Source organism: Leguminivora glycinivorella, chromosome 4 (genome assembly GCF_023078275.1).
Source record: "Leguminivora glycinivorella isolate SPB_JAAS2020 chromosome 4, LegGlyc_1.1, whole genome shotgun sequence".
Taxonomy (NCBI): domain Eukaryota; kingdom Metazoa; phylum Arthropoda; class Insecta; order Lepidoptera; family Tortricidae; genus Leguminivora; species Leguminivora glycinivorella.
Window position 1 is genome coordinate 18,938,081 of NC_062974.1, and position 124,064 is coordinate 19,062,144.

At 37.0% G+C, this 124,064-nt stretch overlaps 1 protein-coding gene across 2 annotated transcripts; it reads right to left on the minus strand.

The window, feature by feature from the left end:
* Nucleotides 1–43,905: 43,905 nt before the first annotated feature.
* LOC125225384 (leucine-rich repeat neuronal protein 2-like) lies at nucleotides 43,906–120,388 on the minus strand. Of its 2 annotated transcripts, none has more exons than XM_048129081.1 (3): nucleotides 120,137–120,388; nucleotides 69,977–70,064; nucleotides 43,906–46,731 (listed from the first exon to the last, which is right to left on the minus strand). In XM_048129081.1, exon 3 carries the CDS (start codon nucleotides 46,703–46,705, stop codon nucleotides 44,975–44,977), a length of 1,731 nt encoding a protein of 576 aa, XP_047985038.1. In that variant the 5' UTR covers nucleotides 46,706–46,731; nucleotides 69,977–70,064; nucleotides 120,137–120,388; the 3' UTR covers nucleotides 43,906–44,974. The 2 variants fall into 2 exon arrangements, with proteins under 2 accessions (XP_047985038.1, XP_047985039.1); XM_048129082.1 differs by lacking the exon at nucleotides 120,137–120,388 and adding an exon at nucleotides 103,231–103,451.
* Nucleotides 120,389–124,064: the final 3,676 nt, after the last annotated feature.

Below are 124,064 nucleotides of genomic sequence, written 5' to 3' on the forward strand. Positions count from 1 at the left end.
AAATTAGTTTCTAAAAACTGACGGCAATGTACCATAAACTAGAGTTGTAGAGCTGTTTCATTTTGAATTTTCAGTTAATTCTGTTATTTCTGAAGGATTTGGCGACAAGATAAAATTCACCTGTTTACTGAAAAAAATATCAAGCCGAATTCTTAGTAATGTTGCTAAGAGAGTTGAGTTCATGTATATAATAATAAAAAAATAATACTCCGAGTAAACTTGAATGAGTTTTACTTACTGCATTAAGCATGAGATAAGGTATAAAACATACTAGTTTTTTGCTCCAAAGATATAAAGAAATAGCGTTATTTTGCGAGTGTCCATTACTGGAACCGAAAAACTGCGTACCTCCTATGATGGACAAGGAACAATTTACAAAACCAAAATTTACAAGAAACAATCCTATGTAAAAATAACCCAAACTAATTTTATTTATGGTCTACAAAATTGTCTCATTGAGTATCAGTTGACTTTAAAAGTAAAATTTTAAGCTTATTTCAGTCCATAATGGGGGATTTATTACTGGAGAACTGTCGTCCATAATTGGAGAAAAAACACCTAGTTTTAATTTCTTAGCTATGAGGAAACCAATAGGAGTATCTATTCTGCAATACGCTGGAAATGTAAAAGAAGGATAGGACATTCAATATTTAACACACTTAGTGGTAGAATTTTTACATTTATCAGTGAAATATCAAAAACAGGCGTAATTTTTTGTTAAACTGTCCATGATTACTCCGTTACCTTATAATAAAGACGATAGAAAGGATGTAAGGAGTTTGTCATATTTTCGTTATGATAGATGGATGTCCTTTTTAGGGTTCCGTAGTCAACTAGGAACCCTTATAATTTCGTCATGCCTGTCTACTGTCCATCCATCCGTCCGTCCGTCCGTCCGTCCGCAGATAATCTCAGTGACCGTTAGCACCAGAAAGCTGAAATTTGGTACCAATATGTATATAAATAACGCCGACAAAATGGTAAAATAAAAAGTGAAAAAAAATGTTTTTTTAGGGTACCCCCCCTACATGTAAAGTGGGGACTGTTTTTTTTTTTTTTCATTCTTACCCCCACGTGTGATATATTGTCGGATAGGTAATTAAAAATGAATAAGGGTTTACTTAAATCGTTTTTTGATAATATCAATATTTTCGGAAATAATCGCTCCTAAAGGAAAAAAAAGTGTGCCCCCCCCCCCCTCTAACTTTTGAACCATATGTTTAATAAAAAATATGAAAAAATAGAACTTTATAAAGACTTTCTAGGAAAATTGTTTTGAACTTGATAGGTTCAGTAGTTTTTGAGAAAAATACGGAAAACTACGGAACCCTATACTGAGCGTCGCCCGGCACGCTCTTGGCCGGTTTTTTAACACTGCTGTAGCAATTAAAGCAAATTTGCAGGTCAGTTCAAAATTAATTGTACATACATAAAATAAAATAAAAACTTTTACTCGTAGTTGTTTAAAAAATATTCAAGGTTTTAAACACGACTCGTCAAAAAAAAGTAAAGTGATTAGGACTTGGGAGTTTTGGTATAGACGATGATACATTATGTAGTTGAACCTTTATATGATATGATGTTTTATTCCGGGACGAGCCGAAGGTACCATTTATATAGTTTTTTTTTTGCAATTAATATATCCTTTTAAATCAATCCTGAATTCAACAAACAACTGCAGCATAATATAAAATATTATCTAGCAATGCTAAACAAGATTAATGGGTATATATTCTATCTAATGTCAATAAAAAATAGTCAATTTATTCATAATTGATAAATGGGTTGCCAGGGTGGTAGGCGCACTCACTAGAGAATAGCTACGGCCGAATTGATTTAAAGTCGTGCACGTGGAGCGTATTACAATTAAATTGCTTTGAATTTATTTTAAGTTTATTTTCAATAATTTATAAGGAAAAAATATTTAAATAATAGGAATAAATAAATAAAATACTTTTGGTTGTCCCCCACTAACTAAACTAAACAATAAACATAGTTTAACACTTTCGCTACCAAGAACCCGACTGTCGGGCACACCGCACGTAGAAGCGTAGCCGATTACATGGATTTCCCCGTATGTAGCGAAAATGTCGTAGCGCCGCGTAGAGCCCGGTTTCGAAAGTGTTAAGGGTACCAGGTGCGTATGCATAAATACATAGGTACTTATGTACATAGAAAACATCCATGCCTCAAGAAAAAACATTTGTATTAGTCACAAAAGTAAATACCCTTGGCGGGATTCGAACCCAGATTATATATTTTTATACCAACGCCTGACGGAAAATAGCAACCGTAGTTTTTGAGCAGAAGCAACTCCATTATATAAAAACTCATCCTTGAGGAGATCTCGGTAAAGAACTCTTTCAGGCAAAGTGCTCAAAAGTGGTCAAAATAGTAAACGAGATAAATAATAGTTATTTGTTTTACAAGGGAGCAAAGTTGTTGTTTAACCGCACGTACCACTATCAAGGCACGAATGTTAAACAAACTTTGCCACCGAGTGAAACACAAAAAAATTAACCACACCAACACGAACAAAATACTGATTATAAAACATCAAACATCAAATCCATCAATTTATTCAATATTTATGATTCAAAATCATCATTTATAGGTAAAATTGCCAGCTTAAGATATCAAGTTAAAAATTGGTATGAAATTATTTTGCACTCTTGTGGATAAAATTCCAGTACCAGTTGGTGTGGTGAACAATAAAAATAAAATATTACCTAGCTAGAGTAGGTAGCATCTAAGTAAGTAAAGAAGTGGCAGTAAGTAGGTAGTATTTCAAATGTTACAAGTACAAAATGTTATCCAATCGAACAAAAAGTAAATAGAAGCACAATAATAATCTAATAGCGACCACGAAACCGTTGACAACGGCTCATCTATTAGCCGGGCTTCGGGCTGCGATACAGTTAATTAAAATCCAATATTGTCCAACCAAAATTGATTGGGACGAAGCGCTGCCCGCTATGAACTAAGCAAGACGTGCTTCTGTTTTGTAGGAATAAGTGTACAGTGGGGTGTCAACAATCAAAGATAAAGTGGGATTTAAAATAAATTTTTATTTGATACGAATACAGGATTATATATATATGGATTTTAACATTTTTATTTATTTTTTTGTGTTTTATTTAATTCAAAGTTTAAACAATAGGAACATATATATATTTTACGGCATGTATTAATTAGACCTAAATCAACATTATTGCAAAGCTAGAAAGTCTTTTTTTTTCACTCGAGTCTTTTTCATTAGGTATTGGAGACATGATAAGTGATAACATATTGTTATTTAATATTTTATAAAAATGTGATGCATTATTTTTTATATAATAAAATGTAGGTACGTAGGTACTTACTATATGTTACATACAATACATACAATCACGCCTGTAAAGGGGTAGGCAGAGCACATGAACTACTCAAGTTTCAGTGGCACTCTTGGCAAAAAGAGGTTGAAAGAAAACTAAAATTGTGACATTGCAGTGACAGGTTGCCAGCCTCTCGCCTACGCCACAATTTTAACCCATATCCCACAGTCGGCTTCTACGACACCCACGGGAAGAAAGAGGGTGGTGAAATTCTAAACCCGGCACCACACGGGCAACCAAGCCAAGCGGGCCAAGGTACTATTATGTACAAATTAATCACGACATTCCATATTCAAATGATACATTTGTTGTAAACGTACTCGCATGCAAGTAAAAATTACAAGTACATATGTAGAACTTATTACAAGTAAATGAAAAGGCTGTTATTTGGATTTATTATCCATTTATAACATGAATCTTCTACACCCCTTGAACATGTATATTGATCCGTAATATGACCCTGATCTTGATATCCTTCATAGTTTTGTTAGCTTGTCTATAAAAAGTTCATATATAATTTTTAAGAAAAAAAAAACCGTCGCCTTTCGGGTTCTGGTGAAAGCTACTTGCGAATGTTGGATTATGTAGAAATGTGTAAGTATTTTTTTAAACTGCTTTTAATGCTTTAATTATTAGATGGCAACACAAATGAATATACGTATAACGTTAAGGTTTGAGGAGTTTCCTCAATTCCTCATGAATCCTATTATATTATAAGAAATCGAAGCTTGACAAACTTTGACTTCAAAACTTATGCTTAACAAACATAACTAAATAAATGTCACTGTTCTGAACTTAAATGCATGCTTTTCTTACAAAAATACCAAAGTCACTATGAGTGTGCCGTTCAGGTTTGAGGAGTTTGGTTCTGGCCATCATCAGCAGTTCCACTGCACCAAATGTCACTGTTCTGGACGAAAGTGCATGCTGTTCTTATAAAAATACCACAGTCACTATAAGCGTGCCGTTCAGATTTGAGGAGTTCGGTTCTGACCATCATCAGAAATTCCACTGCACCAAATGTCACTGTTCTGGACGAAAGTGCATGCTGTTCTTATAAAAATGGCAAAGTCACTATAAGCGTGCCGTTCAGATTTGAGGAGTTTGGTTCTGGCCATCATCAGCAGTTCCACTGCACCAAATGTCACTGTTCTGGATGAAAGTGCATGCTGTTCTTATAAAAATACCAAAGTCACTATAAGCGTGCCGTTCAGATTTGAGGAGTTCGGTTCTGAACATCATCAGAAATTCCACTGCACCAAATGTCACTGTTCTGGACGAAAGTGCATACTGTTCGTATAAAAATACCAAAGTCACTATAAGCGTGCCGTTCAGATTTGAAGAGTTCCGTTCTGGCCATCATCAGCAGTTCCACTGCACCAAATGTCACTGTTCCGTACCTAAATGCATGCTGTTCCTTTAAAAACACAAAAATCACCATATGTATGCCTTTCAGATTTGAGGAGTTCCCTCGATTTCTCCAGGATCCCATCATCAGAACTGGGTTCTGAGAAAAATGGGACCAATCTGTATGCATATACATTCAATCAAAAAAAAATTTTCAAAATCGGTCCAGTAACGACGGAGATATCGAGGAACAAACATAAAAAATAAAAAAAAAAAAAAAAAAAAACATACAGACGACTTGATAACCGTCCTTCTTGAGATATGAGGCGACGGTTAATAAGTATAAACTTAAGTCGCACTACGCAGTACGCACTTGGACCAAAGTAAATAAAAGTATCGTTGATAAAACTAGCTTTTGGATAGTTGTTTTCATCAATTATATTTCGTCTTTCAGCCTTGGTGTACGTTGTAAAAATGTGGAACACAGACATGTAACACATCAAAAACATTAAAGAGCTCTTCAATGTACGCTTTTTCAAATCCAAAAATCCTAGCTTTTGTTTATTCGGCGAAATTTATTTCAGTTTTATAAAATCGACGCAGGCTTCTTTAGTCCCTTAAGCCTGCAGAACACTCACAAAATCAATAGCTGGAGGCTATATAAATCCGTCTGAAATCTTGGCATTTGTGTGCATTACGATTTTTAAATAAGTGACAGCTTTAATAGCATTTCATTAAATATTTGCACATAAATTAACTCCCACACAAGGAACGTGATTTCCCATTGTCGGGCCCTTCAAATGAATATTACTTACTAAGCTATAATATTAGTATCATGTAACCTCTACTTAGCAATTAAAGTTGTGCTAACAGAAGACGCCTACACGCGTACACTGTATAAATATAATCCTGGCACCAAGAACGATATAATACGGGACTTACAAAGCCCATACAAAAAAGCGTACACCTGAAATGTATGGGCTTTTTAGGCTTAAAACTAGATGGCACTGTTTCGTAGCCTGGAACTGGCCAAAATCATAATTTTCCCTAAATCTTTTTGCGTGTTTTTGACAACAAATGATATATTCCTTTATTTTAATATTATCATTTTGACGACCGGTCTGGCCTAGCGCGTAGTGACCCTGCCTGCTATGCCGCGGTCCCGGGTTCGAATCCCGGTAAGGGCATTTATTTGTGTGATGAGCACAGATATTTGTTCCTGAGTCATGGATGTTTTCTATGTATAATATATTTGTATATTATATATATCGTTGTCTGAGTACCTGCACCACAAGCCATCTTGAGCTTACCGTGGGGCTCAGTCAATCTGTGTAAGAATGTCCTATAATATTTATTTATTTATTATTATTATTTATCATGATATCACGTCAATACACATTTCGGAAAAAAATGTAGGCAATGTAGGCATCATAGTTAGCTATGATAGTATTTGGTGGCGCTAAAAACGGAGGTACAATTCATAGTATGAAGATTTGATTGTAAATCCATACAATGTATTAATATTATAAATGGGAAAGTGTGTGTGTCTGTTTGTCCGTCTTTCACGGCAAAACGAAGCGACGAATTGACGCGATTTTTAAGTGGATTTTTAGTTGAAGGGATGGAGAGTGACATAGGCTACTTTTTGTTTCTTTCTAAAGCGAGCGATGCCGTGGGCAAAAGCTAGTCCTATATAAATAATTCTTGCCTGGTACCCTTTAATAGAGACAATAAAACTTTAAAATAATACTTTTTAAATCGGCGAGAGGTGTGTCAATAAAAGTTTTCACTCACAATGGATTTGAAGGCATCCAAAATTGAATTGAATTTTCTATACATTTTTAACAATCGTCCTCCATTCTGCCATTGACCCGCCCGGCTTGCGTGCTGACAGCCCCTTGTGCATACTAAAAATGCTGTAAAAGCTCTAGAGTGTAAATTTACTTATGTCCTTGTGGGGAACGCGATAGCGCAAATTAATCCAGCAGCGTACCTAGCCAACATAACAATTTTATTATTTATGCTAATATCATTATCGTAAATAGTTCTCTCCATCGCTCTTCCGTATTGGCGCAAAAGAGAGAGCTATATATCAGTAATGATTAATTATAGTAAGCGGTTGTGACGTCGGCTAGATACCCAGACAATACTGACCGTGACGCAACGCAGTGTTTGCAGAGACAATAACAAATTATTCATTCTCGGCGATGGAATGTAAACAGAATATGATTGGCTATTAGCATGCGGGTTCCAGGCCTGGCCTCCTGGGACCAAGGGACCTACGAGGGATCATCTCCCCATACTATTAACAAGTAGCCGCGTCTAACTTTGTTCCTAGCGTATTCCTAACTTAATTTAATTAATTACGGTCCCCTCGGTGAGTCCATTTTGCTAAATATCATTTCATATTTAGAGGGCTGTATATACTAAGATCAAACGTGATGGTAATATTACCGCTATAAGAAAGTAATGCCCTCGGCTGTATGTTTTAGTTGTGAGTTAAAAGTCTGTTTTACATTATATTAAAGTAAGGAGCTTGGCTTTTGATGTGTGCGTTGATTAATATTTTATGGTTACTTTGAAGTAATTATATAAATGCATGTTTATTTCAATCAGTTTACGTGATTGATTACCAGCAATATCGAGAAATCTGTTGTATTAGTTGTATTTGTAATTGTAAATATTTGTTGTATTTTTGAATGTATAAATGTGATGGATTACCAATATTTATTACAAAAATAAAAACTGAACTGCTGTTTGAAATGATATCTTACTAGCTGGCCATATGAGAATCAATATTGCTATATATCTAGTAAGATAAATACACCCCTTCTTATTTTTTAATTTAAGGGTAAAAGTATAACCTATGTTTCTACCACAGTTATGACGGATTCATCTACACCTCATGTGTCAAAACCGTCCCTCCCTTTGGTTTGGTTTGGTTTGGTTTGGTTTTGGTTTGGTTGCCCGAAGCCCGGGAGGTTAGAAAGAAGGCCGAGGCGCAGAAGAGGCCGGCCAAGAGCGAAGGAGATAGGGCCAGGAAGATCAGATCTCTTGTCAACAGGCTCGCCACCTCCATGAATTCCTGTGAACTCCCAGACATTGCATGACATATTTACATATGTAAATACCCACATACTCACTTTAAAACATTGCGAAGCTGAATTAGTTAAATTATTATTTACCGCTTTTCGTACTATCGTAACATAATAAATAAATATTATAGGACATTCTTACACAGATTGACTGAGGCCCACGGTAAGCTCAAGAAGGCTTGTGTTGTGGGTACCCAGACAACGATATATATAATATATAAATACTTATATACATAGAAAACATCCATGACTCAGGAACAAATATTTGCAGATCTTTGTAGCATCTTTCAGACCAAGACCAAAACCAATTTTGGGTTTGCGACCCCCATCAATCAGAGAATTCCACAGCCACTGCCACATCGCCTTTGTCGGATATGACAAGGAAGGAGATGATGATTCAACTGCCTCTAACATCAATAATATGATGGGTTAAGCGGCGTCCATTAGATTGCGGCAGCGGCACTTCAGCAAGTGGCTAGTGAGCCCAATGCGAGAGCGGCAGCCGCGACCGCAAAGCTGGCAGGAGAATGTGGCCGTGTCCAGTGACAGAGGTTGGTTAACGCGCTGATGATGAACATAATATAACAGAAAAATAAAAAAAGGCTAGCTAATTCAAACTTGTAAAACGTTGATGAACAACGCTATTAGAAGGTATACCAGTAATAAATTATAATTGAATATTCTTTAAAACTAATATCCCGTAAAGAACACGCGTGACGCATTTTGCGGGACTATTAAAGCGTTCCGACCACTGCTGGTGGCGTTCGGTTGGATTTTATTGATCATTAGTCATTATAAACAGCGACATAAACTGACCACCGCGTGTTGTATTAAGTCGTTACGAGGGTTTATTGCTAGAAAAAAAGCAACGTTGCATAAAATTAATCACGATATTTATCATGGGTAATTTACAGGTGGTGAAAATAGACCGGCGCGTTGGCTCGGCATAAATAATAGATTCTAATGAATTCTAATGAACACAAGTTAAGAGGACTTGGTCACTTTTTCTGTCATATGTGTAATTTATTTCGGTTTTAATTAATAAATAATAGAATTAATGTACAGAACACTATTACATACAAAACCGTTTAGGCTAGGTAATTTCGGTCTGTTGAATTTCTGGATGATGAAACAGCTGTTGAATTGCGTTGTCCCTTTCTAAAGCATGCCACTATTCCTTTCTACTATTTATCAAAAATCAAGTAATGATCTTGTCTTTGGTAATATCTAATTGCCATTTAGCAATGCGATCCGAACGGAGCCGGAATCGCCTGATAGGGACTGTGTCCTGTCCTGCGGTAGAAAAACGCATAAAAATTAAGTGACCGGCTGGTTAAACTTGCAATTTTTCTTGATGACTAGCCAAAATGACTGTGTTGAAACTTTTCGAGGGTTGCCAACGCATAGGTAAGTGGTTCCTCTGTAATAAACACTTGCCAAGAAGTAACACATGTAACAGCATCAAATGAATGCAAATTGTACAATATTAAATAGGAATTAATATACAAATAACTCCTACATCATCCGCTCTCAGACTATTCACCCCCAGGCTTCCTAGCTTAATGCCCACTTGTAATTTAACACGTCAAGTGCATGTGAACTATATGTATCTCTATGTTACATATACCTACGGTTAGTACATACGTCAGTAGCCATTCGCTACACGCCAATAAATGAAGACTGTTTAGATAGGATAGAAATTTTAAATACATTTATATTATATTTAAAAGCTGAAATACACCTAACGGCATGAAAGAAATCCGAGAACTTATTGAATGCAAAAAGTGAAAACAAAACGCTCTGTATTATTTATTAAAATAAAACACTAAACTGTAATTTATCAAATAGGGAAATGCCCGTTTACCTAATTAATTAAAATCTGAAAAACTGTTTGAGGTAATAAATACTGTGCGAAGGTATTAAAACTATATTACCATTATCGTTTCATGTTCAAATGAGGCGTAGTACTTTTCCTTACGAAGAGATTTATTTCTAAAATCAAAATGAATCAAAATATTAGACAATGTCAGCGAGATTATGCCAAATTGCAACTTTCTAGCACTAAAAATCAGAGACACAGACGAATACAGATACCTACGAACGCACAAAACTGGCACGGCAATTTGTTAGAGCGGTAAATAAAAAAAAGGGTTGTAGGTACTACTTGAAAGATAGTTGCACTGTTTGTTGTTTTTTTTTTTACAATTTTTCGTATTACAAGTTGGGAATTTCGGTAAGGTTTCCAGTTGAACCACAACAATCAAATAAACCGTTTATTTGTTACGAATATGTTTTTTTACAATCGTTGTAACCGCTGCAATATTCTGGTAATATCCGAACTCGTGTTAACGAAGCTGTGCTGCACAAATTTGCAATTTTGATTGGCGCAGAACAAAGCCGCCATATTGCTCCCAGTTAGTTGATTGTCAAATAAGTTATAATTAAATATTTCATTGCTATTCGCTGTTATTTTTTAATGGTTTTTATTCTGACCCAATTGCGACCAGTACAGGACGCAGATTACATTCGACTATTTGCTAATTTCATTTGTGAATTTTATCAACTCTAGTTTGTGAATAGGTATTATTCTATAAAATGTTCTTACAATATTGGTAAGTAGGAAACGTCTTTAAATGTTTTTTTGAAAATTAATCTTATGAAGAAATTGAAGGTTTATGTAGATCAACGTTTTCTTGATTTTATTTAAAATATCCAACATAATAACGGGCGGTTTACATATTATGTAAATATTTTAGTTAGATTTTCTTTTTGACATTTTAATAGTTTTACCAAGTTTTACTGCTATAAATCGCGACTTTGCTGTAGACTGCATTGTAGCAGTTCAGGCTGAATCCGAATGATACCTTAAATCGTTTCAAAAACAAAAACAAATGACGTAAGACATAACATTATGGCGCGCCGACTCAATTTACTTTACAGCTCGTAAAGGATGACAACTTCTGCCACTCTCGTTTGACAGTTTATGGTAAATAAGGTTTCGCTAACGTGAGTTTCCAATACCTCGTTTATATGCAGAACATAAAACGTTTTGTTACAACTACGTACCAGACAATAAGAGTGTCGAAGTCTCCGATTTGTCTGAATCTTTATTGTTCGTCATTTGAGTAAACATTTGTTTCTAAAATGTTTCGCTACTTATGTCTGCTGAGTTGGAAGTTTCTGAATTGTATACTTTTTTACAACTATCGCATCATCATTATTAAGAGGGCCTCACCCTCTGTCGTTGCAGCATTTTCCAATCGTGCCTATTCTCGGCCTTCGTCTTGACTTCTTGGTATGTGTGGCTACAGCACCATTCCTTAACTTGCGCCATGTATGGCTTTCTAGGTCTTCCTCTGCCTCTCTTAGCCTCGATTTTTCCCCCCAGGATGCTAATGTTGAGTCCTTCGTGTCTGAGTATGTGGCCTATGCATTTAGCTCTACGTTTTTCTATAACGGACATTAGGTTTCTCTTCTCTTTGGCCTTATCTAGAACCTCTTTGTTGGTACGTTTTTCCGTCCAGCTGATCTTCAGCATCCTGCGCCAACACCACATTTCAAATGCCTCCAAGCGCTGGCGGTCCTTATTTGTAATGTTCCAGCTTTCACAACCGTACAGAACCGTGCTCCAGATATAGGTTTTTATCAATTTTTTCCTTATGTTGATATCTATCTTGCCGTTGTACACATGCCTATTTGTGGTAAATGCCTTTTTTGCCATTGCTATTCTTGTTCTTATCTCCTTCTCGCTTCTCCCTTTCTCTTCGACAATACTTCCTAGGTAGGTGAATGACTTGACTTGTTCCAGCTTCTCAGAATTGAGCGTAATATTTACTTTAGGAGACTGCTTTTTGCTCGTTACCATGACTTTGGTCTTCTTGATGTTTACTTTGAGGTTGTATTTTCGGAAACAACTATCGCAGATAGTGTAAAAAGATTTTTCGTATTTTTCCGGAAACGTTCGTATTTGTCATTCAAGTTCAGTACATATTGTACATAGTTTCGTACATTTCCGTAAGAATACAAAGAAAAAGCGTTTTGCACTACATCTGTAACTTCATTGGTTTAATAAGAGATATTTATAATGTAGAATAACACATTGTAAATTTTAACAGCAGATTTCGATTTATCTTAGCAAGTATAAAACTCATCAAAGTATTGTTTAATAAACTGATTGTTCATGAAATCTACTTCAACTTTGTCTTTGCCGTTACACGATTCTTTATTTCCGATTTTATTACTGAATGATGCCTCCCCTTAACAGCTATAAAACTCAACAACTAACAAAACTTTCAAAAGTAATAACAAGTTCGTTAAGAAAACAGCTTGCGAGCGAGCAATAACATTAACGGAAAACATAACTTTACTCTATGAAATCGAATTTCCCAATCCACACAAATCTTACTAAAATTTTAATTACGGCGTCGCGGCTCCGCTCAAATTCTAATCGACTTTTAAATTGCAGCTATTCTTGTCTGGTGCGCTCGCCTCAGACGGCCTGGAGGCTGAACTTTCATCCGGGCCGATTCCTCGTTAGCTTCTCCTTAAAACTTCCCCGGCAACTCGGACAAGTTTTTTAACTTTACTGGAACCTCGCTTCCCATGATTAATTAATTCGATTGTGTGTGAGTTCGCGGCGTGATCGCTTACTCCAGTGTCCATTATTTCCATGATTTCGTGAACGTTCGGGGTCGAATCTGCTCGGTCACTGCGCTCAACAGTCTTGTTACATTCCGGCTTTCCAGGCGCTTTTTTATCATTGAAAGCTGAAAAGGAGGGCGTGTTTCTTATGGAACGACTCAATTAGGTGATGGGGGCGGTTTTAAAACATGACTGTTGCTATTTTTTTAATTCCGTAATAAAAACGTAGTTGGTATTAAAATAATGTTATTATTTACAAATATAAAATGGGTCACTCGCTTATTTAAAATCGGAGAGACACTACTTTCCTTTCATAATGAAGGTTTGAATAATAAATATTTTCATTATGTATGTACCAATTGAATGTGTTTCACGGATGATTCATTGGTACATTTAAATCCATTGTAATGAATTATGTTTCTCTCTCATAAAATAAAATTTTCTTTATACTTACATATTTAATATAATGCCCCTCTAAAAGGTAAGAATTACCAAACATCATTTCGATTGGTTTGTAAAATCATCGCAGCCGATGTAGTTACTTTCTTCAATATACCTACTTTCATAGTCTGTGCGAAAATAGAAGGGTCACACCACACATATGGACACCATACATTCCACAAATCTTCTCTTTCCGGGTAGAATCTATCATCTGCAAATATGTTGTGGCTAATGATGATGATGTCATCATTACTACCTCTTATCATAACTACCTCAAGCTATCATTACAAGCTTTTATTCAACTTGCCTTGTTAGTGTGTTAGTTTGGGTCAAAACGTAGAAGCTAAATTTGACCAACTTACCGGTTTCAGATTGAGCTGAAATACACATATTGTAAATCACGTGACAATGCAATATTATGGTATCATGGAGCTGATCTGATGATGGCGTAGAAAGGTCATAGGAACTCTGTTATGAAACGTCGTATCCCCATCGAATAAGGAGTTTTTAGAAACGTCTCGGAGGGCAGTAGATGACTGTTGAAAGAAAGGTCAACAGTCGGCGATAAAAGATTGTGCCAAAAATGTTTTTTTTTTGCAAAAAAACTTATTTTTAAATTCACTTACCACGAACTCTCAAAATTAAAGTAATGAAACTAATGAACATTTTCTAATGTCTACGTTGAAACTAATCACTTTCTCGCCGCGCTCGTTTGCGGTGCCCTAGCACGCACGTTATTTAATTAAGGCGCGATGCCGATGTATTAAAACATCGGCATGCCTCACTTCACCCCTCTGTGCTGCCTTTCGTCAAGTCCATGAGTGATTTAATGATTCGTGGAAAATTTGGTCTCTAGTATCCTATTCCAGTATCAAACTGGGAATCGATTTTTGAATTTCGAATGCACGAATTCGCCGTTCGAAAGTCTGTGGAAAACGACATAATGCTATTTTTGAAAAAGGGCGGCTAGTAATTTTAAAACAAGTGGTAATCACTCGTTTTCGATTCTGTTAGTAGAATTTAAATCGCTAGTAGTGGAGATATTATTGAAGGAATTTCACGAAATCGAATGGCCGAGATTCAAAAATCGGCCCCCTGGTATTTTTCATAGGTATTTTAATATACCTACTTCTAATCTATGCACATAATCTACGTGTATGTTGAATCTTCTTATTGGAGTATGCTTCATGCCTAGTGGGTTCAGGTTCTTATCTCACTGAGCCTACTCAGCTTTCTACCAAGCGAAAGCCAAAAAATCAGGATCAAATTTATGATACTACTATTTTGTTTTTATTTTGTTAACTTAATATAATATAAATAATAACTATACAATAACAGTTACAGTAGGAGGTACAGAAAATATGAATTACAATATGTATAGTCAACAGCATTATCCACGGGTTACTTTAAACAAACTACTAGCGGAAAATGGGTACGAGATTTGTAAGTAGGTACTTTTTCATCTTAAGAAAGCTTCAAATTCCCTACTGATGAAATTCCCACTTTATGTAGATCCAGTGCAGGAGTAATGGCAACATTACTCAGGCGCGGATAAACGCCTGTAGCGGTTGCCACGGTATTGGCACCACGGTCGCGTTTACCCTGCAAACTGGTGTCTTAAGTACATTGTTTCAATTTGTGACTCGATAAATTTCGAGAATGGTGTCATTATGTTACTGCGGCACATGTATGTCGCAATTTGAATATTCGTTTTTTTTTTGGGGTTTCGTACCTAAAAAGGTTCAAAAGGAAGCCTTATGGTGCGACACTGTCCGTCTGTCTGTCACATTAATAAATATCTCGATATATTTCGCGCTGATCCTCTACCTCTTTAATAAAGATCTGAATTCCCTACTGATGAAATTCCCACTTTATGTAGATCCAGTGCAGGAGTAATGGCAACATTACTCAGGCGCGGATAAACGCCTGTAGCGGTTGCCACGGTATTGGCACCACGGTCGCATTTACCTGGCAAACTGGTGCCTTAAGTACATTGTTTCAATTTGTGAGACAATAAATTAGGATAATGGTGTCTGTAGGTGAATGCAGCATGTACTTGTTACACTACTTTTGCATGCTTTTACAAGATTCTGAATCTACGTTTCAAGTATGTATTTTTCTTATCACAACGTCATAATTTCGTTTTTTTAACCGTCGCCTCATATCTCTCAAGAAGGACGGTTATCGGGTCGTCTGTATGTTTTTTTTTAATTTTTTTTATTTTTCTTTTTTATGTTTGTTCCTCGATATCTCCGTCGTTACTGGACCGATTTTGAAATTTTTTTTTGATTGAATTTATATGCATACAGATTGGTCCCATTTTTCTCAGAACCCAGTTCTGATGATGGGATCCTGGAGAAATCGAGGGAACTCCTCGAATCTGAAAGGCATACATATGGTGATTTTTGTGTTTTTAAAGGAACAGCATGCATTTAGGTACGGAACAGTGACATTTGGTGCAGTGGAACTGCTAATGATGGCCAAAACCAAACTCCTCAAATCTCAACAGCACGCTTATGTGACTTTGCCATTTTTATAAGAACAGCATGCGCTTACGTCTAGAACAGTGACATTTGGTACAGTGGAATTGCTGATGATGGTCAGAACCGAACTCCTCAAATCTGAACGGCACGCTTATAGTAAATTTGGTATTTTTATAAGAACAGCATGCACTTACGTCCAGAACAGTGACATTTGGTGCAGTGGAACTGCTGATGATAGTCAGAACCGAACTCCTCAAATCTGAACGGCACACTCATAGTGACTTTGGTATTTTTGTAAGAAAAGCATGCATTTAAGTTCAGAACAGTGACATTTATTTAGTTATGTTTGTTAAGCATATTGAGTTTTCAAGTCGAAGTTTGTCAGGCTTCGATTTCTTATAATATTAATCGGATTCATGAGGAATTGAGGAAACTCCTCAAACCTTAACGTTATACGTATATTCATTTGTGTTGCCATCTAATAATTAAAGCATTAAAAGCAGTTTTAAAAAATACTTACACATTTCGCAAGTAGCTTTCACCAGAACCCGAAAGGCGACGGTTTTTTTTCTTAAAAATTATTTTAAACCTCTTAGTTGTCAAGAGTGGCACTGAAACTTGAAATAGTTTCATGTGCTCTGCCTTCACCTTTATGGGAATACAAGCGTAATTATATGTATGTTTTTTTGGATTGTGAAATATTACTTAATATGTAGGTAGTTAAAATGATAGTGTATTTAGATATTATTCTGACGTACAAACAAAACCGATACGGAACAACAATAGTATTTTATGCAACAGGCGTTTAAAGGAGGTCAAAAAAGACGAGTGGCGTGGGTAACAATTTGAGGCGAAGCCGAAAATTGTTATTACGACGCCACGAGTATTTTTTGACTCAGTTAAACACCGTTGCATACAATACTTTTTCTACGACCATGCACTTACTTTTTAATAGTTTTCTAGAATAACTTTCGTGAAATTCGCACTATTTCCTGTATTTTGACGCGTCGGCTTCCCGTCTGTTCCTGCCTCACCCTGGCGCTCGCACTCCACCGCGCCGCCGCCAGCCCTCGGCGGCCCGCTATATCCCTTAAAGGCTACCTAACAATGCTTTAAGAGCTATATCGTATGCGTGGGTGCACGGGGCGCCGGGCGGGGGCGGGCATCTTTTATGTAGAGTTTTAACGATCTATGCACGACACTGTAAATAACGAATAACAACACGGGAGTAGAAAAAGGTACATTATCATCATCGTATTTCATGTCTCCCGTCACTATCCCGTCTTTTTTCCATGTCACATGGGATAGTAGTGTCCTCTTTGCAACTACTCCCAGAAGTTTGCGTAGACACAAGATTTTACAAAGATGGGTACATTATTTTCTATCACCGAAAAGCAATATATATTCGTACATATCAACTTTGAATGTATACAAATAAATAATTTTGAATTTTTGAATACTTCGAAATATAAATTGAAATAGATATCATACACGAAAGAAAAAACGGCAAGGCCCACTGGTGGCCGAGCCGGGAATCGAACCCGGGTCTTCAGCTTACGCGGCTAACGTCTTTACCACTAGACCACACGCCCGCCACATATATATAGTAGTGTGACTACTTGAAAAAAAGAACAAATCAAAAACTATTCAATAAAATAATTTGATTTGTTCCCTAGTTGTACTTCGAAATAGTTCGAAAAAAATATATAAACTTTGAAAAACTTAATCTCGTAAACTGTTGGGTGTGCCTAAAGAAGCGACTTTAGTATCATATTGTAGCAAAAGTCTACTTTAAAAACGTCCTAGGAAAGGTTTTTCAAAAACTAGTCCTTTAGGGTTATAATTGCCAAAATTTGAAAAAGAACCTATTTTATTCGCGGTTTTTTCGGTTTTTGACAAACTTGCGTTTGGCGCTCGAGGTCACAAACTTAGATTATTCATTAGGCCAACATCATAAACAAGTCTGCAAACAATCAGAACTACCGGATTTGACGCATACTGCCCCATACTTTCAGGCGACAAAGTTACTTTACTAATTGCAAGAAGTTGTAATTTGAACTCGCGACCTCGAATTCAAAGCAACATGCTCTTACCTCTAGGTCATCAGCGCTTCTACTAAGTACTATTTTTTTTTATAAAATACTTCTCACCCTTTATTTTTCTTAAAATTTTAAGGCTGACGCCTGATTTCATTCGCATTTTGTACAAAAGCCTTTTCAATAACACCGCACCCTACTTTTAGAAAATTACGAACTGAAGGGGTTTCTTAATACCACCCCTGGAGAAAAAATATTCTAAAATTCGTTATAAAAATCAGGGCATTTTCGGAGATTTAGATGGTTGACATGGTTTTAGCCATGTTATAATTTCGTAATTGAAAAATCTTTTTCTAAGAAAGTTTTTCTGTAAAGAATATTTTGCCACGTTGCTTGCTCTATTTTAATTTCGTTGTGGTTTTTCCAGCACGTAGTTTCTAAGGTAAGATATTATGTTTTTCTTTTCTTGCAGTATGATGTTATGCATTCTAATTTGATTATGTAACTAGCACCTAAAGCCATCCTCTGAGTATAAATGTAATATTTTTTTACATACATACATATAATCACGCCTGTTTCCCAGAGGGGTAGGCAGGGATCATGGATTTCCATTTACTACGATCCTGACAAACCACTTTGGCTTCACACACTTTCATAACGTTTCTCATACAAGTATTAATAGTAATATTTTTTAATTAAAGGAAAAATGGAAAAAATCACACCTCCGGCAAAACTGGAACCTGCGACCTACGGCTGTTCCGGAGCCGTCGCACTCACCAACTGAGCCACGGAGGCCTGCTAGATGTAACCGAATTTATTAGGTACCAATAATACGAGTAAAATCTAAAAATACTTAGTACAAAAAAAAATTATATTAAGGTCAATACGGGTAAGAGTGTCATAAGGAGAAGTGTGTCTGGCGTTCTCATTTGGCCTATTTAAACGATGATCAGACGATGATCAGTGTTTATTGAGAGTTCAATACGTTTACCACTAATAGTAAGTAGCAAGATGCAAAAGTATGAACTCGCAAAACCACCAGTGACAATGAGTGAATGAGTAAAACAGCCAAATGTGAAGGCCAGGACACACCTCCTTATCACACACTTACCCGTATTGACCTTATATTATTCTTCACATTACTTAAAATACCTATATAGGTACTTGTGTTATTTTATAGTCCCTACCATTCGCGCTACAGAGCGAAATGAAGGAAAAGGGGAGTATAATTAAATAAATTAACACGAAAAGAAATTTGTTATCGTTTTCCTTTCATGTCCACAATAGAATGGGGTAAAATACAGTCCAATTAAAACTTTATTACGATATCGTCCATAGATCTTTACAGTTTTTGGTGCGTGGGGCTATTTCTTTTTATAAATAATAAATAAAAATGTAGGTACCTAACCTATATAATGGGCAATTATTAAAGAGATTTACTAATAAGTAACATAAACAAGGCTGGCACTTACCTAGCGCAACGCCGTCCAACGTGGCAATGCCGCCAGCCTTCTTGGCCCCTTGCCTCAAGGAGCGGAATTAGAACCGATTTTTTACTTATAGTTATTATTATTATTAAATTTACTTAGGTTATTATAGTTTTTAAGTTAGTTTTATGATGACGTGGTTTTTTTAGTTTATATTGTAATTGTTAATTTATATTGTAGTGTATTTGTACTTTGATTTGTATACTGTAGAAGCTATTTTAGTTTAATAAATTAAATATGTACATTTTGAATAAGAATAAAAATAGTAGAAAGTAGTAAAAAAACATAAACAATATATTATTATGTTTTACCTGGGCGAGAGGTGGGAACTTGAACCCAGTTTGAACCAATTTATGAAATCCTTATTGAGGTACCTATACAGATATCCTATATATACACGGTGTTTCCGGTATCACTCAAAACCTCAGACACCCCAACTGATTTTTATTTTTTTAAACTCATCTAGAGTATTCATCTTTTAATCTGATCGTTACTTTTTTTTTAATTGAATTTTTAATTTTCTGTACAGCTCTACTTGACTTTTAGCTCTACACTCAATAAAATAATTGCTAACTACCATCATAAACCATAAGACTATTTATTTGTGTACGTTACTACAACGACATAAGATTTACCAATAGACAGCTAAGATGTCACTGTAAAACACTTTAAATCTTTGTCACAGTAAACTTCAAATTGGACAGGTAATCGCAGTAAGCAAATAAATTCAATATTCAAAATGACAAGGTTGTAATTAGGTACGAGTTCAATTTGTTATGACTTATGATAAACATTAAGATTAAACTGACAAACAACGTCAAACTAGTAGCGGAAAAAATAATCGTCCAAGTAACCAGCCAGTATTAATACCCCTAAATACTGAAAAAAGGTAAACAACCTCTAGCAATGCGATATACACAATGTTGTATTACGAGTACAATAGAATGGGCACGTAAAAAATAACTAATAATACTAATTTAAATAAAAATATTACCCCCATCAAGATATAGCTCAATGGATTCTACTCTCGATTCTGAACAAACTGTTTTCAGGTTTTTAGTGTTAAGTGAAACACGGTGTATTTTTATTAACACTTAGTAATCCCTATCTAAGTTCAGTGATACCAAACCCAGGCATTACAGTTTTAGTAATTTGCCAAAATGTATATTTAGTTCAAACCACTTTTTTTTGGGCCAGCTTGCGGAACTCCCTGTAACTTTCCTTAACTATGTAAATTTCACTTTAAGCTACTGTAAAAAATACTGTAACATTGACGAGAACGGTATCATGCCAAAGCTTAGTAATAAAATGAGTTACGAATTAAACATTTTAATCGCGATATGGCAAAGATCAGTGTTAAAATTGAAAGCATGATACGCCGTCGATAGAAGCAGCTAATAGCTCTCAGGAAACGTTAATTTTGAGCAGCCAACAAGTAGTGTTATTTCAACAATTCCACGTACACTCTATTATAAATGAAGGCATGTTAAACTCAGATTTCACGTAGAATTATCCGGCTTAATTATCGCTCAAGCGACCCGAATGTTTGCAACATTATATTCATAACAAATACCCGAAGTTTTCCCTAAAGAGTATGTCATCCGTACAACAGTTATCATAAATAAGATAAGCGTTTGTGCGGGAGTTCTTCGAGCAAAAACCCTAGTGAGGGAAACGCCTCGGGCGCGGTTGCGTTTGCTGTATGCTTACAAATTATATTGTATGGGGACGATAATTATCTGGGCGAATAAGGGCGCATATGTATGTACACATTCCCTGAGATAAGCAACCGTAAATTTCTGTTGGTGATTCTTCTTTTTTTGTGTTATCCATTGTTCTTTATTCAATGCTTACGATAAGCAAATGTAAATGTTGTTTTTGCTTTTTGTGTTTAGGTATTTATTTTAAGTTGCTCGAACTACATATGCGCGCAGCACAAATAGCCAGTATGAAAATAAAAGTAGTTTAAAACTAAGTTAATTTTTACATAGAACTCCACTCACACACCTAAAATACACGCGAGGGTAATGTTTTAATTGACACGTTTTCAAGTTTCAACCAACCATGAAGTGTCCTCTGGCGGAGCGCCAGTACTACTTCCAAATAGATATCTTTTATTCAGGAAAACTCAAACTTTTCTCGCCATAAATCCACAAGTAGAGGGAGCCTTCATGAAAATGTAATGAGAAAGAACTATTTATGGCTAATCCTTCCGAAATAAACTGCTCGGAGCGGTGTCCGTTGGAATTTCTACGCATGACTATTGCAAGAAAGTGTCTGGCGGACTTGCAAAATGTTTGCAACAAAAAGTAGTGGCGGTGGAGTGGGACGTATTTATAGCATTGTTAAAAGTGTGAAAGGGAGACGTATAGGGTAGAAGACAGATGAATGAGCTAGAAGGCAGAGTGGATTTTTGAATTGCAAATAGGGGAAATGAAACTGCCGCCGCCTCCGTCGTCTCCGCCACCCTCAGACCTCTTCCGTCGTTATAATCATCCTTAATAACACTGGAGTGTTTTAATGAATTTATGTAGTGATCAAAGCAAGAAGCTAACTTGAAGAAACTTCAAGTGTGTATGTATAAGGTGGGATTATGACTTGTAAGCCTCTTTTCCTATTTGGATTTGTTCAACGGAACTGCGGGTAATAGAATTAGTAGAGGGTGGGAAGTGTTTTATTTAGTTCTTTGGGAAACGTTTCAAGAGCATTTCATTCAGTAACCTAAGTCAGTTATTCGTAAAAGTTTTATTCTTAAAAATTAATTCAACCCGCGAGTTACATAAACGCTTAAGAAATTATACACCAAATCCTTTCACAAGAATGTTCTATTGATAGTTGAAACGGTATAAAAATCCGTCCAGTAGTTTATGAGTTTGTCGCTATCGTACAGACTCATGTGTCAGGGACTTTGTTTTACGATTAAATTGACAGATGTGACGACTCATTGTCGACAAAGAGCCATGCAGTTCCAGTTGATATTCAAATTTCACCATCAAAGAGAATGGGTTTTTAGATTTAACCTCAGTTTTGACAATTTGACCCACATTTACCTAATATTTGTTAAAATTGTTAATGAATAGTTAATTATTAATATTATCACCATCTACCCGCGAATGAACCAATGACGTAGCGCCATCTACGAGCATTGTTTCTTTATGGGTAGGTTTTCTTGAGACTTTTTTGTCTTTTACTTTTTATGAGACTTTTTTTATGGTCTGGCTCCATTCAGCAAAATATACCGCATAAAGCTCAATACGACAGAGCAAATGGGGTCTATTTAATTGTAAGACGGCTTGTGGCTGAGTTAATAGCTAGAATTTAATTCTGGTGGGCATTCCTCGGCAGATTGCATTCCGCCGTGTGGCAGGAGGTGCATGACGGGACGCTACAAGTAAATTAGTCGCGTTTTAGGAAACGATTAATGCCTATTACAATTTAAGTGGTATACTTGTACAGATTAAGTCAGAGATAAAGTATTTGTTTAATTATATATTAAAAGATTCGTGATATCGCTTTCATACCAAATTGAAAACCATGGAAATCAATTTTAATTTTTGTCAAGTACTATTACAGCAGTTTGGCGTGAGATTATCAGGGTGGCTAGCCGAATGGCACAATCGCTCACGAAACGCTCACGAAACGAAGCGCTAGTAGATATCTATCTCTATCGCGCTTGCGTATTGGCGCGACAGAGCCAGCGGCGTATCGCTTTCGTTTGGCGTCGGAGAAATGCCATTCGGCTACGGGGCCAGGTCGCGAGATAGTCTACGCATTCTAACGTCATTAATAATACCGTTGGAAAGAGACGAGTGATCTATGACGCGGCGAGATACTGTCGCGACAATTATATATTATGCTATGCTAGATACCATAAAGACTTACGTATTAAAAAAAAGTCAAAATCGAGTTCAGGATGGTTGTCTCCCTGTTTATTTTGTCATTGTAATTCTACAACATCATTGGCAAAAGTTTAATTAATTTTCTTTACATCATCATCTTCCTTGCTTTATCCCGGCTTTGACAACTAACTAATCCCAATATTTGGCGTAGGCACTAGTTTTTACGAAAGCGCCTGCCATCTGCTATTGGAACTAGTCCGGTTTCCTCACGATGTTTTCCTTCACCGAATAGCGACTGGCAAATATCAAATGACATTTCGCACATAAATTCCGAAAAAGTCATTGGTGCGAGCCGGGAACCTCAGGGTGGCTAGCCGAATGGCACAATCGCTCACGAAACGCTCACGAAACGAAGCGCTAGTAGATATCTATCTCTATCGCGCTTGCGTATTGGCGCGACAGAGCCAGCGGCGTATCGCTTTCGTTTGGCGTCGGAGAAATGCCATTCGGCTACGGGGCCAGGGTGGCTAGCCGAATGGCACAATCGCTCACGAAACGCTCACGAAACGAAGCGCTAGTAGATATCTATCTCTATCGCGCTTGCGTATTGGCGCGACAGAGCCAGCGGCGTATCGCTTTCGTTTGGCGTCGGAGAAATGCCATTCGGCTACGGGGCCTGGAATGAGTGTCGCACGTACCTACTTACCGCTAGGCTACCAGCGCTTTTAATTTTCTTTACATAACTATTATTATACCTATTATACCTATCTACTGTTTCTATTATTAGTATGACTTTCACAAACAGTGAGTAGGGTCATGTAAAATTGTAAAATGTTGGATAACAATTCAAATGTTTATTATGTACTTACTTAGAAAACACCTACATATATATTATATTAAGGAAAACATAGATATTGAAAAACATGTTCAAATAGTGACATTTTTATTTCTATATTATTTCTCCTATTCAAATAACCCGAAACGGCAAAAACGATTGTTCAAAGGGACAACACTCGAAGCCCTCGAGTCGAGGGCATGCAAATTGATACCACTCCAGCCTCGCGACTACTCGAGCACCGGGGACTGTCTGCGAGTGTTTTAATTAATACTTACTATTGTATACAAGTATACCATGTTACAAGTACAGTCAGCAACCAATTGGAACCCTAGGCCACTGTAGAACTATGTCATAGTGACGTTATAAATCAGATTGTAAGAAATCTCTTGCTGTTTGTCATTTTGGCATGGTTGTAGAGTGGCCTAGGGTTCCAATTGGTTGACTGTACATGGTATTTCATTATTAAGAGCTAAATAATCTTAGTGAAACTAGGCTTACGCACTGCAGAGATTTAATTAGATTTTACATGATCGCCGTGGCAATAGCTTCGTTCGTTAATTATCCGTACGCGTGGGGTCGGTATGTTAGATAATCAGTGGGTTTGATAGACCCGGGTACGTTTATCCTTAAAGTACTTACGTCCAAAAGATAGGCATGGACATTGTGCACGAGATCCTTGGTTTGTGTAGGACATTGCCGGTGAGTAAAGCAGCCAGAACTTTACGAAGATGTGGTATGTTAGGGTCGGCAAAGTACACCTAAACCTGCAGACGTCCTTGAGGCTACGTTGACTGAACAATAAGTCAGTCAGAAAACATACTGTTTACCTAATAATAAGCATCTTCAAAGGGCAGCCGGGACCGTAACCTGCAGCTTCAACTCCAGGGAATTGGACTGAATGAACGCATCAGTGATCGACAGCCCGCCTGTTTCCGGCCGACCCCGTAGCCGAATGGCATTTCTGCGGCGTGAAACGAAATCGAAACGCCGCAGAAGGACAGTCAGGCTCTGTCGCGACAATACGCAAGAGCGATAGAGATAGATAGCTACGAAAGAGATATTATCGTGAGCGTTTCGTGAGCGTCTGTGCACTTGGCTACGCACACTGGCGTCCCTACACTACATCTACAACCATCTTCAAGCATGTATGATTGCCTGGCACCGAGCGTAGTAAAAATTATAGGTTTACCACTATTCTTTAATTGATATTAGTACGAGTACGAATACGAGTTTTCACTAAGGCCGATAGTTCACTATCATATGTTTATCATTTTAGAAATATGATCATAGGTCTGTATGCCTCCCTTTTTCTCCAAGGTGAAGAAAAAGGTCGGCATGTTGCCTATGATCATATTTCTCTATGACAAACACATGATAGTGAACTATCGGACTAAAACGGTAAGTACATCTAACTATTTTAACAAGTTAACTATCTTAACAACAACGAATCCATAATTTTAAGATGGTAAAATAGTATTTCTTTGTCTTAACCTGTCTTTTGTCCTGTGACACAATTTCTATGCTTCAACAGGCACATAACTTCACATAAGCTCAGGCGGGCTTAGGTGACCTGAACTAAAGTACTATTATACGGATAACTGAACAAAATCTTAGATATTTGTCTACTACTTATAAGTACATATACATACAGCAGAGACAGTAGCTTTGCAACAATAGGATTTCTGTGAATTGTGTTTTATAACAAGTGGCGCGTTTTTATGAACTTATTAAACAATTTGTACAAATTTGGACTTGCTTGGGTTTATTCTAGTCATAATTGCCAGCTTTTTTCATTATAACACAAACATATGTCTGAAAAATACTAGTCGTACCTACTTAAAGTTAATTTGTGTCATTTGTCGTGATATCTATGACTCTAAAGTCTACTACATTTGACGCCCCTTTCCCGAATTATTTGGGCTCAAGTGCTAACAAATATTACTAACATAAGCATGTCACTGTAACTTTGCCATTATTCATATTAATTGCTCACAAAGTAATTAGAATTCCAATAAAAGAGAAGTACTCTAGGTGTCATACTCGTTAATTAGACATGGCAGGTAATTAGGAAATTGTTTGGCCTAGTAAGCCTAGCTAGTTATTGAAAGCACAACAGCGAAATTCCATCAACGCTTATGTCATAATGACTAGGCGATTGCCAAAATTCGCCAAATTTGCCAAATTTGCCTCAAGCGGCTTATTCGAATAGCCTTTGACTTTGCGAGCATGTGAAGTTGTTGTCTTATTAACTAAAATTCATCGCTGGCTCGTGATTTCAACATTATCATGCCAAAATTCTCATTAATTTTCAATGGGAGTTTGCGTTTTCATCGACTAATAAAGAATAGTGATCGTGCTTGAACTACGAATTTGCTACGCAGTGTTAAATATTCAAAATATTTACCGAAGTTTTCATCAAAAAGATTTTAAACTTTAAGCTTTTTAGCTTAAGATTTACCCACAGATCAATAGCATGATAAAATTTAAGGCTTTGAAAAATTATTATGTTTAGTAATATTATTAAAAGTAGGTACCTAATATAATATATTTATGGAGTTTGGCATATTTTCCTGTGTAACTAAGTTTTTTTGTAAAATAGAAATAATGCAATCGAAAATAAAAATTCCAAACTCTTTGAATGTAAAAAATCAATAGGAAAGGATAACAGTACCGAGACAAATATTGTTTTCACTACATAGTATAAAACAAAGTCGCTTCCTGTCTGTGTATCCCTATGTACGAGGTGCGGTCCAAATGTCTCCGGCCCGACAAATACGGCGGAAGAGTTTAAAAAAAGTATGGATATCATTGTGTTCGTCATTTATTTCACTTTCTTGGTGTATATTTCTTTAGGTATCTGTTGGCTGTAGGTTTTCTTACGGTGTTTAGTGCTAGGTAAGTGCCCAAACTTTTATCGTGCTTAAAGCGAGGTGAGTGAAAAACCGTGAGTTCATGAAACTTTAGACCAGCATACACACCGCGTAGCGAGTTTTATGAATGCAATTGCTACTGTAGATGAAATTATGGTTATCTAAGACGATTTTCTATATAAAATAAAATTAATGGAGTGACAAAGTCGTGGTAAAAAGGTGCCTAGAACAACCTCGGTCACAAAATGCAGGAAAAAAGATAAAGCCTACGGTATTCTAGGGTTGTCACGAAATTCTAACGATTTTCATAAAAGAAAGGGAGACTACGGTAAATAGCAGATATTAAGCAATATTTTATGACCAGTTACAGTAGCAGATTATGCAAAATAGTCTTTAAAAACTTTGTAGAGGCACAAAGGCATCTCCGCGACAATTTTCCCGATCACGATGCACCGATGCACGATGTGCCGATGATGTTGTTTTACAAGGTTGTTGTGACATATACAGTAGATCGAAGAGGATAGATCGCTCTGTTGCGCATATACTATAACTAACGCTCATACAATTTGATAGAAAACTGTGTGTATTTCCAGCGTAGGGTAAAAAAGTATTCGTCAGGCGTTTCATTGCGCATTAAATGCTGTATACGTTTTTATACTAGTTAATAACAATTACAAATTTTTCATGTTTTATAAAAGTATCGTAAACAATAAATACAAACACACGTTATGCGAGTGGGCAGCTGAGCAGATTAAAAATTGTTTTTTTTTAGTACCGCACCTGACTTGACATGGCTTATCTGTGGTAGCCGTTTTTAAATTTACTCCCTTCGAATGGAAATGAAACGAATTTATTAGGTTTTCCATTCGAATGCGATTTGACGGTATCCGTTTAACGGTCACGCTGATACCTGTTCACGGGTATTTTATAACTTCGATAAAATTCTATGGATACATAATATTTTACTACGTATATGTTATACCTACCCGTGTTATATTTTGTAGCGTTAGGAAATCGAAAGTTTTTAAAAGTGCTTCGCTATCTGCATTATTTCTTTTAGAGTCTGTGCGGAATATCATGTAAAATTCGACGATTCTTTGTTGATCTCCTAACCCAAAAGGATATATCATATCAGTATTGGAAACAATAAGTCCTCTTTTCGCTTCACTCATTTCCACTAAAACGCTGATCAGACTAAGACACACCTAGGTAAGAGAATGTTTTATAATATGACCAAGATGACAATTTTAATTATCAATTTTGGGTAAATGCTACGATATAATGTTTCTAGTTGTTTTTTAAATAAATTTAATTAGCAGAATGTTAATTGTATTAAAAACCCCAAATTGCCTAGGTACTTACTGAAGTTGCAATAATCTTATATTTAACATACTTTTAAAGACTAGCTGCTGCAGTTATAGCTTTGTTTTAAATAGATATTTATTACTTTAAAAATATTACAATAACCAATTCAGTCTGCTGTAGAAAAAGGGCAATCCCCAGATAATTCCCCTTTCTTTTAAGGCAATTCAATTAATATTCTTTGTCCTGACGAATAGATTCTTAATCTCAAAATCTTACTTAAGGCTTGACGGGTTGTTATTAAATTTAGAAATTTATGGAAAGTCACTCTTTGACCCTAGCCTTAAGAATATTGGAATTAAGCAACTGAAATAAAATTGAAATATGAAGCAAGGTAATAGCTCAACGAAAGATACGGCCACGGGGCGACTGTTTTCAAATCCGCTGTTGTATGTGATGTGCTCGCAAATGGCTGACCATAACCGATTCAGTTTGTAAATATCGCGGACATTGTGAACTCGTGAGTACACCATGCAGTTGTATAGTATTGTATTGCAGCAGGTCTAATCTAGCTATTTTAACACGATATAAAATATATAGCTACAAATCTGGCTGTTCAAATAATTTTACCGAATACCGACCAATCGTGAAACAAGCGTTTTTGAATTGGGTCGTACTCGACCGGAATTTCTATTTTATAAAATTTAAAATACGAACAGCGTTCCCGTCAGCAATAAAGTTATTAAGCTAGCGTGGTCGGCAAAAAAAAATTGAACAGCATAGAGCTTTGTAAAGTTAGCCAAAAATAGACAAAGCTAAATCTGAAGAGCAATATTTAGTTTGAGGACCACTTGAAAAAATGTGTATGGAAATATTTTTTTTATATATGAAATGTTTTCATTAGGAGTGGCATAGTGCATTTATAAAAAAGTGTAGTATTAGTTAAGACTTCAATTTTAGTTGTTCAGAAAATGTACTACATCTAATAGGTGCCTAAATATGGGCAAAGATATAAGTGTAAGTACTAATTTATATACTCTGGTTTGGCAGAAGTTAAAGTTTAGTTTTAAGTTTTAGTTTTGAATAAACATTTATTTCATTTCATTTCATTGTGTTCAGCATTTATTTAATTATCATATCATAATAAATTTATGTTTTTTTATTAAAAAAAAAATATTTATTAAAATTTTATTGAGCGAGAGCGCAGAGCGTTAGCTATTAGGGCTAATATGATCGCCCGTAGGTTCAGCAGGTGTACAGCGCAAGTTAAAATAACACTTTTTCGCGCTTACTGTACTTTGCTTAAAAATGCCTCGTTACGTGATATTTAATTGCAATAATACAAACATTATGAACACTCAAGGGCCTGAGACATATTTAAAATCACAGGCAAGTAACAACTTCAGTACAAAATCTGACACGCTCGGCTTCTATACAAATACGGTTCTTCAAAAAAGGAGTGTACGAGTTTCTAATGGGTCGGCAATGCGCATGTGATACCCCTTGAGTTGCAGGCGTCCATAGGTTACGGTGACCGCTTTCCATCAGGCGGACCGTATACCTGTTTGCCACCGACGTGGTATAAAAAAAATAGACAAACTTGTTTCTTCAGTCTAAATCTAGTTCTGTGCGCTGCTTTTTGGTCTAAGGTCCAACTCGCTAGATTTTTGCAAATAGCGTTTGGTTGCAGCGAAGCCAAATTGTATCTCATTGTTGGCGGACATTAACGACAGATTATAAATCTCGCGCGCTGTCGTGTACTCGCTTCTATGGGCCAAATGTACGACATCTGCAAACTCATTTACAACTTTTCGCTACAGAACTACGAGCAATGGTGTTTTAGTTGAGTTTTTAGTAACGCTTTTGTAACTTCGTTATTCTATAGTTTTATTACTATTGTGAATGTTATGACATGAATAAATTAAGGTTACGTCGGCAAAATCATGAAGGATTATACATTTCTACACATATTAATTTAAAACTTTTAAAATTTTTATAAATCAAATTTTATAATGTGAGTGCGTGTTAGAAGATTTTATAAGAGACTACATACATGGTATACTTAAGTAGGTATCTCAATTGCAAAACCGTTCAACGGTTGTATAGATAAATCACTGTTATTTTCCTAAACGTAATATATCTTAAGACTAATTATAATAATTAAACTAAACCTTAATAACCTAACAAATTTTATACACCTGATAACTAATAACAAAACAAAATATATCCGAATAAACGGTACAAATATGACCATGACGCTCGCAGCATTTCCGCGTTGGATATGGACAGCTTTTGCACCGGGAACGACTAGGAGTGGGGACTATCTCCTTTTTGCCTAATAAGTCGACGGCCCAATTCGCATACAAACCAAATAATATGTAATATATAAATATCTCAATACACAAATTGTATTCCCTAAGATTTTGATTGCAATTACCTCTATAAATCATAACGATACATTTTTCATAGATACGATTGAAAAAATGATGTTGCAGTAGGGTGAATAAATTTTAATGAATATTCCAATTACGATGTGAAAGTGACAGATCTAAGTGCGTTAAAAAATTTAAATACTCCCATTTTGAAGTTCCTATTTTAAAAGAATCAATATCAATATTTTTTTTTATTTAATACTGTTTATAGTGTTTATAACATTTACCTAGTACCTACCACACTGTACACAATATTCATATATGACATAAAGAGAGGCTCTACTTAGGTAAATAACTATTTCCTGTATAAAAATGTAGGCACAATTTTCATTGTTGTAGTTTTTTGGTGTTTTGGTCACTAAGGCTTTTAGTTGATTTTTTGATATGGGGAGGTCCTTATAGACATACATAAACATAGACATTTTATTAATAATATTATAAATATTACACGTTCATCAATAAAATTATTTAACAGCAATTAAATTAAGATTAATACAATTTCAGTCTATTTAATTATAATTTCTAACATTATATAACCTAACACATGACCTATTTTAATATGATAGTCGCAATAAACTGTCAACATTCCAGGAAAATAATGCAATTAATTCTTCAAATACATATTAGGTATACAATTTAGATACCTCATTTGAATACGACCCCGTCGGCTTGTCAGATTATGAAACACGTAATAATAGTATAACAGCTTGAATAGGAATACATTTATCATAAAAATATTCATTAAAATCTTTGATAACACGCGCCACTGAATGAAACTTGATGAATTTTCCCCCATAATGGAAAACGTAATAAGAAATCGTAATTTATTTCTTATTGAAATGAGGATAATAGACGCCCAGCCGCCCTAAGAGGCACCGAATTGTTCCCCGCAGAGAGAGCACACGGGGAATCATGATATTAACATTATAATCCAATTTGTGGCCTGAGGTGGAACTCATTATGAAAGTTCCTGCATTATTGCAACTGACGTTAGATCTCACAGATTATAAAAACCCCTAGAAACGGGTATGTGACATCACGGCACCACTTTCCATTACGACACTTTACGACTGATATAGTCAGTTGCTCACCTAAAATTCATATATTTTTCATAATCATAATCCATAATAAATACACGTTGTTACAAAATAATGCATAGTTCCTCATAGACCCTGGTAAAGTATGGCAAGCACTTCTTTAACCCTTAAATTGCCACTCTATGATCGCACAGGATTTTTATAATGAAAATTGGTGTTTTGGGTTCAGTTAGGGTAGATTAAGGGGAAAATGTGTGAAAAAAAAACATAAAAAAATTGGAAATGGTTTTTTTTAAGCGTCACTTATAAATGACATTGCCAACTACTGCTTAACATAAAGACGTCACTTTGGACGGACATTGCCAACTACACATGCACATTGCTAACATAGAAGAATAAAACGTAAACTTAATAAGTTACACTCAACATTATCCGAAACTACACGTGCTACCTCTTTATGTCCGGCGCAATATCTCTAACGTAATCTACGTCATGAAAAATGCTCAAAACTATGTTGACTGTCCGGATCTGCTGTCTAGCTTGAAGTTTCCACTTCATAGTCCCCTCACGCCTTGCGTCTCGCACTAAACGAATATTCCATATCCTCGCCACTAATGCTAACTTCAGAAAAAACTCCTTTATTATAAGATCTACTAAATATTTCAATCAAATTTGATTTGATCATGACGCCATCGATCTGATCTCTGACAGTTTTATATCAGTACGCAAACTACTGACCCAAGACTTCACCCACTGTTAACTCTCAAATAACACTATAACAAGTTACTGCTTTTTTCCTTTCTTTTATTGTTTGCTCTCAATCATTGTTTGACATCATATATAGATATGTATTACATAATCTTTAAATAAATTACACAATTTTCTGTAATTTTGCACGGATGTACTTTGCCCAGTTTCTATCTGTGGAAACTTGTTATTGGCTCGTTGTTTCTATGTTATAAGCCTAATAGTAACTTTATCTGTGAGTTTTCCTAATAAATAAAATAAAAATATATTCCAGGCAAAAATAAACAGGTACCTATACTTTTAGGAGAAGAAGATTTACTGCTGCAGTCGTCTCTAAAAAACTCTCTAGCTAAGATTCTTATTTTTTCTTCGTTGTCTGATTCTAAATCGGAGTCTTTAGAAGCTGGAGGTGGTAGAAGAGCTATTATCTTCTTTGACCTCAAACGTTGCCCAGCCATATTGTTGTAAAAATGCAACTAATGTTAACAATACACAAAGAATATTCGTTTAAATAAGTTGGCAATGTCCGTTACAAGTGACAAATGGAAAAAATACAATATTTAGTACTAACTGGCAGTGTCACTTTAAAGTGACATATATTGTAACTTCAAAAATAATAATGAAATGTTTGTCATTTATTCACAAGAATGACACTAAATAGTAACTTAATTATTATTTCAATAAAATTCCGTGAAAAATACGCACAAATTACTAAAATACTTACATAACAACGACATTTGTCACAAGCGCAAAAAGACCTCACGGTTGTAATTTTTAAACTAAGTATTTTTTTCAAATTTTGATAAGATAAAGCGATGCGAAAGTGCGTAAAAATAAAAGGAATAGTCGCTAGACCGTATGGATCACGCCACCTGCGCCAGAGTGCCTAGGAATCTGAGTTAGCCTAGACTTTATAGGACGTCATTTAAAACGGACAAAAACAATTTAAGGGTTAAATTAAGTACATAACAGAAAGAATAATCGTTACAACGGCAGGTAGTAGCTGGAGATTGAGAAGCTATAATTGTCTCTTTCAACATAAAGTTACATATTGAGATCCTGCTTAATACGAAATCCATGTTCTCAACAGGACCTCCATGATGCGACAGACAGGGCGGTAAATGTTGCTACTCATCTTCTGGGCCCGCGAAGTCTAAAACCATCGACACGAGAAGAAGAAGAATTACACTCGGTCTATATTTTTTCTGTGTCTATGTTAGATCTAGTCTAATTCGAATTTGGAATGCATTTTATATCACGCGAATGTCAGTTAAGCGGTCGGTGTTGGATAATAAGATTGGGCGCAGCCATGTTACTGTCATTCTTTAATTTAATCAGGTTTAAGGAAATTATTTCATTTTGCCTATTGAATTTAATTTTACAGTATATAATCATTATTTTTTGCACCACATAATGTGATCAACGCTTGGTACTGACGTCTAAAGCAGAGAGCAGAGAACTTTTTCGCGAGGTATCCATAGCGTGTTTTTGCCTCTCAATGTGGTGGTCAATACACCAGTGGTGGGCAAACTCTTTTCATTGGGGGTATTTTAAAGGAATTTTAGAGAAGGGCCAGATTTACATCAAAATAGCATTTTACTACAATGCTCACCATATCACACACTATTTTGAAGGACCGGTGGAGGAGTGAAATTTATTTTGCGGGCCGGACTTGGCCCTCGGGAGGTACCTTTCCCACCACTATATGTGTAAGCGACTTTAGGTATGTCCTTTTACTTATCAACAACCGAAATACTTTCGCAATCGACATTCCTAATACTACGTGAAAGGTTTTTACCTAAACATTTTTGCAAAATACCTAACCTTCCTTCGTCCTGAAGGTGTTTTTGTAACTTTTCGTTGTTCAAAGTGGATAACAATGTTAATTTTATTGATGCGAAGGCCACCCCGGAGGATAGAGTCGAAGGGCCGCAATCATTAGTATGCTGATCGTAAAAAAAGATAATTTTGTTGTCGGAGCACACAATTTATGCGATTTTTTGGGGAACTTAGGTGTTATTTCATTTAATATTAGCGCTTTGTTTGTAGCAGTGTACTATTTGTAACTGTTAAATTGATTTGAAATTATTTATACATTATTTAATAACTTTGTGATTTGAAATAACAGGAGTTAGAGACTTGCCATCCAAGTCTGTTATAATAATGAGTATTCGATAGTGTCTACGGATATTGTAGCCTTTAAGGCGCAATTACACTCAATGTTCACCTAATGTGGTCGCCGACTTTGTTTCATACTACTTACAGTTTGAAACAAATTCACGATCACATTAAGTAAACGACGCAGTGTATTTCGCCCTTACAAAAATCCACCGAAGCGCTAAAAAAGCTCCATAAAGTTCCTGTCTCAAAGGCCAGCAACACACTTCCAACTCTGTTTGTATTCTCTTTATATTGTTTATGAGTAGCGACAATCGCTTACCATCAGGAGATCCGTCTACTTTTGCCTCCTATGTCATTAAAAGTCTACAATAATATTGCAGCAGTTATTTAACGAACATTGAGTTATGTTTTAAAATAAATAGGTAGCTAGCTGTTCTCGAAAGAGTTTATTTGCAAATTGTAACAGGAAAATTCTGCAACTATTTATTAAATTTAATATGAGTAACGGATATTGAGTTCTCTTTTTTTTAACTATACGAAAAAATAGAAAAACGCATGCAAAAAATAGAACGAGTTAGAAGCAGCACATTTTCTAGTTGTTATATATAAAAGTAAGTTTTATTTAGGTTAATTTAATTTTTATTTTATTTCATTTAAATGGTTATTTATGTTAAATATTATGCCTTTGTATTATATTATAAATTGAAGCATTCATATTTATTACCTTAGTGGAAATAGTACATGTATCTTAATAAAAAGTAAGTATATTATTTTTAATTCCTTTTATTATAATCTAAACAAGAACTAAGCAGATAGTATATGACAAGTACTTCGTTTGAGTTTTATAATTTACTACTAATAATATAACTACAACTTTGATGATATGATACCCAAAGGTTACATCGTCATTCCATGAACGCAAAAGGTGTTCTACGAAATAACATTCAACCCAAGGACATGAAAGGCATCACCACAATACAGTTTGTACTCGCAACATCGGGACGCTTGTACTCTTACAAAACTTTTTTTAAATTCATTTGCGTTGCATTCAATTCGTACATTTCTTTAACCAACCCCTGCACATCATTAGGGGAGTGCCACTCGTAAAACCGACGTAATGGGTTTTATCTGTGACTATAAAATTTATTTACACATCTACTAGTATATTATAGGGACATAATGTGCACGGTAAACTTATAAATGGGTACTTACTTATTCAATGGTAAAATGGCGATTTTGAACGATTGCTTGTCTAATTTAATACAGCGAGGAAATGTCGCCAGTATCCTTGGTACAATGCCCCAAGGACCTTTTTAGACATTAGCTAGCTTTTAAGTTTAGTCTTAGTTTCTTATATAAGTTATGTAAATAAAGATTATAGCTATTCATTCAATGACGAAATGATGGAAACATTTGGTGCTGATGCTGAGTTTTTGCATTAGCTTATCTTACTGATTGTGTACAAAAATCGGTTAACTTATTTAAACATACTAGTACTTACTCAGTTGTTGCACATACAGAAAACCAGGCAGGGTAGATGAAAATTCCTATTGGTGACACTGTAGCGAACGAAACCTAATTGTTCTGTTTCTGTCGCACTAATACTATTTAAAAGCCGATAGAGATAACGAACGATACAGTATGGAACGTAAAATAACATCTTTTCTACGCACACTGATCAAGAAAATGCCTCTTTTCACTAACTGGACACAAAACGCAAACGAAACATACAATTTCAATATGTTAATCAAGCCGCAAACCACCGAGATAAAGTTTACTTCCGATTAGTACGTAGCGTTCTGCCAACTTCTCGCCCATCCAGTAATTATTCTACAATGACAAATTGCCGTTTTCAAACTTAATCGAATCGAATTTAATTAAGAACAGAAGGAGCTATTCCCATTCCCACATACAATTCCGCAGAATACGTACAGTAATCTGTTGATGCGGTACGTATAGGTACCACAGAGCCTTCAAAAGGGAGAGTGAAAGACTACAGAAGGATCTTTTATTTTCTGTACTTTTATATAGGTACAAAGTTCTACAAAGTCTGTGGATTATTATAATTACGAGTAATAAGTACTTGAATAACGGAAATAAGACTCACATCATTTAATTGTGTCAAATTAGCCCTCGGTGTAATTAAAGGTAAAATATTGTTGTAGTCCAATTTTAAATAGTATCAATATACTATAGGTACACATCATCATCCTCCTTGCGTTATCCCTGTAGTAGTAAATAAAAGGTCTTGATTGCAGGAACACAGTATTTATTCTTAGGTTCTTAAATTATTCTTAGAAGTGATAATGCGTGTTGTTCTATCCTAAGCTTGCTAGCAAAGAGGGTGTGGTCACCCGGTGACATTTACATCTAACTTTTTTTAAACGGGTACGTTCAGAAACTAACTAAATATATTTAGGCACAGATAATACAATCCCACTGCTAATACTTGCCACTTGCTTGGGGTCCGCTTTGACAACTAATCCCAAGATTTGGCGTAGGCACTAGTTTTTACGAAAGCGACTGTCATCTGACCTTCCAACCCGAAGGGTAAACTAGACCTTATTGGAATTAGTCCGGTTTCCTCACGATGTTTTTCCTTCACCGAAAAGCGACTGGCAAATATCAAATGACATTTCGCACATACCTACATTCCGAAAAACTCATTGGTGCGAGCCGACCATACTTGCCTGCCTGCTGTATCAGGCTCCACTCTCGCTGCAGGCTGCATTCCCCGCGACCATCCCTTCGGCCCTATAACGAGCAGTGTCGTCAAATAAATCTCACCCCCAGCTGTACCGGGTCGTTTCAGTCGTTCGCCTCCTTTCAGGAACAGGATAAAAGGTCTTTATTTTTGCGCCCCTTTATGTTCGATGTGTTTTGATCGGTTCGAGTTTACTGAACGTTAAATATTAAAAGCTATTAAGAGATTGAATTTTTTGTTTCGATGCCTTTTTAAATGTTTTACGATCAAAACATCGGTTGGAAAAAATGTGGGTACTTTTGAAATCCGAGAGTGTAAGTACAGTAACTACGGCAGTCGCTGTCTGATGTGGCCATAAAAATATGTGCTCTATTCGGAATATGTATGTAAGTATCTACTGAAAATATTTGAGCGCGTTGTTCAATACTTAGGTACCTAAATAATAAAGTAGGGAAGGTATTTTTGAACCATTAGTATGACAAATCAGAGTTGAAGAAAATAATTAGTTACTAATTTGAATCTCCTATGAATCCGATGATAATAAATCAACTCGCGCTAGTCAAACAAGTAAAATATTTGCCAACGAGTATTTTAATAAATAAAATGTCAAAAGAGAAACAAACCGAGTTGCGAATTGGCAGACAAATAAATTAAACGCGTGCTGTCTATTGGCACAACGGGCAGAAAAAAATGGAACCGCCCGCCGTACAGAAGGTTCCCAAATTTATGCTACAGTTTCACTCCCTTGCCGAGTCCATTAAAACTGTCCATCTATCCGTTTGCAGATTTAAACCAAACGGTCGACGGTCACGAATCTAAAAAGCATTTATCACTCTCGATTTCCCGCCCTCGACCGCGAGCGTGCCGGGAGTATATTTTTCACCGGCCAAGTACGAGGAAACTTTATGGATCTTTTGGCAATTCTAATCACGTGGCGAGTAATAAATGTGCATGGACAAAGTCAAATAGGCCCGCCGCAGAATAAACCCCTGGGAATTCGCACGTGACGATGATTTAGTAAGTGGAAAATTTTGACATGCATTTTTTTGTTTTATTATTTAAAGTGTATATGAAGCCCTACTCGTACAATGAGTTTTTCGGAACTTGAGTACGAAATGTCATTTGATATTTGCCAGTCGCTTTTCAGTGAAGGAAAATAACGTGAGGAAACCCGACTAATCCCAAGAAAGGTCTAGTTACCTTTTGGGTTGGAAGGTCAGATAGCATCAGTCGCTTTCGTAAAAACTAATAGTGTCTACGCCAAATCTTGGGATTAGTTGTCAAAGTGGATCCCATGCTACCAAGTGCGGATCCAGCTTCGTGCCGGGGGGGGGGGGACACGAGGTCTATTTGTATGGCCAACTTAGGCTCCAGGGGGGGGGGTCATGACCCCCATGACCCGTCACTACGCCTCTCACTAGGCGAATGTCGAGATAACGCAATGAGGATGATGATTATTTTTTAAAGTGTATATTGACTTTTCCTGCTTAGTGTGCAATTGTGCATTAATCAAATGTTGTATTTTGCTTGCACGTGACGGTTATAAAATTCATGGAAAAGTCAATAGGCTCGCCGCAGAATTCATCCAATGGGAATTCGCACATGCGGATGATTTTGCGGAAAAAATTGTCAAACTTGATTGATAATTTTAATTTGTTCCTTAAAGTGTTCATTGAATTCTCAGTAAGAAAAAATAATGCGCCATTTCGTCTACTTATAAAATAAATGATAATGGGGAAATGAAATTATGTGATGCATTCTTTTTAAGACTTCTAAGTATGTAAACTTTCATTTAAATTGTTGCTAATAGACCGTCTGACAGTACGGATTCACAGCAAATCGAATAGAAAATTTGCCTATTTAATAAACTGGTAATTATATCTTTCTACCTGCTGTATTTGCATGTCATTCTCATTCAAAAACCCAACAACAAGCAATTCCTTTACCCTAGATCGTGCAAATTCAAGTTTGGAAAACAAACCAAGCCAACGTCACTGTAAACAGCATTCACCATCGCCCTGCCAATTACAGCGGGCTAACAAATGATACATTTAAACGAGGGCTAATTGCGAAATAAATGCCCTACACGTTTACTCCATTACACAGGAGTAACCCGTGCGATTTTACTTTTGAACCCAGCGCATGGCAATGAGTACTTTGACATTCATTTATCTCCATTATAGGTCTAGGTAGCCGTGTGCGGGGGAATGGGTCCCGTGGCGATTGTCCCCTCACTATTGAACGGGATGAAGATGTGGGAAGCTCAAAAAATAATTATAATGCATTACTTTTTACATTTTCAAATAATGTGATGTTGAATTGTTTAGTCGTGCATTGGTACCTATAGGTAGCAACTGATATAGAAACGTATATACGTGTAACACTTGATAATTTACCACATTACCGTCTTATGTTATAAAGTACACATTTACGTACGTACGTACATACGTAGGTACGTACATACGTAGGTACGTACTTTGCTTCCCATTTTCTTTTTTTTATTATTGGATCATGATTATTCTATAATTTAATTGACATGATACAGAAAACATAACTATAACTGTCTAGTTGTCTACTTCAATTCAGCATACTTCAGTAGAACAAAGTAAGGCGAGTACCAAGTTTCACTCTCAGAGTTTTGGCAAGTACCAAGTACATATACTTAAGTATTTCTATTTAAAATCAATACCTTAGTGGATCCATTCGTTAACCAGCACTTCGTAGAAAAGTGCTTGTACTTTCAGAACAAACTTAAAGCCTGTGAACTTAGGCCACAACGATTACAAGTCTGAAAAGCCCACAAAATTATAGTGAACTCACAACTTTAGTTTGACTTTAGCGAGGCTAGATTATGGCCTATTGTTTATTTTGTGCGTGTTAAGGATCATCCACACACAGGCGACGCATGTCTGAGACGCGGAACGGACGTCAGCGCCGCGCTACCCGAATTAAATTTAAAAAACGTCTCTTCAGTACATTTTGTATAGGAAGGACGTAAGACGCGCCCCCAGGCGACGCGGCGCGCGCCTCAAGCGACGTGCCCCAAGCGACGTCCCTTGCGCGTCCTTCCTATACAAAATGTACTGAGGAGACGTTTTTAAATTACACTCAAGCGACGCGGCGCTGACGTCCGTTCCGCATCTTAAGGCATGCGTTGCCGAGTGTGAGTTGCCACTTAAGGTAACAGTACTAAGATCAATCAATCTTAAGATATCATCACTACCTACATAGTATAAAACAAAGTCACCTTACTCTGCACGTCTGTCCCTATATATGTTTAGATTTTTAAAACCAAACTACGGATTTTGATTTTTAATAGATACAGTGATTCAAGTGAATAGTTTATACCATAAAAAACATAAATGTGAAATGAGAGCCAAGTTCAATAATATGATATATGCCTTGGTTGTTCACTTCAACGAAAAAAGAAGATATATCTAAATGGGTGCCAGGTTCAATTGTCAGTCCTGAATACTTATAACAAAATAAAATACTTTTATTATGGGAGCAATGCCGAAATCGCAAAAATAAATTTGACACGTTTATGTAAAATAGTGAGTTATGAGGGGGTCAAAAGTGGCTCCAAATGGTTCGTGTAATATTACAAACTGTGCTGCTCGCTAGTTCTTTTACTTGAACTTGGCTTGACACGCTACTGTGTGTCTAGATAATTATGTACATACTTACACCTACCCAACTACTTACCCAAGCAAAGCCTACTCATTCTACAATTTAACCAGTAATCCATACTAATATTATAAATGGGAAAGTGTGTGTGTCTGTTTGTTTGTCCGTCTTTCACGGCAAAACGGAGCGACGAATAGACGTGATTTTTAAGTGGAGATAGTCGAAGGGATGGAGAGTGACATAGGCTACTTTTTTCTCTTTTTAACGCGAGCGAAGCCGCGGGCAAAAGCTAGTGGTTAATAAATGTGGCAGAATGGTGTCATCTATTGAATATTAGCTTGTCGAGCACCTTTACCTTATTGGTGTTGCGAACGACCGGCGTCAATGTATCAAAGTTTAAAATTACAGGGCGTAGGGCACTTTGTATCGTTTTTGTTGTGTGGGTTAACTGATCTATAACTTATCTGTGCCCTCGGGGTTTTTACATCCCCTTGTTAACGTCAAACCGAACACCATGCAGGATGTGGATAAATAAAGCGTTTATCAATTTTATTGAGTAGCCCCCTCGGCTTTATTACCGATATGACCTTTAAATTTACCGGTGATTTTGTTGATTCTTTTTTCTGTTTGAATGTGGATTATAACTGCTCAGTTTTAAGCTTATTTGCGTGTCTAATAGAGCAAGTATATATTTAATTGCACAAGAACCAATATAATGATTTAATCGTTTGCAGGAAACAGAACAAGATGCTAAGATAGTGTATAGATACTATAGATACCTAGTGCCGTAGCCGAATGGCATTTCTGCGAAGCGAAACGAAAACGAAACGCCGCGAAAGGTAGTTTGGCTCTGTCGCGCCAATACGCAAAGAGATATAGATATCTACGAGCGTTTCGTTTTGAGAATGTTTCGTGAGCGTTTGTGCCATTCGGCTACCCTGTAATGTATATCAATTATAAAGTTTTGTTTCTGTTTCTACAATGGTGGCCTATATCTTCTTACCGTGTAGGTATATGCATCGATGATGGACGTAGGACGGTTGACGATTTCAACACATTCAATTCATTTCATCATACAGTATTGTTTATTAAATTTCCATTTAAACAAGCATATGTGAAAAGCGAAGACTCATTTAATCAACATCTGACGGTACTTACCTTTCAAAAAGACTGAACGACAAAATCAGATGCCAACATTTAATGGACGGCATCGACCGCCCAAACGACTTTATCGTAATCAACTTGTTGCCTGGCAGCACTGAAATTCATTATCTGAAACGCATTACTGTATTTCATTTTACCCGGAATACAGTAATTAACAAACTTAATTGCTATTTATTTTCACGTTTGCTTCCCGAGATGGCGAAATGTGGTATCGGTGTTCGAATCAATGTTAATTATAAAGATTAACGATTAATTTTTGGGTGCTGTGTGTGGTCCAGCCTACTTGAATTTCGTAATTAATGCGACGTAGGTGTTCATAATGACGTGAAAGCATTAGTTTTGATCATAAGATGTCCAAGTTGCGCTGTCCGCTATCGTAGACTATAATCAATGATCATCACATCAAATTTCTTTGGACTGGCAATACTAACATACACCTACAGTTAAGTAAAACCTGGCCAGAAATATATGGTTATTGACAGGAGAGCGTTGTTATTATGATGTATGGGGTGAAAGTTCAGTTTAGTATGACGAAAATATCTACTCGTAATGAAATTCCGCAACATGGCGCGTAGTTATATATTTCTGGTCAGTGTGCGTAGCTGAATGCACAAACGCTCATGATAATATATCTTCCATAGCTATTTATCTCTATCGCTCTTGCGTATTGGCGGGACAGAGCCAGACTACCTTTCGCGGCGTTTCGTTTTCGTTTCGCGTCGCAGAAATGCCATTCGGCTACGGGGCCAGGCTTAAATTTTTGTACACAATAATCAAAAGTGGACTCACATTAAAATCTATAAACAAGGACGGGTTATGATTCTCTGCTGTTACCATTGAATTTTTGCCACTGCAGGACTTGCACATGATTGGCGCGACAGTATCTCGCCGCGATCTATGATCACACGTTTTTTTTCTAATTGTATGAATGACATGATCAATAACCTAATATGCATAAAATTAAATTTTGAAAAAACCCCGACCGCGACATAGTACTTATAGACCGATTTTGATGAAACATGGCTAAGAACACTCCCGACTAACTCAGCTTTCAGACAAAAAATCTAACTCTAAATCGGTTCATTCGTTCGGGAGCTACGATGCCACAGACAGACACACACACAGACAAACTGACAAACAGACAGACAGACAGACAGATAGACAGACAGACACGTCAAACTTATAACCCCTGTCGTTTTTGCGTCGGGGGTTAAAAATATAAATTAACACGCAATACTTACACATGAAATAACTAAATTACCAGCATCCAGACTCGAAACTTGTGCAAAACCGCTGTTAGCCGTCTAAAGAGACCAATTAAGATTTATATGTAGGTATTTTTAATGTACTTATTTGTAAATTTTTGCCTCGATTTCAATTACTGGCATCACCTACTCAAATCACTTGCTTTTTGCCTCGTCTTCACTAATGTTGGCGGAAATAGATCCCTCTTTAGCGATAAGGTCAATTATCGTCTACCATATTATCTCATTTGAATTGAGGGAAGGCATAGATAAATTCGCACACATCCAGCATGCCTCCGTGGCGCAGTTCGGAGCGAGCGCAATTGGCCCCGGCAAGGCCAGAGGTCGCAGGTTTGAGTCCTGCCAGAGATGTGAATTTTTCCTTTAATTTAAAAATATAGCTATTCTCTCAGTCGATAATTAATAGCAGGGATTCGATTTTTGAAATACGGGCGCTCAATTTCATCAAATCATCACTCAAAATCATGTAGACAACCTCCAAATAGTTATTTGTTATACAAGGGGGCAAAGTTGTATTTTAACGCCGAGTGTGGAATTGAAAAACGAGCAAGTGAAAGGATTCTATAGTTGAACCACGAGCGAAGCGAGTGGTTCGAGAATAGAATCCTGAACTTGCGAGTTTTTGAACACACGAGAAGTAAAATACATTTGCACCCGAGTGTAACACAAAACTTTTCCCCTCACTATAGCGAGGAAACTACAACGCAAAAAATGTGTTTATCGCTGCTTCCAGTAGTTCCACAGGTGGTAAATCATCTTTATTACTAGATTCACCTACTTTTATCAATTTTAATGCAGTTAATTTGACTTTATACAAGGTCAAATTACTTTACCCACTAGTGGATAAAATGCGTTTTTACCCGCTGGTATTAAAGGACAAAACACGTGTTTCCGAGCTAGTGAGGGGAAAATACTATTGAACACTCGTTTTAAATTCTACTACTAGTAGAATTTCAGTGCCTAATTTAAACACACGCAACCGAGTGGTCGACATTCAAATATCGGATCCAAGCACCATGTTCTTGCCTACTTTTCCAGGTAAGAAAACAGTGGAAGAAAACAAATCAGTTTATTTAATTTTTTATTTCTTGTTTGTTTATAATATTTAAATAAGTTTCATAACAAAAGTTTTATGTATTCCGTATGTATGTATAAATAGCCTTACTCTATCTATATGACGGTAGGTACTATCGATTGAATAGGTATTTTGTTTCTTGGTTATGAAGTTTATAATACTCGTATTTGTAAAATTCATAGAATAATGTGTATCATTATGAAAATGCAAAGATATTACTTCCAGCTAGATCATTTGACATATTCACTAAGTACAAAAATATTAATTCAAGATCTATTAAGAGAAAAAATGCACTAAATAAGTCTTTTATGAAATTAATTTACAAAAATAGCCAATTAAATGTATCTTTATTTTGTACCCCTTTTCATCAGAGCAGCTGGTTGATTGATAAATGTATATTATATACTTCTTTAGGCTATGTATGTGTTAAGCACATGGATGACTTGAACGATCTCGCTCTATTTTACAACTAAATACGCTATAACAATGTAGCAAGATAAATTAACAAATTTATTACTATTCTGATATTATTTGAAATTATTATTACTCTATATTGCTCGTCTTTGTACAAAGTTTCAAGTACCTATTGGTGTTCTATTCAGAAAATATAACTATTATTAATATACTATACAATTACATAATTATGAGTAAATATTTATTTAGCATTGAATATCTCAAACAATTTGTAACGCACTTAACAATGAATCGAGTATCCAATCCTGAGGAACTATCCATACAAAACAAAACAAGGACATAGAGTTTACTCTATTTTGGGTAGGCATATTTAAATTGGATTTAGGATTAACATGACTAAAGGAGTTAAGTACAAAAACGAGGTTAATGTCTTTATCTGCACTGCTAAATTAACTATTTACACGTCTATTTACAAAGCTATCACATCTTACAATTTTAGTCGTATCACTATTTACAATATTGCAAATTCATTGTCTCTCGTCTTCGTGACGATAATACACGGTATCACTGATTACGTCCCGACGTAGCAAAGAAAATATTTTGGTGATAATATTGTCCTTTGCAATAAACTTTTGTTAAACATACACTATGTGCGGCTTCTCGGGGGTTCGATGGTGAGGGATCGTTTCGTAAGCAAATTGTTGATAAATATGCTCCTCACTATCTTCTTGGAAATATGGATTCTTATCCACACTATGCCACGGTGGATTCAATGAATGGAAGTTATTAGTCACTGAGGAACCGATCATCAGATACCGATCAGTGTCCCTCTTATTATCTTGTTCCCTACTCCTCGTTGAATAACCAAGTCCATTACTTAACTTTGACACATCACCGTTTAACATTACACTTGTCATAACCTGCTTTGACTTGTCCCCTTTGCACTTTTTCAAAGGTCCCAAAAAGTATAAAACACCTCCCACGACGCTTATAATGATACTCACAATCAGCACCACAACTGCCACTATCACCCATCCGCTTGAGCACCCAAATTCAGATTCAGGAATCTGTACAAATAAAACACCCTTCAAAGGCTCCGGGCCTGCGCACTTGATTTGTTCATAATCCAGCGTAAGCATAGCACTCGTATTGCCCGACTTTTTGCTACTAACTTCGCACTCCGTTCCCAGTTTCCACAACCACAACAATGAGCAATTACAGACAAATAGATTTCCAGATATCTCCAGTTCTTGTAGCCTGTCGATTGGGAAATGTGACGCTTCTAGTGTCTCTAGGGCATTGTTCTTCATATACACATGCGTGAGTTTCGGGTTTCCGTGAAACAATCTCGGTGGGACCTCGCTCATCTTCACGTTTTCATTCATCCAAATTTTCTGCAGATTTATGTTGTCAACAAATGCCCTCGAATCAATCGTTTTGAGCTCATAAAGCCTGCTCAGATGTAAGTGTTTCAGATGAAAAAGGTTTTGGAAAGATAAGGGTGGAACGCTCTGGAAAAAGTTCCCACTGAGGTACAAATGCGACAAGTTTACTAGTTTGGAAAGAGCAGATGTGGGTATCGTTGTCATGTTATTGTCGCTTAGGTCCAAGTGCCGAAGTGCGGGTAAGTTTCGGAATCCTAATGGATCTACATTGCCAATTATGTTACTATTTAAGTCTAAATGGCTCAATTCTTTTAGATCTGGCATACCATGCTTGGACACTTGTTGAATGAGATTCTCAGATAAATCTAAGTATTGTAACTTAACAACGTAGAACAAATTGATAGATGGTATGTCTAATATAGAATTATTCTTGAGCGATAACATCTTCAACGATGACAGGGGTTCAAAAGTGTCCGGATCGAAGCTCTCCAGTCCGTTGTTTGACAAATCGAGTCTCTCCAACATAGATAAATCTTGAAATGTTTGTGCGTGTACATTACGTATTTCATTATCTGACAAGTTCAAGTCGATCAGTTTCCTCAAGCCGACGAAGGTGTCCCTTTCTAGTCGCTTCAGTCTATTATGGCTGACATTCAGTTGTGTCATCTCCATATTGCTTTCAAAGTTCTTACTACCTAAGTCCTGTAATCTGTTGTAGGAGATATCTAGGATGGTGATTTGTGTGTAGAAAGCGAAGGTGTAGAGAAGATTGTTGATGGAGTTGTGCGTAAGGTTGATGTGGGTAGCCTCTGGGTTGAGCTGTATCGGAACGATCTCGAGGCTGGCGTTGGCACAGGAGGCGGTGCGCAGCGCATCGTCGCAGGCGCAGCGCGCCGGGCACAGCGTGCGCGCCGCCGCGCCCCACGCCCATGCCACCACCACCACCCACCAACGCCACTTCGCTACGCCGCGCGGGCCCATAACATCTCATGCGTACTCCGCCGGACCTGCAAACAAGAAAAAAAGTATTATGTAAAATGTAAAAGAACAAACTTGGACTAAATATACAAAAGTTAGACTGTGACCAATCCCATCAGCGTAGATGAGAATCTACCAACATCATTTTTCCTAAATTATTGTTATCGCAAAAATACGGCGCTCTCGGGGGGTAAATTGCCCTACAATACCACAGAGCCAAGTAAGAATATACAGCTTTATCGCTATCGCTTGACAAAATCTTAATATAATTTCTGCCAAAAACTGCAGATAACAAAGTGTTTCTACGCAACTTGCGTTAGGGGAGTGAAATTGTTTGATCCAAATTAGACCGATAAGAGTCATGCTACGACGGCAAAATATTTTTTCTTTATCTTTTGTTGTGCCGTGAGATGGAACGACGTAAGTAGCGCGGCAGGCGGGCAGATTGCACGGAGTTCTGAGGACGGACATTATTCATGTCCATGATTTGTTATTCAATATACCGCCATGACACGTGGCGCGGACAATATGTTTGAAACGCTTGTCATTTTATCCCACAGACTAGCACATGTAGTTTAATGCGTTTTCTACTTTATGGGGATCTCATTATATTTTATGAACCTTGAAACGTTTATCCTTAGGAAAGTATTTCCTACATGTAATTTTAAACGCATCATTAGGTTCATGAGAATCTTGAGTGATGATGATGATCTGCTACATATTACAATAGGTTTTACTGGCCCTTAGACATAAACCAATTTGCGAATGTATGCATATTTATGGTTCAGCAATTGAGGTAACATTTTGTCACGTCGAGGTTTATTTACTGGCCCGTTTCGCCTAAGACGAATGTTCGCCGTAAACAGAAACTAGCGGCGAGCGACCGCGCCGCTAATCCTCCCGCCCGAGCGATCCTCTACAATACCTTCCCAAATGTTCGACGATTTAACAAAGGAGCGTTTGGTACTTTAAATTAAATGTTCGGCTTTACAATTCGACGGAATGTATAATGAATAGCAGCGTAACATCTGTTAACGAAGGCGAACGATCTCGAAAGTTTTCACGCGCGGGAATAACTAATTGCGAAGGTTGGAATTCAATTTATGGGTTCTGGTGCGCCTCCCGAGAGATCAGGCTATACTAAAGTATTAATAATGCAAAACAGTGTCACGGAAAGTTTTTGATTCCAGATGCAAATTAAATTAGGAAACAAAGTTGGGAGTGCCGAGCTTGATCCGACGCTTTCGTCAGATGTCGGTAGCCATATTACAGCAAGCGTTTAACAAACATTAACGATGTTCAGCGTAAAGATATTGCTATACGAGCCACTTTGTAAATTCATGTTAAATATTAGAGACTGCTTTCATATATCAAGTAGTCTATCAATAGATAGGATTGAGAACGGTTGAAATGGTTTTAAAGCACGAGAAGACAGCATCAAGTCTCCCTCGGTAACTAGATCCGAGCGGATTACCCCGGCTCGCCCGAATTACAGAAACCATACACAGACGCACACCCGATACACATTAGAGCTACCCGTATAAGGCGGATTAATTCTGTAATGTTACAAATGTATTCGAACTTGCGTGAACCGAAAATATTGCGAATTTAATCATACCATTCATGTTCTAAGATTCAATCAGTTACGTATAGCTAAGCTTTAATAAAGTCTAAAAGTATTATCGAGCCGTAACTTAGGAAAAATGAATTTATTTATTTGATAGGTACATTATTTAATTACTCTTAAGATTTCAAGAAAGCGGTTTGCTCCAGTGGCTGTATTGGTTTTGTATGGCATTCCTAAGTTAGCTACTTGATAGATTTGGTAAAATATTCGTGATTATTTAGTTTGAAAAGCGATCGAATTGTATCGGTTATTATAAGTGGACTGGCAGCTGTCATCATTTAGCATTAGCCCTTTCCGACCGGTTTGATATAATCCTGCAAATTATTTAAAAAAAATCTTGACAGAAAGTAAATTGTATTTTCGGGCTCAAACCTATACCGATCGAATCTGCAGACACTAGCAACACGTAATAATAGTAAATACCTTAGGTTGGCCGGGTCAGTCGGTCGCAGGACATGTTTGAAGATGGCGCGGTATTTTGGTGAGAGTAGTGACCCACGTAAGTTCATAATTTCGTATATTTTTGGTGACAAACCTTTTATTTAATGCATGATTTTTACTGTTAAAGAGCTAGTGGTTTTATTAATTATGAATTAAGACTAAAATTAAGTGATTTCGTGTTATTAATAAGATCGTAAAAAAGAAGTGCACGAATTTGTAGGTTCGGTCGTAGCCCGTAATCTGTTTGCCATAAATATCTGCACGTTTATGTGTATTCGGCCTTTTGGCGTAAAATGAATTTCGAACAAATAATCAAATATTTTCGCGGTTTATTACAAATTTCGGTTTGTAATTCAATATTTATATTCTATAGGGCGTCCATTAAGTGATGAACAAATCCTTGAAATTTTGTGCAATGGTGAAATTTAATATCAGATACTGAAAATTTTGACGAGGGCCTTGAAGAATTAACTTAGTACCTTTTTGAATGGCGTGACAACGAAAGTTTGGAGGTTGACCAGCTGTTTTTTGAACCTTCGTCTTCAAATACTTTAACTGATTTAAAAATACACGATCCGTCAATTGTTTCTGAGACGCAATGATAATAATTTAGCTTTGGTGAATGCATGGAGGGCATACGTACAAAATTGTTTGCGACGCCATGGGCCTCCCTAGACGCAAAGTACTTTTACTAGATTTCCGCTTGGAAATCTTTGCAATGCTCATTAAAGCACCAAGAAAACGGCGTAATGAATAGAGAAGCATGTTCGAATGACGTTTCACATGGTAAAACACCTGTGAGGCCCAGAAAGAGTCAGAGCTCGCCAGCACCTTGCATCTATCATATTTGATAGTTATTAATCATTTGCCTAAATTTGACGATATGAAATCCCCCAAAACCTGCATTCCCCATTGGAATCCTGATCCAGTCGAACTAATACACGTTGCATCAACGTTTCAACAACGTGTACCTTTGCATTACACGCAAAAATAAATGTTTGAAAGATTTACATACGAAGTAAGTGATAGTTGGAATGAGATTTTTTTCGTCAATTTTTTTTTTTATAGTTTTTTAATCGTTGTATTATGTAAAAACGAATAATAGATGATTATAAAAAAAAGTTTTATTATCTAAAATAAGATATTTAGTCACTTTTTACGTGTCCTTCCGAATTTGCACTTTTGTGCATTTACATATAGGTCCTGAACGTCACTTTCCTGCATGCGATTTTTTTATTGATTAAAGGCAATAAAATTTTTTATATTATTTTTTACGAGTATTTGTCGACCATTGAAAACTGTTCACATGCATTTTTTATGAGATTTTAGAAAATAATTTTCTCGGTCGTAAAGGGTTAGTACAAAGTGAGCCATGGGTAGGTGCGATCAAAAGGGAGGGCACGCCCTCACTTCCGAGCCGAAACAGCTCCGGCCGGCACTCTTTTGTCTTTTAATTTCCTGTCCGCCGAAGTGCGGCGATGCCATCGTGAATTTCGCTTTCGTGAGCTTCGTTAACTTGTATCGGCCTTTGTTGTTGCCTATTGAACTTTTCCATTACGACGTCATCGATTGAAACCGCTAAATTCGTTGGAAAATTTGTGTCTCCCAAATCAACTCTCGAATCGGCCCTAGCGGAATTAACTGAGGCTCTTCGTTTTCCTTTTATAAATATGTGTTTTAAAAGTTTGTTTTGTTTTCGCTGCTGCTCTTAAAATGGAAATTAAATATTCCCTTATTGAAAAGTTCTGTTATAGAATTTCAATACGAGATTTCAATAAAGTGTAGCGGACTTGTGTTAGAGACTATTCGTTTTTTGAATAATGGAACGCAAATTTTATGCATAAATTTATATTCAATTTGCTCTTGTTGTTTTCTGACCTAATTAAGGCAACGTATACTTATTAAGTTTCCTTCATTATAAATAAAGATCGTTATCAGCGTGCTGTATTGGTGGCAGAGTATGGTTGGCAAAAAAACAAATACACAAGTATTTAAAACATTATATACTTAACATATTATGTAATATACACATATTTATAATTATTTATCTAAATTACATTGAATAAATAACTAAAATTTGTTCAACAGATTTGGCTTCGTGCACTACTTTTGACTTGAACTGGGTACTTGAATAACAATTCTAGATAGTCTTATCTAGAGTGCATTTGATTATTTGGATTAAAATAATATGTCTACACTTCGCATAATGTATTTTTATCACATTTACGTACCTATATTGTTTTAAATATATATATAGTTCATCGGAAAAGGCTTTGTACCGTAGGTGTAATCCTAAGAAGGTAAGTATTTATTTTGTAGTTAAGAACAAAGTGAATATTTAAATGTAAGTATTTGTTTTTTTTGCCAACCGTACCGTTTGCCACGAAAAGTGCACCTTGATAACGATCTCTAATTATAAATACATACATTACAATGAATTAAGTCTTTTCTTTATTCCTTGTAAATAAGTAAGTACTTGGAGTTTAGTTGTTATATCACAAAACTTCACGATACTCGTGTTTACAATGATCAATAAACGTGTTTGTATAGATGAGGGATCAGTTTGTGAAGCACTTTATTAACTATTGATCATAAACGTGGCCTTGAATGCTCGCGGACATGAGCCGTACATTTTTAATGTCGTTTGTCGTGTTCGATTACACTAGATGTGATGTAATTTATAAATTAGGTAACTTTAGGGACTCTAATAAGCTATAGATACATCTGTCTTTCAGTAAGCCTTCAGGGAAACATAGTTGGCGATCGTCTTAATTACGTCATAACATAATATAGTTCAGGGCGAAGGGTTCCTCGTAATTTGCTCTAAATTCAATATCCAGGGGTGGGTTACAATCGTATTTATAACATTGAATGTCATCGGTTCCATTTAAATGGATGAAACTATACAGTTGGGCCTAATTGCAAGAGGGCGATCGCTACCCCATACCCAACGGGTCCACTAAAGTTATCATGGTGATAATACAACTTGAGACGTTACTGGCACAAAGACGGTTTACGAGGGGCGCTGAGACAATAAAACCAGTGTAAAAGTCGGCTAACCGCTCTCCCTCCTCGAGAAAATACCCCTCCTGCTTATTTTATGATTCGCTTAAGACGAAGGTATGTACGGTTCATTTAAAAATAGACTGTTCGTTGTTTGAAAAGGTCCCCTCTATTTTCAAAGAGAATACATTTAATTTAAGTTATAATAATATCACTTAAGACTTTAATCTTAGGAGAGTATAGCAGTGTACGTATAGGATTTTGAGACGTCGATCGAAGTGCGTACGTGCCTGGTTCGTCAGCGGTCGGTGAATTGGTGAGTAGTCGGAGTGGCGGCAAGTACTAACGGGCATAATGAGAAAACTTGGCCGGTTGGTGGAAGTCTGCCGCTCCAATAGTTGCCGAGAGCGTGGCAATGGCAAAAACCAAGCGGAGCGACTAGCGGTGATTCGATTGAAACTTTACGCTCAGTTCTACTAACAAATGTTACAAGTTTTTCCGTTGTCTAAGTGGAAATTACTCAAGAATGTATATTATGCTGTTTCGCTTTTTAAGAAAATATTTAAATAGGTCTCATCAAATGCAAAATATATAAAATCTATTGAAATATTGAATGTTTTAGTTTATTCAAATTCTTCTGGGCTTCTGCCAATGAAAAATCAAAGAAAATCTAAACTTTCACCAAACTCAATAAATGGCGCAGCTGCAATGTTTTAATTAAACGGAGTTGAAAATAATATGCTATAAAAATGGAGAATGCGTGTTCGGTGCCTAAGCTGTCGATTCCAAGATGTAGACATTTCAAAACCAAGGTAGACTTTTTTAAAGATATTTAAATAATTTCTTTCAAACAGATTATTTTTACTAAGCGACAGTTCCAATTTCATCAAAAGGTTTTTTTTTTCATTGAAAACTGACTGCGAAATAAACTTAAAAAAGAAATTTATTTACCTACCACATTGATCCCAAAAAGTACATATGTATATACGTAGGCCGCTGTTTATTAACAAAACAATCGAATTGAAAGTCTTTTCAAACGACATCACCTGACTACTCACCGCAACATTTTTACCCCGGCTTTTATTCGGTAAATTCTAAAATCCCTGTTGTTTTAGTTTTAGAAACAAATCTCGCCGGCAGCTTGCAGGCTTAGCTACGAGTACTGCCAGCAAATTTTAATATCACTGGGGAAAAGCAGCCGATATTAGTTGCGCTACCGCTATTGATTTTGCAATCACAGGCGGATTAGAGGCTCGTGTGATTATTATTCGGCAATTTAATTGGTGGTTAACATGAGGTAATAAATACTTATATGTAGCTAAACATATATGCTCAGCTTTTTAAGCTATAATTAAAATATTTGGTATCAGTTTTTTTAGATATAGTAGATTAAAGTCAACAAACACGAAACGAATGATAGTTTTCCGATGTTGAAAATCGATTTATTGTTTGCGATAGGTTTTCGGAAATGGATTTCCATGTCGAGTCATTTTGCAGAGCCAATGTTTGTCAGACGCTCACAGTTTATTTAGTTAAAAACGTTTTTTCAGCGCATGTGATGCACAAAGAAGATACGGCACAGTGGCTATGGTTTTGCATTTTCCCTTATCCGAAGAGCAGTCATAAATTAGCATCGAGTCAAATGTTAATTCAGGCTAACGTTTCATTGTATTTACATATGTTAAAGAGAGGCGTGTGTTACTGATTAGCTGGGTCGGATACAAGGCAACATATAAACGGCTTTAGTCATTTATTATACGGTTGGAAACTCTGACATGGTTTCGTTTTGAATGTAGCAACATAATATATATGAGCAATATAAAATAAAATTACCATACTTAGCAATATCAGTCAAATGCTAAATCGATCTTGCCGTTTCGCAATCACAATAAGAAACCAGTTTTTGCTGGCGTTATTTAAACGTTCTTGTAAAATATCAAAAGCAAAAGCGACTCTGCATCGTTATAGGTTCACAACACAGAATGTTGCCACAAATATCTTTCAAGCAAGGTTTACAGGAATGAAATAAAAAAGTACCGAACAAAGCGTCTACACAATACCATTTTCTCTTTCAGAGCAACAGAGCAGGTCTAGTGAATCAAGCTTCTCTATGGGCGCCTTTATAAACGCAATAATGAGGAGTGCCAAGGCGGCATTCAGCCGTGCGCCCTAACGAGAAGCGCCGATGAATCGCCCATGAGGCGAGCACAAAACTTGCCACTTGGCGGCGTAATAGCTCGCCTGCAAGTCGCAGCACGCGCCGCGCCGCGCCGCCGGCCGCCGCGCCTTCTCGCCGAGCTAAAGGGCTTTTAGGAAACACCAACTTGCTTTCGCTTTGACTTTCATCGCCGCCCGAGGATTAGGTGCCTCGGCCCGATTGGATGTGGCCTACGGTTTAATAGTCAATGAGAGAATTCAGGCCAAAGCAGCGAGAGCACAAATTTAAAGCAAGTGCAGTTTACGATTTGCTAACGTTCTAATAGATCGTCGTACTGATTGCGCGGCTTTTAGTCGCCCATTGAATGATCTGATAGCGTGTTTATTTCATTTATCTGGTCTAGATGCATTTAATCGATCGCTGTAAACCTGATTTAAACTGAACCTTGCCTTTTACGTTAGTATAATCAGATCATTTGTACCTAAACGATCTGACTACATTCTACCGGAATTAAATATTTTAGCATTGACTTGTTGATGATTGACCTGAAGTACATTTCTATTTAAAACTAGAATTAACTGCTAATTTTACTCAGAAATGCATAAGTTAAATGTAGGCTCCACTTTGTTGGTGGTTTCAAGAGAATTTCACCCGTAAGTCTTAAACCGCAGTATACCGTTCTCAATGCTTACACATTTCCAAACTTCCGATTGTAACTCGAGGAAAAAACGAACAACTGCCATGAATTGTTTGCCTGTTATTAAAACTTTTCCTTTGAGAAATGGAGTCGGTAACAAAATTAAAAAGTTACCGTTTGCATAATCATAACTTTAAGTTTGGGTAGATGCTATAAGAGGCTGAAGACTGTTTAAGGGTGGGAGTTGCAAATGACGTGCTTACGTTCGTGATATCGAGCGGATATCGCGCTAAGCCCGCAAAATGGGCTCGGGCCAAATGAAGACGCGCCGCAGAGCTCGTCTTAGGATATACCTACTGCAAAATTAGTCAATCCTATCGCCGCCATCTCTAGCGAAGTCGGTGAGGCTGAATAATGAAATAGCTCATTGAAACGGTTGATAGGCGCTATCGACACTCGAGAGCCATTGGAACGCGATCCAAGACCGAGCCGAGGCGAAAATCCCGAGGATTCCGTATGAGGTATCTGCGGGCTCTTTTAGGGTTATTAAATGGAGTGGGTTTTAGGGAAATGAGCTGGGAAATATATCTGTTCTCCCTTTGGCCGAAGAAATCCTTGTTTTCGGTGAATAAAGAACGCCTATAAAATAAATTAGGGAAGTTCACAGTTTGTCTTCATTGCGGGCGGGTCGGGTGGAGTTCTCATCCACGCGCTCATATGGCGGTTTGCCAATAAGGAGCTCGAAACTAGAATAGTTTTCAACTTTCAGCCTTTTGTTTACGTTTATCTGAATGGAAGTAGAATCTTGGCAATAGACTTTGAATAAAATAGTTCTTAACTCCTTGTTCAGCCTATCCAGATTTCGCTATTGGACACAATCCTCCCCACGTAGCTAATGTAAAATATAAATATCTTACACGAGTCATTAACTACGATTTCATTCTAAGACAATGGTTATGACTACGACCTCATTTTATTAACGGAATGCGAACTGAAAAATCAATTAGACAATTTTAATGACTTTGCGGATAATAACGAACGCCATAACAATTAGATGCGGAGATAGAACTTCCCCTCAGATCGTTTCCGCGCTCTTCTTAACGCATGATCAATATAATTATGAAGTTGTTTTAATGTTATTAATATACGGAATTTCAACGAATTCCGGCTTATGATATAATAAACACAGACAGTAGGAATGGAATAAATTATCTAAAGCTATAAAGTCCTCGCATGTTCTCTTCAACTGACATCGTGTGCTTCTCCCACAGTTTTATTACAGGCGAATACAAAACGGCCTCATGTGCCTAGTCTCGTCGAGTACAAAGCTAAAGCATACTCGCATGAGCTAAGCTGGCCGCACTCCGTGAGCGTAACTTGCAACAAAATCCTACGTTTCAGTTTCCATCCGGAGGTGCAACGCGCGAGGGATTCCCGGGAACGTATTCTGCGTCCGAAACGAGACGGGTTTAGGGTGCGGCGGCTGCGGTAATGCGTTTTATGAATGAATGAGCGACTGAATGGAAAATTTTACTTCTGACTAACCATTGGTTTTGGATCTAAAGCGTAGACGCCCGACGAAAGACCGGAGCGTTCTTATCGCTATTCCGAATTCGCAATCCCACCCTACTATTTGGCATTGGCGTGAAATTTGATATATAAGACTCGAATTGTTGAAATAAAACTCTCGTTCGTAATATGAATTTAATGTATTGAAATTTTCTTAGCGATGCACGTCGATTCCACTGCAGTTTTACGATGTGTATAAAATTTTGCTAAGAACTGGATAACTTTATGAGTTTTATGACGCTTGGAAAATGGAGTACTAGTATTTATGCCTACTGACTAATTTGCCTTGTTGCTTTGTATATATTTTGTGTTCCTTGTCAGCTCTTTAGTGTATCTTTCACATTCCTTTTTGTGTGATAATTATAGTTAGGTTTATCCTATAACTATATGTGTCCGCTTCTTGACCCACGCTTGATAGAAAATGCCTATCGTGAGCCTACTGGCGACTGCATTGATATCAAATCAATTTCATTGCGAGAGGTTGAAGTTGGGATAAAACGCCTCAAGGCCAATAGCTCTGTTGGACCCGACAACTTACCGGCGTATATTGTAAAGGGCTGTATGGATTTCTTGAAGATGCCGATACAATATATATTCAACCTGGCGCTATCTTCTGGATCTTATCCTCGATGTTGGAAGGTGTCTAGGGTGAGACCGATCCCGAAAGCGAGTGACACTTCCGTGGTTGAGAATTATAGACCAATCGCCGTTCTTCCCACCCTTGGCAAGTTGTTTGAGGCCATACTTCACCGAACTCTGTCTTCACAGGTTCGACCCTTCCTGTGTGACGCGCAGCATGGCTTTCGGCCTAGTCGCTCAGTCAATACGAATCTGTTGATACTAACGGACAATATTGCTGCTCATCTTGATAGAGGTATACAAGTCGATGTCCTCTATTTTGATTTCGCAAAGGCTTTTGATCGCGTGGATAACGACGTGCTGCTTGCAAAGCTGGACAAAATTGGTTTCTCTCACAAATTGTTGACCTTTTTTGCCAGCTATCTGCGCGATCGACAGCAGTTCGTCCGACATGGTTGTTTTGTCTCGACTCCTTACCATACCCGGTCTGGTGTCAGTCAAGGCTCCATATTAGGGCCTCTGCTTTTTGGTATCATGATCAACGATCTCAAGTCGGTTCTTCGGGCGGCTCAATGTCTCTTATATGCTGATGACCTCAAGTTGGTATACGGCGTGGAGCAAAGAGCCGATTGCGAGACGTTGCAGAATGACATCGACTTGGTATTTCGGTGGAGTATGGAGAACAAACTTCATTTTAACCCAGCCAAGTGCTGCGTGTGTACATTTACCCGCTCACATACCGCTCTATATTTTCAATATATATTAGGGTCAGAGCCGATAAATCGTGTCTTCTCTGTCAAGGACCTGGGCGTTGTGTTTGATACGCGGCTCACTTTTCACGACCATATTTCTGCTCTTGCGACGAGCTGTTTCCGAAGGCTGGGTTTTGTAATCCGAAACCTACGCTGTTTTCAAGACCCATTGGCCATAAAAATAGTTTACAATGCCTTGGTAAGGAGTAAATTAGAGACCTCGTCGATCGTATGGAACCCCTACGAATCGACTTATGCCTTATTACTTGAGAAGGTGCAGAAAGCATTTTTAAGGTTCCTTTTTAAAAAAGTTTTCGGATTCTACCCGTATCTCTACCCGACCAAGTATCTCCTTGGCTCTCTTGGGTATAACTCCTTGGAGGTGAGGCGGAATTTTCAGCTGATGATCACAGCATGTCGAGCTCTACGTGGTGAGTCAGACTGTCCCGAGCTTGTAGAGCGTCTCGTACGACTGTTTGTTCCTGATGTTCCGAGGATAGCACTCAGGCCGCGACGACGCGACCTGTTGGCCGTGCCGCCGGCGCGTACCGTATCGTACAGGAACTCACCGCTGCCCCGCGCCCTCTCACAGCTCAATGCGCTCCTGACATCGACACCTGAGTGCGACTTGTTTGCGTGGCGATGGGCGGCAATATGTAGTGAATGCTTGAGATTGTGTGAGGCGATGGATGCGAGGTGTTCAACTGTTCCTTTATAAAATGTCTGTTAGGTGTATGCCTATTATTGTAAATGTATATGTCTACTTTGTTTTTCTTGTTATGTCAGCCTAAGATATGTGACGCAATGGTTAGCTGTAAAGTCATGTAATCATGTTTACCAATAAATAAATAAATAAATAAATGTGTATATATTTATTTATTAATTATTTATATATTAATAAATAAACCACCCATTGTCTTTATGGTACCTTGTTGTACAAATTGCGCAATTTGTTACCCTCTTCAAGTTTTTTCTCTCATTTACTCAAAGGTTAACTGGAAGAGATCCCTCAAAGGGATAAGTTCGCCTTTGTACTTCACATCTCAATGTATGCTATTTTTTAATGTGTTTTTGTACAATAAAGAGTTACTAATTATGACTTTCAGCCGTTATAGTATACAATATACATAGGTAATCATAATTCTATGAGTCACGTTAGCTAGGTAAGAAATATAAAATATTAGGCCAAGCTTTGCATAAAAGTCGGTTTTTGCGTAAAGGTTCGCTGGTAATGTCGATACCAGAAATGCGCTGGTCTATCGAAGCTAAACATTCATATTTTATCATAGTTCTCGAATTTAGAAAATTTTAATTATACCCCGTGTTTACCTCCCCCATTCCTCCAGTGGGTGATTTAAAACTCGATTCAATTTATTGTACTTTATTATGGTGTAGTCAATCAGCTGGCACCCTCTCGCTGTCACTGCAATATCACTAAGTCGCTTTCTTTTAACCCTTTTATTGCCAGGAGTGGCACTGAAACATAAGCGGTCTCATGTGCTTTGACTACCCCGTTTGGAAATGCAGGCGAGAGTTTATGTATGTATGTAAATATAAGTAAGTAAGTAAATATTCCTTATTGCACCAAAAATATTACAGATTTTTAAATAACAGTTACATTGCACATAAAGTATATACGTATTTCTATGTATATAAGTATTTATAGAGGTAAATTATATATATCGTTGTCTGAGTACCCACAACACAAGCCTTCTTGAGCCTACCGTGGGACTCAATAAATCTGTGTAAGAATGTCCTATAATATTTTTTTATTTATTTATTATAAAGATAGCAACAGGCGGTACTAATGAAAGTTCCGAATGTATTTTTTTTAGCAACTAACTTAGAGACATGGAACGAAACGGTAAGCTTTTATATCTTAATACCTAAGTAATGAATTTCTCTCAAAGGCCAGGGTCTTAACTCGATTTGCCCGGACTGGGCGTTTGATTACGTCGGCCGTGGTCTGTTGGCTCAGCAAATAATCAAGAACACGTAACAAGGAAGTTTCAGTCTACGTGCTAATCTCAACGCTTTGGCGGACATGTGCTGAAAGGATGCTTAATTTCACTTCACACATGCAATATACTTATACTTTAAGATCTTGCGCTAGAGGAAAAGAGTTATAAAACTACAGTTTTTTATAATGTACACTACAATTTTCGCTAGGTATTAAGGGCATATGGGTCACGATTACGATAATTTTAAACACGTAATTCATTGGCATGGCATGGCATGGCATTGGCATTCAAGTGCATGGCTTTTACTATTTTTATACTTAAAGATCAAATAAACTTTACATTTTATAGACTTTCTTTCCTATTACTTATTTTTCTATGACTAATACCAATATTTTGTCATTCAACGGCAACATGTACTTAACACTTCTATTCGCAAGCAAACCAGCATCCGTAGCGGAAGCAGCTGTCACTCTCAAATGGTCGCAACTTCTAGCTACTTACGGTACATGGCCCTCTAGCCAAGCGCACAATCGTTGACCTCCGTCTCTTAATAGTTATCTCTCTATAATATTCTTCTGTATTGGGTATGGTCATTCCCGCTCCCCGCTAAAAGTGCCGCCCATCCGCTCTCGGCTACCTCACAGTTACCGCCTGTCAAAAAACGCGACCAGTTGACCTGTCAAATCTCACTCATACATAACATCGTACGCGTTCAACTACACGAGCTTAGACTGTGTGCGTAGGAACGCGCCTCTTTCATATATTTAGTCGCCATTGTCCGAGGTATAACGCTCTTCTGTATTGGCGCCGCAGAGCCAGTTCCGTAGCATTCGCAACGGAGCGTTAGCGTTTATATTCTTGGCTAAAGTCCCTACGATATGCGCTGGCGCAAACAACTTTTTACGATTTCCCCGAGTGGAATCAACAGGTGCAAGAACGGATCCGTCTTAGAAACAATGTGGGAAGAAAAAAGAAATGTGGAAATGCTAACAGGGTAGTGAATATTAATTGAATTTATCAGAAAGTTTCATAGTTGGATTCATAAACACAAACTAATTAATAGCATTACAAATGATGTTTATCTAAGACTTAACCGAAAATAAATAAAAACATCATAAATTAACTATAGGTATAATATGTATACACTTACATATACAAACTAGATGCTAGATGATGCAAAATGTTGTACCTATAATATGATTTCGTTTGAGTGATGGAGTGTGTCCAATCAGTGTGAGAAAAATGGTAAACAACACATTTAAAAGACCAATTAATCTCAAATTGCCCTAAACAAAATCAGCACAAAACTGTTAAAAGCTTGTAAACAACACCGCTCGTTAAAGCTGTAGCATTAAAAACATCTTCTCACGTCAAATCAGTTTCGCTTTGTTACGTGACTACTGCTAGTAAAGCTTTAATATCACCGAACCAATATAATTACCATGCTTCAAACTCGAGTACAAAATATGTCTTTACTTCTTTAGTTTCCCACGCCTACTTCAGTGGCCGATGACCCGTTATCCAATGATCTGAATCTTTGATACGATAATGACACTATACAAAGTATTAGTTACAGAAAGTTACCGAAACCTTGTGGCGGCGAATATCGGGTGTCGAACTGTCCTAAACGTATTCAAATAGTAACCAGCAAGTTTCTTCGACCGAAAACCGCAAGTATTAACTCTTTCGGCATATGAACGAAGATAAAAGAACGCCGGCTGCCAAATAATTTTAATCACAGTTTAACGAAACATATTGACTGTAAAACTGTCCATAGATCAATCCAATTTAGAAACGTGATACATAGTTAGTGGAAGATTTATTTATATTCCTTCTTTACTCTGGTAAGATGTTTTATGGAGGTAAGACGTCGAAATAATGGCCACTATAATTATGTCGTTTTGGTTGGAATATCCTCTTATTACTGTCGAACAAGAAGCGATTGTAAATATTGTTGGTGTTGAATAGAGGCTCAAACCGCAACCGGTAAACAGAAAGGGAGATTTACTAAGGGATCATCCACATATTACGTCACACCAAATTTCAGGTTTTTGGACCCCTCCCCCCCCCTATGTCACGCTTTTTTGTATCCCTTTAACAGGCATTGTCACATTTAGTATGACTCCCCCCCCCCCCTTACACTGTGACGTAATATATGGATGACGCCTAAGGTCTATTTCGTAAAAAAGACTAATAAGAGCGTACTAATGTTGCGGTCTTAAACCGCCGAGAGTTCCGTTCAATATCAAATTTAGGCTAAACCAAATTCAAAACGTTCTCACCGCTCCGCTCCGCCGCGCACGAGTATAACCTCTTTTATAAAGCTTTAATTATTTTTCTTGTGAGCCAATACAATCATTTTAATTACGACCGAGATTGATACTCCACATCCCAGCATTCGTCATGGCACTAGATGATATTACGCTATTATTATGAGTAGTAAAAACTATTGTGAATGCTTCATAACAGATCAAAATATTCGGCTCGCCGGTTTCGTTAGTGGTAAACAAAATTTAAAATCTCCGAGCATTGATACCTGGCGCAGACATTAATTAGATATCGATTCAGCTCTGAGCGCGGATGTTACATTTATTATTGCTTTAAGCAATAATTAATAACACTATTATTAGCAGAAGCGAAAGCTTCTAATTTTTTAACGGTATATCGATGTGTAATTTGCTCGTTCCGAACTTCAAACGGGTCTAAATAAGGAGGTAGTCGATATTATTGATGTACATAAATAGAGATAGCTATAACAATATAACAAAGAAACTATATCCTGTGTGAGACTGGGCTACAAATACCCCGCCCTATTCGAATTCACGTCAAGTCGACGTATTTGTAATTCAACACGGAGTCTCCGGCAGGGCTGGCTCGCGGTTAGAGTTCGCTCGTCCGCAGGGACCAGCTACTTTCAGCCACGGCTGTTGATAAAGTGACGTTACGTACTTCGCCTCGTTTATCTGCAGATGCTGTAGAAAGACGCCATTCGAGTTTCATGGAGACTGAACGAGGATTCATTTAAATATTAATCGAGTCAGTAGACCTTTGGCTTAGCATAACTTCTTAATGTGTAGTACCTAATTTTGTTAATTTATAATGAAATTATAATACTGCCTGCAATGTAATGCAGCCTACAATCTCAATAAATACAAATGAGTAGACACATACATAGCATCATTATACTATGTGTCGTTACAATATTGACTATCATATTTATTTAGTTGACAACCCTAAGTTTTGAAACTCGTGTACGTATTGTTTCACCTACGGCCCAGCGCACACATATACTTGTATCTATAGTTAAGAAAGTTACAGTTAGCAACACGGTTCAGAAATGCATCTTAAGACTCGATACTAATCGGACGTAGTACCTATTTGATTCACACCTCTTACAAACCACAATCATGTAAAATACTTACATTCATTTGTTAGATAAATAAAGCGAAATCAAATACATAATATTATAGTTACATACTTTTATTTAAGTCTACTTTACTCGCTCGTAGCGAAGCGCAAAGAGAGTATAAGAACATTTATGCACCAACAGGTTGGATACAGAAAAATAAAGAAGTGTTTATTCCAGTCATACCAAGGAAACATGAACATTTTAAGCCACGCTACTATGCACATATTACGCGTGATTCAAAAATAGCTACGTACATTTACATACGTACATATTCCTATTATATTATATTTAACCCGTTTCATATTAACTTTACGATACTAGAACGCGATTAGAACTTTAGGATACTTGTCTTAAACTTCGAATTGGGCAGATAGAACCTGCATTTGAAAGCTTCTCTTTTCTTGCAAGTAACCAGAAACGCTAGCGCTTAAAAGAGCATTTTTCTTTTGAAAAGTACATTATAATTGTATGCCCGCAAGCTAAACTCAAACAAAGCACATTTAATTATACTGTTATCTTCCTTGGAGATAGTTATGTCCATTATCCACTGTATCATCGTTATTCCATTACGGTACTGCACATAACCAAATTAAGTTATAACCTAATTAATGCAACCATGCAACCGGGCTGCAACAAAGCCCCAAAATTCATTATGGCAAAGCGTTGCAGTATAAGCAATTTAGGTCGTCTCTAATTTCGTCCACCTACAAGCCGGGAAACCGCTGTTGAGACGGGTCCACGTCCGAGGACCTCCTGTTCATTAAGTGAACTGGGAAGGTCGATGGCTTTATGGCATGATTTGCATTTACACGACCCCGGCACGGATTACACCGACACTTATCCGATGCCGAAATGAGCGAGCCACCGAACAAGCCTTTGTTTATATACAACGAATTTTTCACCCCCATTTTGTTTTGACGGGCCGTCCTAAAGGTTTCACGGCGAAAATGCTTTACGACGCGTATTCCGTGAGCACTTTGGATTTCTCGGCCCTTTTTGGATGATAAGTTATCTATTTATTTTGTAGGACGGCGGCTGTTTCTATTATTACCTTATTTTTTTTTTATGATGTGATGTGAACCGTAACATAAGTTGGATACCAAAATTATTATTTAATTATTCAATCGTCTTACAATGACACTTCCTGTCTAAAATTTTACTTAAGTGATTATAAACGATACGATTAAGAATGTAAGAAAGAAGAAAGAAAGAAAGAAAGAAATTTATTTGCTAGAATACTTATAACTAAGGTACAGATGTTCGTGTAAGTAGACAAGTAAAAGTATTCAGTCATCGTCATGACGACATGCAAATGTTTCTTAAAACTAAGTATTAAATTTATTAATTATACAAAATATATAACTAATATTAAAAAAATTACAAAATTAAAATCTACACATTCAACAATAATAATTAACTTCATTCCATTGTTATATAAATAAAAAAGTATGTCAACGACTAAATATAATTAAAAGAGTTATTGTCACGTAAATCACAAATTCACAATTATTATTATTCAATGTTACAATATGTTTTAAAATTACAATTAAAAAAATTAAAATTAATTTATAAAATTCAATATATCATTACTAGGAATGTAAAAATAAAAATTATAAAATAAAACAATATTCCATTCAGTCACTTCCGTTCATTCGTTTATGCTTCCTTCCCGTTCCACTACCATCCATCCCTCATTCATTCCACGATATTGGCGGTAGCCACACATACCTTTGAAGTTGGCTCCTTCTTCATTTTTATCCTCCATTTTGTAAAATTATCTTAAAAATAAAAATTAATTTTAACTGACAAATCGAGATTTTGTGAACCCAGAGATGGCTGATCGTGCTACAAAAGACTGTCTTCAAGTGTTCGTCGAGACTACAGGGTAAGTCATTAATCTTTTTTACTTTATAACGATACTTTGATCTTTGTAGAATTTAAAAGATGAGAGTACCCGTTGATAACCAAAAAATAATTAAATATGTGAAATAAATGAAATTAACTATGTATTCCCTTGTTACAGAACGAGAAACCGGGTGAAATAGACCGCCAACATGTACCCCTGCCGGACCAGAAGATGCACGAGGGTGATTTTATTGCGCCATTCGCTTACTAAAGTCAGTATATTCTTGTACACTATAGAAACAGTGCTCCAAGAGAAAACTAGTCAAGTTCTTTTTAAATTGCGTACCATTCAAAAGTTTTACACTATTTGGCAAGGCATTATATAGAGTTATGCACATATTATATGCATTCTTTTTGTAAATGGCTAAGTGGCATCGAGGTTGGTGTAAAAGATTTAGATATTGTGATCTCTGGGTTCCAAAAATTCTGACCTCATTTTAAATAAATCTGGGCGGGTTTTTACAAGTATACATGCTTTTTTTATATACATGCATGGCAGTGGCAATATATTTGATCTCTTAAAGAGCGGCTGACAATGATCATCAAACCACGCATTCATGATTGCACGGACACAACTTTTTTGTAATATTAAGGCTCTGTCGACATCCACCGAATTACCCCACAGTAATAGCCCGTAATTGAGCACAGACGACACAACACCATGATATGCAGTGAGTGCTGCTTCCATGCTAACAGTATTTCTCAGTTTTCTTAATGCAAATACGAATCTGGCCAATCTACTGCAAACGTTATTGATATGTTCCTTCCAATTTAGATGCTCATCTATAATTAATCCTAAAAACTTTATATTTTCACATATTGATATAGGTACACTATTATAATCTATATTTAATTGAATTGGCACACTGTTATACGAATGAAATTGAATATAGAATGTCTTAGTCATATTAATATCTAGATTATTGTTACATGTCCAATTTTTTATGTCAGCTAACGCATTGTTTACAGTATTTTCGTAGGAATCAGCGTCTTCACCCCTTACTAATAAAGTTGTGTCGTCCGCGAAAAGTAAACACTTATGTGAGATGGCTAGAGGAAGGTCATTAATGTATATTAAGAATAAAAGAGGCCCTAAGATGCTCCCCTGAGGGACACCTGATTTAACTTCACGAACTGTTGAACGGTAATTAATTTTTGTAAAGGTTTTCCCGACCTTTTCAATTTTTAGTATTTCTGTACATTGTTTTCTATGTGACAAATAGCTTTTTATCCAATTATTCGCCAATCCTCTAATACCATAATACTCAAGTTTGGCTAGTAGTATACTATGATCAACGCAGTCGAACGCTTTGCTTAAGTCCAGAAATATTGACAATACAGGTAATTTGTTGTTTAGACTTTCAGTAACATATCTGACAAAATCAAAGCACGCCAGTTCAGTTGAAAGACCTTTTCTAAAACCGTATTGTTCTGGTCGCAATAACTTGTTTCTTTCGAGAAATCCCGTTAGCCGTTCACACATTGCCTTCTCAATTATTTTAGAAATAACTGGAACAATTGTTATGGGCCTATAATTATTGGGATCTTTGCGGTCACCTTTCTTGAATAAGGGCTTTACCACAGACAGTTTTAACTGTGCGGGAAAAACCGCTTGGTCTAATGATAGGTTGATTATATGGGCTATAGGGTGACATATCCATAGAGCGCTTAGCTTGAGAATGTATGTTGTAATGTCATCATATCCGGACGTCTTACTATTGTTAAGGGACATTATGATTTTGAAAGCTTCTTGGGCATCAGCAGGTCTTAAAAATATTGTAGAAGGAAAGTTATTTATATTATTTGTTACATTATTCACATTGCCATTTGGATTCGATTTTGATAAAGTTATGTCAATAAAATAATCATTCATTAAATTACAAATATCTTCGGGCTTACTAAATGTCATATTATTATAATTTAAATAATCAATTTCATTATAACTGTTAATGCTTGCAAATTTTTTCGTGATAATGTCCCATGTAGCTTTAGACTGATTTTTACTACAAGATATATGGTTTGAATTGTAAATTTTTTGCGATTTGTAAATACATTTTCTTAAAATTTTATTGTAATTTATTAGTTGATTTTTATAAATTGATTTATTGTATGTAACTTAATATTATGACTAGATAGAAAAGTTTACGTAAACTATCATAATTTGAAACATAAGGATATTAAGGATAATCGACGATACTCTAGTAACCCAAACAAATCTTGTAACACAATATTGCATTTTATTTTCCGCATATCAAACACCCACGACTATCGCTTCTCGTATCCTTTGTTCACATTTCTGAATCAACTGCAACAGATAACCGTTGACTTTTAACAAAGCGCACACAACACCTACTTCAAATAGTTCTCCGAAACCTAAACACGAGAACAAAGGACCACTAGTGCTGGTCTACGTGTATAAACACGACGTTCAGAAATCCCTGCTGACCCACTTTCGGATAACCACCTTTGAATCGCCCTGACAAAAGCATGTCGATAGAGGAACATAATGTCTGTCCAGCCGTCGAAGCCTCAATTTAGAGCCCGTATGAGCCTATCGACAGATCAGGTCGTAGAACTACCCGATGGCGTAAAGTCGATCGCCCGGAAGCATTACCAAATGTAACCAATGCTATAGGGGCTTAATTCTTTTACGTCAATAAACTTAAAAACAATCAAAAGAACGAGGCAGCCAACAATCAAAAGAACGAATTAATATAATGCATATTTTTTAGAAACCAGCGTAAGCTCAAAAGTTACCTTAACGTGTTCAGGGATAAGAATCCCTTTGTTTATCCGCACACAACCAGGATCCATTCACCACATAGAAATTGTTAGCAAATTGTGTACGTTGTGTGTATAAATAAAGGTAGCTATTCATTGTGGGGCACAATCGGCCTATTTGCCGGGCTGTCGCCGCCGCACACAGCGATACCCTTAATCATGGAAATTGCTTAGTAATAGAGCCCAACTAAAATTTGTATGATAATGAAACTGGGCACCGCTACCGAGCTTCCACGGTGATTTTCTATCGTTAGCCATCCTTACGTAATGAGAATGAGTTTAGTTCGCGGAAAAAATAACGACACCCCATAAAGTTTAACGTCGCTTATTGGTTAATTATGGTACTTTACTTTTATGTGTGACATCCTTAGTGGCATCCAAGCATGCATCTCATAATATTATGCCCAGTGTATACTATGTAACTACCTAGCTATTATCATTATTAGTGTAGATTCTGGAGCTTCAATGGCGTTATGTTAATACAATTAACGGTAATACCAGCACTTTAACGGCCAATTTAGATTAATCCTCGCCCGCCAGCGAGATATCTCCAACTACCGAGAATTTTGATAGACAAAGATAGCTTCTGATGAGCTTAGAAATGTTCATAATTAAAATAAAGTTTCCGTGATCTAACGAAATATGTAACTTAATATTTATAATTTAAAACTTGCATAACGTTTCTTCACGTTTTTATAATTTTAAGAATCGTTATTATATGGTTACAATGCATTTCTTTGATTTTATGGGGCTCGCAGTAGTAGTTCAATATATACATTTTTAATAACCCATGAGGAGCGATAACTTAATACAATACGAGTAATTACAAAGTAAAAGCTGTCATCAAACAAGCCGTCAGTGTCAAAATTACTCGACAAAAAGTGTCAATTGAGCATCATTCGATTCGCTCACCCTCGAAAAATGTCGACTGGCTTCGACACGTCGATCGCATGTAAGCCTTGCATGATCATTTGGCATCTCTGATTGACGCATTGGGTATATACGCATCACTCACACCAACCGCTTTAAATCTGTCATATGTGTCCGAGGGGGTTTTCGTTGAAAAATGATTGGTCATATTTCACCGCGCGGTAAAGCGCTATGTTTGTATATACCGACTGTCAACCAATTTATTAGATTAGTGCTTTTATGCTATGTTTTTTTATAATTAAGTAATTACCCCAGCTGCGTGGTGAACAAAATGTATTTTTCATAATGTTTACTCAGTTAAGTTTTTAGAATTAGTTATTCGTAGTTTCGACCTTTCGTGAAACACAAGTAAAAGCTTTCCTTTATTTTCTAGTTTCTGTATTACCGATCTATAGCTTAGTAATTTCAAATTTCCGTAACACCAGAAAATATACTGGACAACTTTATTGAATTTCGCGCTGAAAGGGACTCGTAAAAGTCGAGGTATTCGTGAAAGACTTGGCTCAGCAATGACTCACTCATATCCGCGGCTAGTAAAAGCATTTCATACTCGTTATAATACATTATGATTGTATCTACGTGAATTTAATTTAACAATTACATACATTATGATTTTACATTCAACGATATGAGGTGAAACCTTATGAACCGGCGACAAGAATGTCATACATCCCGTCACAACAAAACTTTGTTTCCGTGTGCAACCATCCAGGTGATATATTAGGAGCAGCGAGTCCAACAAACTGTTGCAGTCGGTATACGAAACAGTTTTTCAATCTCACTACAAATGGGCCGACATTTACAAGGCTTAGCTTAGAATGGAACAAATCGTGCGGGCACAGGTGTTTGTTTATTGAAAAAAGATACAAATCATCCCTTTCTCTGGGCGGATGGTGATGGGGGTTGATCCAGAGAATAGGTAAGATTGTATAAGCTTAGTAAAGGGTTTCTGAATAGAACTCTGGACCTGGCGTGGAATTCTAATTGGATTAGAATCTTATTGGAAAAATATTACTCTGTTATGATGTCTCTGTCTGTAACGTACTAAATTTTTTATCGCTGATCGATTACAAATTACTTTATTTAGTTGTAGTGAGGTATGGACATTCACCAAATTTAGTTGTTAGTTAATATTTTTGTTTAAGCATCTATCGCATCGTTCGTTTTGTCTATTGCTTATTTAATCTAGGAAGTCTAACTGTGTTTTTAATATTAAACCAAACAGTAGTGGCTTTAAGTGTTGGTTTACACGTTGTTCCAAAAAAAAGAGTTTTTTCATAGCACATGGCTTTGAAAACTCATTTTATTCATTTATTTATTTAAAGTACATTTACAAAAAAGAGTACAACTGGTGGACTTAACGCCTTGAGGCATTCTCTGCCAGACAACCGTTGGGCTAAACAGAAACAGTTAGATTTGAAATCTTGGGGGTTAAAATCTAGTGTTATTTTTTGAATTACGTACCTACATTCTTGTTCCCATAAGCACGTATTGTCTATGCATTGTACTCGTATTTACTCACCTAAGTGTAGGCAGCTCGGGTTGCTGTTATGATGTGCCGTTACGTCCAATCATGAGTGCAAGTCTCTAAACTTTCTCCAGCGCATATCCTAAAACAAACAGAAAGAACATTTTTAATTAAGAGGTACATTCATACTCAGCACTTTATATAATTAAAGCCAGATATCTAAGAGGCCGTGGAGACCAGGGGGCGCCAAATACCAACTTTGTAATACTTTTTTTAGTTTTTGCCCCCCCTCGAAAAAAGTCTAAATCCGGCACTGCTTAAAGCATAAATCTTTGTTTGAACAAAACCACGTATCAATGAATGAAACACAATGCCTTTACATTTGTAACGCATTAAACTCACAAACTTTATTATCTCTTTGGGCAACAGTTACTACCATTATAAAGCATCGATAAAGGAGATTCTCCCTTAGGGGCCTATAAACGAAGACCTTCATAAACAAGCAATATCTCGTTTATACATCCTCGTAATTCGTTTTCGTTCCAAGGCAAGTATTTTCTTCCTAGCGTTGTCTCTTAATTTTTGACAAAGCTCTTGAGAGACTGGGGTCAACTAGTTCCAGGATTTTTCGTAGACACTAGTTTTTTAAGAAACTACTATCTGACCTTCCAACCCAAAGGGTAAACTAGGCCCTATCGGGATTAGCCCGATTTTTTTCGATGTTTTCCATTACTTTATAGCAAAGACATATATGTATAACTCCGTATAGACTGATAAAGTCTAAGAATAAAACGTACCTCAGTACCATACAGAAAAAGGTACAGTGGCCTAGATGGCATTACACCTTTGGGGTACGCTCAGCTAGATAGTGCTAATATTAATATTTGACATTTTAACACATATCAAGCTAAGAATATGGGCCAAATTGTCAAAACTGAGGCTCAAAAGTTTTAAGCCAGTGTCAAGAGATGGCAGACTATGCACTGTGATTACACATTTTACTTCGACAGTAACTCTCTATAATACTCGATCCTCTTTGCTTTATAGCGACTAGCAAATATGAAATGACATTTTGTAGTTTAGAAAAACTCGTAACAAGCCAAGTTTAATAAAGATATCTATACAATTCTTACTATTATACGTTACGAATTTCATTCCGAAGCAAATAGTACAAAAATGCAAGAGGTTTCTAAAATGCTTAGTTTTATAACTTATGAAATCGTCTAGGAAATGAATAAAACGGTGATTCCTTCTGTTCCGCGGAGCGAGCTCGGACGGCGCCCGCATAGCTCGAATCTAACGATAAAACTTCCCCGGTAAACGTCCCGAATTCCGAAACAAAACGTGCAGAAAAGCCAGGTCGCTGGCGCAGGTGTGCGGGGAACTACTGCCCTCTAATCAAGCGGAAACGTGGTCCCAGCGCCAGCTGACCGGCCGACCCCCAGCCGAAACGCTGCCAACCTTCGCGATAAATCGAGTTCATACTCACTCAATTGTTACAGAACCTATTTTTTTTAATCAAAAGGAAAAGGCTTTTTAAATAGAAGGGTTTATCGCCGGTCAGATAAAAAAAGAATAGCATAAACACTCTTACAATCAATTTAACAATGCCACGGGGTTACATCACTAGCTCAAATTAATGTAGTGTTTCAAACAAAGAGCCTGAGCACTCGGCTTATCTAAGAGAAAGCGGCGGACCAGCGAGCCCGTCCGCGCAAAACGCGTCGATGTCCGGATAACAGAGTGAGCATTCTTTTGTTTTCATTATGGATAACCGCGCCTCGTTACCGCAAAGATCTTCGTAAACCTTTTGACATTTCGCTAAAAGGTTCATTTCGGCTGATTAATGTTGTAATTCCTCCGGTTGCTACAAAAAAGACACTCGAAGCATTTATACGGCGACGGCTCGTGAGCGCGAGAAAAATGGGGGGAATCTATCTAAAGCCGTGTATCGTAACGGAGCGGCCGACGGGCATCTATTTTAATACGGGCGCTATAGTTGAAAGGGGCTCGTCGGATCTGTGTACGAAACTAAAAAGTGGATAGTGCAATTTCGCTTCGCTGCGTTTGAGTATGATACATGTAACCGGCGACCCTGTTACAGGGCACTAGTCGTGCCAGTTATTCTGTTAAAGTCTGCAGTCTAAAATAGGAGTAACCGGGTGATATATTGGCAGGTCGGTATATTTAGAGGTCTTGGAGATCGTTCGAATACACGTGAACCGTTTTCCTGCATTATCAAAGATTTAAATTTGAGCGGACACCCCCATATGTTACACGTTTAATTGCGTTAGGATAATGTGCGGCGGTTGTTACAACTGTAGGATCGATCGTCGTTAGATAGCGCATGTTTGGGGTATCGCCGTGGGGTCTTATAATGTACCATTTATGTTTTTATTGCTCAATAACAGCCGTATCATAAACTGAAGGGGAATACGTAGACTATTAAGTAGGTATTAACCTTTGATTAAAGTAAAATAGCGGAAGATACGGCACGTCATACTAATTGTCAGCTATTAACAGGCACTACCGTGGGCACTACACACTACTACATACAAGCAGACACACACAGCTATGTAAATTTACGCTATTGAACGACAGAGACACACCGATTTATTCCGACGGTAGTGATGAGACAAACGCGCGCATCGAGATGAGCCTCTTTCCTAGTGACATGTCAAAGCTCTTTAATAAAGATTAAAAAAAAAGAAATGTCATTGCAAATAATCAAGAAGCGTCAGCAGACAAATTGGAGTATAAGAATTATGCAACATATTTTTTATGAAAACAAAATAAATTACTTATTATTTATTACTTTACTATTTTGCACTGTGGAGCGATGTTTGGTTTGGTGTAAGTAGGGTTACCAAAAAAAACATAATTATAAGTATATTTTTTAATATTTATTACGTCTTATTTTTAAACTAAATTATGAACTTATTCACCAAAATTTAGATGAGGCACTTTTTGCCACAACTGTCAACAATATCTTATTTGATACAGACATTAGAAAAAAGCGCGTGGAGTTCCTCCGCGTGAAAGAAATGAAACTTCGTAAAATTTAAATGAAAATATAAGAGCTTGATGACATGTATCTCACTTAGGGTTGCAAAGAATACGGTTTTTTCTGGCTTAAAACAAACAAAAAAAAACCGTGAAAAAAAAAGTTTTTTTTTTGGAGTATTTTTTTCTAAAGTACGAAATCTCAAAATTTGCAAAGCAGTTAATACTTTTATACGTTTTTTTAGACTTAATGTTAACTATTAAACGAATTTAATCAAATTACTTTAAGTTCTGGTCTTATAAAAGTAACATTTACGAAATCTGTAGTTGGTAGTTATCACTATTTACTGTTGGCAACACGACCGCCTCTCCACGCTGCACGTAGCATCGGGGATTCCCCAATAAACGTTTGTATACTGAATGTTAATCGTATTAAAATGTACGTTATTGTTATTGAAACACGTTACAAGTCACGAAAAACCGTTATTAAAATTAAATTAAAATTCATTTATTTCAAGTAACGAGGACTCATACAATAGATAATAATTTCATTACACATTTACACTATTTAAATATAATTACAAAATAAATAACACTATATACTAATATTCTAGAGACTAGGTACTACTTTTATTGATTGCTATGCTAAACATGCCTGTCGCAGCAATGGCGAATATATAAACAGTCAACTCTGCCAGCAATCATAGCCAGGACGGCATTGGGGCTGGCTCGCACCCTACGCACCAGGGCAGCCGCTCGCGTGCGCATGCTCGCGAAGAAGCACGCCGTGCGCGCCTCCGCGAACATGCCCGACGCTATTGTCGAATTATTTGTTCATGTGAAAAAAAAAAAACATATTTAGAAAAAAGTATCATAATGCTCGGTTTTTTTTCATAATTCTGAAAAAAAAAAAACATTTGGTTTTTTTTTCTATTTGCAACCCTAATCTCACTCACAACACACTATTACTTTTTGAAAATAGAATAGATGGCAGAAATTGATGGAACTAAAATAGTGACCTCATATTTTTTCTTTAAGACAAACTTTATAAAAATTGCTTACGATAGGGTACGTTCCTATACTTAGAATAATAGTTATTTACAAAACTTTTCCCCTCACTATAGCGAGAAAAGTCGAGGCGTCCAGTCTGGCTCTTGTCGTTGTTTACGCACTACAATACGCCTTTTTTGTCTGACAAGTTCATCTCCAGGAAAACTAGAAAACAAATAAACATATTTGGTGCGAGTGAATTAAAAAAATCTTGTTGATAAGGCAAGCATTTTTGCAACAAACTTTAGTTGATCATCATTTTATTATTTGTAAATAAAAATAACAAAATAATGTACTACTAAAGTTTGTTGCAAAAATGAGGTCAAATATCATTTAACAAAAAAATAATATAATCAATCAACAATCAATACCAGGTAAAAGTATTATTATATGAATTATTTATTATGATCAACATTTTATGCTGACGCTACCGCGAAGGCAAATCTCAAAAGGCAATCTTTGAGCGTCATTAATGTATCATGCGTATTTGGTCGCACGTCAATGAAACTTATATTTCTATCCCGCTCTGCAAAATGGCCGTCAAAACAAAGACTGAATTTATAAATTATCTTAGAAAATATTTTTTTTCATGTCCTTACGAGTGAAATGTGATTCCCTGCGATTTGTTTTTCCTTTTAGAATGGTTTGTGCAACGCATAAAAGCACACGAAAGCATTTTGGTTACGTTTTACCAATAAAAAATAATTTATAATTTCCTCACGTCACACGTGACACACGTCTCACGACATCCGATGCGCACGCAGTGCCGATTGCAACTGAAAGCAATCAAGCTCCCGGAGCTTGATTTTTGAGGGCCACATTTGAGTGGCGCGTCACCTATCTTCCGCTATTTTACTTTAATCAAAGGTATTAACTAAATGTTTGGTCGAAACCGTCTGTAATAGTTAATTTGAATATAAAAAGTTTATCGCACCATTCAGGAAGTTTCTATTAGTTCTGCACCTAATAATTTAAGTTGTAATAAGCTGAATTTTAGCTGAAGCAGCCTCAGTTGGCAACTCCACGCCAATTATCGTGTAACTAACTCAGATGCGGTATTGTCGCTCGGGGCATTTGTTGCCAATTTTTATTCAACGGAAACTTGTTATATACGGAAATGCTAGTACTTTTAATATTAATGAAGTTTGCAGCGCAAAGCTAAACAGAAACACCTGCCACAAAGGCGACGCCGGGCGTGAGCTAACAATCTAGCTCATTAGTACAGAAAATTTTACTGCATAACTGGAAAAAAATTCATCGTAGCTTAATTCCAGTTTAACTTGTGTATTTTTTTACTGCTCCGGTAACGAGGTAACTCGCCGTGCCTAACAAAGTTGCGTTGCTCTTCGAATCCACACCGTCGCGAACGGTTTCTTAATTTTCTTTGAAACTCTTTAAATATTGCATTACGAACTTTTTAGAATTAGGAACCCTTAAAACTAAAAAGCGGGGAGAAATTTTATGTTTGAAGTTCGTTGTGTCCGGTGACGGAATAACTATAGTGATTTTTTTTTCAACATTTTTTTCCAGCTGGTTACATCTCACTAATATACTGTTTATATTTCTATCAAAATAGAATGTTTTTTAACGTGATTTCACGATATCCTAGTAGTAGTAAGTGGGTATTCATTAGTATGTATATTTTTTATTTTACTTAAAACATTTCTACACAATTTCAAATTGTTGAGAAATATTTCAGGTGTATAATTGTATAGTGTTCATGAGTTCATGACATTTGAATGTCAATGTTAAAATTGTATGTTTAGGACTAACACCTCCTTTATTTATAAAGATATCCTAAAACTTCTCTAATTAGGTACTATTACCTCAAATGTATATTTTAGATTTAAGCTAGCTATTGTTGTATACTTAACTACTTAGTCTTAGTTTCTATATGTAAATTTGTTCATGTTATTTTTTTTAAGAAACTAAAGTATCATTCTATCAAGAATGTCCGTAACATCCTCTGTATGCGTACGATACGATGAAGGCAACGTGAGTCAATACTCTCAATGAACGGATAGTCGATATTCCAGCCGGCCTAGCCGAAATGACAATCTTTGACGTTACGTATCGATCGAACGAAACACAGTCTGGCTCCGTCGCGCCACTATCGGAGAGTGATAGAGAGAGCTACAAAAGCTACTTAGCTACGAAACGCTTAAAACGAAGCGGAAGCGATTGTGACGTATTGCTAGGAACGCAGCAATGCGTAATCATTTTATTCCACTGAATGGTATAGAGACGTAGGCATGTAAGTAATAGTACGAGTGGGCGTTGTATGCCCATTCACGTGGTTTACTAGCGAGTCGACCGAATGCCGGGCATTTTCTTTATGAACAGGTAGTTTTTCATAGATTTTATCGAGGGAGGCGACCCGGGGTTTATAGTGATAAAAAAGGAATAAAAAGCTCAATGAATCTAAAAGAAGGCTAGTACACCCATTCTCGTAGTTGAGGTAATACATACATCAGGAAGTTTGAAATAAAAGAAAGAAGAATTTAAAAGATAAATTAGGCATACACCGTATTTTCTTACATCCTAAAGGTATAGGTGAAAGACATTAGGTATGTACTTGGTCATAAATTTAAAATGTTGTTAAAAAAGAAACTTCCAAGTCGGAAAAATTGTGCTTAAAACCAATTTTAGTTTACAATTGTATTTATAAACATTAAATAAACATAAAAAATTGAACTGATTGTTTTGATCTAAGAATTGTATTTATGTTACATAATAAAACAATAAAACTCAAATTAGATATTGAATCATCAAATTGGAGGACTTTACTTAACGAAAGTGTAATCTCGGAGAGTCAGAGTGCGGTATCAGAGTTGTACTCTTCTGAAGTTCTTAAGAGCTCTTGTAGACTTCTAACTTGAGGGTCATTCCACTCTGGTGACCTTCAGAAACTTTGTGTTCAAATTATTCATATTCCAAGCTCGTTTGAGTGTTATTTCTGAAAATCTATCATTGGCTTGGATATCAAGGTTTGGTATGAGAGAAATTTAGGATGCTACATAGCGGGAGTACTAGTGCTAATGGGTTATCTCAATATATTCTGTTATTTGTAATAAAATTATTTACATGTATAGCTAAGAAGATTAGTCATATCAGTATCAAGAAAAGTACCAAGTACACACATACTTAGTAGTTCAACAACTACATACCACCGCCGTAAGCTTTCATAATTTGTAATATACATAATATAGTAGTATTAATGCCGAGTTGGTATATTTTTATGGTTGTGTATAATAAATAATACACTTTTAATTTTTTCAATTACCTATTCATTCACGTAATATATACAGTACATACTGAAAAGTTTCACGCAATTTACAGACATTTCGATTACATATTCACAAATTTAATAACATAAAGCATAGCATCTATTTGCCTCGACTACATATTACTTGTACTATTATATATTCTGTGATATTACAAAGCTCGTTCATTTGCCGATCTGCGAATCTTGTTTGCTTCGTTTATTTTAAATCAAACGTTATTTGGTTCGCACGAAATAAATTATTATCTTCATTTAAACATCTAGTCAGAACATTTTCTATCAATTAACAAATTAACTACAATGTAGGCACACAATATTTAAGGAGTGTCTTTTCAAAAGGACTTATTTCTATAAGTCAACAAGGTTTATTTCTCTCGGAAGACATAGATAAAAATAACCTCTGTTGACTTATAGAAATAAGTCCCTTTGAAAAGGCACTCCTCATTTACTTTCGTAATTTTATGATAAAATGTGATTAGGTACCTACATTTTCAGCAGCGTTAGAGTTTATTTGAGTACAACCAATTTGAATCCCAGGCCATTCTAGAATCTTGTCTTATTGACACCGTGCCTTTGTCATGCCTTTGACGTACTTACACTGTGAAAAGGTTCTACAGTGGCCTAAGATTATAAATGGTTCAATTGTACCAGGATGTGATAAGTACCACATCGCATTAAAATATGGATACCTACTGGTTATTGTATTACCATTTTGGATGATTATTCCAGTATTACATAACAATGAAATTATAATCTCAATATCTCTAATAATTTAATTATGAGTGATTTGAGACGACTGTGGGATATGGGGTAAATTGTGGCGTAGGCGAGAGGCTGGCAACCTGTCACTGTCACTGCAATGACACAGTTTTCGTTTCCTTTAACCCCTTATTTGCCAAGAGTGGCACTGTAACTTTAGCAGTTTCATATGCTCTGCCTACCCCTTTATGGGAAGCAAGCGTGATTGTATGTATGTATTTAATTATGACTTCATTCATGTTATGAATTTTCATCTCCTCTCCTTTAACAACTTAACCTTTCAGTAATGAAAGCTACAACGACCTTTGGCATACTTAAAATGCCTCTAATAATTCGCAGATGTACAGGTCACACTTACGGGAAAAGTAATTATAAACCGCCATCTCAGGGTTGCCATAAAATGCTAGGGGATGTGCGTTAACCTTTACTACCCTGCGCAACATGTAGCCGCGGTAATAACGTAGTAATGTGATGTAGACAAGTGATATAGCGTCCCCACCCTCGCAGGTAGCACGCGACGGGTGACAAGTACTGAATAGCACACAAGTGTTAGGCGGCGTGAAATTAAATTCGTGTGTTCACTTGTAAGCACATGTAAGCGCGTCTTATGTTATGTATGGAATACTTTGAATGTATTTTTTTTATATTTATAAGACTAAGTGAACGTTGCCTCTGCTTATATTTGGAATGCTTCGGAAATGGCACTTAAGCCTAAGATCATAAAAATCATATATTACTTAATATTGATGCTTTTATAAAGAATAAATATTTTTGTATGAAAAACTACGTTGCCAGTTTCTAAGTTTAAGAACGCCTTGCATTATAATAGAATTATAAAGTATTTAATATACATACTTATGTACTTATAACAGTGGATGGCAAAGTAACCAAACAGAAAATAATGTACCTACTTAACTGCCGTACAAAAACAAAAAATTGATTAATAAATTATTACCAAAGTAATCAGTCAGAAAATACCTTATTATTTAAACAAAACAATGTTTTATTACAATATCTACTTAAAGCAATTTCGTTCCCAACATTCCGCGACACTAGGTAGGTATTTTAGATTATTATTAATTATAACGCGCGGCTGCCATCACGCGGGGTCGTGGGGGTGAAAAAATGCAAAATACACATTTAATTTCAACCCTCTGATGGTAAGGGGGGCCCTAATTAATTAGACCACCTGCCTAGAAAAACACCCTGTGTGAAATTGTGGTGGTAGCAAGTAGACGTAAAACTGTTTCACTCACTTCGTTAATTATGAAATTATGGACGGTGCTCACGTCAGGACTGTCATGTGATGTCATAATGTAATCAAGTTTTAATCTTACTTATAAATGTGACCATTTACATATTTAGAGAGAGGTAATTTGAGGCGAAATAAATATTAATAGGAAGTTATATTTGTTAAGCTGATGTTAAGTAGAAATTGAGCTGAAGTATTTACATCTGTACTTCTATTAGATCGAAACATACTCAAAAGAGCTTTCGTATTTGCGAAACTTGCGGCAAATGTACAGCCTAATTATAAATGCGGGATTTGAAACTCCTAACCTCATTTCCGTATGAAGCTCTTAATGTTTCAAAGTGATTTGCATGTCTGTTTGTATGTATACATAATGCACTCTAATTTTAGCCTCATTGTAAAGCTATCGTCGACCCAGTCACGTCACGCGTCCGTCACTTAGGCAAGTTTTTGTTCCCGGTAAAAAATCGCTCGTACATCGCATGGGATAGGCAAATTTGTAAGTAATATTTATGAGAAACCAGGGTAGAATAATGATATGTATATTATTTGGGCCTCTGCACACCCCGGGAGCCCGGAGAGCAACATTTGTCAATGCCTCCAACGCAGGTGGGCGGTAGCTATGATCCTTGTTATTACTTTATTTTTTGGCTCATTTCAATAATCATTCTGGCTACTAACGCATGCACGTCTGGAGACCCGGGTTGTTTATTTTTCTTGAACACGTTATTAGGTTCACGTGTGGTCTCGTTTATAGCCACATTTTTGTATGAAAGGTAAGTGTTATATTCTTGAATTGTAATATTTGTAATGCACTATATTTTTTCTAAAGTTTCTGTGTGTATATTTATGAAATACTATAGGTACTTGTTTAGAATATGAATTTATAATTAAGAAATTTTAATATATGATAAATAAAGCAGTTACTTATTAATATATTTAATAAATGTCAGATGCAAGTGAGCTTTAATCCCCCACAGTCATTGACCGGATCATAACCGAAAATCTTCAGTAAGTCAGTGAGCGTAGTCACGGAGCGCAACGTGAAAAACGACGTCCATTAAGGAAGTGAATACATTTAAAATAATCGGCTTAGTCGTCCGACGTTGACGTATATTCGTACTTATCTCACGAAGATACCGGCACAGATATCGCCAACTAATCCCTTACACAAACATCTGAAAAAGTCTCGGTACTCCTTGTAAGGCTGAGCCGGGTAATTGAATGGCTCCAGTCAGCTCTTTCACATGAACAAAAGTGCCCAATAATTTATGCCTATAATCTGACGCGCGGCGCGCACTCGACTCGTGTTCGTTTTTGGAATCAGAACTATATTCTCCCGGTTCGAATATTAACGTACAATGGCGGCGACAGTCACAATATTACCCGCATGCGTTTTCTTTATCCAATTCTTTACTGGCTGTCACGCCCGCGGTGTGATATTTATACGCTCCCGGATTAACACTATATTTACCAAAATTTATGTCCTTTGCTTAAGAAGAAATTCAAAGTGACTAAGCAGATAAAGCCCGTAAACTTGTCTTTGGTCACGAAAATAGATGTAGTGAAGTGTCCCGAACATAACGCATACCACGGATCTTAAAGTAATCAGGATGTCTCCATTAATTTTTAAGGGCTTCCTTTGAGCCGAATCGCTGTATTTACTTTGAAAACAAGGAAACTTTTAATGGAGTTAGATTTCTTTGACCCTCAAACACGGTTCCTGGACTGTAAATTGTGTTATTATTTATAGAAGTACCTTCAAACGCCATCACATCATAAGGGTTACCTACAAGGGTTAGTAAAGTTTTCTTCTTACGAACACATAAACATATACGGATATTTTTCACAATTCCTCCGTTGTGCCAGTTACGGAAAATGTTTATAGTGCTGAAACCGCCGACAAATAGCAAAGTCGTTGAGTATTCCACCGGCGTACAGTCAAACACGACTTATCGATTGCGACTTGAAACTGCGAGCATGTCTCCAATTAAAGGTTACATCTAAGAATATACATAGATGGCTTCTTGGCGCCCCGGTATTCTTGTAGATATTTTTAGTTGACTAGAGTTACAAAAGTGCTAAGGTGAGTCTTAGTGACACTTAACAACGTAGTGAAGTGGCTTCCACATCAGCGAAGCGCGCCGGGATATGAATTATTATGAGAGGGGCTCGACAGTCTGTATCTAAATTTGAAGTAGTGTTTTGACACGAACATCTCTCACCGCACTCGAGTCCGCGTCTCTGTGGATGTGTACAAATAATTATGAGGACAGTTCTCACCGGGAACGACTGAAGCACACTCGAAGATGAGGAGGCGGGACTTCGGAATTTCAAACTTCGAATTAATAACTGTCATTCAATTTCATGCTGCCACAGTGCCACACTATAATTTAAAAGTTCTAAAAAGTTGGTATGTAGTTTAGCACGTCTCCCTAAATGTCAATAAAACAAATAAGTAAATATATCGTCGTATTTTAATACTTTAAAGTCTTGATCTATGAGCATGGTTCTTGTCGTTTTTTCTTTCGTGAATGATATCTATTTCAATTTATAATTTATAAGTAGTGTGACTACTTGAAAAAAGAACAAATCAAAAATATTCAATAAAATAATTTGATTTGTTCCCTAGTTGCATGGTTCGATAGGTTGATGAATTGTGATTGCTTATAACAGTCTATTAAGAGCATTTGTAAAGTAGGCACGGTAGACACAAATCGCTCAGCGGGAGCACTCTGGCGTCGCGTCGCGCGTCTAGAGTGACGTCTTCATCCTCGACACGCTCGCGCATTAGCTGTAACATTTCCTCGGCGCCTGCGCACATGTAGCGACATTTTAAAACCCTCTTCCCGTGCCGCCGTCTCTGACGAATTAAGTTATTAACGCTTCGGGACAGCTGCTCGACACAAATCAATGTGCTCCAGCGCTCAAAACGCACGCTCTCCGCTCCTCCTCAACAGTTTTACGACCATTTTATGAACCCTTTCATATTCAACTTTCAGCGCTCGAGTCGAGGGTAGCAAGGCGGTTGGCGTCGTAAATGAATGCGGGTGCCTAATTTGTGATCACGCTAGCCTACAATTGTTCTTTGAAGTACGCGGCTTATTATCTGTATGACTTCAACATCTGCTTTGATGTTGTCGATATGGCAATACTCGGTATCACAGGTATTAACGTCATAAATTGAATGCTTGACAAGTGAGGCGTTAGTTTGTTTAATGCCTTTAGCGGAATTTGTTTGCGCCAGTAGTGAAGCTTTGAAGTGCTTGCGTAGCGAAATTACTAAACCCATAACCCATAACGAGGTGTGCTTTGACTACCTTGTCAGCAATAATTTAACTTAACGTCGGTATATTTTGCGAGAGCATCTTCACGTTATCTCCCGGCTTGTCAGCGCCGTGTAAGAAACGTACAAGGGGGTTGGTAATAAATTATTTACCGTTTCCGTGTAAATTCCGTGTATTTGTCACCCCGGGCCAAGGCATGTATTAAGATATTGCTTCGTACTCCCGCGGGTCTCATTACCAGCGGGACGGGCAGCGACATCTCTAATACTTCATCTTTACCAGGGGCTTAAAAAACGCGCGACTCCCGTAACGACTGAAGCGAGCGTTGCGCGAATCTCGCAGGGGTTCTCTCATTTTCATAAAACGTCCATCGCGACGCTCTTAAGAACGTTATTTTTTGCCGGATAATATATTTACCTTTAATTTCATTAGGAGCAAACGTTCCGTGGGAAAGAGCGGGAAAGCGATTCGCTAAAAAGGTTGTTTTGATGGTAGTTACATTAAGGTAATTGGTGTACGGCTGCGAAACACCTTTATAGCCCATCGCAGCGGTCGTTTGGGGCTGCGCTAGGCCAATCATTGTCAGTCTTCGCCGCCGGCCAAATTTAATACGGGATACGATGTTAATGGAACGAATTTAAGTATCCTACGGATAAATTGGCTCTCAAGATTTATAGAACAACAAACTGCCCAATGTACATACCTACATTCAAATAAGGTGCGTCCGAAATGTGGTATATGTATTTTACGGCGAGGGAATTTCGATAGCGTGTATTTTTTTATAAAGTCAAAGGTCGATCGTGATAACATTCTAAAAGAAATAAAGAGCCCTTTGATTGTTATTAAGTGGATGTACGCATAAAAAGCTTCACGGAAAAATTATGACGGAGATATTGTGACCTTATCAAAAATATTTCGACACACGCCGGTGATTAAGCCGGGCGTAATCGAAGCGAGATGTCATCATTTCACCAGCGCGATAGCGTTTGCGCCCGCGCTCGACGAGGACTCACAGATCAATTTACTCTCACAATGACTTTAATAAACTCATTCACTGCCGGATAGAGTAATAACTCCATATGAGTGAAAGATATTCTGTGTCGATGCTATCTCGAGCGTGAGTCGCGTGTGCGAGAGGAAACTGGAGGCGACGTTATTAAAAAAACACATGTGCCCGAGATGCGTATCGCAGCAACTGTTAATTACTTTTGACACGCAGCATATGATTCAATTATCATTATGATTTATTCCGAAAGAACGGTCGAATAGGCGCGGGGTGAGACGCAGAGGGCCTCATCAGTTTATTTAAGCGTTAACTATCGCATTCATTTCAACGCTGGATCTCCTTTCCACCAGATGGCAAGCCAATTCTCACAGGACGGTAGCACGATGCTTTTTTGTAAAAAAAAACTTGTTAACACGCTACCGATTTGTGTGGGCCGTCTCAGCTCTGGCATTTCAACTATACGCTAAATATTTCTAGGAAACCTTTTTTGGTACGATTTTAAAGGTCAAAAGATTATTCCTATTTATTGTGGTAGAAGAATTCAAATGATTTTATTATACAAATCTTCCTCAGGATTGTGGCACTGCTATAAATTGTGTGATTATCGCACGCCGTATCTAAGTTAGTGTTAAACACATAAAAAACAGCTTTAATTGCTTAACTCTAGCGTCCCGTAACCACATAATTCACGTTAAGCTCGCATTCACACGAAAGATCGCCCAGACTTCATTACGAGCCCCGAGCGTACAACAACCGGTTGATAATAAATACTAATTACATGTAAAATAACATGATAGCATCGCTGTCAGGACGTGAATCGACATTCCTAGAACTACAAACTGTTAGCTACAATGCCGTCGGGTGCGTCGAAAAAAGTTGTCGTTACCATGCATAGTAAATCTTGCGTGACACGTAATGGTTTTAAGAGCTTATTTATCGCCTTCGGTCGCTTCTAGTGATCCATTTAATATATATTATCACACTTTAAGCGTCAACAAACGTGAGAAGATAGCCGTTGACCCGATTCGTGATATTTGTCTCATTTCGAGGATTAAAAGCGATCGCAGCGAACGGCAATGTCTTCCGTCTGTTGAATCTGCTTTACAGTAAATAACGTAGTTGGTTTAAGGCTCTTGGCTCCCACCGAATAGGCACCGTATACATATTTAGACCCGGTTTATAATGGCTTCGCTTTTCGAGTGTTCTTGAATGACAAAAGGGGACTTAGCCGGTATCGTAAAGAATTAAAGGATCTTCAGTTAATTCTAAACACGTTTCAATGGCGCTGTTCTATTGCATTTGATGGAGCTAATGTTTTCTAAATTCATATCCGGTTTAGGTAAAAAACGTACTCCAAATTTCAAGAAATTAAAAGAAAAACGACAATCGATTTCGAGTGGAACCACCTGGGGGTAACTTGAATAGCATATTAAACATAAAAAATCAAGTGCAGACCTAAGTATAGAAATTGCTTAACATACGCAACTAAACGCTTCTTCAAGTAAGAAGCAATAAGCATTGGTACGAACATATTTAACTTACTATACATTTACTTCAAGTACCTATAATTATTTATAGGTAAACATTATTTTGTTAGTAACTATTTTAATATAACAACAATAAAGTACCGAAGTCATTAGAGGGGCTACATCTTGGCGATGTTCCCACATTCGCCACCACATGGTCAGAATTGATACTCGTCTTTTGTAAGCCCAGACTGTTCTCATTTTGGATTACTTACTGCTCGAGTTTGTACACAGTATCCATTTCAAAAATGTATAGAGATTATACAGTAGCTATATAAAAATGGTCAAAAGATTTAGCAAAAAAAAATGACGGAATTTAATGTGCGACTGGGATTTACTTTAATTTTTTTAACGCAGAGGAAATGCGTGTTATTGCAGCTTATGTTTCCAAGTCGCCCGCTGCGATATTCGAAACACCCGTCCGTTTTTTGTGACAGACCAACTCAGTGCCATAAATAATAGGTAGGGGTTCCAAACCATACGAGCTTTGTAATAAATTCGTTGCTCCTTTTGGTAGCAAAAGAGCGGGCCATCCACGATTGAATTATGGTGATGCGTTAAGCCAGCGAACGCCGCTGGATTCAGACGTTTTTATTTTCTTTTCATTTCGCGCTAAGCCTGCTCTTTGCATTTGTATCATTACTTTCGTATGTTTTCTTCGAAGTCACGTCTTTGTAGTATTGGGAGCCACTAAGAACGTTTCTTGTTCGGCTATCCCTCGAACGAGGTGCGTATTAAGTTACATATAGTACTCACGGCTATTTGAAAAAGACAACACGCAGATGGTGCATCCGTATTGGCTTTCTTTTAAAACATGGAACGAAATCACATGGGACCGTCAATATTTCCTTTCCAAGTAAAACAAAGCCATTTGTCCGTGTTTCGTTTTAAAAGGAGCTAGGGACTTGAAAAAGTAAACTTGACGTTGAACGTGGATGTACTTACAAGATTCAATTACATATTTTTCTTTTAGGATTGTGAACTGTTGGCCGTAAATTCACTGTGTTTATAAAATATAGAGAGGATTACGTAAATGTGAAACGTTATTTTAAAGGCATTGCTTATGTAAATTACTCAACAAAAGCTTATTTAACAAGAAAGGCGACAAACTGCGCCGCAGGAGGCATCGTCTTTTGATTACACTATCACTACACGGCCTCTTATCGATGAGTGCCGTTTGCTGCACGACATATCAATGAAATAATGCTCCATAGATACCGAACCAGACTTGATTTTGTTTTTATTGCGTGCTTTGGTGACAGCCATTCGAAACGGAGTTGATGAAATGCGATATTCAGTGGTGACTAAACGACGCTAAAGTTCAAAATAATTATGTTACAAATTGTTTGTCACTTTAGTGTCATAAGAAGTACGAGTAGATGATAGATACAACAATTAAAAAATATGAAATATGAATAGGTATAGCGACTTGGATATTTCCGAGAGCTAATGACATTAAGGAGTTGTCACGGCACTTTAAAGTGGTCGGCCGGGTGAGAGCAATCGGTGTAGAATTACTAGGCGACTCGAAGCTGGAGTGCAACGACGTCGGACAGGGTTGGACGGTGCCGTTCGGAGCGTCTGACAGACCGGCAGGTTGCGAGAGCCTCTCAAATTACCCCCGGATAAGTCAATCATTGGGAAACGTCCACGTTTGCCCGAAATAAAACTCTGTTCGAATGTTGCGTGTGGCGCTTCGGATATAATGCGTAGCGACAGCCGACATGTTTTGTGCGAGAAAATAAAATTGATGGTGTAGGGACCGCTCCAGACTTAAATAGCACAGTATTCGTGCTGCAGTTACACTTTTGTCTATTTTATGACTGGCGTCACGGCTCGCTCCCGTTTTCTTTTGTTTTCATTTCTGCGTGTAGCGTTATTAGCGCTCTGACAAGTATTCGTGTCAGCCGGATATTGCTGTCACAAATTGTGGCGCATTAACTAAACGGTGGCGGTGTTGTATTTAAACGACTGTCTCTTTTGTATAGGTGCTTAACTGTTAAATAGCCCTAAAGGAAGTAATTGGACAAGTGTTGGATACGTTAGCCATGTAGAAACCGGCGGCGAGGTCCAATTTCCTGCTCCGGCCGCAGTCTTCGACGAGCAAATAGCTCTTTGCAAATCAAACAAGGGACCGTCTGGCGAATCCACATATCAACTTCGCATTGTTTCTCCCATCATTCGGGGCTAACCAGAGGCGTTTTCGATTATCCGCCCTGCGGAGAACAAAGCCTCTGACCGCAGAACCAAGTCAATTACATAGTTCAACAACTCAGCCCTTATAACTTTCATGGGCTGCCACCGGAATACAGAAAAGGGTATCTGTTTTCAATATATAGGGCGCGCGATGCGATTGACCCTTTCGAGTGTCCGCATTGACTTTTAAATTACTAATCCCGCGGGAGCAAACAGAAACAGTGCCTCTGGGGCGCTTGTTTACACGCTCGAGAACACTCGCATATCTTCATTACGGGCCAGCGGCGAGCTGACCTGCTTGCTCACCACTCATGGCCTTCCATCAAGGGGTTACCTGGGAAACCTTATTACCATTCTTTTATTCACACAACTTGAATTCTGATTACTTATGACTATAAATCCCCAAGTATACGACTGGAATTTATATGAGTTTATTCTAATAATTTAGGCGTTCGTAAATAATGCACGGTGAGCACCATGCGCAACAAATTGACACGTATTTAACTGAACATAAACTAGCGGTCACGCTCAGTGAAAACACAATCATTTAGATACTTCGGGCTTAAACTGTCGGTATGTTCATCCGGAAATGATTTATTTAACTTAAACGCGCGCTATTTTAGACGTTAAGGGATGCCGTAGGGACTTATTAATGTTTATCTAAGCATCGGAATAAGAATGCATCGGACGGGAGCGGCTGCCGATGCCGGAGCCCGCCCGTTGGGAGCAGCCAAGCGCACCCATTTCGACTGATGGCTCTATACCAGTCTTTTTTCTATGTCAGACACAAACCCTTTCAACTCCAATGAATTACTTAATTTTTGTGCGTTGGGTCTGTACCCTAGCAATTCGATGTCGAAATAAATTAACGTTATCCATTGTGAGCCAAACGGTATGAATTGGGTTTGGAATTTGTGGTTTGTGAATTGTTAGCATGGGGCTCAATATTATTTTATCAAATTTTCATGTCAAGTTTATTTTGACAGTTCGTTGCGCCGACCCTTTCCCTACGAACACATCTTGGCAATTTATATAACGATACACATAACAAATGGGAGTATATTTTAAGAATAGATTTGTGTAGGCGTTCTTCTATTTAATAGATACTATTTTTTGTACCTAATAGAATCTATTAGGTACAAAAAATAATATCTGAGCGAAAATAATCAAATCATTCCAAGCCGCTTTTATGTATTGTTCTTTCTTAGAATGGCGATGCTGATTGAAGCTTAGAATTTAAAACAATGAATAAAAAACGAGAACTTTTTGTTTCGAGTGTACATAATTCGAAGTTGAACCGAAAAGTTGTTGGAGTCAATTTAATTATATATGTACACGTTAACGTTCGTAAGAAATAATATTTTAGTTGTTTATACGAGTTGGTGCCAAAACTCATAAGTTCTATAAGCTATTGGTAAAGTTTAGGCTCTGTGTAGTCATTTAGAAAATATATTTGGGACATTTGTTAATCGAACTAGTGGTGCATATAAAAGTAATGAAATAATGGATGGTTATTTATAGGCGCCTTGGTATTGAATTAAACAAGAGGTCTCGTGCTCTCTACCTTCTGCTTCACTGCCTATTAATGAGGCGAAATAGTCAATGACAATGGATTCACAAAATAAAAGTACCGATTAAGAGTGTTAAACTGCCGTGACTGATTGAAATTCGGTCCGCCAGCTCTCTGGACGTCCATTGTATTCATAATAATAGAACTGTTTATATTTAGGTAGCTTTTTCACTTTACTACAAAAAAAGTTAATAATAAGCATCCGTTTACCTGGAACGGTAAACCCATCCATCATAGCCCATAAAGAGAAATTATAGTCGCTATTATTGCTTCTAGGAAAGGCTGATAGAATTGAGACTTTATATTTGCAAACATTGTTAGGGCGCTAGCTTAAATCGATCACACTAATAAATAAGCTACTTTGACTTGTCAACCTTACACAATAGAACCTTTTAGAATCAAAACGAGATAATATCTTTTAACGACTGAATAATGTTTAGACATAAATTACAATACGTATCTTTATTTATAAATACGAGTACGCTTTGGTACTGTTTGTAATGAAGAGAACACGAACAAAGCGAGAACGTTGGACAAGTACGGTTTGCTGTTCGAGCACTTAATTATTCCAGATGGTTGATACTTATTAACATAATTCATAAAGGGCAGATTTCAATGCGGTGTTGTTTTGACGGGCGTACATGTTAAGTTGTCGGTACATCTAATATGCAGATTAGTGAACGGATACGCTGACCGAGCGTTCCGATCCGCGGGGCCCGCGGCTGGCGATTTATGTACCTACAAATTATTATTGTTTAACTTAACGTGTGTATCAGCTAAAGACTGCTAGTTTGAACGTAAATTTTAAATAGTGATTTACACAAACAATGCTAAGACGAGTAGCGTAACTCATGCACGTAATACAAAAGTAAGAAAGTCTGATAAACATTCATGGTTTTACATTCAAGAGTTGCTTTCAAGCATAAAAACTCGTCTATCGGTTTAAGTATAGAACAAAAATCTAGATGTTACACCGACATGTAAATCTCAACAGTAAATACAATGTTCAAAATAAATGTGCATATCATTACACTAACAAGAGATGTCGCGGCGAGCGAGTGTGTGGTCCCAAGTCTTGATACACCTCCATTTTATTTTTCCTTTCTCTCAAAAACCGATTTTTATCCCTATCTATTAATGGCCTACATGCTTGTAAGCCATTTTGGTCGATCATTAGGAAGGAATATTCGAGAGTTTTAATTAATTAACAGCTATTATCCAAATGAGAGTTATTACAACGGCAGAATTACAAGAAACTGTGGTTTATTGGATAGATAAATATATCTACCGTCCGCTTTAGCGCCCTTACCTAGTTATTATCAAAATTATATAGAGTAAAGCTAATTATACAAAACAGACAATTCAAATCTGACAAGTTCTAAAATTATGATCTGATATTTACACAAGTAACTACATAGTGCGACTAAAGAATGGTGCCACTTTCTACGTATTTTATGAGGTAAATAAAATGCTTAAACATGGCAACTATTTTGTATGGAATTTTTCTTTAACTTAATTTGATTTTTACAGCTTGATAATTATGACGATAGTTTGGTATGCCATGAACAAAATAAGATACCTACAATAGACACTAAACTCAAAATAAATTATTCGTCACAGGAAGTTATAATAAAGAATGTGATACATTATACATCGCAATGACTTGGCAGAAACATCGGATCTCTTGCATTACAGCCTTTTGTTTATTCGTGCCATTCTTATACCCACCTGGACTGACGAACGTTAAATGTTGGTTTAGAATTAATACCTCATGACTTTGCTACGGAAAAAAAGCAGCGTCACTCTTGTCTGAGTCATTTGTCATAATAATGTACCTATGTAAAAATATTCTTATAACTTTTACTTGATGGTAATGTGTTTTTAGAGTAATTAGAGTAATCTGTACAAGTAGAGTAATCTAAACAATCATAATATGCATTATGCTATTATGCAAAATATTATGATTCTTTAGCAAATGAGTTTAAACTGGCTTACACTCAAGTACAGTTTTTTCAGTCAAATCTCTAGAAAAGTGGACATGGACTTTTAAATGCAGGACATAAATATCAAAATGATTCCAGTTGCAGGAACAAACTGCTGGTCAAAGAGAAAGTATTTAAAAACATCTGAACAAGAGGAAAAATGCTAATAAGGCAAAAATATAATGTATTAGAAAACAATACAGCGGATAGGTAATAGAATTCCTAAGTAATATCGAGCCGAGTCCATCAATCATCCAAGATATCCGATATGATCTTATCTGAAATGAAACTCATCATTTATAGATCTGTCCGTCCGCACTGGACGAATGTTATTAATAGATTTCTATCTGGTCATCAACTGAATCTGGTAACGGTAATCCCGGTCATTTTGTCGGTTCACTGATACCGGTAACAAATTGTATCTCCCGTCACTCGAATTTGGTATGTGGCGGTGAGTTGAGAGCCGACGGTTCGATTTATGACAGATTGGCTTTATAAATGAGATGATCGGGTATTATTTTATGAACACACATTCGGCTATAAAATGATGAATTTTATTAGCAGTAATGCCAGATTAACAGTAGTTTACATACACGCAGTAAATTTATACGTAATAGTTGTTTAATTTCATTTGTAATATGGAAAATAAGACTTAATAAAATAATTTAATCATTGATGATTTATTTAATGGAAAGCTTTATAATATATTATTTACTATTTCCTCCCACATCAGCCCACTTACACAGATCTCTGATGTTTATAGTAGGTATAAAATGGTTAGCTGAAAGGTGTAACAGTAACCCCTGGATTCATTTATGTTTCATAGCTCAGATAAGAATAAAACAGCCGTATAATAGGATTTAGTAAACGTAATTTGAGCTTTAGTCCTTAATGACTCGGTTGTAAACCACTAAAATGTTACGACACTGCATTAACGGCTAATAATTCGTCTGGTGACGATTTCGAAACGCACGGGCATTCCGAAAGATGCCAGATTAGTGTTACTGACAGCAACGATAACTTAAAACTTTTTTCTTGTACTCTAAAAATATGATAAAGATTTTGATTCTTATACCTCGGGCATACGCTCCGACATATATATTTTTTTTAGTTGTACGTACGATAATCGCAGTGGCGAGTGCCGTAGATGGAGGCGACCGATAAAAAACTTGTCAATATCGTTATTACGTGTGATACTATACAGCACGACCACGGATGATTTTATTAATTCTGATGCGGTACAAATTCACGAAAAAAAATGTACTTTTTTGTACTGACGTTTAAAAAAAATGTACCCTTATGATTTTGGAGTTTCGACATAGGGCCCGTGGTCGTGCTAGGTAGGTACTCCCTGGCACGACCACACTATATTTAATGAGATTTTAAATTTCTGTTGCAGTACAAATTCACGAAAATAAATGTACTTTTTTGTACTTACCTTTTAAAAAAAAAATGCCCTCGTGGTTTCGGAGTTTTGACATGGGGTGTGGTCGTGCTAGATAGGTGGTACTTCCTGGCACGACCACACTATATTTAATGATTTTTTTAATTTCTGTAGTAGTACAAATTTACGAAAAAAAATGTACTTTTCTGTACTTACCTTTTTATAAAAAGTACCCTCATGGTTTCGGAGTTTCGACATGGGTTGTGGTCGTGCTAGATAGGTACTCCCTGGCACGACCGCACTAAGTTTTTGAAGTAATTTACATAGTACAATTTCAAAACACTTGTTTAGTATTCATTTCACCATCAAATTAAACATAAATATAGTGTGGTCGTGCCAGGAAGTACCACCTATCTAGCACGACCACACCCCATGTCAAAACTCCGAAACCACGAGGGCATTTTTTTTTAAAAGGTAAGTACAAAAAAGTACATTTATTTTCGTGAATTTGTACTGCAACAGAAATTTAAAATCTCATTAAATATAGTGTGGTCGTGCCAGGGAGTACCTACCTAGCACGACCACGGGCCCTATGTCGAAACTCCAAAATCATAAGGGTACATTTTTTTTAAACGTCAGTACAAAAAAGTACATTTTTTTTCGTGAATTTGTACCGCATCAGAATTAATAAAATCATCCGTGGTCGTGCTGTATAGTATCACACGTTATTACGTCTATCAAAAATGGACTTACTTAACGAGATTGTGGGCTTCTTATCCGGTTAATGATTGTAATAGCTAGTTTCGTAGAGGGTTTTTGTATAGTAGCTGAAAATACACGACACTGGTTCTTGTACAGACTGGGCTTGTTTAATTACGCGTGAGGCTAGTGGCTGCGATATCGGTGGAGTTGCATGCTAGAAATGGTTTCAATCCTAATTTAGAGCATGCAAACAAGGCTGGTAAACATAGACATTACGGCATTTTAAATAAAACGTGCTAAGTATTGGGTTGGTAAGAAAGTAATGAGCGAATCATAACTAATATTGTAATTTTTATTTAATTTATTATTTTAATCATTTATCAAAAATATAACGGCCTTCGTTATCTACTACTTGTCTCCATCGTTTTGGTAAAGAATGAATAGCATCGGCGAAGAAGTTCTTAGGTTTAGATTCAAAAAACTCAGCTATGTACTGTCGTAGATGGGCTTGATCATCGAACTTTTTTTCATTCAAGGCATTGTTTAGCGATCTGAACAATGCGTAATCCTTAGGTGCCAAGTCTGGAGAGTACGGTGGATGAGGTATGACTTTCTAACCTAGCTCTAATAGCTTTAGCCGAGTCACTTTTGCAATGTGTGGGCGAGCATTGTCGTGTAAGAAAAAAACTTTAGCATGCTGTGGACGATTCTGACATATTTTTCGGTTTAAATTTTCAAGCTGATTACAGTATACTGATGCGGTAACAGTCATTCCACTTGGTAGGAGTTCCCAGTGAATAATACCATGAATATCCCACCAAACGGACAGCATAACTTTTTTCGGGTGAGGCTCTGTTTTTGGTGCCTCTATTCCTTTTTCGTTTGGAGCTAGCCACGGACGTTTGCGTGTGTGATTTATATATAAGACCCATTTTTCATCTCCAGTGATAAGATGGTCCAACCAGTTGAATGTGCGGCGAAAAGACAGAAGTTGTATGCAGATATCGGCACGGCGATTTAGTTGATCTCTATCAAGTTCGTGCGGTATCCAAACACTGTATTTGTAGTTTTTTCCCAACTCGTGTAAATGTTTTTCTATGGTGACATGAGAGCAGCCTAACTCGGTAGCAAGAGTACGACTCGTTAGCCTCGGATCTCCTTCAATTAAGGTTTTTAATTTGGCTACATCAATCTTCACCGGTCGACCAGACTTAGGTTGATCTGATAATGAAAAGTCGCAGACTGAAATTCATATAGTAAGCAATGCCTTACATGCACTTTTAATTCGTCCATTTTCTTCCTTATATTAGCTCGGCGACAGCTAGTGAATGACTGACGAGAAACTGTGCGACTCGCCCTTTATATACTTTCGACCATAGAAGATTCTAGAACTCTCTCAAAAATTTTATGTGGAATTCAATCGATCGCTCATTACTTTCTTACCAACCCAATAGATATGGAAGGAAGTTTCGCATTTGTTACTGGTTACAAGAAAACTACTTACCTACTTTATCCCCATTAAAGTATACCATTTGTCGATTTTTCTACTTTTTAACGCGTGCTTTAATAGTGTACTTATTTAAGCTTAGTGATTATTATACAACGTGGGTTTTGATTGATTGATAATAGAAAACTTCTTTCAGTTTACGACGAATGAAATACTATAAGCGCCTATCAAAGTAGAGAATCAACTGTGGGCGGGTTTATTTTAATGACAATCGCCTAAAGTCCCTATAAGTTGTCAAGTTAGCAATTTACATAACACATCAAGGCATAATGCTGGTGTGTCCATATTAATAGGTTTACATAGTGGAGTGCACTCGGCCGAGCCTCAAACGCGTCTTGTGGACTGATGCTTATACAAATATATTCAGCAGGTGTCCACGTATTTACATACAATTTCCTAAGACATACAGCCGATAACTGCCTCTCAGCATTAGAGCCGGTGTGATCGGTTTCATAAACGGTTTAGCCGCACATTGTGCTGTATTTATAAGGGATTAAGCCATTTGAAATTTTTAGTAGCTTAGAAATCGACTGTGAGAACCAGTTTCTTTGCTTTTATTTCCTAGTACCTACCTAGCCAATTTGAGTGGGCAAAGGTATTTTCTTTGGATCTTGGGAGCCCCTGATTTGCTTGTTCCGCCCAGTTATTAAGAATGGTGTCAAAAATGTTTCGCCTTCTCCATCTGGGTCTACCCCGTTCAAGCCCCTTTAAAACATCTACTTTAATAAGCTAAATACTTGTGTGATGGTCTTATTCAAAACAGGTGTTACTACAAAAGCAATATTAAAATAACGTTTCAATACCTGAGTGCAATATATTCACGTAAACAATATATTATTCAATAGCAACGCTTTACAGAATTAATCTGTCAACCGGGTTCTGCAGGAACTGAGCAAACAAAGCACATTTAGTGAATTGTGGGCCACCCCGTGTGGCTACACGCCCACGGTGTCGTGACGCGGACTGCCCTCGACCGTGTGGTCGCGGTTCGAGAGGGCTTGACTATAAGTTTGATATATGTATTAAATAATATACATTTAGACTAGTCAAAGTAGTGAACTAGAGTTAAAAGTCACGTGTCTGGCGCGTTAGTATACCCTTGTTCAAAAACAAAAACGCATCTAGTAGTTGACGTGCTACGAGTGTGAGCAGAGATTGCACCGGTTTGCGACATTTGATGACTTTTAGCTGTGCTTTTAGTATGAGATGACGCACAAAAACGAAATCTCTGGTTATGAATTAAATCTAACGTATCACACAAACTGCAGCGTTGTTTGCGTGCAGTTCCTATACAAGTTGAAGTTAGGTTACAGTCCGATTGTATCAGCCCTAAGCTGTTCGGATCCCATGTTAGTTACTTTTGTCGCTTGGATTTAATTATCAGTCGCTGTGATAGAACGAATGGTGGGAGTGCATCCGTCCGGCGGATCGCGTGATACAAGCGCTGCATGTTCAATAATTCAGCTTGGACTTGGACCCAAGGCCAGATAAAAGTTGGCAAGTATAGTATTTTGCCAAAACAAATATGTACTGTACTGTACTGTACTGTACTGTACTGTGACTACACCAGCCAGCAGTTACTGCTGCAAGGACGCAGAGGCGCTGGTCCTAACAGAGAGGGAGGGACGGGAGGCTCCTCGAGCTTGCTCAAATGCACGTACCGGCACGATACAGGCCGCCGGTCAGAGGCGTATGCTGGGTGTGCTAACAACCTCCGTCCTGGCAAGCCTGTACCGATTCAGGACGCGCCTTCGGGCCTACTCGTGTATTCCGCCCGTCGTCTGCCGCCCTGGCATGTCCGGCTGACCCTCCTGCCCGAGACACCGGTGAGCCAATAATACGGGTGGGGAGTGTGGGGCGTTTGCAGTCAGGATGGGGATCGACGGGAGTAGAAGAACCAGACCGAATACTAGCATCGTGCCCAGTGTAGGGAAGATGGATAGATATGTGTGTAAATATATACGAAGGGATAGCGACTGCGGTTAAACTGTTTCCCGGTTTTTTTTAATGTTGAGATTGATTGTTTGTATCCGAAGCCGTTGTCGTTGAGTTTTCTGTAACTCCGACGAACCCATATTATCCCTCTTTCTCGTAATTCTTCCAAGCAGTCTCCTGAGTGTAGTAAATACTTGTCGATTGCCACAACACTTAACTATATGGTAACTAAATAAATTACACTGAAAATTCAGTATATATTTTCACTCTAATAACTGCTTTCGCTGTAAGATAAAACTGAGGCAATATAACACGATTTTAGTCTAGTATTTTTTTATTTTTTATTAACCGTACTACTTTCTTCGACCGGCTATGCTGCCTCACGCCATTCTTGGTGATATGAAGAGACAGGGTATATAATATCTGCGAAGAGGGTTCCGCTGCTCTGCTGAGCATTCTTGGGATACTGGGTTATTTTTCTGTTGATAGTTTCGTTTCATGTCATTCTTTCAGGACCCGGTGTATTTCTTCTTGTTCTTGGCAGACGACGAACACGGGAGGTAGCAGAAAGAACAATTTGAGTGTCCTTCATCTATGAGTAGTTACTGGAACTCTTACGTCGCCAACGTAAGAGTTCCAGTAACTTGTATCTACTGTTGGCTAAGTGCAGCGTAATGTTGGTGGTTGTAGTTGTAGACCGCTAACAGTTCGAAAATTTGCCATGAACGGTGATGACACGTCCGCTGATGTGATAGATGAATGACTTTTTGAAGCGCAGTTCCTCTTGAAAAAACAGTTTCTTCTAGTTCGTGGTCGACAACCAAATTTTAAGTCCTTACTTTCATGATTCATTCAACCACTACACATATTTTGCCAAAACAAATATGTACTGGAAATACAAACTGCTGAACCTTATTCTCAGTTTACCTTTAGCGCTTCCGAAACTCTTGTTATAGAATCTACGCAAAAAATATTACACGGGTATAGATTATACAGCGTGTGGATTCCATACGGGTGAATAATGTATCCAGTTATAGTATCTAATCATACGAATCATATAGGATAATCATTTAATTAAAAAGTGTTTTTAATTAAGAGTAATTATTTTTTTAAATCTGACCAAGCAGCAATGTACGCCGTCCATATTAACTTGACATGACATAAACGTCATGTCGTAATGACGTTTAAGTAGGTACGCTAATTGATGTGGACGTAATACATTGCGTGCTGAATTATTATGTATGAAAAAAAAATCTCATCTATTCAATAAAAAAACCATGTAGTTAAGCTCCTTAGGTCCAATACTAATCGTTATTCAAATATTCGCCCGTATGGAATACACACGCTGTATATATCCATAGCCTATTCAATATCAAAACACTCCCCAGTGAATATTATTACAATTTTTCAATTAAGACTTAAGTTTTCGAGTGTCAACACAAACCTGATAGGGTTTCATGGCACTCTGGTGTATGAACAAATGTAAGATTTTTAATATAGAATAAATAAATAATAATAATAATAATATTTATTTTCATTCAATTGCCTCTCATTCTACAAGGCCGAGGCGATCCTTTGAGCTATAGCGGAAAAATATCAACATACAAAAATGCTTTGCCGTTTCATTTCCCAGCGCAACTAAGTTTCGCTCCCACTGGGGACCAACGGCGATACCCACTCGCTGCAACTTGTGCTTCGCGCGGAGAATACCAATAGTGGAAAGAAATAGATATAATACAACGTTTGGCTTTGCGTACATTATAGATAAAGATAGTTTAGGATGCAAACTACATTCATATGTTGATTACACAATTTAAATAGATATTATGCCGTATGGAACATTTTTTACTTCAGTATCAATACGTACTTTTGAAAAATAAAATTTTGAACACTATTCAACGAGAGTGCAGATATATGGGTCGCAATTACGGCGTCCATAAACTACGGAGACTGCTTACTGACAGTAGAGCCGTAAGCATGTTTGCCACTCACGAAGTATAAAACTTTGAATTAAACTATCTAGTAAATCAATGTATACTTAGGCCCAAAAGTGCATGGACACATCATGAATGAAGTACAGGTATTGTATTTATACACCAAGTTTTTCATAATGCCTGTTTGGTTACAGTGTTTTCCCAAGTTAATAATATTGTGAAATGTAACGTGATGAGACAATGTATCACAGGATTCACAGGGCGGCTGTAAGCTGTCATCTAATGATTTCGAGTGACATTTGCGCAGCTGAGCGTTGCTAAAAGCGGCCAAACTAATGGCAATATGTACAACAATACGTTATGTTGGCGTGCCTATCCTAATGTATCTAATAACTTATCATTTTCTAATAAAATACTTAAATAAACACTTTACTATTAACGCCAAAATAAAACAGACAAACATCAGATATAAAAGAAAGAAGGAAGTACAGAGGCGAACTTATCCTTAAGAGGGATATCTTCCAGTTAAACTAAGAACTAATAAAAATTATAGAAAGCGTATATTATCTATTCACGTTTAGTTTTAATAGTATAGTAATACTTATAGGTTACAAACACAAACTAACAAAAAGTTACGACAGTCATTTCGTAATAACTGTAATAATTGTATTTTGTTATACTCGTAGTTATTTTTATCCACGACGGCACGGAGAAGGTATATTTGTCAAGAATCTAAAAGTAAGCATTGATCAAAGTTAACAATACTGAGGAAATTCTAGCTTTGTTGGTATATTTAATAAGCGCGCGTGGCTTCGATGTTGTGAACAAATATTACACAACATACACAGTTTACTGACACCACACATTCTCAGAACGACATCTGTATTCGAAGTCGCGGTAACCACAAACAACAGGACAATGCTACCAACAAATATCACAGTATCCATAGATATAGAAAAAAATATAGACGGAAAGTTTAACGCAGGGTCTAAATAACCGTATGTCATCCTGTATACTCTCATGGAGCATAATTAAAGAGACAAATATAGCTACTCTACTCGATCTCGAACTTCAGTCAATATAAATGGTACCGCTGTTTATTGGAACAACTTAATACGTTTACGTAAATTTGGTGTCCAGCACCAGCTGATTACGAAATCAGTCATATTATAATATCGTAATGGAAAAGTGGTGCCTGGTCTGTGGTCACATACTTGTCATCTAGGTTTGTACAAGCTGCGGCTCCACCAATTTCCATTATCATTGTTATTAGCTTTATTCCCTGGACGCCTTTTATTGTGCTGTAAATATTTTATTCGGCGATAACAGCTATCCATAGATAAAACAAATTGATCGGGGATAGGCTACAGTTTACCAAGGTTTACGAGATACGTGGGCGGGTTTAATTGATAGGATGAGATTGTGCGACGCCTCACATATATTAATATTTAACGTCTCGTTCCGAACACTAATGCATAATTCTTTAGATAAACGCGCAACACAGGCTATTAGTACAATGAAATGCTTCGGATATCACGTTGTTTATGGCCGTTTCGCATAATCAGAACAGATAAAATTGTACTGGACCGTCGAATGACTTAATTTCTCATTTAGTTACAGATTTAGTAGGTGGGCATTTTCAGAAATTGGGATCCAAAATTAATGACAGAAAAATTAAGTCGATGTCAGTTTTGTCACGACAATTAAAAATATTATTTGTCTAAAAACCGACTTTATTAATGTTCTGAATGTATATTATTGCTTAAAGTTTCTGTAATTAACACAAAAGCAATATTTTTATTGAAATTTTAAACTTCATTGTCATCACAAACAACACTAACATCTTTGAAAAAATGCCCAGGTACCTGTCTGCCATGAGTTTTAGGCTTTTTAGAATACGTTGCTGAATAATATAATCGTTACGAATGTGACATTTATTGTATGGAGAAAGTGCAACCATTCCCCAAAAAGTTACCTATTAAAACAAGCATACGAGGTAAAAACTTAGGTTTGGATAAATATCACAATATAAAGAAGGGATTAAAATGACAATTAGAATTAGAACAAGCTTAACATACTCAGAGTCTCAAGACAATCTATTTTCTATCTACTAATCTCAACAATGCGACAAAACGCTATTTGTGTTAAGGCATAATTAGAACTAAATACTACACCATTTCTATTTATTACTGAATGTATTAATTATTCTCATAGACTTGATAACAAAGTACAAGTTTAAGTAGGTACAGTCAAATTTTTAAATATATATACGGACGACGTCCCAAAAATAATTATATATTCACAACCTTAACTATGAGCAATACAGGCACTTTGTTCAGATCTATATTATTGCCTTGACTGTACAAATAGATACTGTGTGTATGTCTACTTATCCAATATTATCTTAAACATTACAAGAGCGTAAAGCTCCAAAATCAATATAATCATCCTTAACTAGCTGAGACTGAACGTACATTTACGGGATTTGCGTTAACGTTAATCCCATCAGAATCCGATATTGCCGTCAGCGATTACATAGCAAATGCCGTGAAATATAATGCGTATTATAATTTCCCCTTTTTGTTAATGTATAAACGTACTCGCTTTTCCCACCGACTTCTTCTGGAATTAGAGTTTTGGGTAGCGCCTGATAAAAAATAAAGGCAAAAGTTCAATTTGAGCTATATAAGCTGTTTGTGTTGTATTCAATTATCAGATCGCTGTCTCAATTTTCTCAATCTTGGGGAGGAATTGTGGTATGTTTTTTTTTTCTTTTTTTTTAATTTATTTTGAAAAAAACAACTTAAACTAATTTTGTACATTAAAAAAACTTGCCAAACTGTTACGTTTAATGGCAAGATGCGCTCATTTTTTTAAACAATCTTAAATTGTATATCTTAACCTATTTACATAATTACATACATGCTATAAAGATTATACATACATGCTATAGGTACTTACGCGTAGGCTAAATAAATTAAATAATGATAGTCTTAAGAGCTAACTTATCCTTTCCTAAGACTCAAAGTATCTCTGTATCAAACTTTACCTAAATCGCTTCAGCAGCATAAGCATAAAGACAAACAAACAGCTATGCTCGCATTTATAATATGTATTAGTATGCATTTTAGTAGGTGTACATTTTTATTATTATTTAATTAAGTGCTAGAAGCTTGGAATATTAGAAGCGTGTTCAAGATTACAGAGCGGAGGCGGAGGCTCGCCCCATATTGCACGGTAATGGAAAGCCGTATTAAATGTGCCTTAACCCTAATAGTACGTTATCGAGCATCTTATGTTTTATTCAGAGGAGATTAGCAGTGGGCCGGGCCGCGTGCCGCGCGGGATTTTTCTTAACTATTCAAATATACAAGGAACAAATCAAATTATTTAATGCTTTTTTTTCAAGTAGTCGCACTACTACTTATATATGAAGCAAAAAACGACCAAGGCGAACCAGGGTCTACAAATTACACGGCTAACGTCATTACTCATTACCACTACTTACTATGGTCGGGTGGTATAGTGGTAAGGAGGTTAGCCACGTAAGACAAGTGTAAGTTAACAACCTGGGTTCGATTCCCGGCTCAGCCACTAGTGGACTTGATCACTATTTCTTTAGTGTAAGATATATTTAAGTAAATGTATTATTCAAACATATTCAAAATATAAATGTATAATAAACGCTACGGGGTATTAATGTTTTCACCAACCAATTTCACCTCAATGGTTGTGAAGCTCTAAAACGTAATTTCCAATTTGATTATTAATAGAATTTATTTTTATGTATCTATGTAAAGCTTGTGCCATTATTAAAGTAAATATATAAACATGTTTACATTACATGGGCATATACCTATAAGCAGATAATAATAGTATTAAAATGAAAGCATGCATTTTATGACTATACGAATATACCAGGAGATAGGTACCGACACCGATGCAGTATACGCTTATTTTTTATTTTTTATTATTATAAATGGGCTTACTCTTGGCCACAGACTAGCTAAAAGCAAAGACATGGCCTAAGATGGAGTGAGCTCGCCCAGAAGATTCCTTTGCACCCTTGATTTAAAGGTAAGAACTGAATTAATATTATTAAGTTCCCTATACATTATATTTAAATATAAATTATATATAAGGATTTACACACGCCTAGTACGATCATCGCCTCATTATAAGCTTTATTTCCAATAGTAAGCTTTATTTCATTGGGATACAGTTCGTTCAATAATTATTGCTTCGTACTTAGTACAAATAGTAACTATACGGGCCAATTATTTAATATGAACTTAACGTTCCATGTCACGAAATGAAAACATTATCAATTAATTACTGTTATTATAACAGGCATAGAGAAAGCAAAGATAATAATTATTTAGTTTGGCAAATCGAACATGGGCTACAAAATAAGTACTTACATCGGTGTTGTACATATTAGTACAACTAAACAATATTAGAAATTGTGCTTGTGAATCAGGTATTCAAGCTTTAATAATGTTGGTACATACAGAGAGAAAGTAAAGAGCATATTTATGTAATTATTTAGTTCGTCAAATCGAATACGCAGGTACCGATGTACTAACCTATTCATATACACATTGAGTATTAGAAATATTAGACAAAAATATTGGTTGTGAATTAGGTATTCAATGATAAATAATAATTGTAATTTGTTTTGGTTGCATTCCCGCATATTGTATTAGTAAAAGTTGTCGACACGCAATGCATGCGATCAAACAAGATAAAGCGATAACCTTTGGGGTCGCTGATAAACAATGTGACTTTCATCGTTTGCACCTTTGGTCTGTAAACTTTAAAAAGTTTTACGTTTGGTCCTGACTTTACCGTTTAGAAAATACTTTTTGGGTGATTAATTAAACATTATAAAACCATAAATAATATCAAAGACTATATATAACATCTACTTACCCTTGAAAACACTTGTAAAACCACTCTCACTAAAATACTTCACAACTTATTATTTAGTAGAAGTCCCATGAGACCAGTTAACGTTAAATTACACCGCACGGTTAATTAAATTAAATGTAGAATCTTTTACAATTAACCTTTGCGTCGGGCACGCACCTTGACCATCCCAAATTAATAATAATTACTATGACGTACAATGGAATCCGGTTCAAAAAGGACGAAGCGGTTGGAGCCGACGCTCGCTTGACGGGCAGCTGCGGACTGAAATTATGAGCATTTTTATCCACGGCCTACACCTGCCCGGCCCGGCCACGATTGACACCTACCCCATTATAAAGATACATCGGCCCAACGATGCCCCGGGAGAAAAAAATCCCAACAATGGCCCGATAGCAGCCGCATGAGAACTTATTATTAGCCTTTTATAAGCGCAGCCATTCATTTTTACTTCTTCATACAATCCTGGCCATTAACGCAGGCGTGGGCAGTGTGGGCTCACGGCTAAATAAAACTATTGTTACACCTAACAAAACGTCCAAGTGAACATCTTCATAAAACTACATCTCAACTCGGTCTATTGTTACGAAAGGTTGCGTTCGAAAGGCCGATATTTTAGATGGGAATTTATTGCCAATTTCGAAGAATGTTTACCGAAAAGTGACTGAATGGAAGGCGAGTGAATTACTTTATTGTAATGATAAAGGAAGTCAGATTGAAAACGTCCGATGAAAGCCGACGTCGGGCGACGGGGACTGTTTGATGATAATGATTTATGGCGACAGGAGCGCGACGCGATTTTAGCACGTTAATGCTAAGAAAGATAAATGTGTCAGATGTCTTTGTCGAGGGCGGGAAAAATTACGTCGTCGTTGCTCAGATCACAATACGTGACGACTTTATAGGCAGGAACAGATGGCTGTGTTTATGTAAACATCTTGGGAAACGTATTGCTGATAACATGAAGTCTACCGCCTACTTATTACATTAACAAATAACATTTCCGCCCTCAACATATCTCGCCGCGAATAAAAGGGCTACATGACAACTACTATGTAAGTATTTCATACGTCTGAAATTAAAGGATCTTGCTACTTGCTTACTAAAGTATTTTGCTCAGTGAATATGAATTTCTGGAAATCTGCAGCGCTGCAGGACATTAATTTTCGATTAGTACCAAATACTTTATAAGTTTATATCTATTATCAATTTATCAACTAACTGACATATGTTAAAGAAGAGTGTGCGCGTGGCGTGGTTATACAGAGTGGGGCCTGTAACAAAAGCAAAAAATTAAACTGTAGGCTATTCTCCTTATACTGATCAACATTTGTTCAGCGACTTTTAAAAATAACTTGTATTTTGATTTTTATCACCCTTGAAAGTTTTTTCTAAGAGGTAATAATGTATTGCGAATTCTGTTAAGTGTAAAGTGTGACTGACAACGTCAATGACAACAATAATGGCGTCCATTGAAGCTAATATTTATTTTGTATGAAAAGTTAGAAAATTAGAGACTTCATGATTTTGTAAAGTCGCTAAACAAATGTTGGTCAGTTTAAGGAGTACAGCCTACAGTTTAATTTTTTGCTTTTGTTACAGGCCCCACCCTGTATATACAGAGTAGGTACAAAATTGCTTGCAAAACGCGATTCCAGGTGTGCACAGAATCTAACCGCAAAGCTAGACTGGTCGGTCCACAGAGGTTCATCTCGAGTCTAAATTTAGACCGACTGAACTGGATTAGTGACGGCGCAAGGTGTCAACCACACGCGCTGTGCTCTTAATGCGTGCTTATTGGAAACATAAACAAGTTAGTACGGTGGGCGGGACTGGTTACAAGCGGTTGGCCAGTCTGTATTGTTTCTTTAGAAATGTTCAAACGCCTCAAAATAGTCACGCGAATTGATTTCAGGAATAGTTCGTAAATTATTGCATTCGGTATAAAACAGATTTACTAATATTTCGGAATAGTTCAGCAAGATTTAACTTGGATTTAACTTGATAACATTTCTAGCAATGGCATTAGTTTCTTTAAAAAAAAAATAGGTACACGTTTTCGGCGCTTTGGAATATTTCTTGTACAAAACAAGCTCTGTTAAAAGTTGTTTACCATCTTTACTAGAAACACTCGTTTTATTAAATAAGTCATTACACACATTGATTACAAATTTTTATGCGTGATGTCTAATATTATTTGAAAGTACTCGTAGATATATGCCCAATAGTGTGTAATACCTTAACAAAACGCAATCAGAGAGTGAACGACCTTAATAAGTATATCGTTGCAAGTCTTACAAAACACGAGCGTATTAAACCTAATAGCAATTACCAACGCCCATCACCATTGACCGCCATAAAAAGTATTTACTAGCACGCACAAAATTAGTGCGTTATCTGAAATGTACAGCGATGATCATTAAGTAAGAGTACAAATGAAGCCACCAAAACTGTCTTCTGTTAACGGCAGCGCTGACAGAGAAGAGGGGACGATCGATTCTCCATACAAATGTGGTCCTCATTTTCTTTCCTCAATATTGACATTATGGACAATATTTTTACACAATTCGGGGTGTTTTATTCATAGATTTTTTTTATTATAAGCAAATGGGCTTACTCTTGGCCACAGACTAGCCAAAGGCAAAGACGTGGCCTACGATAGAGTGAGCTCACCCAGAAGATGCCTGTTCACTCTTGAATTGAAGGTCGCCGGTTGATATGTCCCTATTTTCATGTTTTTAAGTTACAATTGTGATCAATGTTTAAAAGCCGTACAAAGATAGTTAGTACGACTTTTTGTCATCTATCCGATGCATTATATCTCTCCTTTGTTTTGGCCTGATTTAGCAAGGACACACTATGCTTGTCAGACAGTTGAGCTACTAAAGCCAAAAAACATAGAATTTGTTCAAAAAGAAGCTTATCACCTAATTGTCCAGAGCTCTGCCCTATCAAGCGGTGCTGGACCATTGCTGAGACATACTTACCAAAGAATGGCCGAGAATATATATTACTTGATGAATTCAAACAAATGTGGTCTGCAACTTGCCAAAAAGTAACAAGAAGTGATGTGCAGGCACTTATGCGTCGTATCCGTATAAAAGTCCGAATTTTTTACCGATGTACTTAATTAAGTCTTTTTCATATTATCTATTACATTTTTTGTCGTTTTAATAACATTCAGCTGTATAAGATGTTATACTATGCAGAAGAAAATGTCATTTTTAAATATCCGCTTAGTAAATTGAACAGCCCTATATTAAAAATATGAAATGTAAGGGCAAACGGACCACGATTAAAACACATCAAATTATTTAAAAATATTACCAACTAGCTTTTTCCCGCGGTTTCGCTCGCGTTAGAAAGAGACAAAAAGTTGCCAATGTCACTCTCCATCCCTTCAACCATCTCCACTTAAAAAACACGTCAATTCGTCGCTCCGTTTTGCCGTGAAAGACGGACAAACAGACACATACACTTTCTCATTTATAATATTAGTATGGATAATATCGATTTCCAGAGAGGAAAATGAGGACATTTGTATGAAAAGCCGGTTTCGGGGTACTCCTTTCGTCTTAATGATTGCGGTGTTCGGGGGCGAAACTGAACCTTCCGGTTATGAGGCGTCTCGGCTGGCACCAGGCCGCAACTAAATAGTTTGACAGTACCTGGACTCTATACCAGGACCTGTAACAGGAGCAATCAATAGGGATGACGACTACATAAAAAAATGGCATTCTGTTTAGTCTGTCAGTTAAATCGTCCCAAAATACTGAACACATATTTTTCGCTTTTTTTAATTAACGAAAAAATACAAAGATATAAAGTTTAGCATCAAAGTGCCGGAGTGGGGGGTTTTGACGTCACTTCTAAGTAAAAATTGTACCTAGGCGTGACGTCACGCGAAACTTCAACGCACTGTACCGTCGTCGTTTTTCGTTTACGAGAAAAAAGAAAATATAATTATGTGTCTAAAACTCTTTGATAATCTGACGGACTAATTCGTTTTTTTTTAGTCGTCTCGCCTATTATGCAATAAGCTATACTCCTAAAACTGACTCAGTGACTTTTAAAAATAACTTGTATTTTCATTTTGTTCGCCCTTAAAAGATTTAATGTATTTTTTATTTAATCTTATGTTTTCTTTAATCTTATCTCCTGTCTGGTCTGGTGGCTGGTTTACGAAAGATTGATAGTTTTTATTTTATTTTAGGTGTATTGGAATATGTCACTGTTTGTCCTCTAGACGCCTGCTTGTATAAATAACAATCGGTAAGTAAGTAGCTATGGAATAAATGTCCTCATATTTACAAAAAGAAACTATAAAAAATGTTGTTAATTTTATTTTAGCCATCCGTGCCTGAGCAGTTCTCACAAACTTTGTACGTCAGCAAATTTTAATTGATCCTATTTTGTTACCAACATTTAGTAATATAAATCGACTTTCATAAGATTTATACAGGATAATTGGTATAATTAAGACAACATAATTATATACTAGAGAACCTTAATGACGAAATAAAAATTCAATTCATCAAATAAATCTTGGTAACAAAATAGGAAAAGACAAATGATTTAACTTTTTCCACAAAACACAAACTACAAACTTTTTGAGAACTACTGGCCTACGAGTACCTAGTGTTTGAAGTTAAAGTGCTGATTGATGCCCAGTACTGCGTCAGGACTTCGTTAGCCGCCGCTCCTGTAATGACTCGCTTAATTCGAGATAATTACGCTCCCAGCAAACGTGGGCTTGAGAAATTTATCGAGACTCCTTCAGACGGAATGGAACTTGTTCAGCAATATTTTGTCCAACGTCCCACTTATCCAAGCATTTACACTGTCTTAATAAGCCCATAAATTACAATAGCGCACTATTATGATCATTTAACTGCCAGTTTATTTGTTTTTAAATGCACACCTAATTTATATGCACAGGCTGCGCCGCGCCCTTCCTATCACGCATTTTGAATTTCCGCTCATATTTTAATAACCAACATTAACGCACAGAATCACGAAACGGCAGTCATCCTGTCAAAAATCGCTTCTTTTTAATCGGGAGTGAGTCAAGCAAATTCCGAGTCAGGCGCGCCCGCCGCGACCGCTGAGCCATTTTAATATTCCTCACGAAACAAGGCGTTCACTTTATTTGAAAGTTCTTTTATTCTTGTTGTTTTTGTGAGTGTCGCGTAGACGTTCTGTCAGTTAGGAATAATTCACATTAAATACACCTACCGCGCGCGGCCCTCGGAGGCGTGCCGAGTGCGCGGCGCGGGGCGCCTACAATCGTGCTGGAATTGGAAATGAGTGCGGCTGATGTTTTGTTTTAATAAACTCACATATTTGCCTTCAAAGTAAAAGGTTTTATTTGATTTGTTCTCCCGGCCAAACGAGTTTCAGTTACAACGATTAGGGTTTCAAGCGTTACAGGCAAAAGGCAAAGTTGAGTTTGAATTTGAAAGTTTGCTTAAACGAAATTGGATTGTGTATCTACTGTATAGGCATGTGCCGTTTCTTAAATGCATTTGTTCCATAAATTGGATTCCAAGCAACTATAAAAGGAATAATATGTGGTATAAAAGGTTTCGCTGCGGCCAAATCAGTTTAAGATTATCTCTAAGTACGGAGATAGCTTTATATTATTGTTTCTATTAGAAATATTACGTCTAGACCGTCGGAACGCGGTAAGAGCAAAACGAATGCAGTTCAGCGGAGATAGTATGCGCCGACACAGGCCGGCCTATTGTTAGCGTGTTCCGTGGCGGTAAATTCTCTACCAATCCCATCATAATATCTAGATATAATTGTTGCCATAAATAATTCGCTGCGGTAACACTAACGAATGCTACCACTATTCACGAAATTTTAAGTTTGCAGTAACAACGAGCATAAAATTTATAGTGCACAAGATTATCGCCTTTTCCACAATTGCTGCCTAATTTCAGAACACAAGAGCTAAATTAGTTATTACTTTATTTTTCGTATTTTCGAATCGCGACCACGCGCGTGACTACACTAGTTCGTGTGACACGAGAGATAATATTTTTTCTAGTCTAGCAACTCTGGCATGCGTGGCTGAACGACCATAGCTCCTGTGCCAACTTTTTTTTTGTTTAATTAAAACGAATACTTATTTGTACCATGTCAGGCTGCACCTGCTCGCTGCATACTTTCTGATGGACGGGGACAAAAAATCATGATTAACCGAACTGGTTTTTGCATATGCTTTGCATTGCATTTTGTAGCCAGATATACGCTTACACGATTTTAATCAAAGCTAAAAGTGCATTCGCTTGTCTGCCGAATATTTGATTTCACATTTTAGTGGTAATTATGGATTCTATTCACTTACTCATGACAAAAATTAACCTGATTGTTTCCACGACTTCAATTAGGACGTACCTACATACTTTACTCTCTGACAATAGAATATTCCGTATTTCATAAGTTCATCGTTAAGTACAATGTTGTCCCCACTCGATATGAAGACAAACTTTAGGGCATCATATAAAGTAGGTAAAGCCACGTAAAGCTAAAGACAAGCCCTTGATAAAACATTATAATTGACGCTCATACTACATATTTCCAAAAAAAGAACTGATAAGAGTTAAGTAGATTATGTTTGGCGCTGCACTGATGAACGAATCTAGAAGTTTAAAGTGGTAAATAAATACCCACTATGCGTACCGTTAATTTTTGAACAGTAGATAGTATATAGCGAGCACGCTCCCTTCTTGATTTCGTGTTGTGATACCGCTGTTAGACTGCGCCTATTAATTCTTCAACAATGCTACAACTGATGCCACGTCATGGTTTTTCATCTTGTTCTCTTTGTTGTTATTTGTAATTGATTTTTTATTTGTAACACTGAAAGGTTAACCGTTCGACCGAGATCGAACCATAACAACATCGAGTTTGTTCCGGCTCGTTCTGATAAAAGAATGTTAAAAAGAGAAAGCAAAATCCAATCTAAACTCACAAGCAAACACCGCGGATCCTCAAGACAGTAGACAGAAGAAAAACAAAAAGTCTCGCTGCGATCAATCCGCCGAGGCGAGGGCAATTGAAAAATCAAAACTCAAAAGGAACAAAGGAGCTAGAATATCCCAATAAATTACACCTGCTTCACATAAAAGGGAAGATATTGTTTTAAAAGTAAGTCCCGGGCGAGTGATTACGGCTCCGTACCTAACCCAGACTAGAAATTCCGATAGTTTTTGCGGCGGTAAAAACTGATATTCCGTTCGGCCGCATTCTGTCCGTACATTGAGTTAATGCGGGTCGTGATTGTACCTGCGTCCCTGTCGGGCTTAGGGGTTGGAACGAGACGGAGGTTTGTTTCACGCGAGGAAGGTTGAATCGCATTTTATGGTAAGTCGGCGGGACAGGTGCATCGCGTACACCTGCGGACGCGGGGCCGGTGGCGTGGCCGAGCGAGATGCGATCGAAGGACATCGAACCTTCCCCGAGCCGCGGTGCCAACCCGTATCTCTAGATAATGCCGTCCCCATAACTCTGCCGCGATGCTACATAAATTAGCAGGTGATATGTGAGGAAACGCGGGCGGGATAAGAACATTTCTATAAGACGCTCTGCATTCAAGATCGTTTATGTAGATAACGAAATCGCGCGGCACTGATTCAGCCGACGTTCTCGGTTCTCGGTAATCTTAAAACACGAACTGTTAATTACCTGCTCGAGTACTTATCGTGTACCGCAAACTAACCTGGCATACCGGCTGTGGTACAATTGTACAAGACAATCTGGGTTTTTAACAATGGGGCAGTATATTTGTAGCATTTTTAGTTTTAATTAAAACAGTTAAGCCACAATGAAACCGCGGTCGAACAACAAAAACGTGGAAACAGCAATTGGAACAGTTTTGATGAACATTGTTAGTTTGTCGGGGCTAGGTTAACTTTAACAATGTACCGAAAACGTACGCTCAAACGTGTTATTCCCGAGTTGAAAGTATTTTTTAATCAACTCCAGGAAATAATGATAAGTAATGTGATTGAAGTATTTAACGATGAGTAAATTCCCGTCAGGTTGTCTCACATCGTTCCCATCACATCGTTCACATTATGACGAATCATCTTGTAAGCACCATACGAATAAACAATGACAGCAGCCCCTTGAGTGAGCGAAGCGTTTAGTGTAGTGTTATGGCCAAGTCGAGTGCGTGCTAGAGAGATCGTAACGTTTTATGGGATTGCGTCCAGCTAAAGTTATCTAATGTTTTTCTCGCGTTATAATGTTGGACAAATATACTGTAATTCGCTAAACAAGACCGTTTACAAGCAACGAGCTTCCTATTTGTAGTTTGAATCGATTTGACACAACTTTTTGTTGCAATTGGAAGCCGTGAATGAATAAATTTGCTCTTACATAAAAATGTGTTCATGTTGACGTGAGAATGTTTATATTATTCGTGAAGAAGAAGACATTTTTCAATGGGATATCTAAGTGAAAAGTTTCGTCACTATAAACGGCAGTAGTAACGGACAAGCCCCCGTTTTTTTTTATAACAACTAAAATATACTTACTGCATTTTACTATAAGTATTATTTTGTTGAATTTATTAATATTTTATAGATCCAGCGGTACCTTTATGCCACAGAAGTAAGCAATCTGCATAAAAGTGTGAAGATCATTTATTACCTGAAACAAACCAAAAAGCTTATTTAGATGGTTATTTTAATACTTGCCAGAAACACCCACTAAACACGTTGTAAATTAGATCAATACACAACGTGCGCGTGGTGTTATGCGGAATACACATAGGTACATACTTCGGTTAGGTGTTTTAAACAACCCCTTATCTCAATACCTAGTCTAAGCCTCATTTACAGAAACTTAAGATACTTAAGAACTATGTGGTCTAAATCCGTATAAGATTACAATATGACGTGCAACACCATACACACGCACGTATTTTTACCATCCCAATTTCCAATAAGCAACCGTCCGGATTATTGCTTTCATATTTGCCAAAACACGAGCGGTTAGTTTAACCAAGCAAGTATCGGTAAATCCGGACAGTAGTCTGTAGCCGGTATTTCCGGTTCGGAAGAGGCGAATTTCGTCCGGATATTGAATATCGATCGCACACCCTTAACCCTGATGTATCGCCGGTCGTTTCAGGCCCTCTAGGGCCGATGTTTGTGCCATTTTCTACCAAAAGGGCACTTATTGTCGATAGTCTACAAGACACCATTTCCATATAACTTCAAATTGAAAACAGCCTTATGGACGATAGACAATGTGGTACCGTGTAGTTGAAGACGTCACATTTGCCGATTCAATTGTGTTCGGAAAAAATACAATAACGATTTTTGGGGTAATTGGCCAGTGATGGCTTCCAAAATGGTCATAGATTGGACGGTATTGTTACTTATACAAAGTTAATATTATAACATGTTTTCGAAATAATACTTATGTCACAATCACAACAAACAATAACTTCCCCGGTGCAAATTATAATGTTCTTTTTATCTCGAGGACTTCATTTAATTTTTCATGGTAGTCATTATTCTAACCGAACATTGAGAAAACTGTTTTGCTAGGCTAGTCAAATCAGCTTCTTTTTAAGAAGTGTCAAAACGATTTGCTAATATGGAATTACTATAAAATACTAAGGAATGACTTCACGGTCAATTCATTTACTTTATATGTTTCTCTTTGACTTACAAAATAGAAATTATGTTTAAACATAACTACTGTCCATATTTTTCTTCTAATTATGTGGTGCTTGATTTCGTGCACTGCATAAAATATTTTATTTTAAGTATAGGAAACTAGCCTATTCAGAGTTAAGAATATAGTTAAATTATAATACAGAATAGAAGTTGATGCAGGGAAATCGATAATCTCCTCCATTTTTAAAGTTGGTAAAATTTTATTATTAATTAAATTCTCGGAACTCATATAGATGATTATTAATTATTTATTAATTCAGAATTGGCATGTTTTTATTATGACAAGTACATTAACATTCGATATTTATTATGCTGTTACTCGTTTTAATTTTCGCTTGAAACTTATTTAACAGGTTAATTCATTTTCAATAATTAAAACAATTGCCTATAGGCAATTCAAAATCCGACTAGAACTACATGCGATTTTGGAATTTACGCAGTGAAGCGACGAACGAAACGGCAAAGTACACCAATGATATATTCATGAAGTCCATATCTCTACACGTGGACGGCGTGCTAATTTTATAGGGAGAACCCTTCGTTTACCTGGCTGCTTAAAATCGTGTCAGCGGGTTATGACAAGGGCTTCGTTTGACTTATTTTTATAACATCCTCGGATGGAGACTGTTCAATAATCCTCAAAGTAATGTTGGCAAGGAAAATAACTAAACGACGTTAAATGTTTTTAAATTTACAAAATTCTAAGAGTTTTGAATGATTCACGGTTATTTTCATTAGACTTATATTGACCGGGATATAGAACCAGTATCCAGTAGTAATGCTGAAAGTGAACGCAGCCGACGCGCGCGAAGGAGGGTAGATCGCGCGCTGTCTACGCAACTTTGACATCCACCCGCCTTCGTCAGTTTTCCGTGATCATGATGCATGCAACTGCGTCGAAATATCGGGAGCTCGACAAAAATCAAAAAGGTAATCACGGTCTACATCCCGGTCAATATAAGTCTTACAAAATTCTATTTGAGTTTCGCTATAAAGCCGGATAATCAGTATCTAAGGTCAGTTATTCCACATTATATTTTATTGAGCTCACAATCAGGTTATTGTTTACTCGACCATTTCTACAATTGAGAGCGCTATAAAGTCCGGGATGAAGATTCAGTAACGACCCACTCTGTATTGCCGACCCGCGGCAAGACATAAACTTTTCGTAGCGAATCGTTTTGTATTCAGTAGTAATCCCTTTACGTCCGCAAGGGCGACACTGTCTTAACGATGATAAAGTGTGCGACCTACGAATGTGCGAAGATATAAGATATTAAGCCATCAGCGCGTTTCAGTTTTAAGTGTAAAATATCAAGTGTCTCCCTAACCGCGCTCGCAAAGTAAAATGTTTATGAATGTAAGAAAGTTCTTGTTCCGAACTTTTAACGTCTCTTGGCGAAGCCCGGATTACACGGGAACTGCGTTAGGTCAACCGCTGAGACCGGATAATGGAATAAAATTGTGGACTTTTCACACCGCTGTAATTCAAAACCGACGATGAGGGCAATTGTATTTGAAAGAAGCGCGTGCAGATACTTCGAAACTGTTTTTAACCCCCGACGTAAATCGACGTGGTGTTATAAGTTTGATGTGTCTGTCTATCTGTTTGTCTGTCTAACACTTTAAAGTTCTCGCGCTGTGTACACATATTTAAGTCACATACAGGTCAAACGCGTCTGTCTGTCTGTCTGTCTGCGTGTGTCTGTCTGTGACATCGCGGTTCCCGAACGGATGAACCGATTTAGATTTCGTTTTTTTTTTTTTGTTAGAAAGCTAAGTAAGTGGGGAGTGTTCTTAGCTATGTTTCATGAAAATCAGTGGACAATGTCGGGACTTTTTTCAAAATTCTAAGCCTTTGCGGTTAGGTTATAAGTAGGTAAGTTCTTGCAATATATTTCTTTATATTGTATGTAATATTGGTAGGTAAGATTTACTTATGTACGTTAATACGTTATTAATTGAAGGAATCGAATCTGATATTGAAACGAATGTACTTATTATAGATATATCGATATCTTATACTTAAATATGCTGGTCTTTTGTTACAGTTTTTGATTTTGTATTACCCCAGTTTGTATTAAAATAAAATACAGCATAGATAATAACTTAATTTGTTGACACAAGCCTTAACCTTCAAATCGATTATCGATTGACAATTAGCGCATTAATGATTGATTAAAGCAGTGGATCTAGGAGTGCGTGCGCAACTTTTACAGCTGCGTTTAATAGTCTGCGGTCACGCAACTCTGCATCTGCCTTAATCTTCGAAACGCCTACTAATTTTCCATTCCAGCGAGTTGACAGCTGGCTTTTGAAAATCATTAGCGTTACATTGTAAGTAACATGTTAATGTCGAACAAGCCCCTTTTTTCGTGGCGGTAGATTCGTTGCGCGGTGAAAAAATTGAGCTACTGCGCGGTGAAAAATGTAGAACTATGAACTTGTAACAAATTCGTCACAATTTCATAGTCCATCCAGTTTTAAACGTAGATAGAGAACTAAGCATTCACCGTTAGTTCGATGTTTTATTTTTTATAGGACTACTTCTCAAGCAATTGACATATGCGTAGTTAGCTTAGCCTGACATCATAAAATATACCCATGTCTATAACGAACTGGTAAAACGTCTTTTGTTCAAAGGCAGACATAAAATACGAGTTTGAAAAACCCTCTTATTTCTGCTGCTAAAGTCTGTGTAGTATTTGATTGGAAGTTTAAATAGCCAACGGCCGAAAGAAAACAATTAACGATAGTCGCACAAGTTTGCGTAAGCATTTAGCCGAGCATAATGGTTTATTGGTTCATAATAACAGACGAACCAAAACCAATCGTCGCTCCTGACAGGCCATTAAAAATCGAAATAATTGGAAACGAAGGCAGTTTACCGAAATATATTGCGCTATTTATTTTAACCACCGATTTTAGCCTCGAGACAAACAGAGGATTAGCTTCTCGCCTCAGCCTACATTAGGGTATCTAGCCAATGTCCGACACCTACGCTCTGTAGCTAGCCCTCCCTATCGCTCTTCTATAGTGGTGCGAAAGAGCTAGACTGCGGTTTGATCGTCTCGTAGCGTCAACGATTGTCACTTTGACTAGGCCGGCAGGCTTGTCAGCCATTATATAGCCCAATAACGAACGTTGAATTATAGAAGTACTGAGGCAGGTATCTATAAATTTGAAGGCTGGGAATCATTTATAGGGGATTTGATTGTAAAATATGTTAACGCACAGCCTTATACGAGAATGGTTTAGCGTTTTAGCTCCTCAAACTTTAAGCAATAATAATTTGTATTGAACATATTTTTAAAACGAACATTAGGTACTAAAAAGACTGGTGGCGCTGGTGGCTTAGCGGTAAGAGCATGCGACTTTCAATCCGGAGGTCGCGCATTCGAACCCCGACTCGTACCAATGAGTTTTTAGGAACTTATGTGCGAAATGTCATTTGATATTTGCCTGTCGCTTTTCGGTGAAGGAAAACATCGTGAGGAAACCAGACTAATTCCAATAAGGTTTAGTTTACCCTTCGGGTTTGAAGGTGAGATGGCAGTCGCTTTCATAAAACTAGTGTGCCTACGCCAAATCTTGAGATTAGTTGTTACAGCGGACCCCAGGCTCCCATGAGCCGCGGCAAATGCCGGGATAACGAAAGGATGAGGATGATGATGATTACTAAAAAGACTAACGGTGAAGATAATACTGGATATTACGAGTACAATACGCTTAGCCTTGTAATTGTGTTTGGGTGTTCTTGCAATTCCTCAAAGTATAAATAAATAAATAAATAAATATTGGGGACAACTTACACAGATCAACTTAGCCCCAAACTAAGCATAGCCTTGTACTATGGGTGCTAAGCGACGATATACATACTTAAATAGATAAATACATACTTATATACATTAGAAAACATCCATGACTCAGGAACAAATATCTGTGCTCATCACACATCAAATAAATGCCCTTACCGGGATTCGAACCCAGGACCGCGACTCAACAGGCAGGGTCACTACCGACTGAGCCAGACCGGTCGTCAATAATAAGCAAGCATCTTTGCATTGTACACAATACAACACGAACATAACTTGATTAACTTAAAAAGACTGAGAGTGAATATATGTTAATTTGGCTTTAACCACCAGATTTTTACGGCAGATTGAGTAGAATTGATCAAATGAAAGGTGATACACATACGCCGATCCGGGCCGAAGCGGACGGCCAGATCAATTTTCTGTTTACAACCGGCGGCTATCAAAGAAAACCGCCTCAGACCCACTAATTGGTAGTAATAGTACCGCGTAAACACAGCCCGAGAGACCTCCATGCCTGCCTTACTTAGATCATCCGAATCAAACAGTAAATCAAGTAGAAGTATAGGTTTAGCGTCGTTTATAAAATATGGCCGTATATAAATCAAGTGAAAAATGTTCGAATAGGCTCTTGGATTGTGGGAATTTTGCATACCTAAAGTAGTTTAAATGTTAAGTACTCATTTAGCCTGCGGCATGGAGTGTTTTATATCAAGAGGGGCAGCAAGTTTTTTATAGGATTTTAAATAGATTTTTTTATATACTACCTATGTAAGTACACGAAAGAATAGCTACTTACAGAAAAGTATTATCTTTATTTTGGAAAAAACTATGTATATCGATAGAACAAAAAATAAGTATTATCAAATATAACTACGTCCAGTCCCTTTAGCACAACTTGCCTTGTCGCGCGCGAGTCCATACATCAAGCGCGACTTCAAGTATGGACTCGCGCGCGACAAGGCAAGTTGTGCTAGAGGGGCTAGTCAGGATAACTAGAATATCTAATTTAGTGCCATAATTTCCCAGCATCAAACTATCCAAAGAAAACTTAGATTCATTCTACTTGATTGTTATGGATTAATCGGACATGGTGAATAAAAACATAATTGGTACAACGCAAATACAAGTAATCAGAATAAGGAAAGAGAGCGACATAGCGAAATCCACTTCGAAGCTTTAGTAGAAATTGTTTTTGCAAAGAGAAATGGCATCTGTTCGTAAAAAGTTAGAATTTCGTAATAGGGAACTAGAACCAGATGGTAAAAAGGAAGTGCTTTGCAGGCGTGCTTTTTCCGAACTTTTATTATGCGTACGTTAAAATATGTAGCTTTCCATCAAGAAAGGATTCTATGCGTCTTTTGCTTAAGGATTCCTTTAGAAAATGGCTCATATATACTTTATATGCACATAATAAGGACTCTTCTCTAATGGAAACCGACTTCGTTGACTGTAACTAGATGAGAGAGAATAATTAATACTCGTACATATAAATCTACATAACACAATCATAAAAGTTCAATATTGTTCACCCGTGTATTCGAAAGTTAATTCAATATCAAATTAATTCTCGTTTTAGTAGTGTGACCCCTCTTAATCTAACCGCTGTTCAAATTTGAACAAACGGAGAGGTTACAGGCCAGGACTTGGTCACGTCGACAATATTAAATCAACTCTCGACGACTACTTCAATTCACTTCTGACCTTTCATTAACTACTCGTTCCACTAGAAACCTCACCTATTGGATAAAATAAATATAACATAAATTTTCGTTATATAAATGGTAAAAGGAAAATAACGAATCAACTCTCATTACTCAAAGACGATGTCTGAACGGTGTTTATCCTCATTTCCCAGATTAATTTTAATAAACAAGCCGTGATGGCTCAGTCACTTCGGCTAATTCTACAACGGAAGTCGTTATTTCTAAAGCAATTAACATTTTGTAAACCGGCTAATATAATTTAGCTACGTCAACCTTATTTGATATGAAACCTTATTTTTTAGTTTAACTCGCAGTAACATCACAAATAGGTGCTTGTTAGTTTTAAATTAGCCATGCATCAATGGTACGCTTAATAGAACTTCCTAAGATTTTTTGCCCGAAAACCCTTGTGAAATTGGACCGGCCGGCGTAGTGTAAGGATAGATTGGACGAGCATGGATCACGGCACACGCATGTTTAAACATCTAGTAATCTCTGAAGTTGTGCAATTTTGCCGACAGACGGAATTTCGTCCCAATTGGTAGTGGCCATATTTCTGAAGCAAATATTTAGTGTGTATGTACTTTCTCGGTTTGCAGAAAGAAATATTTTTTACAATTAAAAGGCCCATTTTTTAAAATACGAGCCACATACGAGCGCACGATTTTCGCATTCGAAAATTTCCGAAAAATGGTGAAATACTACAGCGAACTTTTATCGTTCGCATATTGTATCATTTATATGGCTACTATAGTGGATATTGAGATTTGAGATACCTAAACACAAGTAATCCAATTGTTCCAAATTAAAAACCCGGCCACATTGGCTAACAATGGCTAATACAAAGTGTACTTTTTTAAGTTTGACAATAATTAGACAGTAAACAAATCAAACTGAAAACAACACACGATTACACTTTTCTATACCTGGGAAACCAAATTATTCCAAATCTTCCAGAGGAGCAAGTCCGGCGACCTCTGGGAATATCTTGAAACATTCAGAAAACGGTCTGGAAAATTTTTCGAGGTTTCGTTTAGTGGAAATTCCATGCGTGTTTGAAGGGACAACGCTCGCCCACCGGCACTGCCAGTCTCATCTTACATGAGAAACATGCTCAATAAATATTTTAACCGTCACACGATTCGCGATGGCTAACGAATACAAATCATAACGCCCGACCGCTGCCTTTTTTGTTGGAAAATCACAATTCATAGCCCTTTATTTGAATAATAATACGTGGGCCATAAATGTATCGCGTTTCAAGGCGGTCAATTCAGATTTGTAATTTATTTGTATAGTCGTCTAAGAACACAAGTGGGCAGGTAACTAGTTAAAAAGTCTTGAGCAAACTTTACTCGGAAGTCCAACATAAACATTGGAGTCGAGTAATCTCTTCAAGTAGCCGGAGTGATAAGACAAACAAAAACTTTTAAGTGCCTTTTTATCGATCGTTAGCAATTTGTGACAATTATAACAAGTTTTTGTTTCATTCGACTTATTGTGACATAATTATTGTCAGAACTCAATACTCGTATAACTACCTACTTATCCCTATTTTAGGCATTTACACATATTTCCACCAATTTTTCCGAAATGTTTTCCTTATTAAAATAAATGAGATTCGTGTTTTAATGTGATAAAACGTGATGTAATATCAACATGCTAGTTAAATTTAATTAAATGAACATACCTTTTATTCATGTACAAATGAGTTTTTTTCAGTTAACGTCCATTCAGCGAAAAAACACGACAGCCACTACAACTGAAAACCGAATAAATCAACGAAAAATGCCTTTTAATAATGGCACAGTCACGTCCAAATCCAGTTCGGGGCACAGAACACACGTAATGTAGCTTTGTTAATTATCTTTCGTTTATGATATCGGGAGCGGGCGCGAGTGAAGTGGAGGGAAGACTGTGACACGACCGTTCTAGACGCGCACTCGGCGGTGACTGGTCCACGGCGAGCGTCGTGTGTACAGAATACACCCCCAGTGCCCGCGCACCCTACGGGCTACGGGCGCAACGCATGTTCCATGCAATTTTCCATAAATTTTCGCATAAGCTCCGAAGCCACGCTGTCAAAAGCTGTTTCTGGAGCTCCCAGAAACGCTTAGGGTTTACCGCGTAATTGAATTACCTGTAAAGCTGGTTTTTTTCAGCAATGATTTGGGGGTTTGATGATCAAATCATTTATAGATTTTGTGACAAAAAGTTCAGAAGCTTACGGAACCCTCGGTGAGCGAGTCCGACTCGCACTTGACCGGTTTTTCATTTTATTTCTGGAGCTCCTAGGAAACGCTTGGCGTTTACCGCAGTAATCGAATTACCTGTAAGGCTGTTTTTTTCAGCAATGATTTAAAGTTTGATAGTCAATTGAAGCATTTACAGATTTTGTGACAAAAGATGGTATTGAAATCACAAAATCTTCTAGTTACGTATGTACGTAGGTCTAAGTACTTACTATGTTTTTCATTACAACATGGTGTTTACCTAAACGTTATTTTTAGTTAAATTTTAAGACTGACTTAGTTTATATGGTACATGGGAATAACGTGCATACGTGCGGCGGCGTACGGCAGGTGTGTAAATTTTATAGTATTTGACCGGAACAAGACTAAATCGGTCCGATCATAAACTAAACTATTCCTTTTTTTACGACTACAACTAAACTAACGCCTCAAGATGCGTGGGAAATACCATTTAATTCTATTGGCTAGTATTAAATACACACCTATATACACCTATATACTACACCTAGTATACCTATACTAGAATTTACAATACTTATACATATTATATTATGATACATGTACGGCAAAGAGGAAGTTCGTGTGTTGTGTTTAAAATCGACACGAGTTTCAAATTTCCTCTACGCACGTGTACGAAGTTTTTCAGAACATGGCCCTTCGAAGTTTCGACATAGATACAAAAAGATTTCAAATATCGATGGTACAATTTCCACTAAAAAATATGTTATTATTTCCTGCACTAGTGCGCAAAGTAGTACCTACATCCAATCCATTAAATCCATTACCTCTTACAATCCATTAAATCATACAATCCATTAAATCCATTACCTCTTTCAAGCACAATCTTAAACAGCATCTACTTGAATCTCAACTTAAATGATTAACACTAAGCGGCCACATTTGCATTTATTTACATTGACATTTATAAATAATATGTTCTGTCAGTAGGTTAACACACACACACACACACATTTTCTCTAACATAGTTTCTGTATAAGTGATCATACGTTCTGTTTAGTTATAAGACCTAGTTATTAATTTTCTGGGTGCCCTGAAAACCAGTGCCGCGTCTATAAGACACGGTATTCGCTGAGTGGCATCCTATTTGGTGTACTAGTTATTAAGTATTACATACTTGTTTTTATTATGTATCTGTATGCCAAATAAATATTTTCTATTCTATTTCTTTTCAGGTCGAAACTTCACAGGACCTCATGTACAGTCGAGTTCATAAATATGTGTACATTTCTTCACTCTGTGCAATAAGGTAAAAAAATGTACCTACACATATTTATGAACTCGAGTGTACTGAAAAAGTATTACCTACGACACATGTGCGAAGAGGAATTGGTACTCCCTTCGGTCGTATCGTGTTTTAACTCATGGCCATTCGTTTCGAATTTCCTCTTTTCCGCACTTTTATCGTAATGTTTTAATTGTTCTTAAAAGATTAAACCAAATGATAGCCAATGTATTTTTAGGGTTCCGTACCAAAAAGGTACAACAGGAACCCTTATGGTGCGACTCTGTCCGTCTGTCTGTCCGTCTGTCACATTGTTAAATATCTCGAGAACTACTTACGCTATCGATATGAAATTTGGAATAGTTATAAACATTGTGAACCTCTACAAGTTGAAAGATTTTTTTTTTTTAATTAATTAATATAAATGATAGAAAATGGCCAAAATGAAAGGGGGGCAAACTGAAAATTTCAAGTAACTAGGTCAAGTGGGGTATCGTTAGAAAGAACTCAAACTGTACATATCAAAAATATTTTTTATAATTTTTTGGTTGTGGAAAAAAAATGTTTTTTGAAGGAAAATGTAAAAAAAAATACCGTTCCCCCCCTTATCTCCGAAGTTTACCAACATAAATTTATGAAATTTTCACCAAACATGGCTATTATAATGAATATTACAGTAAAAATAAAATCGTACACGTATCTTGAAAACTTTTTTTTAATATTGTCTTCGGTTACCGCGATAGTTACTCATGAATCAAGCACGACGAAGGCTGTGAGGCATTAGTGTTGTATGGTGTTGGACATTTGCAGTTTGTTTCTTTGTCAATTTTGTGTAGATTAATTGGTTAATTATTTTTTAACAGATTAATGGTAAAAATTTTTTGAATATTGTATAACTAGCTTTATTAATAGTGTGTGAACCTGCCTTAGAAATCTATATTATTTGTGGTCATGGTTCGTTAATATTTCTTGTAAGTGGGTAGCTTTTGCACATTTTAATTTTTCCTCAGTCACCCGTTGACCACGAACGCTGTAAAGAGTTCGAAACGTCGGGATGTATTTTAAATTCATTATACGCGATTTAATCCGTTTCCATAGTTTTATTTCATAACTTTTTTTTAATTTATAAAAAACCTTTCAGATTTACATTTTCAATTTCAACACCCTTGCGGGTGTTTATTGTACCTGTATTTTTTAACAAAATAACAATGAAATTACCTGCTTTCAAATAGAGGCAAAATGGTTAAAATCGGTTCACGCAATAAACAATTATTCCATAAAAATCATCCTCCATACTAGCTCGCGCGCATTAGTTTACTCAATTTGCCGATAGATGTCGCTGTACGTTGAACGCTCATTTCCTACATCGCGTTTTTCCTGATATGTATAATGAGGTCGGTTCAGGAGCGTCCTTGCGACATGTCGTAAGTCGTAAACTATTGAAGTCGAATAGTCTTGATTTTATTTGGACGTTGTCTAACAATAAAATTGTATATTAAAATATTACATGTTATGTGGGAAATTGAGTCTTGAGGGATTTAGTCAAATCTGTAGAGTTCTATGAATAACATTTTGATGATTCAACAATTGAAAGTTTGTACGGAACCCTCGGTGAGCGAGTCCGACTCGCACTCCTTATAGCACTCGTGTGTCTGTCTGTCCGTTGTCACAGCCAATTTTCTCCGAAACTACCGAACCGATAAGTATTTCAAACATTTTTTTTAATGTTTTTTAGTGACGCAATTTAAGAATTTTCTTAAATTGCGTCACTAAAAATCATTAAAAAAAGCAAAAAATAAACATTTCCCTTCCCCCCCCCCCCTTATCTCCGAAACTACTAAGCGTAAAATTTTCAAAAAAATACACTCAAATTACGAATTTCACTCACTGCCGCTGCAAGGAGTTACCAAATCTCTTTAAATTGTATGAGCGCGTTTGAATATTACATATAAACTCATTTCTGTTTCGTTTTGTTCAAAATATCGACTATTCGCAAAAATGACTGGAGTTCCTACTAAAAAGGAGGCGCTTAAGCCCTTCTTTTAGTGTACGGAACCCTTGCAACTTGCAACGCGAGTACAACTCGCACTTGACCGGTTTTTGTCATAAAATCATATTAAAAA

Excerpts from the sequence above, each read along its gene's own strand:
- LOC125225384 (XM_048129081.1), bottom strand. The coding sequence starts at position 46,705 with ATGGGCCCGCGCGGCGTAGCGAAGTGGCGTTGGTGGGTGGTGGTGGTG.